This window comes from Ursus maritimus, unplaced genomic scaffold (genome assembly GCF_017311325.1).
Source record: "Ursus maritimus isolate PB19 unplaced genomic scaffold, ASM1731132v1 scaffold_3, whole genome shotgun sequence".
NCBI lineage: Eukaryota > Metazoa > Chordata > Mammalia > Carnivora > Ursidae > Ursus > Ursus maritimus.
In genome coordinates, this window is record NW_024425563.1 from 60,621,128 (window position 1) to 60,765,306 (window position 144,179).

Below are 144,179 nucleotides of genomic sequence, written 5' to 3' on the forward strand. Positions count from 1 at the left end.
TTCTTTTTGAGGCAGAGGAGTTTCCTGAAATGTTGTTGGAATTTAGAATTACTCAAGATGATTATAATTGAATGGCCAGAGGGAAATGCGGCCATTATGTCCTTTAGTACAAAGAAGCAATGACTTCCATAAGGAATACTGAATGTCATATTTGCCATGAAGGCAGCAAAATAAGAAATAAAGAAGCAAAAGAATGTTATCACTGTTTTTAACGCATTTATATGGGCTTCTGTGCTGGCATTTCTAACACCATGAAATCCATTTTGCATCCGATGAGTGTGCTTGTAGAGAGAAATGAATAACATAAAAGTGCACATCACAAATATGGCTAGAGGAAATAGTAATGCCAAGTTGACAAGAAGCACTTCATTAATTTGCCTTATCTTGGCTTCAGTCCTCTTCAGTGTGTCATTCTTGAGACCATCATCACTGTCCGTGTTTTGGGGGTAATCTGCCTCAACACACAGAGCTGCAGTGCTCATGGAGGCCAGAAAGCTTCCCAGAAGCAGCCAAAGCATTAACTTTGAGATCCTGAATTTCAGCCAAAGAAAATAGGACTGAGTGAAGCCTGATATCTTGAGGCAGTAAAATACAGAAAGGCAGGTGGCAAACCACAGACTGAGAGAGCTCAAAAACATCCAAAAGAACAACATTGCTGCACCATAAATTTTTACCCTATAAAAGAGTGGAAAGAACACAGAGAAAAAACCTTGTACCATTAACACCATCAGCAGACCAAATCTCGACATCCCTATACATATGAAAAGGAGTTGCATTGGTGTTAGCTTTCTGCTTTTGATCAATTCTTTACAGTTGATGATGATAAGAAATCCATTTACTGTAATCCCTGTGATAAATTCTGCTGACATAACGATAACATGAGGAATAGCTGACAAAGAGGAGACCATGTTTCCTACCACGAATCCTAGCTTTTTCCTCTGGATGGTGTTAAATACCTCTCCTCAGATGATCTTGCAGATAGGAACATACACGTAGTCCCGAGAAATCTGATCTTCTTCCAACTCCTGGATCATAAGTAGAATCTTGCAGTACACTTTTACCCTAAGGAAGAAAATCAAAGGGACTACTTTTTGAATCTGGTGCTCTTCAAAAGAAACCATGGGGATGCAAATTCAAAGATTTGAATGATGGTGAGGCCTTCCAATTACATCCTAGGGAAAATTGCCATATTGGCATTAATCAGTTCTCATTCTTACTCAACTTTGCCAAAAAATATGATTATAAATACATTTTATTTAGGTTACTCCTATTTCCTTTTTGTCTTTTGTTTTTTCCTGATGACAAATGATATATCCTCAGGATAGACAATTATTTTTTATTATTGCCACAAATATCCAACCTCAGATATGACTCTTTTCTCAGTACAGCTTTTTCCTAATAATAATTCTAAGACATTTCAAGAAATTTCCTCCTCTCCTCTCCCTACTCCTCCCACCCGACAAAGGTAATTTCTTTTCAGGACTTGAAAATCACTTCCTGGGATGAAGAATCCTTCATTCCTCTAAATGATCTCTCATATTTTTAAAGTTTTCTCTGTAGAATTCTGACCTGAGTTTCAGCAAACCACAGTGAGAGAAGTAGTGCTTAACTAGCATAACTAATTCTCATGTTTCCATCATCTAATGCTCAGCTGAAGAGCATCATTTCAAAAGGTTATTGCATTTCTTATTACAAAGACATGTTCACATAACCTTACTGAACTTTAGATACATCATATGTTAAATGTAAATAAAACATTATTACTTCATAAATAAAATATGGTGCTCAAACTGCTTGGCTCAGTGACGAGGTCATACTAAACACTCAACAAATGCTACCTACTATTAATACTATCAAATGTCTGTCTTCATACTGTGTTTACCCCGGCAAGAAAACAATGATTCTATTAAGAAATATTTTCAATAAGACAGTTGAAATAGTTTTAATAAGAAATAAGACTTATCTATATGCTGCCCACAAGAGACATACCTTAGGTGGAAGAACATACACAGACTGAAAGGAAAGGGATAGAAAAAGACATTTCATGCAAATAGAGCCAAAACAAAGCTGGAATGGCTGTACTTATATTAGACAACATAGACTTTAAAACAAAGACTGCAGTACGAGATAAAGAAGGGCTTTATATAATGGTAAAGAGTGAATCCAACAATAAGATATAACATTTGTAAATATTTATGCACCCAGCATAAGGACACTTAATATATAAAGCAAATGCTAGCAAACATAAAGGGAGAAATAGAAACACATTAATAGTACAGGACTTTAATACCCCGTTTACACCAATTGGATAGATCACCCAGACAGAAAATCAATAAGAAAACATTGGCCTTAAATGACATGTTAGGCCAGAGGGACTTAACAGGTATTTACAGAACATTCCATGCAAAAGCAACAGAATATAGATTTTTCTCAGTACACATGAAATATTTTCCAAGATAGATCATATGTTAGGTGACAAAACCTTCTTAATAAATTAAAGAGGATTGAAATCATATCAGCTTTTTTTCCAGCCACATGGTATAAAACTAGAAATTGATTACACGAAGCACATTAAAAAGTTTACAAATATGTGGAGATTAAACAACATGCTATTGAACAAGCACTGGGTAAAAGAAGAAATCAAAAGAGAAATTTAAAAAAGACCTTGAAACAAACAAAAATTTTTGAGATGCAGCAAAAACAGTTCTAAGGGAATTCATGGTGATAAGTGTCTATTTCAAGAAACAAGAAAATTCTCAAATAAACAATCTAACTTTACATCTCAAGAAGCTATAAAAGAATAAATAGAGCCCAAAGCTAGTAAAGGAAGGAAATAAAAAGATTAGAGAAGAAATCAATAAAATAAAGACTAGAAAGACAATAGAAAAGATCAATGTAACTAAGAAATAGTTCTTTGAAAAGATAAACAAAATCAACAAACTTTTAGCCAGACTGACTGAAATAAATAAAATCAGAAGTGAAAGAGGTGTTACATTAATGACAGAAATGCAAAAGATCATAAGAGTCTACTATGAACAATTATATGCCAATAAATTAGACAACCTAGAGGAAATGAATAAATTCCTAAAAACATACAACCTACCAACACTGAATCATGATGAAATAGAAAATTGGAACAGACTGATTACCAACAAGGAAATTGAATAGTAATCAAAAACCTCCTAACAAACAAAAGTCCAGGATGAGATGGCTTCATCAGTGAATTCCACCAGACATTCGAACTATAATTAATACCACTCCTTCTCAAACTGTTTTAAAAAAAATTTCTTTCAAAAAATAAAAGAGAGGGAATTCTTCCAAACTATTTTATGAGTCTAGACTGACACCAAAACCAGACAAAGGCACCATAAGAAAAGAAAATTACAGGCCAATATCTCTGTAAATAATTTGAAATCAGAGTCGGTTAAGTCTCTGACTCTTAGTATCAGCTCGGGTCTTGATCTCAGTTCGAGCCCCAATTTGGGCTTGAGGCATTACACTCCCCGACTTCAAATGATATTGTAAAACTATAGTAATTAAAACAGTACAGTATTGGCCTAAAAACAGACATATAGATCAAAAGAACAGAATAGAGAGCCCAAAATTAAACATATACGGTCAATTAATTTGCAACAAAGGAGTCAAGAATATATAATGTGGAGAGGACAGCCTCTTTAATAAATGGTGTTGGAAAGACTGGACAACCACATGCAGAAGAATAAAAGTGGACCACTTTCTTATGCCATACACAAAAATAAACTCAAAATGAATTAAAGATTTGAATGTAAAACCTGAAGCTGTAAAACTCCTAGAAGAAAACAAGCAGTTAGCTCCTTAACATGAGTCTCGACGATGATTTTTTGAATCTGACACCAAAAGCAAAGGCAACAAAGGCAAAAATAAACAAGTGGAAATACGTTAAACTAAAAAACTTCTGCACAGCAAATAAAACCATCAACAAATTGGAAAGGGAACCTACTGAATGGGAGAAAATAATTGCAAATCATATACCTGATAGGGGGCTTATATCTAAAATATATAAAGAACTCATACAACTCAACAACAAAACAACCACAAAAGTCCCCCCAAAACAAACAAAAAAACAATTTGATTTAAAAATGGGCCCCTGGGTGGTGCAGTCAGTTAAGAATCCTACTCTTGGTTTCAGCTCAGGTCATGATCTCAGGATTGTGAGATCAAGCCCCATGTTAGGCTCCATGCTGTGTATGGAGTCTGCTAAGGTTTCTCTCTCCCTCACCTTCTCCCCCTCCCTACACTCACATGTTCTCTCTCTCACCCTAAAATAAATAAATATTTAAATAAATAAATAAATGGCAGAAGAGGGGTTCCTGGGTGGTTCATTCCATTAAGTGTCTGACTCCTGATATCAGCTCAGGTCTTGATCTCAGTTCAAGCCCCAACTTGGGCTCCACACTGAGTGTGGAGCCTACTTTAAAAAAACAGACAGAAGATCTGAATAGACATTTTTCTAAAGAAAACATATAGATGGGCAACAGGTACATGAAAAGATGTTCAACATCATTAATTATCAGGGAAATGTAAATGAAAGCCACAATGGGATATCGCATGTGTTAGGATGGCTGTTATCTAAATGCCAAAAAATAACAAGTGCTGGCAAAGATGCGAAGCAAAGAGAACCTTTGCGTGCTGCTGGTAGAAATGTAAATTGGTACAACCACTGTGGAAAACAGTATGGCAGTTCCTCAAAAAATTAAAAGTAGAACTACCATATGATCCAGCAATTCCACTTCTGGGTATTTATCTGAAGAAAACAAAAACACTAACTCAAATTCACTGAAGCATTATTTATAAAAACCAAGATATAGAAACAACGTAAATGTCCATCAATGGATGAATGGATAAACAAATTGTGATACACACACACACACACACACACACACACATATACACACACACAGAAGAATATTATTCAGCAATAAAAAAGAATGAAAGAATGAAATCTTGTCATTTGCAAGAACATGAATGGACCTTGAGGGCATTTTGCTAAGTGAAATAAGCCAGACAGAAAAAGACAAATACTGTATGATCTCTTTTATGTGTAGAATCTTAAAAACAAAAAGCAAAAAAGCTAAAACAAAACAAACCAAGCTCATAGATACAGAGAACAGATCTGTGGTTGAAAGAGGCAAGAGGTAGTAAGTGGGAGAAATGCATGAATTATTTTTTTTAGTTTCAATAAGTTGAATAAATTTTTTAAAAGATAGTAAGAGTATTGAAAAGAAAAAAAAAGAAAAAAGCAAAGAACTGGATTTGCCACCTGTTGTCCACACCCTTTGATGTTTTTTAAAGCCTCCCAAAGTCACAGGTACAATGTACATCCACTAGCCCGTGAAGGTAAATGTCAGTGCCACCTCCAGAGCATTCCCCTGAGGGCTTCATCACCTTCTCCACCCATCTTCTACACTTCATAGCTATTCAAAATGAAGCAAGATTTGCCCCATCTCAATCTTTTCTAAAATGCTGGTTTTGTGACCTGTAGATCAATTTTGCCTTTGATTTCTGGACATACCATTGCCCTTGTCTATAAACCTTGATTTTGCCCAGGGAATGATATTTGCCTGCCCCATGGCCTCCAGGAATATATTCCTGATATTGGGTACAGGTGAAGAAGCTTCATCTCATTTCTAAACTGTAGACCAGTGTCATGATTGAGATGAGAGAAAGAAAATGGGATTTATACAGTTTACAGCTTTGTGTCCTAAATTACCTCTCTGAGACTGGATCATATGTATTGAATGATTACATTTAAAAGGATCTGATAACTGAGTTTTCAAATATTGTAGACCTCTACAGAATCTACTTCTTAGTTAAACTAGAAATTAAATCAATTATAGTCTTCCATTTTCCAAGAATTCTGTTTTAATTAATATTTTTTATAATTGTGTTTCACTGAATGAGGTTGTTGAATTAAAGATGCCTGAGAAAATGATGTACAATTTAGCATATACATAACCAGCCAATGGACATTTACATGACAAACTATTAATAGTGTAATGTTAGACTAAAAGTCTTGAAATGTATACTGCCTATTGGGGAAATTTTTTTTATTATGATAAATATTCATTGCTTTTTACCCATACTATTATAAGGCATTATGGAAAAGATATATGCATATACCTGAAACATATCCTATTCTAGTGCAGAAATAGGGAACTTTTTTGTATTTCAAGTATCTTCACCTTGGTAATCAGCATTTGGGGAGATAACAATCACATTATTTTCTTTATTTTCCATTATTTCTTTTCTACGGTCCTTTCAATTTTCTGTGGTAAACTTGAGTAATAAAACATGGAGCAAAATAAGGAAACTCTTGTTAGCCAAAAAAAAAAATTAACAAATTGATTGTAATAAAGATTAATTTCTTGTAATAAAGATTAATTATAATTATAACTATATTTTACAAAAAGTACTTCATTTTAAAAACTGCATATTTATAATAGCAACTTCAGAATGCATAAACGGTATGGATACATAAAATCTTAAGAAAATACAAAATCACACAAAACATTTTATAAAGTTATTTCGAATCTCATTTCTTAGACAAATGCATAATTTATAAGCTGGATTCTACTCCTGCTGAGTGTCCAAGTGCTTTCCCATTTTTTGCTGAGTTCATTTCAAACTATCTTGCATTTGTCACATTCATACAGGTGCAGCTCGTGGCATAGTCTGAGGGTTATATGACTCTGCTATGAGATTTGAATTTACCCAGAGCTTATGCCATTCTGAAATCCTGGAATCCAGCTCTCATTTGCTTCTCTAAATACATCACTAATTGAAGAGAAAGCTTGAATTTTCCAAGAACTATTCTAAAGGCATAATTGACGTTCAGCTACAATTTACCTGGTTAGTATTTGCATTTGTGATTTTCCTGTCATATGTGGACTGTTTTGCATTTGCCCTTATTGAATCCATTTTGGAAGAAAATTTTAGTGAGGAGCTCTTTCTCAGATCTTGGGGAAGTTCATGGTGAGTGAGAGAGTCTTGAAGTTAATAATTCATGGGGTTGTTTAGAGGTCTGGAAAAAGCAGTGGCCAAATGGAGAGAGATGATTTTCTAATTAAATAATCTTTGAAAATTCTACTTAAAAATAAATTTGCTATTACAGAGAAATAACAGTATCTATAATATATTAAATTATATTAGCAATACTTATAATTTATTAAACAAGTTTTAGTTTCCTGATCTCCCAGTCGATACATATTCTAAAGTCTCACATGAACCTTGGGAACTAGTATAGCTCCCATGGAGTTTTTTGTTTGTCTGTTTGTTTGCTTTGCTCTGCTTTGAACAATGTGGTAAGGGCTGCCTGATTCTAAGATGTTCATAAATGGCTTGAAAAATTAGAATGAACTTTAAATATCGACACTATGACCAGTTATTTTTCATGCACAGATATCAGCTAATTTGGTTCTCATTGATTATAACTGTATAAATGTCTGATTTTTTTTTAAACAAGCACATTGAATTACTAGTACTTTCTAGTGCTTAGGGTAGGTGCTTTATAGATCCCTAAGGAGATTGAAATTGTTTTCATTCTTTCAGCTGAAAATATTTTTGTTTACGATTTTTTCATTACCCTTGCTTTGATATTGAAATTATGCAGAGAATCGGCTCTAAAGATTGAATCCTTTATTGGTCCAACTTAATGCATTGAATTGGCTTATTTCTGTAATACAACAACTACAACGACAGCAATACTCAAAATGTTTTTTGGCCTTCTGTAAAGAAATGATGCAAAATTTCATTTATAATCTGTCTTGTCATTACATGGTCATAGGAGGTGAAAGAACTCTTAAGTGTTTAAAACCATGTTTATGCGTGTACCTTGTTCACACACCGGCAACATTTGGGCCACTGTCTCCTTGCCGAGACCAGATTCCAATCACTAGAGAAACAATGTTTTAAAGTTCATGCAATATGTCTTCATGTATGTTCAATGTAGTTTGTTTATTTTTATGTTGTGTTGATTTCAGTATTCTCATAGGTGATATGAACTTTGAGCTTGGAGACAAGTTTTCTTTTTAAAGATTTTGTTTCTTTATTTGACACACAGAGAGAGAGACAGAGAGAGCACAAGCAGGGGGAGCAATAGACAGAGGGAGAGGGAGAAGCAGGCTCTCTGCAGAGTAGGGGGAGCCCAATGTGGGACTCGATTCCAGGACCCCGGGATCGTGACCTGAGCCGAAGGCAGTCGCTTAACCAACTGAGCCACCCAGGTGCCCATGGAGACAAATTTTTAAATATATTCTCTGAGTTCCCTCCACAAGTTTCTAGGACACTAAGTATCAGGCGAGTGAAGGAGAATCGCAATAAGGTGAACTTCAGACTCATGATCCAAGCTGCCAAAGTTATTTCCATATGTGTTATATGGCATTCACGGGCTTATTCTCTGAAAAAAACGTAGACATCAAATTTAAGTAATGGAAATTAAGTAAATTTTCTAATTGTACTCAGAGTTGACAATAAATGTATCAGTTGCTTTGCAATAATATTAGCAAGTATTTATTTTATTCTAGGCATTGTTCTACATATTTACTATTGTTTAATTCTTACTGAAAAACTATGGAATTCCCTCATTTGATGAACACAGTGAAGTTCCAAAACTGAAGCTTCAGAATAGTGTAAATAAGGATTTGAATACAGGTGTTCTCTCTCTGTCTGGAGACCATGTTGCTGAGCAAAGCACTACATATATTCTGATTGGAATAGTGTGTTTCACCAAAATTATTAAAGAATACATGTAAAATCAACTGGAGAATCACAGTTTAATAGCCGCAATTCTTTCAATATATACATTAATGGGAAGATATTGAATATAATCCACTTTTTTAGGAGCACATTCGTGAAGTGATGAAGCTGTGGAGACTGTATTATTAGCATATCTGACTGTGTCTGGATGCCATGGAACTGAGATGGCAAACAGCAAACAGAACCTAATAATAAATATTCAATAAATATTGTTATTGATTTGTGTGTGTGTGGGAGGGGAAGTGAGACACAACTCAGTTCACTGGAAAGCTATAGAACTCCTAGGATTCATAAAAACCTATCACTAGTGGGATGCCTGGGTGGCTCAGTTGGTTAAGCGTCTACCTTCTGCTCAGGTCATGATTCTGAGGTCCTGGGGTCAAGTCCCACCTCTGGCTCCTTGCTCAGTAGGGACCTGCCTCTCCCTCTCCCTGTTGCTCCCCATGCTTGTGCGTGCTCTCTCTCTCTCTCTGACAAATAAATAAATAAAATCCTAAAAAAACCTGAAAAATCTTATTGGTAGAAGAAAGAAATCAGATCCCACCACAACCATGCCCATTTTATAGAGGAAGACATTTTGGAATCCTCTAGATTAGGTGACTTTTTCAGGGTTAAATGACTAAAAAATAAGCAGAATTTATGTAGGTCATTTCAATTTCTGGGCTTACATTTCCTCTTGGGCAAAACAAGTGTATAGAAAAAAAAAAAAGAATGGCTACAATTTTGATTTTGTCAACATTTTCAGACTCATCTTTCTGCCAAAACCTTGAAGCAGTTGAGTTGCCTTTGCCTGAGCTATGGCCCATCTAGGACAGATAAAGAATAGTATTTCATGATCCACTGACTACTCTATTGGGTTAAAGTCCTGCTTGTGAGCCAACTCTTCTCCACTCCCCCCACTCAAGCTGATACTCTAATGCTTATTGTACTTCTGCTTTGAAAGCCTTCCCCTGTGTAAATTATAATTCATGTCTTAGATTATCAGTGGATGAGGAGATAGAGAAGAGTTTAGTTTCTCAAAGAGACCACATAATTAAGGAATTCATTGCCTTCTTACCATATCACTAAAATTTAACTTTTATATTCCATGGGACATTTTAAACAAGCAGGAAATTAAGGATGCAATACTTTTGAAAGTTGCATAAAAATGCAAAATGTAAACTAGTCGTTATGAACTGGCTGGATATGACAAATATGCATCTAAGATAGTAGAACAAAGATAAAGTTGGGGGAGGGACATTTTCATTTTTTTTCATTGCAATTGAGTAAATGTTAAATAACGTAATAGAAGCAGACAGAAGAAGAAAATTTTAGTCCAAGAGTCAGAGACAAGTATTTAGAATGGGTCCCTAATAGAAGTAAAACATGCATTCTATTATTTCTCTGTCCTGAAATGGACTGCAGCCCACTTTTAGATGTCTAACATTCCATAGTAACTTGCACACCAGAAAAGTAGCCAACAGCACAAAATATAGTGATAGCATAAATGTACCCCCCCAAATTGAGACTTTATAAAATAGTTTATGAGAGAAGAGGTAAATGGAGCAAAATTAAGTGGTGCATTTTCTACCCAAATACTGAGTGCTAAAAGTTCACTTAACTTATAAAAATTTTCTGGTATTTGTAGAAGAAAGAATTATCTCTACAGTAGAGATAGGAGGAAACTGTAGTTTTGAGATGTAAGATAATTTACCTAAATTTAACCAGACAATCCATGACAAAAGGAAAAATAAATTTTGATCTCCATATACACAAACAGATATTTTTCAGGTACACTAAGCCACTTTTTCTCCATAGTTGAGCGTTTCATAATTGAACTATAAAAAAGTATACAACTCCAAATCATGGTTTAGAACACATAATAACAACCCCCCAAATCCTGAAGTCTGCTATTTTTTAGTGCATTTTGAAGACCAAATTGTTTCAATAAATTTGAATAAACAGTGTTTAGATATTTTGATATGATCTGTCCCTTCTTCAGCACTCTTATTTTCCACATCCATTCCAAATTCGAAGCGACCGTATTCCAACATAAGACTCTAATGTATCTTTTTATTTCCAGAAGCACTCTGGACTCAAAATGAAAAGAGAGCAATTTGTTGGAGAATGATACATTTGTTACTATTTTCCTGATCTTTTCAAAGATAAATTATTAAAAGGAAAGATTTGTAGCAGCTATAAACCAACCAGCAATAAGTTAAAACTCCAGTGGCACCATTTATCTTCTCTAGCTTTAGTATAATCCTTTGGGCTGTCCACAATACGAGATGGATTTCTGTCCTTTTTTTTCCCCCACGTCCTTTGTTTCTGATAGATTTTAGAAAGTTAATCAAACAAGATTTTTCCTTGTCTGAGATCTAGCTGATGTTACCTTGAGACAACATTTGTAGAAAATAAAAACCTCCATGCCCAATTTTGGTGACATTGACATTTCAGAACTGATGTATTCAAGTAGCGATATATGGACCTTTCAGAAGTTCATAGGAAGCAATTCATCCACAAGTGGAGAAAAAGTAGTACACCCTTCCTTGATTTACATATGATGTGGTCAGGTAGGCCTTCCGTGCTAATTCAGAAGAAGAAAACTAGATTATGTGCACAGCAGTGTGTGCAAATTGAGTTTTTTCTCAAAAGGTATCCACAAAAAAATGTCAACACTTCGAGGAGACACATTTCTTCTGAATCTGAAATACCAAGCTGGTATATTTATGACTGTGACATCTAAAAACTAGTGAAGAAAGGAGAATTTTTTTCTTTTCCAAGATTACATGCAGAGTACATTTTGCGTGTGTGTGCAGCAATATGTGTACTTACTACCGTCCTGCTGGTCCTCCCTCTCAGAAATAGAATATGGATTCTAGGAAATAGGTTAACTCGGGTTGCTTTTAAATTTTGATCACTGGATTTTTGGAATGGAATTTTTTACTTGGTTAGATGTGTGTTGCTTATTTTAAATGTGTGTATTCTAATTCTCTTAACATTTTGCAATCATTCGTAATGAGTAAAAGAAATGTGGAAAATTCTGGAGAGACTATTTTTAATGTGTTTATGCAATTGGAGTTCTGTCTCCAAGAGAAAAAGAGTATATATTCATTGACTGTAAACCTTGAAAATAAACATATCCATGACTATTGTTCAAATCACTCAATAGTTATCAGTGATCAACCAAATAAATATGACTAAAATTATGAAGTAATCCTATTATCTCTAGGAGGTTTAAAAATATATGTTAAAAAGATAACTCAATATAACTATGGATTTTATTACACGGATTCCTCTACAAAAGGGAAAACAAAATCGTTTTTGTTATCATTTTTTATTCATAATGTTATTGGTTATTGGTTTTTAAAATTTCATCCCTGTGGTCACAACATAGCTTTACAAAGGTCTAAATCCAATGATCACATTTTGAATTATGGTTAGCACCACATTAGCTTGGGAAATAAGCATCTAAACCTGGTGATATCCTTTATGCAGGTCAGCGGATGAACCGCTATCAGCTTGTCCGCCGGCCTTCTGGAGTCTCAATCACTTTCTTTCTACTCTGCTCTGTCTCCTGAATGATCACTAGCATTGACAAATCATTTATGAATAAGTCTCCGTATTTTGGCCTTGGTTCAGGGAGCTTTTTTGTTTGTTATTGTTTTTTTTTCTTTTTCTAGCTGATAGTATTCTAAATGAAAACCAAAATTTTCAGTCAAGGCTAGTCATAATTCTAAAAATGTAAGCGCTTTTTTGGTTAAAAAAAATTTTTTTTTCGAATATGGATTAGTGGTTAATCTAGGTCTAGAATCACAACTGCATAAACTTTCAATAATCTTAATCGTTTTTCTTTTGAAAAGAATGGAGTTGCTATAATCATTCTACATACACTTACTGTAAAAGGAATTCCGTGTGGCTGAGAGGTGGGTGGGGGAGGGGTAAAATGGGTGAAAGGGATTAGAAGTACACTCGCGGTGAGGAGCACTGAGAAATGTTTAGAATTGTTGAGTCACTATATTATACGCCCTAAACTAACTCAACACTGTATGCTAATTATACTTAAAAACTAAAAAAATAATAAAAATAACAGAATAAAATAAAAACAAAAATAATTTAAAAGGGGTTCCGGTTGCACGGGTAACACATCAACTAACCACTCATTGATGCAGCAGCTTATTTCTGTTCCCATTATATTGTGGGCACTTTACCTTATTGCAAAATAATTTTCCAAAACATAACCTCTAATAGGTAAATATATTTCAGAATCATAGAGTAATTAATTATTCTTAATTTGTTAGATGTTTATATTTTTCCCAATTTTTGACTAATATTAAATAGAACATCTTTGTATGCAGGTGTTTGATTTTATTTCTGATTATCTACTTAGGTTGGGATAGAGGAGTATATCAAAGTATGTGACAATTTTTAAGTTCATGACCTATATTGACATTGTTTTCAGGAAACTGTAGAAGTTTACATCGCATTAGGAAAATGATTGTTTCTGCTTACTGTACATCTATCAGCATTTTGTGTTTCTTCTAAAGATGTTTTTTAATTTGAGAGTGAAGTGGTTTTTGATTTTTATTTGCATTTTTAGCATAAGTGTGGTTGAGCTTTTTTTGATATATGTATTATCCACCTAAGTTTTCTCTTCTGTAATTCGTCTATTTATATCCATTGCCTGTTGTTGTTACTTTAAGTGACTTCCTTTCATCTGTATGCTTTAAACAGTTCCTTAATTAGAAAGTCAAACTTAGGGGCGCCTGGGTGGCACAGCGGTTAAGCGCCTGCCTTCGGCTCAGGGCGTGATCCCGGCGTTCCGGGATCGAGCCCCACATCAGGCTCCTCCGCTGAGAGCCTGCTTCTTCCTCTCCCACTCCGCCTGCTTGTGTTCCCTCTCTCGCTGGCTGTCTCTATCTCTGTCAAATAAATAAATAAAATCTTTAAAAAAAAAAAAAAAAAAAAAAGAAAGTCAAACTTAATTCTATATTTGTATCTGTAAGTCATTACATACTTATTTGACAGAAGATGAACTTGTTGTACTATTCGTAAAAGCAGTTCTGATAGGAACTCTTTAATTTAGCTATTAAGCTTTGCTTTTTAATCTGTTACCATACCTTTAAATACACCATCACAGATGGAGGTCAGAGTACACTGGAAATCTAGTGACTATGAGAGAAACACTTGAGATTTAAGTTATTTTAAAGCTGTAATTTTTTTTATTTAGAATTAATTCAGAAAATGAGTGACATGAATAAAACCACCTAAGGATACTATTACTAGCACAGAAGAACTTAGTAGACCCAGTGGACTATTCTGTTGTTCATAAGCAAAAGGATTTTGTCTATTTTGTCTCAAATCCTGGCTATTCTAATTTAATTTTTAAAAATGGAGATTTCAATAAAATACATATTTTTACTTTCCTAAGAAAAAGTATATTATATATAAAATTATATACACATATTTATATTCACATAAATATATATTACAAATGTGTAATATATTACATATTTATTACAGCTCTCTCTATACATTGTATATATTACAACCCCTACACCGAACTGATCGGAAGGCAAATATATCCCTAAGGGGGAAAAATGACAAAGGTGTTTTACATATTTAGGAATAGCAAGCAAAGCAAAACATAACGAAATAATATGAATGACAGTTCCCTAATTGAAGACAATAGGGAAATTAAAATGCAACACAGCATTTTTTATTTCTAAAATGAATTTCTAAAGATAATATCTTAAAAGATGAAATCTTGCCTGTATATATTGGTGGTTTCTCAATTGCCCGTATTAACAAGTTAAATATAAATGGACACCAATTAATGTGCTGAAAGGAGGTGAAAAGCAAATTATAATGGTTTTTTAGTAACTGTAACAGACAGAGCGATGGAATGTTAAGTTGCAAGAACAAGGTGGACTATGTACTTATGCAGGCTCTAGCAAATGACACACACACAGCACAGAAAAAGAAGTTTATTTCTTATTCACTTCAGGACTCCTTTTTATTTACTTTGAACAGAAATTACAGTTCTTGTTACACAATTATCTAGAACTGAAAAATAATATATAGTCTTAGATTTTAGTAATTTTCAAAAATACTGAGATAGTGATTCTGTATACTTCATTTAAGTGTTTTCTGGGATACATGACTGGTTTGCTGGGAAAGAAGAGGAGAATCTATCTTGAATGAAATAAACAATGCTATACTCAAAATCAACTTATAAATATGAAAATTCAGCTGGATACAGACACTCAAACACTCCAATGACTTTCTTGATTCTAGTTCTTCACTTTCTACATTCTAGCTGACAATAATGTCAGTTAGGTATTGAGACTTTGCGGGTCACACACTGTTTTAAGAATCTGATGAATACTCTGAACCACCTTCCTTTAAAAATATCACACCCCCCAAAAAATTATGGATATAATTTCAGAGGTTTCAGAGTCTGACTTTGATTGACTAATTACAGCCAGATTAAGATCCTCATCTCGAGAAAAACAAAAGACATATATTAGGAGGTCATAATAGTTAACTTTTAAAATAACTGGGTTTAATATTATGGGCATAGTGATAGAGAAATCTTTGGTCATATATTGTGGGATTTATCTTTATAAAAATTACAACAAATAAAGTTCAATGAAAATTTAAGTCAAAATCAGTAGTAGATCAATCCAAAACTCCTTTGGCCAGAAGCATATTGCTTATTTTCAAGTTTAATTTTAATTTTAAATGAGTTCATAACACTCGTTAATTTAGTGTTAGTTGAATGTCATGTGGTTATAGCATTTTCTGTATTAGAAAAAAAAATTTTTTACTTTAAAAAGGCATCAGCTGTGAATACCAAGACTGGTTTTTATGGAATACTTTTTCAAATCAATTTTTCTGCGTGAAATCATCCAGACACAAGTATGTCCACTATTTGATTATAAAAAACAGCATGTTGGTGTCATATAATGTTGGTTCAGAACATTTATCTTATTCAACAAGCAGTGTGGCGTGGCTGTTTTATTGCTCCCCCAGTTCAAGTGATATTCTGTTTTTTCTAGTTAACTGGCACATTATTGATCTATTGAGATGAATTGTCGCTGAAGCAAAAATCAGAATGCTTATTTTTCATCTTTGCTCATAAGAATTCTCTTTTCAGTTTTCTGGTATGTTTTATTTGCAAAAAGATTCTAATTACAATAACTTCTGGAATACAGACAGAAAGATAAAAATACACATTTTCTTAGCACTTAAAAATCTTTTTTTGGTCATAAGCCATCATCAAAATACAGATATTTTTACAATTAATTATTATATGGTTCTTCTTTCATAACTGAAATATGAATGTCATTTTAAACTTTATCATTAGTAAGTGGGTTATAAGATAACTAAATCTGTGATGTAATAAAAGAGATTGCTACTTTTTAAGTCTCAAAATAATACTTGAAATTGCTAGGGTGCCTGGGTGGTTCAGTTGGTTAAGCATCTACCTTCGGCTCAGGCCATGATCCTGGGGGTCCTGGGCTCCAGCTCTGCTCGGTGGGGAGTCTGCTTCTCCCTCTCCCCCCTGCTCATGCTCTCTCTCTCTCTCTCAAATAAATAAATAAAATATTTTAAAAAAAGAAATTGCCTAAATGACAAATTTTGAACATAAAATCATGTACTATGGTTTTTAATCCCACTTATCTGATCTCCATTTTGTTGTAGAGGTAGTTTGTATATACAGAATGGCACATATTTACATGGAGGGACGGACTGTAGTTCCTGCTGTGTCTGCTTATACATTAAATTATTGTACTGTAGGTAAATGCAGGTTTTGTTCTATGTAAATACATGAGATGACAAATCTTTTTACTAATCCATATTTACATGTATTATCTAGATTTTTACTGGTGACAGTGAATCTAGCTAATAGCCGTAGTCTTTATGGAAATGTATATTAAAAACACCATATAAACATGGGGAAACATTATGTAGGTGAGTTAACTATTTGTTATTACTATTCTTTGCCACCTTAATATAAACATATAATCGTAATTAAATTCATTATTAGACTTACTAGTGCTCTACACCGAAATACTGGAATAGCCTTTGGTATGAAAAGAGATCTACTTAGCTGAGCAAATGTTCATGAAACCATGTGGATGCTTTGTGCCACGCAGCTCTGTCTATGTCTTTGAGGAGTTATCAACTGTGGGTGAGAGAAATTTTAGGAGACTCGCTTTTGGTAAAACAAAGCACAACTCTGCAGTCAGAGTTGGATTTACCAGGAGACCACTGAAGCGGCTGCAAGCTTCAGGGCTTCATGCTATGACTGGCCCTTTACTTCCAGGGCCTCACAAGGGACCTGTAGCAGTGGGAATAAACATATGCTTTTGTAACATTTGCAAAAGTCAAGTATTTTATCTGAAAGCAGTGAAGACTGTTATCTCTTTGTCTTCTTTATATTTTCTTCAGTGTAAATGGGGTTGGGATGATTGAAGAAAGTTTTGAGGGGCGCCTGGGTGGCTCAGTTGGTTAAGCATCTGACTCTTGGTTTCAGCTCAGGTCCTGAGCTGGCTCCCTGCTCAGCGGGGAGTCTGCTCACCCTCTCCCACTGCCCCTCCCCTACACGTGCTCTCCTACTCTCTCTCTCTAAAGTAAAAATGAATAAATCTTTAAAGAAAAAAAAGGAAGAACGTTTTGAGATTAGTCTAAAAGGAAGTTAGTTGGGGATACATTGCAACTGAGTTGAAAAGAGCACATAGTTAATGTGGCTCCCCATCTCTTACACAGATAGTTAACGTCATTTCCTGGTTGTCTCTGGGTGGGAACGGCTTTCTGTCATCCATCATGCCAATTAGGATGGTGTCATGGCGCAAGGATGTTAGCACCTGAGTCAGAGGCATAGTACTCTATAAATATGTCCAACAGCATCTGACACTAGAAGAGAGATGGAGAAAAAAATTGGTCTTGAAATAGACATACTCAAGTGCTTGTCTGTGGAAATGTGTCCAAACTGTACAGTTTATAAATGAAGGAAACAGCTCTTGCAAAACGTTACTCGAAAGCACTAGTGATGAGCTGTGAATCTAAAAGAAATTTTTCTAGGGGCTCTTGGGTGGCTCAGTCAGTCAGTTAAGCATCTACCTTCAGCTCAGGTCATGATCCCAGGGTCCTGGGATGGAGCCCAGCATCCGGCTCCCTGCTCAGTGTGGAGCCTGCTTCTCTTTCTCCCCCCTGCTCGCCCTCTCTCTCACAATCTCTCTCTCTCTCTCCCTTTCTCTCACAAATCTATCAACTACGCTAGAAGATTGGATTATCTTCCCATTCTCCATAGAAAATGTCATAACATTGTTTCATGTGAGGAGGCATTCAAAGAGTGTACAGCTAAAAAATGTAGGAAAAAGTATTGTAGAAGTGTATGAGGCAGTTATTAATAAAAATATGCATTTTATTTGCATTTTGTGATGTTTATGGTATTTTCCAGGTTTATTAAAAAAGATTTTATTTATTTGAGAAAGAGAGAGAGAACAGGGGAAGAGGCAGAGGGAGAGAGAAAGGGAGAAGCAGGCTCTCCACTGAGCAGGGAGCCCCATGCCAGACTTGATCCCAGGACCCTGAGACCATGACCCAAGACGAAGTCAGATGTTTAACCAACTGAGCCACCCAGGCACCTCTGCCCACTTTTAAAAATATGTAATATGTTGTGATTTTTCTCTTTCTAAAAAATATTCATTTTGTATGCATAAATTTGTATTCTTTTTTATAAGGAGGGCCCAGATTATCCAAACTTTAGGCCTCATAAAACCTGGTTCTACCCCTTACATGAGAAAGTCATAAAGAACTCTAGACCGAGAATCTTAGGTAACAAAGAAGCGGTCCAGTGACCTTTTTCTTTTTCTTTCTCGTTTTTTTTTTCAGTGACCTTTTTCTTATGGATTTCTATCTTGATTCCTGATGCTGCCACTACAATTAGACTTCAGGAAAATAGATTTCTTTTTTTGTTTTGAAATTCTGTGCCCTGTCTCCACTCCATCCAAGGAAGAAATTTTGCATCAAAATTGTTACAGTGAGTCACCTTTGTATGGTAAGATTATGCACAGTTTTGAAAATACATATTCTTTTTTTTCCTCTTTTTTGAAGTTTTTTGTTTTAATTCCAGTATAGTTAACACTCAGTATTATATTAGTTGCAGGTGTACAATTTAGTGACTCAACAATTCCATGCATTACTCAGTGCTCGTCATGATACCTGTACTCTCAATACCCTTTACCTGTTTCACCCATCCCCACACCCTCTGCTAACCATCAGTCTGTTCTCTATTGTTGAGTCTGTTTCTTGGTTTCTCTCTCTCTCTCTCTTTTTAAAAATACTATTCTTTTGACCTTGCTTATATTTATTTTCTACATTGTAAATGTGCTCTTATTTTTTAAAATTAAGGTTTTGTTATTTTTTTATACTGGTTCTCTTTTTTTTAAGATTTATTTATTTATTTATTTGAGAGAGAGAGAGAGAGCGAGCACAAGTAGAGGGGAGGGGTAGGGAGAAAGGAAGAAGCAAACTTCCCACTGAGCAGGGGCCTGGGATCAGGACCTGAGCCGAAGGCAGACGCTCAACCGACTAAGCCACCCAGGCACCCCTAAAATTCAGGTTTTATTTTAAAGAACTTAGCTTAAACACAAAGTGAAAATTATTTTGTTCTCGTAAGTTCAGTTTGAATTGATCTTGACTTTACGTTATTGAATATTTATTACATGCCAGGCCATAGAATTATCCAAATAGTTAATTCATTACAATGTTAATTTTAACATGAAAAAAACAAAAAAGCTGAAAAAATTCTACAATGTGTGCTAAATATTCAATGTTACAAAGCTTGGTTTTCTGAAGGAAACACAGTTTATTTCTTGTAAATTATCTTGAGTCTCTCACCCTATCTGAGCAGTCTGTGGAGAAACATGTGACTAACTATAAGAAATCTTTCTCTCCCCACTTCTTTGGTCCTTCCTGGTTCACAGGAACTTTCTGTGGAGGGCAGTGAGGGATGATTGGGGTTAAAGGCTGTTAGGGACTAAAGGTGCTCCCATTTTATGTGCTGAAATCCTAGCTCCCAGTGTGCTGGTTTTCAGAGGTGGGGCCTTCGGAGGTGATTGGATCTCAATGAGGTCATGAAGGCAGAGCCCTTATGATGAGATTAATGCACTTGAAGCAAAACACCAGATGGTTTGCTCTCTGCCACATAAGGATACAGCAAGAAGAAGGCAGCCATCGGCAAACCAGGAAGAGTGCTTTCACCAGACCCAGGATCTGCCAGCTCCTTGATCTTGGACTTCTCAGCTTCCAGAATTGTTAGAAACAAATATTTGTTGTTGAAGCCACCCCACCTGTGGTATTTTGCTCTAACAGCCTGAGCGACTAAGACAAAGGCCTGTCTCTGGGGGTGGGAAAGGGCGCAAGAACTCACATGCCTCCATGTCTCCATAAAAGACAGACTGCCTTCCAGAAACAAAAGAACCATTTCTACGTGTCACTTCTTTCCCTTGTTTTCTCCCTTCATCATGCGTTATGGTTATTTTCTCAGAGGGAGAAAATTCATACTCACATGTAGAGTGAACACTTTGTTCTCTTTAACATTGGGTAGGAAGACTCGTTGAAGGCACAGCTTCTCATTGTTCTTGGTGGAGGAGATGATTTAGTAAGCCTGCTTTAGGGTTCAAATTGGGCCTCCAGAAGCCTGCTTTACCTGGATCTCAAGCATTTAGCAGGAAGGCTTTTATTATAGGTCGAGGAACTTGCTTCCCTAAGGAAAACTCCGGAAGGGGTGCAAGATGGATGGAGAACCCAAAAGGACAAATAAGAAATTCCCAGTTATTTTATTATAAAACGTGCAGTATAGGCCCCTTCTTCTTGCTCCTGTGTGAGATTATTAAGACAAGTCTTTGGCTTGAGGTACAGGCTTGATGCCTCTGCATTCCTCTGGAAGGAAGTTTTGAACAGGAGCTAGGATTTGGGTTCCAGGGAGCGCACAGATGTAGGAGGCAGAGGACAGCAGGAGGTCACGCACAATTAATTCTGGTGAATAAATGAATGATGAAAACTAAGAAATATACAGCATATTTTAGTAACACTTGAAAGGAGTATACAGAGACCTAGGTAGAATGTGAAGATAGAATGTAACATTCATGTGGCACAGACAGTCCTGTCCACACAATGTGTGCTCCATTCCAAATTCAGTCTTGTCCCTCCAGACTGGGAGAAGTCTGGAGGGACTCCAATCTCAAAAAAGTAAAGAATGGCTTTGATATACAATGATTATAATTAGGGTGACTGTATAATTTCTTGCTCAGACCACAGAATTTTTGAGAGCAAAATGGATAGTGCATAATAATTATGCAAAATAAGATGTCACTCTAATCGTAATAACTTTGAGGTTTGACAAGATCAAGGAAAATGTTAATACAAAAATAATAATCAGTCATAAGATACTTGCTTCTCTGGTCCTGCCTCACCATTGGGATGATGACTGAGAACATGACCTGCTCTCTCACCCATCTTCTCTGTGCATGTGCCATTGGCGACCTTTTCCCCCTCTCTGTCCATCTGGAATATTTTTTGCATGGAGTACAGAGGTGCAAGGGCATCATCCTACCCATGAAGTATAGATTTTTCCTTATAAATTGTAATCTACTAAATTCTTCTATGAATTTGTGAAATTAAAGGAAAAGCTGAGATTCTCAGTATATCCTAGCTTTGTGTCTCAAAATTCTCCTTCAAGCAATAAACATAGAGAAGACTATGTACTTAAAATCTAAATAAATAAAAGGCAAAAAAAATTGGAATAAGGAGAAAAAAATTAGCGTAATATTTCAAAACATTATTCTCCCCAAAATGCAAAGCCTTCCCAGCTGGATTCATGCCAGCTTATCCAGTGTCTTTGCTTGCCATTCTCTTGCTCAGCGACATTTTGCTCCTACAAAACTGAACCTGGCCAGCTTTCTTACTCTTCAGGATTTTTTCTCCATGTCTTTGCATGAGTGGTCTCCTTGGCATCTGGGATCCTTCACCTTGTTTTTGTCCAGAACTTCTTCTTAACAGCACAGAGTAGGGATGCCTGAGTGGCTCAGTTGGTTAAGCGTCTGCTTTCAGTTCAGGTCATGATACCAGGGTCCTGCAATCGAGTCCCGCATTCGGTTCTTTGCTCAGTGGGGAGGCTGCTTCTCCCTCTGCCTGCCTCTCCCCCTGCTTGTGCTTGCCTGTTCTCTCTGTCTGACAAATAAATAAATAAAATCTTTAAAAAAAAAAAAAAGGAGCGCAGAGTGACCTTTCCCATCCCCACAAGCAGGATCTAACATTCCTTCCTTCAGGTTCTCACAGCACTTTTTACTCTGGCTTGAAAATCTTGCATTTCCCTGGTTAGACTCCTGACTTCATTTTACATTTCTTACTCTGTTCTCCTTTGTCCCAATTCTTTCCCTAAAAAAGAGATAGAGAGAGACATTAATTTGTTTATTACAGAGTAATATATATGAATTCTAACAATATGATATGACTATTTTGTTAAAAATTAAAGTGCTTTTCTTTACTCCAATCTCAACTCCTTAAGATACCAAGTATGACAATTTGATAAGTATCCTTAGACATTTTTCTATTGTATCTGTTATATATGCATCACGTACGTATATAAGTGTGGAATCTTTTTTTTCACTTGATACAAAATGGACATCTCTATAAATCAACATATCAGATCCAATCCATTCTATTGTAGAATATTCCACAGTATGACTTTCTCTTAATGTTTTCCAATATCTTAGGAAACTTACATGAGACAACACACATAGTTATATTTGCAATCACCCAGCACAAAGTGAGTTCTGTGTAATTTCAGCTGTCACTCCAAACAGTATAAGGAGCAACATTTCAAATCTTTACCCCTCAAGTATCTCTAAACTCTGTTTCTTTTTTAGTATTCCTACCATGACCATCAATTTTTTTTGTGGAAGTTTATAAAAATCCTGACATACTAAATATAAGAAAGAGCTCTTTTTGTGAAAGGAGATGACAAACAGCTTAGGCTTTTCCATTGTAGAAATGTTTATACTTTCTTTCATTAAAATAATGCCAGTTATGATTTTGGTTTATAGTTGTATTTTACTGTATTGTGGTAGTAAACATAAACCAAGATTCTTTGACTCTTCCCATTGATAGGTGAGTGTCTGTGCTTTTCCCTTGAATCTAGTGTGGCTTATGGTGGATTCTACCATTAGCAGTAAAAGTAACTCTATGTGACTTCTGAGTTAGGTCAGAAAAGCCATTCGGTTTTCGCCTGGTTCTCTTGGGATGGATTGCTCTGAGATAAGTCAGCCACCACAGAAGGCTAACTATTCTGACTCTACCATGCTGGAAAAAAAGAACATTACAGAAAGTTATTATATGCTGAGGGACAAAGTATGATGTAAAAAAGGGGATAAGAAAAGGAAGTGAATAAGGACAAAATATGTTAATAGCGGTTGGCTCTGGCTTTGGGGTTATAAATCATATTTTCCAGCCTTTAAGATTATATTGGACTTTTTAAAATATTTATTTAAGAGTGTGTATTTCTATTATTATTAAAACAAAATAAGCCAATAAAGGAAAGGGAAAATAAATTATATTTTTCTATGTACATGTAGACCTTAATATTATGCTGTTATTTAAAAATGCTTCCCTTTGCTTCTCTCATAATATATAGATACTAACTAAAAATAAAGCAACATTTTAAAAAACAGGGATAAGTTAATGAATCACATTTATTATTTCTATCTAAAGAATAGACAGAGGTTAAATTTATTTATTGAAACCACTCTGTGGGACCTATTGACTAAATGAAATATTTCCGAATGAATGAGGGGTTGCTGATCCACATGTAATAGAATAACCAGGTGATTTATAGCATGCCGGATTTAAAGTTATGATCAAATCAGCTACATGGCATAAAATAAATCAGGGTAGGTCATATTAAAATCAGACACCTGGTGTATAAGTTAACATGCTCCATTTTTTAAAGAAGTATTTATAAGAATGAATTGACACCTGCACATACAAATGCACAGAAAGGCACAAAGCTATTTTCTTCTTACTCTGTGCCATCTAATTGAAATGTTCATAGACTTCACTTTATTTTTTTTCAGAAAGAATTCATTTTTATGACTCACACAATCATGTTATTAAATAATAAAATAAAATTATGATGATTCAAATTGTATATGCAAACCGGTGAAAGGTGATACCACGCATTAGGTATTTCTTAGTAAAATGATGGGCAATATTAACTCATAGGTCAGAAGCAAGAGTCTAATGCTGATTTACTCAAAATAATGTTAATACTTTGCTCTTTCAAACAGTGTTAAAAAAGGAAAAAGTCTGGGGCGCCTGGGTAGCGCAGTTGTTAAGCGTCTGCCTTCGGCTCAGGGCGTGATCCCGGCGTTCTGGGATCGAGTCCCACATCGGGCTTCTCTGCTGGGAGCCTGCTTCTTCCTCTCCCACTTCTCTGCTGTGTTCCTTCTCTCACTGGCTGTCTCTCTGTCACATAAATAAATAAAATCTTTAAAAAAAAAAAAAGGAAAAAGTCCTGGGTAAGGAATATTTTGTTGTTATTGCTACAGTGTTGCTGTTGTTGACAATGTTGGTTGGAAGAAATGCAAATTGAAGCAATATCATTATTCACCCATTGGATTGATGAGAGCTAGTAAGAGTTATTCTATCCAGTGCTGTCATTAATGTGAAGAAAGGGAAATGCTCATGTATTATTTTTTTTTTTTACCATTTTTAAGTGTACAACTCGTGACATAAATTACGTTCACAGTGTTGTGCAACCGTCACCACTCTTGATTTCTAAAACTTTTGTCACCCTAAACAGAAACTCTGCAACTGTTTAACAATAACCCCCAGAAGCTCCTCCATCCAGTCCCTGGTAATCTCTAACCTACTCTCTAGGTCTATGAATATGAATATGCCTATATTAGATATTTCATGTAAGTGGAATCACGTAATCATCTTTTTGGGTCTGGCTTATTACACTTAGCATAATGTTGTCAAGGTTCGTTCATGTTATAGCATGGAGCAAGACTTTATTTTTTATAGCCATTGTATGCATATACCACACTCATCTGTCAGTGGGCACTTGGATTGTTTCCACCTTTTGGCTTGCATGAATATGCTGCAATGAACATTGGCATACACGTAGGTGTTGAGTCCCTGTTTTCAATTCTTTGGGGTATATGCCTAGGAAGAGAATTGCTAGATCATGTAGTAATTCTCTGTTTAGCTTTCTGAGGAACCACCAGACTATTTTTCACGGTGGCTACACCGTTTACATTCCCACCAGCAATGCATGAGGATTTCAAATCTCTCCACATTCTCAGCAACAGTTGTTATTTTCTGTTGCTTTTGAGGTTTTTAAAAATGATTACTAAAGGCATCTTAATAGGTCTGAAGTGGTATCTCACTGTGCTTTTGACTTGTGTTTCTCTCACAACTGACATTGTTGAACATCTTTTCAATTATTGGCTTATTGTCCATTTGCATATCTTCTTTGGAGCCATGTTTATTTAAGTTCTTGGTCTTTTAACTGGGACACCTTTTGTTGTTAAGTTGTAAGGGTCATTTTTATAATCTGGGTATTAAACCTTTATCAGATACGTGATATGCAAATGTTTTCTCCCATTTTGTAGGTTGTGTTTTCAGTGTCTAGATAATGTTTTTTGAGGCTTGAAAGTTTTTAATTTTCATGAAGTCTGATTCATCTAATCTTTATTTTTGTTGCTCAGGCTTTCATACCTAAGAACTAATTGCTCACTCCAAGTTCATGAGGATCTACCCCTATGTATTTCTCTAAGAGTTTTATAGTTTCAGCTCTTATATTTAGGTTGTTGATCCATTTTGAATTAATTTTTGTAGATGGTGTGAAGTGGGGGTCCAACTTCTTTCCTTTGCGTGTGAAAATCCAATTATCTCAGTATCGTTGATTGACAAGATTGTTCTTTTCCTATTGAATGAAGTTTGCGCCTTTGTCAAAAATCAATGGAACATAATAAATGTATGGGTTTATTTCTGGACTCTCAATTCAATTCCATTGTTCTTTATGTCTATCCTAATACCACTACATACTGTTTTGGTTATCACAGCTTTGCAGTAAGTTTTGAAATTGATTTGTGAATCCTCCAAGTTTGTTCTTTATTTTCAGATTTTTTTGGCTACTCATATGAAACTGAGAATCGACTTTTCCATTTCTGCAAAAAGTCTGTTGAAATTTTGATGGGGATTGCAATGAATCTGTACATCACTTTAGGTAATATTGATACCTTAATAATATTAAGTATCCCTATTCATGGGATGTATTTCCATTTATTTAGATCCTCTTTAATTTCTTTCAGTGATATTTTGTAGTTTTCAGTGTACAAGTCTCACTCTCCCTTGATAAATTTATTCCTAGTATTTAATTCTTCTAGATGCTACTGTAAATAGAGTTGCTTCATTAGTTTCCTTTTTGGATTGTTCACTGCAGGTATTTAGAAACACAAGTGGGGTTTTTTTGTGTGTTAATCTTGTGCCCTGCAATGTTGCTGAATCCATTTATTAGCTTCAAAGCTTTCTCATGAATTCTTTGGGATTTTCTATATACAGAATCATGTCATCTGCAAATTGAGATGGTTTCTTTTTCCTTTCCAATTTGGATGTCTTTTATTTCCTTTTCTTGTCTAATTGTTCTGGCTAGAGTTACCAATTCATCACAGTGATAAAAGTAGGCATCTTGTCTTGTTCCTGGTCTCAGGGAGAAAGCTTTCAGACTTTCACCATTGAGTATGATGTTAGCTATGGTTTTTTCATAAGTGCCTTTTATAATGTTGGTGGGAATATTAATTATTATTGCTTTTCAGGCATTTTTTTGGTAATAGCAATTAAAATTAAATATAAAAGTAATTTGGAGTTCCTGTTCGTATATGATTTCCACAGAGAAAAAAGGACCATTCCTAATGTTAGACTGTAAAATATCTGTACAGCAATATTTTGAGGGAGGGATTATTAAAAGCTGACATCAACTTAGTTATCCATAAATATGGACTAGATTTTGATATGTATACAGTGTGGAATATTCTGAATTTATTAGAAGTAATTATATATATATATATCTGGAGAAATGTACATGATCTGTTTCCAGGTAGAAAAATATTTTATGTATATTAATATAACATAAGCTAATTTTTATAAAAACAAAGCCAAAACTACCCTAAATATTATGTATGCATGTTTGTGTGTATGTGTTTCTATAAGATAGAAAAACTTTGCTAATTTTTGTTATTAATGTTTAAAGATTATCCTTTATTATGGTATAAATGTTTCAGAAGATGTAACTAATATTTTATTAAGAATTATCTTTTGAGTACTTCAGGAAGACTCATTATGGAATGAGTGACAAATAGAAAAAGAGGTTCTTTTGTCAAGGGAAAAAAATTGTTACAAAAAGAAATTAACCAACTTCACAGTTTGGCTCAATGCCCACCAAACGAAAATGTAGAGGCCAGAATGACAGCCTCTACATAGAAGAAGCTGGAAGGAGTGAGACAGTGAGGTCTAAGTACTCTGGAATTAATAAGTAATTAAGACAGGAAAACACTCACTTCAAGAAGCTTAATAGACTGTGTTCTCTTTTAGTGTGTCTGGAAAATTGAAGGTTACGTAGTTGTTATTCCTGTAAAGGCCCAAATACAAAGCAGAATATGCCATTTTAACTTGTGGTCTACTGAATCTACGCAGACCATTTTCCCCTAATTTTAGGAGCTTGCTGCCACCTATGGATAAGGGTATAGTATGACAGCCTGTATTAATACTTCAATGTCCACCAGTGAGTATTAGATGTAGGCTTGCCTTTCATTCATTTTAGTTCAGTTCAATTCAGTTCACATAATATTTAATATCAATATTAAACACTGAATTAGGCACTGGAAATTCATATATAAATAAGGCTTTGATTTTCAAGGAGCTTATAGTATAGTAGTTGAGATAAACCTAGAAACAGATGAAATTTCATTACCTTGAGATAAAAGAACATGGGTTGTGGGAAAATGGCAGAGTTCAGTCTTGATAATGTATAAGTATGAAGCAGAAAATGTGAGGAGTAGAGGGCAAGAAGTTAGACACAGCCCTGATCATGGAAAATTGTGTTTTAAGGTAGAAAAGTATCTCATGTAAATTAATACAACTTAAGTGTGTGCATGTTGGGGGGGGGTGTTGAGTGATATACAATATACAATAATTACATCCCGGACATGTTGGGTGGACATGTTGATTATATGACTCTGAAGCTCAGACAAAAGTCAGGGGTGGATATTCACATTTATGAGTTGGTGGATGTGAATAATAGGTAAACCATGAGAAACAACGGATCGTGCAATATACCATAAAGACAAAGTGAAAACAACAATGCGCCAAAGAGAGGAGTTAAGAACACATTTATTAAGAGTCAGAAGAGCAAAAGAACCTACCAGGAGATGGTTTATAAGGGTAAAACCAGAAGACTCCTGGGGCACTGAAAAGGAATTTTTCTTTTTCTTTTTTTTTTCCTCTGTCACGGGATTCTTTAAAAATGTTTGATAAAAATATAAGGGGGCTTGTCCAGAAAAACACACAAAAAGACTGCATAAAGACTAAGTAAGGCATTGTGCTTATTTGATTTCTTTTAAAATAAGTTTAAAATATAAAATCAATATGAGGTAAGGCTCAAGTCTGTTTGGATTTTCCTATGAAATTCTGGTATGAGCTTCTTTGATTGAATTTATTATAAAAATCCAACTTACTGGGGCGCCTGGCTTAGTCATGATCACAGGGTCCTGGGATTGAGTCCTGCATCGGGCTCCCTGCTTAGCGAGAAGTCAGCTTCTCCCTCTCCCTCTACTCCTCCCCCCTGCTCATGCCCTCTCTCTTTCTCAAATAAATAAATAAATAAATAAACTATTTTTTTTTAAATTCCAACTTACTTTAAGGAAAAAAAGAGCTAAGCAAAAAATTTTCTGATTGAGTTGAAGAACTTCATGATGTCAGTGAGAAGATTTGACTTAATACAGAGACTGTGATGCTCTCAAGCTCACGTGTGGTGGAGGCCAGTCCTCAGAAGGTACAAACTCTGTGTTTGGCAGCAGTGCTCTGCTGTTTGTAAAGATGCAAACAGGTCTCCCTTTTTTCTGGGGAATAGAGACCCTCACAGAGACTAAAAAAGAGAGTCACCAAAAATTTCATTTAATGGAGTGATGATAGTTTATCTTTAAAGGCAGTCATGATCTCACTCAAAGAGTCACCAAAATCTTGCCAATTCCAAGTGACTGGGGCCAAGGACAACTTAAAGGCATCTCAGAAGCACACAGAACTACGTTACAGTAGAATAACTAATGTTCTCAATGGAAATGCTCAGCTTCAGGAAAGCATAAAACTCTGACAGAGAAGATGCTGAATGGCAAGAAACAATATGGAAGCTAAAGGAACAGAAAAAAAAATACTTAAAAACTTACACAATGGGAACTGGTCGAAAATGATGAATCACTCTCTGATTGAAACTCTCCTGAGGATGATAACTATGCCTGTTTCTCATTAGAGAAGATCACACTGATGGTATCAACTTGGAATTAGAGAAAAAAGAAAAAAGAAATATGAGAATTTAAATATTAAAAAATATTTTAGAAGTACGTGAAGGCAGTCAAACGAATGAAACAAAATTCAAAGTTTCAAACCGAGACAGCATCTTCACAGTGTGAAATGCACATTTTGAAAATGTGATTCAACAGCTCCAACTGAGACCCCAAATACTACTTCAATCACACCATGAATATGTCAGGCAGCATCTCAGTGAATCAATTGACAAGGAAATTCATAGCTTAAGATGGAGCAGAACACACAGAGGAGAAGGCAATGTGAAGATGAAGGCAGAGATAGGAACGATGTGGCCACAAGCCACGAAATGCTGGCAGCCAGCCAGCTGGTGCTGGAGCGGGACGGAGGGAATTCTCCCCTAGAGCCTCCATGGCAAGCAAGCCCCTGCCAACTCCTCCATTTCTACCCAGTGATACTTATTTCTGACTTCTGGCCTCCAGAACTGTGAGAGAATACAATTTCTGTAGGTTAAAAGAAGGCGGGGGAAGGGAGAGAAATGGAGAAGAAACTTCCCAAAGTTTATGAAAACATCAGCCTTACACATTGAAAATTTGGCACCTGCAGTAAAATGGCGAAAGACCTGGTGATAGAATGGGAAATGATCACTTTATTCTATCACAGGTGGATCTTCTCCTAGGACAAAAAGCCTGAAGAACGTTGCTTGACAGTGACAGGTCTGTTCACTGAAAGAAAGTTCCATGAGCTAAGGAAAGACAGTGGTCAAAATGACTCAGAGCTTAGGATCCAGCTTTTGCCAAGTGGCCCTTTTGCACCTGCTGTTCCCCAGGCAGCCCTGGACAGTGACCAGAGAGGATTAGGGCTTTCCTCACCTCCTCAGGTCCCCAAGGGAGAGGGAGGGGGGCATGAGGGCACAGAGATCCAGGGTGATGTACAGGCTTGAGTCAGGTTTACAGCAGGTGAGTCTGAACATCCACATGCATGGCGGGACAGCTCATGGGTTTTTCTCTCTTTAAAGCTATTTTGAGTATAACTGTTGCCCTATAGCTGATGATGCATGTTCTCCTTCAAAACTTTATATATTATAACTCCTAAGAGAGTGACTCCCAAATACAGATGGTTGAAGTATAATTCCTATTAATATATTATTTCCATTAAATTGGACCCTCTAGAATTAGATTATATAAGTATTGTATTTTTAAGGGAATACATTGGTTCACAATTACTTTAGCCATATTTGAAGTTTGACATGAACAGCTGCAAGTGTTTGAAACATTGAAGTCTATTTCTACATACTATCAAGTATACTAAAAAATCTGTAAAAGTAACTTAATATTTACTTTAATAATTGATAATGGTTTAAAAGTAACAGAACCCCCTCCCCCAAAAAACACAAAACAACAAAATCCCCCACGAAACTTATTAATGTTTTGTTTCTTCATTCTCTTTAAGAATTTTCCTCATTTTTGGGGTGCCTGGGTGGCTTAGATGGTTAAGCGTCTGCCATCGGCTCAGGACATGATTCCAGGGTCCTGAGATCAAGCCCCAAGTCAGGCTCCCTGCTCAGCATGAAGTCTGCTTCTCTCTCTCCCTCTGCCCTCCCCACCCCACCCACATGCTCATGGATGCTCTCTCTGTCTCTGTCTCTGTCTCAAAAATAAATAAAAGGATTTTCCTCATTTTTAAGATAAGCTTATCTTTTGCAATGCATCCATTGTCATTTGTTTGAGTTTTGCCCCCCAAACCCCAGCAAAATATATTAAGTTGTTTATTGGTTTAGTAATAGTTTTATAGACCAATTTAGGGGAATTGAGTCATATCCACAGGAGAGCATACATATATATTTAATTAAGACTTCTTTTATATATTCTCTAGCATTTTTTTCATCCATGTGCTGCACTTTTACTTTTAGACTTGCTTTTAGATATTTTAACTTGTCAATAATTATGAAAACATAATATTTTAAGATGTTAATCTTTGCTTCCTTCATTTGGGGGACATTATTTTTCCTTGACTTAGACTCTTTGTATAATTTGGGATGTATTTTTTTCATAGGTTGATATTTAAGAATGAAATTATTTGTGGCTTAGATTTTTACAATTTTATGAAATTTATAAGGTCACATATGGCACACACACCTAAGTGTCAGTAAATCAGAAGTACACAGTGACTATGTGAGTGCAAAGTCCTTTCCCTGTTATAGCACCTTAACCAAGAGAAAGGTAATTGGGATCAAGTCCTCCTTAACCCTCTCACCCCTTGCACTGCTGGGAAGCTGAACCACAAGTAAGATTTTGGTTTCTGAGTGTGAATCACCAATGTGGCTGCTGCCCAAAACTTTTGTATTTTTCCCAAATAACAATTTCTGTCCATTAAATGTACCCTTTTTGTGTAGAGCTCTGAGAGTTTTCATGACATGATCTGTGTGTACCTACCTCCCTAAGCAAGATACAAAGCAGGTATCTCACCCCAAAATGTACCTCTTGTTAATTTCAATTCAACAGATCTCCTATCTCCAGCCCCTGGCACCTGCTAATCTGTTCTTTGACCAGATAGCATTGCCATTGCAGTAATGACATGTAAATGAAATCGAACAGTGTGTAGCCATTTGAATCTGTCTACTTTCACACAGCATAGTGGAACGGAGATTAATCCTTATAAAAATGCCATATTTGCTTTACAGCTCTAGAGCTACCTGTTTGGCAACAATTCTTTCCAAAGACAGCCTGCCAGTGTCGCTTATTTGCAAGAAATAAATCATTTTTAATGTTGGGGAGAGACATATAAAGTTTATTAAAATACAGCTTGACAATTACTATGCAAGTATGGATGAAGATTAATGGGTGCAACAATGAAGGGGCAGAGAGAGCGGTGAATGTGACACTCTCTGGAGATGACTTACTTTTCTTGGCATGGAATTTATAACTCCTTTATCACTGGATTTATTTCAGCTGAATCATGAAGAGGATCTTGTCAGTAAGAAATAGTGGGAAAGGCAGTTTAGGCAGAGAAAACATTGTGAACAAGGGTATGGCAACGTGAGAACACATAGCACATTTTGATGTCACAATGCGATACAGTGTACTTACAGAAAATGGTGTGCATCAATCTCAATTTCCGAAACCAAATACAAGACCCCTTTACCATCGGAAAGTCTGTAGTCTGGATATAATATCACTGAGTTATATCATGCGAAACAAGTATATAACTGGGATTCTACTGTGACTTGAAAAACAATGGTAGTTATTTTTATAATATGATTAATTACTGAGCATTTTGTTGACCTGTGTTGGTTCATAAATTGGCCTCCATGCAAAGAGGGAAAGGACAGAGTGAAGAAAGAGACAGACTCCTCCAGACTGGCAGGCTTAATAAGAAAGAGAACAAGGTTTGTCTTGGGTGTACCCGCTAGAATCTTAAAAGTTGATAGAGAGGCCTTAACTGGGTACAGTTACATACAACATCCTGATGGTCTCCACAACACATTACTCTCTCAAGGCTGCATTCTTGCAACAGTCCCAGCTATGGGAACAGTGGGTAGATCATACATGCCAAGGGCAGAGGAAGACGTCTAATGTCAACCAGTGGTCTCATGTCAGCTCTCATGTCAACCAGTGGTCTGTCCTCTTGATGACCCTCTCCAACAACATCGTAGGCCAGTAGAGCCAATGGGTAGTGATTACATATCAAATTGGGGTTTTTTTTGTTTGTTTTTTTTTTTTTTTTAAATATTTGAGGGTGAAAAAAATTAGAGGATAAAGCAGCTGAGTTTTTAAGCTGGTGATCTGGCACCTTCACATATCAAAGCCGAGTCTCTCGGCTGGGGTTGCAGAAGCAACTCTGTCTTCTGAGACGAATAATGGGCCTTATTCCAACTCTCATGAACCTACCGAATAAGTGTCCCCTCAGACCCTTGACCTACCTTTCCTCACCAGCACAATTCACACTATTACCAGGCTCTAGTTTATTTTATTTAAGTGAAGCAATCATTCCTAAGATAGGAAAGCATGGAAAAGAGAAGATTTTGTTTTTTTTTTTTTAAAGATTTTATTTATTTGACACACAGAGAGAGAGAGCCAGCGAGAGAGGGAACACAAGCAGGGCGAGTGGGAGAGGAAGAAGCAGGCTCCCAGCAGAGGAGCCTGATGTGGGGCTGGATCCCAGAACGCTGGGATCACACCCTGAGCTGAAGGCAGATGGTTAACGACTGAGCCACCCAGGCGCCCCTGGAAAAGAGAAGTTTTGAAACAGGTATGTGAATGGGAGGGTTGGGTGAACTGAATCTGGAGACCATGGGGAAGCTGTTCAATAGGCATTTGGTTTTACTGGCATAGAGCCAGCAGGGAGGTTGGTCTGAAGGAACTCTGGACACACCCTCATACAGTGCTTACTGGTGCCACAGGTCTGAAGTGTGTCTTAGGTTGTTCCTTTCATTTCTTAAATCCTGTGAAAGCTGCAGGGAAAGAGGGATTGCTGCTGTTGCAACATTAGCCTCTGCTTCTGTCCTGAGAAGGAAGGCGGCAGGGGCATCCTCTGAGAAGCATGGTTTGCATGAGCAATCCAGCACAAAGGATTGGAGGGTTAAAAATCTGTCTGCTGCTTGGGGTGCCTGGGTGACTCAGTCCTTTGGCATCTGACTCTTGGTTTCTGCTCAAGTCATAATCTCAGGGTCATGATCTCAGGGTCCTGAGATGGAGCCCCAGTGGGTTCCATGGTCAGGGAGAGTCTGCTTGGGATTCTTTCTCCCACTCATACCCTTCCCTCCGCTTCTACCCCCTCCCCACTCTCCTCACTCAGGTGCTGGCGCGCTCTCTCTCCTCTCTCTCAAATAAATAAATAAAATCTAAAAAAGAATCTGCTGGGATAGTCAGGGGCACTACCCCTTCCAACTGAACCACACCTGCTTCATATTTCAAGTTCCTCTCTGCAGTTTCTAGAGCTACTAAGCCTTCCCCAAACAATTACACTTTAGCGAGATGCTCCGTGCCCAGCCCCACCCGGTGAGCCCTCCTGGGGTAGAGCGCGGGCAGTGGGGTGCTAGAGCGAGAAACAAACAGCGGGAGGGCCTGCGGGCGGGGTCGCGGGCAGGGGTCACACCGGAGCCCCGCGCAGCCTCACTTCGCTGCCCCGGCCACGGGCCGGCAGAACCGCGAGCCAGGACCCCTGGCCAACCCGAAATGTAGCCGGAACAGCGAGGGAAGCTCCACCCTCCCGGTCCCCGCAGCCCGGGCTCTGGGACAGCTTTGACTGCCGCCCCCGCTGCAGCGGCGACTGGCGAAGCCTGACCCTTGTCACGAGCCAGGTCGGAGAGGTAGGAGCCCGAGCGGGGCGCAGGGCGCCGGCTGGCGCGGAGATGGGGGCCTTACTGTCAGGCGACAGGAGGAGTGTCACGAGGCATCTTTACGTACCGCTGGGTGTTGTGATTGGTCCCGACCCCGGCGTCGCCTCTTTGCCCCTGGTGGTTTTAGTTTTCCCGAGCGTCCTTGGCGGTGGTTGTTTCCTCCTCGGGGTCCTGTTGTTTTTCCAGTGATATCCTACTCCTTAAAATCTCTCTAATAATCTGTGAGAAACTTCTACTAGATCCTGAAGGCATCCTAGTGGCAAGGAAATTCTGCTTAGCAAAAAGATAATCAGACCCCGATTCTGTCACAATCCCCCCTAAATTAGATCTCTGTTGAGGGAAGACTTTCCCGTGCCCAACTCCTTTAATCTGGCCAAAGAAAACCTAGCTTAATACACAGTGCTCAAAACAGCAACGGCTTTCCTTAGTCATTCCTACTTATTGTTCGGTAGATATACAGACAGGAATATTAAAGGAAAGGTACTTTGTTCTTATTTTCCAAATACTCTTATGTTTCACAAAAACAAAATCTGTCATGTATGGGAAGTACAATCATCTACAGCTTTAAAAAGGTTAAGTGCAAGGCTTAACTGTTTAGGATATGATTTTGTTTTTTTATTAGTTTATTGACTTTAGTCTATTTTATTAAGGTTAGTTTGATTTGTAAAAGTAGGGTGCTATCCTCTCACCCACCACACAATTTAAAAATGATTTTTAAACCCAATTTATTAGATCATATCCTGAAAAACACACCTGAGTGCTTTCCATTTTTCTCCAATAGCAATACCATGTCTTCATAAAAAATGTTTAAAAGTGGATTTATGTAATATAAAAGATGCATTTATTTTAAATAGACAAAATATTTTGCAAGAAAATATTTGGCCAAAGTTTATTATATTTTTACTGTAGAGCACGTATCTCCCTTTCAGACATCACATAAATAGTAATGGCAACTCTCTAAGACAAATATTATCACTTACCAGGTTCTAAGCTCCTATGAAAGGAAAGTGGTTATTATCCTTTGTTTAATTGAGTAGAGATACAAGGGGGAAGTGAGAGGAAATGAATGTTTATTCAGTATCGTTTATATTTAGCAAGCATCATAAGGGCATTAAAATATTCAATTAAGTAATCCTTATTAAACTGGAAGATAATTTCGGTTAGAGTCATTTATAAGTCACTAGCACCAGAAATATAGAAGATTTATCTTTGAGATGTGCTATTAGAGAACACCTTAGTTTCATAGTATATGCAAGCAATAATGGAGTCAATGACTTTTTATATTGTGATAGTCGCGTTACCAGAATATTATCATAGAATTATAACTGATACTTCATTTCAGTATCAAAATAAAATAATAAAGATAATAGAGTCAATTTTCATTGAAATCTCAACTCAGACCATTATGGAAACATTTATATGGGGAATAAGCTATTTTACATCTGTTTTCCTGCAGGAGAAGCTGTATAGAGGAATTAACTATAAGTCAAAAGAAGAGTTAGTTAAAATAGTTGACATATTTCTAATTATACGACATATTCTGAAGACATACAGCAGGCACTGAGGAAAATTCTCTTACATATTTTCATTTAAGATTTTGTTTGTTTTTGTTTGTTCACATGTCAGGGGGTAATAGTGTCCTTCCTTTATTGTATATTTCTTATGGTTTTTTGAACAGCTAGCCCAACAATAATATATGACATTATCAAGTATTTGCAATCATCACAATCTCTTAGTTTATACACCAATACTATCTTAGAGTTTATTCAAACGTGGACAGAACTAATATAGACTTGAAAGTAATCTTCATCTGTTTTTCTCCATTCTCGTATATACCTACCACAATGAGGATGCAGTTAAAATATCCCAGATCTGATGCTTTACATTGGAAAGTGAGTGGAATTAGCACAAAGATATTTAGTGGCAAACTAGTGATTTTGCTCGTCTTTAAAATATATATATTCTAGGTTATTTTGTACTATGAACAACAAAAACATTTTCCTTCTTGTCTAATCTCTCATGTTTACACTTGGATGCCATTTGTAATACAATAGATATTTAAGGAGCTATTTTTGTCGTATTCCATATTGGGATTTTTTGGGTAAGTTTCTCCTTGTCAGAGGGCACAGATGGATCCTTTCTAGATATGTCGTAACAGTGTAACTATCCACGTGAAAATGTGGCTTCCAAAAATGTAGATATTTTTGATAACTAGAGTTGTACTGTATTATATGATGAAAAGTGGAGTGTATGTAATGCTGCAAAGGAAGTTTACTTTTGGCATTCATTTATGTGTATCATTTTACACAGTGTTAGAGTTTCCAAAAACTTGGCCATTAAAGCAGACTTTTGAACCTTTTATATTATATTTCACAAAGCTTTTGATTCTCAAACTTATCTGAAGAATCCTGACTGGTCTTATCAGAACAAAGTGGCAGTGGTTTTGGTTTTGAACTTACCAGTTCTTGTAAGTAACAGTATGTTTGATACACTATTTCTTCTTTATGGTTCTTCATGGTATTCTGTGTCCTGAGCATTTAGAGTTTGTATTTATGTCTTCTGCCATCTCAGTGAACTGAATCAACAGAATGCATTTATTAATTCAACTTGTATATTGAGCACCTGTTGTTAGTTCCAGAGGAAAATATATATGAATTGGGAAAAAGAAAAGCAGTGCAAATTCTCCAAGTGCTCTGCTTTCAGGAAAATGCATATCTAAATGAGGAAAGTAAAATGATACATGTGACTATTGAAAAATTTGATATTGATAGTTTAGGGGTTTTAATTTGTGCTCCTCTTGTTGCTGCTGTTTTAATGTTAGCATTATTCATGACAGAGCCTACCAAAGATTTAAATGGAAAAGGAGCTGGGAAGAACTTGTGACAATTTTAAAGGTAAGAAAACATCTCAAATTCACATAGTGTCTTGATGTTAGAGAAGGGTTAGAATCATATGAACCCAGTAGTCTCAGTAAATGGTTGTTGACTTTAATTTGTGACCCCTGGCTGGCTCGGTCGGTTAAGTGTCTGCCTTTGGCTCAGGTCATTATCCCGGTTACCTGGGAGGCTGCATAGGGCTCCTTGCTCAGTGGGGAGCCTGCTTCTCCCTCTCCCTGCTGCTCCCCCAGCTTGTGTTCTCTCTCTCTCTCTTTGACAAATAAATAAATAAAATCTTATTTAAAAATGAATGCAATTGTTAATTTGTCAAATCTACTAAGTATCCAATCCAATTTGAGTGAAACAGATGACTGCATGGATTCTTTGCAGTCTAGTTTAGCCAGTCTACCTTTAGATAAAAAAAATGCTTATCACCATCTTAATATTGTTATTCAAAAACTCCATTATCCTTGATCTTCACTTTTAGTAAACTGTGTTTCTACTTAGCTGCCTTACTCTACAGGTTGTGTGGATTTGTTAAAATTGGAGTTTCCTTAAATCTTGTTGGTTTGTGGGCTTCGCAAAAAGGCTAAGCATCACGTTTCTTTATGTTATGTACTTTACGGACTACAATTGTAATGAAAATAAATCCTAAAAGAAAGAATATGGTTGTGACTTGGTTAATACAAGAATCTACTTCCTAATATTACTATGAATATAAAGTAGATTTACCAATTACAATTAGGCTCATACTACATATAACTGAAGTGTTACAAATCAATGAGAAGTGGGACTTTACTTTAGTATAACAACTCGGGCTGATGCCTTGGTAGGAATAGCTTCCTGGTTCTGATAGCAGAAATATACGTTGGTGTTAAAAGGTGAAAGAGGGACACTAAAGTATCCTCCAAACTGTGAAGGCACTTTGAGGCTGAAAAATGAAGGAAACCAGTGCATACCATTTACACGGAGTTTTATTCAGGGTAACTTACTGACAGCAGCGTGGAGACAACAGTCCAGGTGCTACGCAGCTATTCTCGGCCCCTGGACACCTTAATCCACAGGTTTTACAGAGCTAGGGTGCTGCAGTGAAGTCTAAGGGCAGTTATCTAACATGGAGCCTTCTGTGCACCAGTCGTCTCTATTAGTTATCTAAAATGGAGCCTCCGTGTTCCACTTTAGGGAAGGTCAGAACAAGCCTGGGGCGCCTGGGTGGCTCAGTCGTTAAGCGTCTGCCTTTGGCTCAGGGCGTGATCCCAGGGTCCTGGCATCGAGCCCCTCATCAGGCTCCTCTGCTGGGAGCCTGCTCCTTCCTCTCCCACTCCCCCTGCTTGTGTTCCCTCTCTCGCTGGCTGTCTCTCTCTGTGTCAAATAAATAAGTAAAATCTTAAAAAAAAAAAAAAAAAAAAAAAAAAAAAAAAAAAAAAAAAAAAGAACAAGCCTCCCCGAATTCTGGTCAGGGCATAGGTTAACTTCCAGCATCCTGGAAAACATAGTCCTGAGGGAGGCCATCCTGTGGGCATGAACAAGATGGAAGGCCAAAGATGGAGTCAGTGTTGTCAGCACTCCCACAGCTTGTGCCTTGTGAGAAGGTTGATCCTCAAGAAGTAAGTAGGGATGATGGTAACGAATATCACATTTATTTGGATTCTGAATACAGATCCAGCACAAAACACTAGATTTCCCTTTGAATTAATAACTTAAGAGGCATGCCTTAGAATAATCAAGACATGGTCTAGAAGGGACTGATTATGCTGTGTCTGCAAAAAAATCAAGTTGAGAAGAGTCTGCCCCACAAGAATGTTCTGCCTTCAATGAAAAGGGGAGGAGTTGCTACCACAAGCTACTTCTTTCCTCATAGTACCCAAAATATGTGTGTAGATATGTATGTATATATATATATATATATATATATATATATATATATATATATATATATATATCTGCTTTGTTTCCTTCTTTGGAGCTTGGTGTTATGACTGCTCTTGACATGTTTTTTTCTGTATAGAGTAGCTTATATCAAATAATAAAATTAGCTGCTTGAAGGCATCAGAGTATATACTAAAGCAGCTAGGACACAAGGGACTAAGATCCCAAAGAGAAGAAAGTGTATGAAAGGAGCTCTATGGGGTGCCCAGGGGACTCAGTTGGTTGAGTGTCTGACTCTTGATCTCAGCTCAGGTCTTAATCCCAGGGTTGTGAGTTAAAGCCCTGCATTATGCTTCATGCTGGGTGTGGAGCCTACTTTTTTTTTTTAATAATAATTTTTTATTATATTATGTTAGTCACCATACAGTACATCCTTACTTAAAAAAAAAGTATGCTATCTGATGCTGCCATGAATATGAAGAAGGGCAACTTTCATGCATTGCTGGTTGAAATGCAAATTATTATTGCTTTCTGAGGAATTCATTGACAAAATTAGACAAATTTAAAACTATACCCTTGAGTAAGCATTCTCTCATCTAAATATAAATTCCACAGATATAAAAAGTCCATATTAAGGGTATTTGGAAGAGATCTTTATGACAGATGTAGGTTTGAAATAGATTAATTTTAGTTGGTCCAATTCAGTTCAACAATGTTTTTGTTATCAGTTTTAAGCACTAAGTTAGGCATTGGGTTCTCAAAGATGTGTAATAAGCACGGTTCTGCTCCTCATGGAGCTTAGAGCTTAGTGGGTAAGATAAAACTTGAAACAGATAAAATGTCAATACGAGTAGATAAAAGCAAGTGTATTGGAGATGAGAACAGAGTTCATTTTCATGGTGTCTAAGTGTGAAGCAAGAAGTCTGAGGAGCTGAGGCTGAGGAATTACACACAGCCAAGTTCACAGACAAATGTATACATTATAAATAAGCTAAGTCTTGGTCATGTTGGGGCTGATTCTGATTATATGAAACTGAAGCCCAGGCAAAAGGCCAGAACTAGAGAAACACATTTGTAATTCAGCGGGCAAGAAAAATAGATAAAGCATCAGAGTTGATGGATAATACAAAAATATTACAAACATGGACAAAGTAAGAAGAATAGGCCAAGGAAAGACGTTAACAACATCATTGAATAAGAATTAGCATAGCAAGAAACCTTTCAGAAAATAGAGAAAAGAACAGGAGATGCCAGGGGCACTTTCAGACTTTCTTGCTGTGTTCTGTCTCATAGAATCTAGTAAAAAGTTTTGATGTAAACATAAGGTTCCTGGGGCACCTGCCTGGCTCAGTCAGTAGAGCATGCAACTCTTGATCTCATGGTCATGAGTTCAAGCCCCACGTTGGGTGTAGAGATTACTTAAAAATAAAATCCTAACACAAAACGTAAAGTTCCTTCCCGGAAAGTCTTCATGTAAATTCCAGCATACAGAATAAATCATACATTGTATTTTTTATTTATTTGATAATTCCCAAAGATTAATATAAAATAATGTACTGTAATGGGACATTCAATTATTATTAACTAATAGTATTTAATATAACAATATAATAAATATAAACTAATAGTCAATAATATAAGACATGTAATCAGCATATGTATAAGTGCCTTTAAGCAGGGCTGGGAATTTTCTTTGGTAGTTAAAAGGGAAGAAAGAGGTCTATTCAAAGGCTTCATTTTATTGAAAGTCTGTCATTAAAGCCCTGTTCAACATGACATTATTCGTAATAAGTACCATGTTTCCCCAACATTTTTTTTATATTCTTGTAGAGTATTATATTAATTTGCTTGCACATTTTGAGCTGTACTTTCTTCTTGTTCTACATTAAGCAAGTGTCAAATAGTGGGTGTCGCTGAGCTATTCGGTGTGTCACTTGTTACCTGCTAGACAGGTTCTCCCATATGACTTTGGTGGACTTGCATGGTCAGTGTTACCTATGTGATGAACTACAGTCTCATCCCCTCCCTGAAAAGGAGTCTTTCTAAAAGGAAAGATCCACATAAACCTATGGTGGGTGTTTGTTTTATTGCAAAAGAATACAGGAGCGTGTATGTCTGATCTATGTGATAAACTTGAGAGAAATTTATTCTTTAGACCCAAAGGAAAAAGCATATATATTTATAATCATGGTTACCCAATAAACTGATAAGGCCTATACTTTCTCTTTTCTCACTAACTCACACTCAATTTTTTACCTCTATCTAAAATTTAGTAATAGCTCAGTTTATCAAGTGATTATTGTATGCAAGGGTGAGGATAATGTTTTCCATTTGCTATCCCATTTCATCCTCACCACAGCCCTGTGTGGTAGGCATTTATAACTATTATGTTAGAAACAGGCAAACTGAGATACAATAGGACCCAGAGCTGGAATTCTGGAAAGTTCTGTCCAGCTACAAAGTCCAGGCGCTTAACTGCTGCAGGATTAGCTCACTCCTCTTCTCAAATCAAAGATAACGTGTTATCAAACTAGCATTTGGTTACTGAGGTCATAGAACCATATGCCAGACTTACTGAAGTCATGAAGATTTCTGATTCTCCATTCCCTCATCTATACCCTCTTGAGTCTAGATTGCTAATTGGCAGTTGCCTCTACCAGTTCTTTCTTTGGCCAGAACAGGGTTGTTGTGTCAAATTTTTAAAATTAATTACAGCTTAAAAATTAAAATATAGTATAAAAAAAGAAAAAAGTAAAAAAAAAATTTTAAGTTTTTCTTGAAAAAACAAACAATCTGGCAAAATAGGACTATATTCCCTCAGTGCAACAGTCAGCTGGGATGGACTGCTCCCTTTAAATTGTCAATGCACTTTTGACTTCCTAAGTCCTACCACTTTCAGTTGCCTTACCCTGAACAGAAGTCATCCATTTACATCTTGGGCACTGCCTGTGTGGACATCTGAGGATTCATTCTGGCCTCATGTCATGTTTTCCAAACTGCTCTCTGCATAGATGGTGGGTAGGACTCCAGAATTCCCACACCATCTTCAAACAAAGCCATTGTCACATGCAATTAACTTTTAATAAATCACTCTTCACCTTAAATAAGCTTAAACACTCTTTCCCCAAATATTTAAAATGTCCTATTTCTTCTCAAATTCTCCTATATATTTAAGGTTATTTCTACTTTGTTTTTAAAAATTATTATTACTTCATAATACATTTATAAGTATAGTCATTCTCCATTGTTTTGAAGAATTTCCCTTATGATTTTGGTGTATTTAACCATCCAACACACTTTTTTAGGTTATTTACAGGACTTTTTTTTTTTTTTTTTTAAATAATTACGCTTCATGCTCAGTGTGGAGCCCAACACAGGGCTTGAGCTCATGGCCCTGAGATCAAGACTTGAGCTGGGATCAAAAGTTGGGCTCTTAACCAACTGAGGCACCCACATGCCCCTAGAGGACTGACTTTTTAAATGTTGCTTTGTATCCATAAAAAAGGGCACACTTTTACATTTACTGAAATCATTCTTCATATATTCATGTGCACTCTGACTCTAATTAAACTCTCTAGAATTAGATCATCCAAGTATTATATTCTAATTTAATTTATTGGTCCACCACTTACTTAAACCATAACTAAATTTTACATGACCAGGTAGTCTGTTAAAAAAAGAAATCTGTATTCTGAGGTGGTGTCATGCTCAGAAAGTATGGTCTGGAAGCGACCATGCTGTGACTTAGAAAAAATAACAGATTCTTGAAAATATATTCCACTATTGAATATTTTCGAGGCCTAATAGGGCCTAGAAACAATTAACGCCAGTTTGCAAAGATCACATAGATAAATTTCAATTTTCTCTTTAAGTATTTGAAGGGGACAATTTAACTGAGAAGACAAAGCAGTCTTTGTAAGTAGTTGCATATCTGAGGCCAGACCTCTCAACAGGTATCAGACAGGATGCTCTGAGATCTGGAGACCTCTGGAGATCTGGGCTTTATTCTGAATTTTCCTCATGAACTTGCTGTATAATTTTGTCCACTGAGGATCTTGACCTTCCATTCCATAATGGAATGGAAAATTCATAATTTTGCTAGAACCAATTTAATTAGGCATGTTTGAGCTGTGTCTACGATGCCTCAGGCACTGAGTCAACCCTGGGGAAAACATCATGTCTCAGAAGCAGTTTCACCTTCCAGGATCTCTCCATGTGGTGGGTTAGACAGTCCAGGAGACAGGATTTTTAATGCCATGGGTGAAGATAAGAGCTGTGAGAATGTTGAGGATGAGTGCCATGGGAACAATTGTTGGTGAGTCAAGAAAACGCTGAAGAAAAAGATATCTCAGCTGCAACTTAAACTCGGGGAGTGGAAAGCCAGGTAGAAGGTGAGGAACGGAAAGACTGCAGGCCAGGAGTCCAGTGCTGCAAGGAAGTATTTGCTCAGTCCGGGTAATTCCAAGGTGCTTATTATGTCTGGAGAGCTATATTGTGGTAGGAGACTCCAGAGAAACAGGCTGGAGAGCAGCCCCCCTCCCCACTGAAGAACCCTGCAGGCAATCTTATGGACAGAGACAAAGGGGAGCCATGGCAGGAGTGTTAGGAGGCCTGGGGGCACAAATGAACACCCACAGAATGAAGACCAACAGATGGGTTCACATACTCATCAACCCGAGGAGAGGTGGTGGTGAGCTATGCTAGTGTATTGTCAGTAGGAAGGTGAGAAATCAATGGAATTGAATATTATTAAAGGAAAAGATGAGTTTTTAAATGGAATGGCCACAAGGGTGAAAGAGGCAAAGATGTCTTTTCTTTAGGCAGAAAAGAATGTGAAGAAACAGCTTTAATGTGGCAGTGCTTACTTCCGGTGCCCTGGCTTCAGTGTCCTGAGTGTCTAGGGGCATGAGAGTGAGCCTGGCGGCCAGACCCTTCTTCCGTTTTCCATGTATCAGCATTTTGGCTCTCTGGAGCAGTGCTGGTGGCTGCAGAGGCAGAGACATTGCTGGCTTCCTCGTCTCCACCTACTGAACACTGCTTTATGGAGAAGGCGATGGGTCCTTCGAGTCCGTATATCCCAGGCAGCCTCTTGATTACTCACATTTCTGACAATGGCAGTGATAGAAGCCCCCTCATCAGGGCAGATCTTCGTGCTGTGAGATTCCTGGGACCCAGACTGGAGTCTTTTCTTCAGCCCTTATAGTGATTGCGGGAGCATCTGATTTCTGCATCAAATCCCTTCTACTTACAACATTACAGTGTCATTTGTTTTCAGTACGGCAACTTGACTGACACAACTTTATCACTATTTCTAAGTGGCCCATGTATTATTTATATGTTTTCCCTACAATACCCAACAAATTTTGGCCTACGTAAGAATTTATTTAAGTGAAAAATATAATAAATATTACTCTTTTGATTTCTTAGGAATTTTTCCTACAACGGGGAGATTACGAAACACAACTGTGCTGCCAGTTTGATACTTACTCTATTGTGTTTTCTGTGATTATCATTATGAATAGGTCATGATGATCTATTAAAGCAAGCTGTTCACTGGTTAAATAGTCAGGTTTAAAGAGGACCATAGAAAGAGGATTTTTTGCCAAGGACTCCTGGGAATCTTCTTGTTTTATATCCTGTTTCTAATGGGGAGCTATACATTTGATTTTAAGAAATGAAACATGAACATAGTGATTTGTTTTTTGAAACCTTTATTTAATTCAGATAATGTCCTGTATCATCTACAAAATCCTTTTATTACAGGGCTTTGGTGGCATGCCTTTTTTCATTACTGCCTGAAGTTGAAATTGACACTCAATAAAAACAACTTGTAGCTCTAAGAAGTAACAAACAGGAAATTCAGTTCCCTGAAGCAAGACTGGGGATTTTCTTTGATAGTTAAAGGGGAAGAACGGTCTTTTCAAAGGCATTATTTTATCGGAAGTCTCTCATTAAAACCATTGTTCAACATGACATAATTTACAAGAAGCTTTATGTTTCCTCAACATGACAATTTCTTCAGTCTCCTTTTGTAGTGAATTATATTCCTGTGTTTGCTTATTTTGAGGTGTATTTCCTTTCTCATCTAGGTTAAGTGTTACAACATTAAATAGGAACCTGAGATACATGTTTCACTGACACTTGAAAGATAGGCTCCCCTATGTGACTTTGGTTGTACATGAATTGTCAGTGTTACCTGTGTGGAGGGCTATAGTCTCATTCCATCCCCCTTTGGAAACTTCCAAAACCACTCACATTGTTCTTGTTGTTTTCTTGATTGAAAGCTAATATAACTAAACAATTTTTATTTCTGTAATAATTTTTGGAGACTTTTGTTCATTCTGTAGACCCAGAAAGACAGAAATGTACATATGGGCATAATCACACTTAACCAATGAATTAGATCTGTATTTTCACACTAATTTCTTATCAAAAATTTCATTATTTTGTAAAATTTAATAATAGCCCCATTAATCAAGTGATTACTGTATGTCAGGAATGGGACTAAGTGCTTGCTATTCACTATCCCATTTACCTATCACTACAACCTTGGGAAAGATGCAATTACCCATTTATGTTACAAATGAAGAAGCGCAAATATAATAGGATCCAGAGCTGGGGTTTCTAGAACAGGTCTGCCCAATCACGGTCTGCTTCCCTAACTACTGCATGATCAGCCCAGGTCTCTTCCCAAGTCTAAGACAATGTGTTAGTGAAAAGTGCATTTGGACACTGAAGTCAAAGAACATATGCCAGCCTTACCAAAGTCATGATTTCTGATCTTCCATTCTCTTACCCATAAAATGAGAACCTTGATCCTGAACAGAAGTTGGTGATTGGCAGAATTGTTTCTTTGGTCGGACAAGCAATGTTTTCTTTTCTGCTTGTTTTAAACTAGTTTCTGACTTTTAGAATTATAGTGTTTAATAAATATAAAGAAATAAAAATGGGAGCACCTGGGTGGCTCAGTGGCTTAAACATCTGCCTTCTGCTCAGGTCACGATCCCAAGGTCCTGGATGGAGCCCCCTGTTGGGCTCTCTGCACAGCAGGGAGCCTGCTTCTTCCTCTCCCTCTGCTGCTCCCCCTGCTTGTGCTTCTCTCTCTCTCTAATAAATAAATAAAATCTTTAAAAAATTAAAATAAAAATAAAAGAATGGAAGAAGAAAAAAATCTTTGCTTTTTAGGAAAAAAGAGATGACCCAGAAAAATAGGCCCAAATTCTGTTAGTGTAACAATCAGCTGGTGGTGGCAGCTACTTCTATATAATCAATGCATACTTCATGCCCTAGTCCCTACCTCTCCCACTTGTCTTGCATGGAACCATTGTCACATCTTTACCTCTCATGCTCTGCCTCTGTGGAATTCTGAGTATGTACCCTGACCTCAAGCCATGTTTCCCAAACTGTCCTCTGCAGAGCTGGTAGGTAGGGCTTCAGGACTTCTACTTCATCTTCAATCTGAGCCTTTGATACATACTTTTCTTTTTGGACAAATTGTCTTAAAATAAGCTTAAAAACCATTGACCTTGGTGACTTCTCCAGCTCTAAAATAGGTAAATTCTATTCAAATATAACTAGAATATCTTTTTTTTTTACTGTTTTTATTAGTATACAGGTAAGAAAATACAGAAATTCTAAGATAGGCTTAAAATATTCCAACAAAAAGTAAGATCATATATTTTAGAAATTAAGAAAGAAAGAAATTCACTATGCACAAGGCATGTAGATAATGATACAAATAATCTCTTAACTATCTGTGAAAGATCTGCAAACTATGGCCCACAAGTCAAATCTGATTGCGGTCTGTTTTGGGGGATAAAGTTTTATTGTAACACAGCCATACCCAACAATTTACATATTATCTATGACTGTTTTCACTCAACCACTATGACTGTTTTCACTCGACCGTGATGACAGGAAAGTAGTGTCAACAGACACCTTATTGTCTGAAAATGTTTATATCTGTCCCTTTACAGAAAGATTTTGCCAAACTTAGAGGAAAAGCTGGGGAGCATCCATAGAGCAGAATGGTTCTAGCTCAGTTGGGACTAAGTCATTATATATAGTTGCTAGCAGTAAGTGATGACTAAGACAATGTCCCTCTCCACTTAGATTGCATATTCTGATTGGTACATTTACTCCACCACAAAATACTGAATAGAATATTTCAATAAACAGTGCTTATAAATAATATAGATATATACAGAAAGTAGCTCTGTCAATTATTTAGTATTAGACATGCATTATGCTACATATTATATATAGATAAATATATATGTATATATATTTGTAATTTTATTTGATATTTATGCCATCAAAATGATAAGCACTATTATATTATTTCCATTTTCTGGATAGTTTAAGTAGCAGGCTTAATGTCACATTTAAACCCAGGGATCAATGCAACAGGGTAGTCACAGGAGCATATTGTAGGGAGGCGGGACTGTTAACTTGCCTTCAAGCTCAGAGAAATTTGCTAGAGGTGTTGTATTAGCTAAATTACAAAACTTTAGCATAGGAGGGGTGCCTGGGTGGCCCAGTCAGTTAAATGTGTAACTCTTGATTTTGGCTCAGGTCATGATCCCAGGGTTGTGAGATCTAGCCCCATGTGGGGCTCTGTGCTGAGCATGGATTCTGCTTGAGATTCTGTCTCTCTCCCTCTCCCTCTGTCTCTCCTCCTTTTCCTGCACACTCTTTCTCTCTCTAAACAACCCCCAAAAAGACCCCCAAATTTTTTTTAAAAAAATTTAGCATAGGAGGGTCTCCTGGGTAGCTCAGGCAGTTAAGCATCTGCCTTCAGCTCAGGTCATGATCCCAGAGTCCCACGATGGAGCCCGGCAACACTTTCCCTGTTCAGCAGGAAGTCTGCTTTTCCTTCTCCCTCTGCCCATCCCCCCTACTCATGCGTGCACTCTCTCTCTCTCACAAATAAATAAGTAAAATAAAAATCTTTGAAAAAATAAAAATAAAGTGAAGCGTAGATGTATCACGTGACCAGCAACTCCATTCCTAGATCTCTACCTAAAATAATGAACATACATGTACACACACAGACTTAACACTCAGATGTTCATGGCAGCATTATTTACAATGACCCAAAAGTGGAAACAACCCCACTGTCAACTGATGGCTAAACAAAATGCACCATATCCAGACAATGGAATATTATTTGCCAATAAAAAGTAATAAAGTACTGATAAAGCTACAACATGGATAATCTCAAAAAGTGGAAGAAGTCAGTTATAAAAGAACAACATATATTCCATTTTTTATAGAATGTCCAGAAAGGCAAATACATGGAAACAGAAAGAAATTAGTTGTTGCTTAAATCTTCAGGTTGGGATGGAGTGCAACTATACGTTGGCATGAGGCTTATCTTTAGAGTGATGGAAATGTTCTAAAATCGGACTATGGTGATGTTGCACAGTTCTGTAGATATGCTTACATTCATTGAATTATACACTAAAAGCAGGTGAATTTTATATTTATGTTTACAATAAAGCTATTGTAAAAAATCGCTTTTCATCTTATAAAATTCTGGCTTATTTCAAATTGGATTAGGGTGAGTAGGAGAATTGGACAAAAACTAAATTTACTGACATTTATTGGATTTTTTTCATAAATCTAACTATCCATTTCCTAAATAATGGAATTTCTGCTCCAATATTATCAAACATTCTTTCTATAGTTGCAGAATTTAATTATATATTACAAGTTATAATTATGAGGCTCAAAATGCTTCATGATTTAGAAAGGGATGATAACATAAATCATATAAACAAAAATAGAAATGCTACATAGTTTTCCCACCTGCTACAACGTTTTATTTAAGTCTTCTAGAAGAATCTAAATAACATTCAAATATAATCATGATACTTACTAGCCAGACATTTCAGTTATAAAGGCATTTTATAATATATACTTCGGATGCAAACAGTATTACTTATGTATATAGATGGCTGTTCAAAGGGATAATATACACCTTTTCCAACTGCATTCAAAGGAACGTTAGTATTCCAATCTCATTTTTAAATCACACTGTGGAAAATATTAAGTTGAAACAAGTTAATTTCTTTATTAAAATAACCATTCATAAAAGTTGCTTTTATTGTATAAAAATGACAGAAACAAATCTCTGAAAAGTAATTTCTCAGTATTATGTAAAGTATTGTGACCAACAAGATAGGAAAACTGCTTAGCTGGTAAATCTTATGTTCTATGTTGCAATTTATGGGGTTTTGCATGGCTGGTTGAGGTGTAAGCAATTTGTCAACCTCTGTGAGTATGTATGAGTTTATGTCCCAAAGTAAACTCAATTAGACGTTAAGCTATTTTTACTCTACTGAACATTTCAAAAAATCTCCTTCAAGCCAATGTTCAAATCTGTTTAAATAAAGGGTTTGCTTTCTGGATGATGGGTGGAAGATTCACTCATTTAATTTACTTTTCCCTATTGTGGCAAAATATATGTAACGGAAAGTTATCATCTGAACCATTTTAAGTGTGCAGTTCAGGAGCAGTAAGTACATTCACAATGTTGTGCCATTCCACCATTCATCTCCAGAAGTTTTTTATCTTTCCAAACTGAAACTCTGTAATTATTAAATAATAATTCCCCATTGCTCCCATCCCCAGTCCTCAGGAACCACCATTCTACCTTCTGTCTCTATGGACTTCCCTATTGTAAGTACTTCGCCTACTGGAATCATACATTATTTGTCCTTTGAACTGGCTTATTTCACTTAGCATAATGTCTTCAGGGTTCATCTATGTTTGTATTGTATCAGAATTTCTTTCCTTTTTTAAAACAGTAATATTCCATTCTATGCATATACCGCATTTTGCTTACCATTCATCCATCAACGGACACTTGATTTTCATCCATGCTTTAGCTATTGTGAGTAACGCTGCTTCAAACATGGGTATGGAAAGATTCATTCTTCTAACCAGCATTCATGCCAAGGCACACAGCTCCTCTCTCCCATTTTTCCACATTATTTCCTAGAGGCATGCCCACAATAAACATTATAAAATTCACAGTTAATGGATGTTCTTAATAGATTTTCTTTAATGTATCAAATCTCTAGTTCACTCCTCATTAAGAAAAAGCAACTTGCTATTCTTGGGACCAAGATATCTATTCCATTTAGTTTCTCTATCTGGGAGCAATAGCCTCCTGAGTATAAACTTGGAACCAGAGCCAAGACATTAATTTCTGAAGCTTAAGTATTGACTTGGTAATGCCATTAACTCCCCCTGATGCTATTTCCTATTAACTCCCCCCACTGCCAAAAAAAGTAGATGTATCTGGGAGACAGCCAGACTCTCTCATTTAGTAAAACACGCACTGGCCAAGGAATTAACATGTTATATAAACGTGTGTTTTCAATAAATTTACTCCAAATTATACTGTACGCTGTTACAGGGTAACACTGAGAAACTATGCACCTTTATATAATAACAAGACATAGGAAAAAGAATCATTATGTGGTATTGCACCTTTATTAACAATAAACTATTACATGCATTCACTTCAGTTACCCTGCACCAGATGCTAAGTGCTCTCTCTTCAGACTCCTTCTCAGTATCCGCCCCCACACATATATACACTTTTGTTACTTAAACTCTGTGGAGTAGGTATTTTTGTCATTATTCCCATTGTGCAGAAAAATGAGGTTAAGAGAGGTTAAGTGCACTGTTCAAGATTACACAGCCAGTAAATAGGTAGTAGATCGAGGATTAGAGCCCGGGTGTCCTGACTCCAAGGTTTGTGCACTTCATTTGCTGTCTTTCTGCCCTCTGAATTTGGGAGGGTTTTACCCAGACAAGTTCATCATCATTTTGCAAATGAACCTGACAAGTACTGAGTTATTTTCTTTTTGGAAAAGAACAAAGACAAATATATATATATATATATATATATGATCATTTGAAAGTTTCTGTTGATGGGCTTTTCTCTTTATTCAAGTTATATTGTACTTATTAAAAACTTATTAACTCTTGGCTTCATTTTGTCTTCCCTCAGACATTCTATACTATTTCTCTTTCAGTGATATCTACTGCATTTTCCCAGTGCCATCTATATTTACTCTAAGGGTACCATGCATCCACTGTTTTTTTCTCCTTTTCAAAAATAAGGGGAAAGTGAAAATTGTTTGAATCTTATACCAATTTTTGATGAACTTCAATAGATATATGTTAAAACATCTTTTTTATTACTTTGTTTTTTCCCCACAATCCTGTAACTAATTTTTATTTGGTGTATTCTTGCAGACCCACACCAATTTAAATAAATTTTTCATTGAGATTTGGAAAACAATTTAGGGTTTTTTTTTTTCCATCTTAACTCACTATATCAAGGAAAATTGGTTGTTACAAGTCTACTGTAAACTTATAAAAGGGTATTCATCAGTCAAAAACTGAAGGGAAAAATGGGACCCACTGTATTTTAAATTGTATAATCAGGGTTTGTTGAAAATTAGGTAAGTAATGTTGTCCTCCAAGAAAGTATAAAAGTTGATTGCATTTCTACAGATATTGTTGGACAAAAAAAATTTACAAGAAGACTGTTACAACTTAATCTTTTTTATAACTATTACTTTATTCCTTGTGATTTCACAAATAGACTGAGACAATTGATAGTTATTTTTCTGCCCCAGTTTTTTGTTAAAAATTTATTTATTTATTTATTTATTTATTTATTTATTTATTTGAGAGAGAGAGCTAGCAGGGGGAGGGGAGCGGAGAGGGGCAGAGGAAGAGGGAAAGGGAGAGAGAGAATCTCAAGCAGACTCCCCACTGAGTGTGGAGCCCCACAAAGGGCTGGATCCCAGAACCCTGAGATGCTGACCTGAGCCAAAATCAAGAGTCAGCCCCTTAACCAACTGAGCCGCCCAGGTGCCCCTCTGTCCCAGTTCTATTAGGACTTTATAAGCTGAAACAAAAGATGTACACTAAAAACTATCTGGGTTTTCATCCTGCTCACCTTAAAGTGTTCTTCCATAATTAGGCCTGAAGATGAAAATCATCTGCCCAACCCCACCAAAAAGTTATATTTCACTTTTGTTCTGTATATATAATTGGGTGCCTTCTTTGCATGTAAAAGGGGGTTACACATAAGTTTCGTGTACTGCAAAGATTTTTTTTCCCAAAATGGGTTAATACTTAACACTTTTGGAAACAGGTTTAAAAATTTTTAATTGCACTTTCTCTTTCAAATAAAAAAATTATAATCTGTTTTAAAGATTTTGTTTATTTATTTGAGAGAGAGTGAGTGAGCGAGAGAGAGCACGCGTGGGTGGGAAGGGCAGAGGGGAAGGAAGAAACAAACTCCCCACTGAGCAGGGAGCCTGATGCAGGACTTGATCCCAGGTCCCCTGTGTTCATGACCTGAGCTGAAGGCAGACCCTTAACCAACTGAGCCACCCAGGCACCCAATTACAAACCATTTTTAGAAGAACTTCTTTATGCATTTGGGCATCTCCTGTGTTTATCACCATGCCTCATCCAAGCCTCAGTCCTCCAAATCTATAGGCGGCACTGCAGCCTGACTCCTAGAACCCACCAGGACCTTGGGACTACCTTTTGGAGGTACCGGCTCTGAGGGCGAAGTTCCAGGTGATGGATAAGGGGATTTAAGAACTGAGACTGCCAAAGAAAAACTAGGAAAGTGAGGTTTCATTTAATGACTAAAATGATGCAAAACAGTTGTGGGTTTTATTTGTTTTGTTTTTTTCAGGTGGGCACCTTCTTCTTCTGCAGAGGGAACCACACATAGGAAGATAACTTCAGACTGAAGACCATCCCTGGGGCAACTTTAGGAGTCATTTGACCATGTGCTGAAGGATCCTGAGTTACTGGGTCACCACTGGACAACTGAAGGAACACGGATCACCAGCAAATACAAGATGGCTAACCCCACATGTTTGGAAGTCTCTTCCACTTCTCAAAACTGTCAGAGGCAGAGGAAGAGAGCTATCAGTGTTGCAGCATTAATCTCCACTCCCTCCTCCCATCCTTCATCACCGAGGCCTGAGGGTACAGGGGCAACTTCTGAGAAGCATGTGTGCCTTTGGAGGCAAATCAGCATCCCCAATTATCAGGTTAAGAATGAATCCGTCTACAGGTGTTATCAAGGGCACTGCCTCTTCCAACAGAACCTCGCAAGCCTGCTTTTACTGGAGGTCCATCTGAAAAATTTCTAGGATTATCAAGTTTTCTTAAAGCATTTGTTAAAACTGTGAGACGCGAGGTGCCATGCTATACTCCGTGAGCTTGTCCCGTGGACGTGTGACTGCTATTGAGATCAGAGGTAGTGGAGCCACAGCCAGGAAGCGCAGAACGTGGTCTTCAGGGAGGGAAAGTGGGCGTGGCTTTCCATCGGGTGGGTGGGGCTTCGGAGGGAGGCGTCGCCGCACGCTTGGCGGCGCGGAAGAACAGCGCAGCTATTCCTGAAAGGACCACAGCGTCCCAGAGCGAGGACACGCAGCGACCCTGAAGACTGTGCAGAAACGGACTGAAAAAGTCCTGTGATAGGCGGGCCGAGGTGTCCCCATCCTGCCTGCACCCACAGCCCAGGCTCTGCGACACCTTGGACCTCACGCGCTGCAGCAGCGATGCTCGGCCGTGTCTGGGCGCTGGCGCTGCTGCTCCTGGCCCCGGGGCAAGGTCGGCAAGGTAGGGCACAGGCGGCAGGGAGTGCTGGGACGACACTCCGGCCTTTGGGAGAAGGGGGCTGACTTCCTGTATAACGGAACGTCCTTGAGCATTTTTATGGCCGAATCTGATATTTGTGTCTCACCGCCCTCCCTTACCACAGTCTTTGGTCAGCTTGCAGCCTTTCAGCTCTCCATTTTTTTTTCTTTGCGCTCAGGAGGTTGTTGCCTCCTCTTCTCCCGCTCTAAGACCCTCAGTTCTGTTACTGTTCCTCTGATTGTTTCCTCCTGATATCCCGGTCTTTAAGGTCCCTTTAATTTACTGTAGGAAACTTTTACTGGATATGTCAGGCATCCTAGCGGCAAGTGAATCCGAATTATCCGAAAAGAGTTCAGTTCTAAACTGCGCGATTTCTACCCCACTCCCACCCCACCGCTGGAAATAAGTAACGGATGAGCACTTTATCCCTAAAATAAAAAAATAAGTTAAGTTTTGTGTGTGATTTTTTTAGTATATCTATTAGAACCCCTCTTGCTGCTGTAAGAGAACTGCACGGAAAAAATAGCGCCACTCCAGCCTCTTTAATCCATGACAACGAAAACAGTTTAGAATTCAGTGAAGTTAAAACAAAACATTAATTAGCTCTTTTTGGTTGTTTTTTGTGTATATATAGATAGGAATATTAAGTGAAAGGTAACTTATTCTTATAAATTTCCTTATATTTTTCAGAAATCCGATCTGTGTACAACTTCGAAAAAAGAATTATGTGCAACATTTATAATTGTTTAGGGTATAGTTTTGTTTTCATGTTAATCTCAGTCTATTTTACTAAGGTAAATTTGCTCTGTAAAAAAGGGAGGGAGAGGAGCAAGCACTATCTCATGTAAGACTTTTAAAATAATATTAAAACCCAATTTAGGGGCACCTGGGTGGCACAGTGGTTAAGCGTCTGCCTTCGGCTCAGGGCGTGATCGCGGCATTCTGGGATCGAGCCCCACATCAGGCTCCTCCGCTATAAGCCTGCTTCTTCCTCTCCCACTCCCCCTGCTTGTTTCCCTCTCTCGCTGGCTGTCTCTATCTCTGTCGAATAAATAAAATCAAATCTCTAAAAAAAAAAAAAACCCAATTTATTATTTTCTGAAATACCTTTTTTTTTTTTTTTGAAGATATTATTTGTCAGAGAGAGCATAAGCAGGTGGAGCTGAAGGCAGAGGGAGAAGCAGGCTCCCTGTTGAGCAAAGAGCCCAAAGCAGAACTCTCTCCCAGGACCCTGGGATCATGACCTGAGCCAAAGGCAGACACTTAACCAACTGAGCCACCCAGGCGTCCCTCCTGAAATGATGCCTTAACAAGGTATCATTAGTCTATATCTTCTTTGGTTTGCTTACAGATTTACTAGGTCTTCCTGAAGAACTGTTAAACATACATGTAATAACATTAAATATGCATGTGTTACAGTTAGATAAAATATTTCCAGAAAAATGACCAGTATTTATAAAGAGAATCTGCTTCAGTATTGACTATAGATCACAGAACCCCTTCTTGCCTCTATATAATAGCTTTATAATCTCTCTACTGAAGGCAAATATTAGCCCTTACCAGGTTCTAAGCTCATATCATGGTAAAGTTGGTAACTTTTTAAATCTTTAATAGAGATAGGAGAGAGGAAGAAAATGATTTTTTTTTTCAAACAGCCGCAAGTCACTCATTTACAGTGTCCAGTAGTTATTGCAGTGTCCAGTGGTCTGGTTTTTAACATATTCACAGATAGGTGCGGCCACTACCGTCAGTCTTAGAACATCTTTATCACCTTGAAAAGAAATTCAGTACTCTGGCTTTCGATCCCCTATTGCCTCCAATACCTTCTCATCTTTCCAACTGTAAGCCATCCATCTCTGACCTACTTTCTGTTCTATAGACTTGCCTATTCTGTATATTTTATATAAATGGAATCATATAACAGGTTGTCTTTTGTGACTGACTTCTTTTACCTAGCGTCATGTTTTCAAGGTTCATTCATATTGTACCATACTTAGTCCTTCATCTCTTTTTATGGTGGAATAGTTTTCCATTCTAAGTATTTACCACATTTTGTATGTATACTCATCAGTTGATGAACATTTGGGGTTTTTCCACCTTTGGGCCATTATAAATAACACTACTTTGAACATCGTGGTACAAGTTTTTGTGTGGACACATGATTTCATTTCTCTTAGGCATATATATAACTAGAAGCAGAATTACTGAATCATGGAATTATTCTGTTTAACCTTTTGAGGAACAGCCAGATTGTTTTCCATAGTGGTTGTGCTGTTCTGTAGTCCCATAGAAGTGTGTGAAGGTTCTAATTCATCCACATTCTTGTCAACATTGAGATTTTTATTTTAGCCATGCTATTATGAATGAAGTGACATTGCTTTGTGGTTTGATTTGCACTTTCCTGGTGGCTGATGATGGCAAGCTTTTTTCATGTATTTATTGGATATTAGTATATCTTCTTTGAAGAAATATTACTCAGATACTTTAACAGTTTTTTAAAATTGGGGTGAGTTATATGAGTTATTTTTTTTTTTAAAGATTTTATTTATTTATTTGACAGAGATAGAGACAGCCAGCGAGAGAGGGAACACAAGCAGGGGGAGTGGGAGAGGAAGAAGCAGGCTCATAGCGAAGGAGCCTGATGTGGGGCTCGATCCCACAACGCCGGGATCACGCCCTGAGCCGAAGGCAGACGCTTAACCGCTGTGCCACCCAGGCGCCCCTATATGAGTTATTTTTGTTGTCGAGTTGTATGAGTTATGTGTGTATTATAGATACAATTCTCTTACCAGATATGTGATTTGCAGTTTTTTCCCCATTCTGTGAGTTGTCTTTTCACTTTCTTGATAATGTCTTTTGAAGCAAAGAAGTTTTAATTTTAATGAAATCCAATTTTTCTGTCTTTTCTTTCATTGCTTGTACTTTGTTGTCATATCTTGGAATTTGTTGCCAAATCTAAAGTCATGAAGATTGACCCCAATTTTTTTAAGGGCTTTATAGTTTTTGCTCTTGTATTTTGGTCTTTGGTACATTTTGAGTTAATTTTTATATATGGTACAGCATAAGGGTCCAGGTTTATTCTTTTGCATGTGAATATCCAATTTTCCCAGCACCATCTGTTGAAAAGATTGTCCTTTCCCCATTAAATGACCTTGGCACCCATATGCCAAAATTCAGTTGAAAACCATAGATAGAAATGTGGGTTTATTTCTGGACTCTCAATTTTATTCATTGGTCTATGTTTATCCTTATATCAGCACTATGCTGTTTTGATTGCTGGTGCTTTGTAGTGAATTATGAAATGGGAAAATATGATTCCTCCTATTTAGTTTTTCTTTTTCAAGATTGGTTTAGCTCTTCTGTGTCCCTTGAAATTCCATATGAATTATGAATTAGTTTGCCTATTTCTACAAAGGAGTTACTTGGTATTCTGATAGGGATTTGATGAATCTTTGTGTTAATTTGGAGAGAATTGCAATCTGAACAACATTAAATCTTCTGATCCATGAACATGAACATGGATGTATTTCCATTTACATAGATCTCCAGTTTCTTTCAACAGTATTGTGCAATGTTTAGAGTGTAAGTTTGGGCTTCTTTTGTTAAATTTATCCCTAAGTATTTTGTTCTTTTGAAGCTATATAAGTGGAATCGATTTTTTAAATTTCATTTTCTATCATTGCACATGTATAAGAGTATAATTAAATTTTGTATCTTGATTTTGTATCCTGAAACCTTGTTAAACTTGTTCATTGTAGCTTTTGTGTGTTTGGATTTCTTAGGAATTTTTACATAAAAGATCATGTCCTCTGTGACTAGAGATAGTTTTACTTCTTCTTTTCCAACCTGGATACCTTTTATTTGTTTATCTTGCCTAGTTGTTCTACTTAGACCCTGAAGTACCATGTTGAATGGAAGCAGGGAGAGTGGGCATTCCTAATCTTATGAGAAAGCACCCAGTCTTTTTTCATCAAGTATGATGAAAACTGGAGGGTTTTTGAGTTTTGGTTTTTGTTTTTTTGGGGGGGTTTTTTGGGGTTGTTTGTTTTGTAGATTCTCTTTATCAGGTTGAGTTAGTTCCATTCTATTCCTAGTTTTTTCGGTATATATATCAAAAAAGCGTGTTAGATTTTTTTCAAATGATTTTTCTGGGTCTGCTGAAAAGCACTTGTGAGTTTTTATTTTTTTATTTTATCAATAAGGTATATTACGTCGATTCAGTTTTGGAAGTTAAATCAACCTTACAATTGGTTTAAATTCCACTTGATCATGGTTTATAATTCTTTGTCTAATTTCTGGATTCACATCGCTAATATTTTGCTGAGGATGTTTGCATCCATATTCAAAAGATTTATTGGCCTGCAGTCTTCTTTTCTTGTGGTGTCTTTTTTCTGGTTTTGATATCAGAGTAATACTGGGTTCATAGAAGTCTGGAAGTATTCTGTCCTTTTATATTATTTATGTTTGTGAAGAATTGGTATTATTCTTTAAGCGTTTGGTAAAATGGAGCATTGATGCCATCTGAATCTGGCCTTTTCTTTATGGGTGTGTTATGGGTTTTTTTTTTTTTAGCTCAATATTTTTACATGATATAAACCTATTTGGATTGCTTATTTCTACTTGAGTCAGTTTTGTCGTTTGTGTCTTTTTAGAATTTGTCAGTCTCATCTAACTTATCTAATTTATTGTAATAATATTCCTATTTATTTTTTACTTATTTATTTTTTAAGATTTTATTTATTCGTTTGACAGAGAGAGAACACAGCAAGGGGAGCTGCAGGCAGATTGAGATGGAGAAGCAGACTCCCCACTGAGCAGGGAGCCCAAGCTGGGCTTGATCCCAGGACCCTGAGACCTGAGCTGAAGGCAGATGCTTAACCGACTGAACCACGCAGGCACCCAATAATATTCCTTTTTTAAAAAAATATTTATTTATTTATTTATTTATTTATTTATTTATTTATTTATTTATCTTAGAGAGAGATAGAGAGAGTTCACAGGATGGAGGGCAAGGGAGAGAGAGAGTCTTAAGAAGATTCCATGCTGAGCATGAATCCCCATGCAGGGCTCAAACTCACAACCCTGAGATCACGATCTGAGCCGAAACCGAGAATCCAACATTTAATCTACTGTGCCACCCAGGCACCCCTGTAATAATATTCCTTAATAAAATCTGTAGTGGTGTCTCCTATTTCATTTCGAATTCTGGCAATTGAGTCTTCTCTCTTTTTTTCCCCTCAGTCTCGTTAGAGATAATGCCAATTCCGTTGATTTTTTTTTTTTTCAGAGAACCAGCTTTTGGTTTCATTGATTTTCTCCATTGTTTTTCTATTCTCAATTTTACTAATTTACTCTCTAATCTTTAAATTTTTTTTCCTTCTGCTTCCTTAAGATGTGGTATGCTCTTCTTTTTCCAGTGTTAAGGAGCAAGGTTAGCTTATTACATTGAGCTCTTACTCTTGTCTAATGTAGGCATATATATCTATAAATTTCCATCTAAGTACTAATTTGGCAGCATCTCATTAATTTTGTTTTGTTGTATCTTTGTTTTAATCTTTTCAGTGTATTTTCTCATTTCCCTCCTAATTTCTTTTTTGATCCATCAATTATCTAGGTTGTTTAATTTCCACATATTTGTAAGCTCTTTAAATTTATTTCTGTTGATTTATAATTTCATTCCATCATGGTAAAAGATCACGTTTTGCATGATGTCTGTCTTCTTTAAATTTATTGAGGTTTATTGTGTGGTCTAGTGTATTGTCTATCTTGAAGAATGTTCCATGTGTACTTGAGAAGAACTTCTGCTTGCTGTTGTTGGGAGGAGTGTTCTATAGATGTCTGTTAGGCTTTATAGTATTGTTCTAGTTCTATTTCTTTGTTGACCTTCTGCCCATTTTTCTATTCATATTGAAAGTGGAGTATTGTGGGGTGCCTGGGTGGCTTAGTAGGCTAAGCATCCAACTCTTGATTTCTGCTCAGGTCATGATCTCAAGGTTGTGAGGTCAAGCTCTGTGTCAGGCTCCATGCGTAGTGTGGAGTCTGCTTGTCCCTCTCCCCCTGCTCTTCCCCCCTACCCGAACCCCGCTCACTCTCTTTCAAATAAATAAATAAAATCTTTTTTTAAAAATGCAGTATTGAAGTCCTCAACTATTACCATTGAAGTAGGTATTTTTTTCCTTCTCTCTGTGTGTGTGTATGTGTGTATTCATCACTGGGTATCTCCTCATGGACTGAACCTATCCTCATTGCAAAATGCCCCTCCTTATCTCTACTAACATTTTTAAAGATTTTTTTGTCTGATATTAACATTAGCCAATCCTGTTTTTTTGTGGTTGTTGTTTGTATGATATTTTCCATACTTTTACTTTCAATCTATTTGTATTCTTTACAAGAGGCATTCAGTTTTTGCCTTATATATGGAGGGCAAAGTAAAGAGATTTAGCAAACTAGTCACTCTCTATCTGACCTTGCTTTTTTAGCCTTTTGTGTTGTTGCAGAACTCATGGTCTTTTTTGAATATCAGAAGCTTTAGGGAAGCTATACAAATTTTAAAAATTGACAAATATTTGAAATTCCCATAGGACAATATAAAGTTTATAATGATAAACTCAGATATTATGAAGTACCTGTCTTCAGGCATTAAGCATATTCATCTCTTAAAAGTACAGTGATTTATCTACTTTCCTAACATATTTGTTTGTCCACCAGTTATAAATCTTAAAGAATCTTGGCCATTGTGTTAAACTAGAAAACAATCTAGTACAGATTATTTTATATCTACAAACAAAACTAGAAAACCGTTTCATATTGTATCATTATGTATCTATTATTTATAACTTGGCACATTCTCCCAAAGTATTTCAAATTGAGGTATTACAGATTCTATTATATACTGTCTCACTTATTTGAATCCTATGGGGATAGACAGAATAAATAGAAATGTCAATTTTAATGTATATTTTATATGTACTTTTGTCGTGAGGGAAAAGTTATATTGGTAGTTTTCTAGAAAGTTTAGCACATCATTCATGTCATAAAATTGACTAGTGAGCAAGCTCTAATTGTAGAGCTCTTCTTTTAGTATTTGAGGAGCTAAGTCCCCAGATTTCCAAATGGGAACCCAAACTATCCTTATAATTTTCACTTACCTAGCTGTATGTTGCATTCTCGAGTTAAGGTTGTAATGAGGTTTTTGAGTGTAGCTTGTTCATTGCTAATAAGATTTTAAAATTTTCTACAGAGACCTTTAACATTTTTAAAAAGACAAGTCAATTTTTTGGGAAAAAAATGAACAATACAAAATATGGGTTATTATTTAATCATATGAATTAAGAATTTTCCTCTAAAATAAATACTAAATAAAAATAAATAAATTTTTAAATTTTTCTGTGTAAATATTATGTAGTTCTTTAGTATTGTTTGATGTAAGGAACAAAGGCAAAAGAAAAAATTAAATTTCCTTACAACTTTTAATCCATTGACAAGTCCTTGAGACAGGCAGAGTGACTTCCTCTAGGAACTCAGCTGCCTCGATGTTAATACTTTGCTGAGGGCAAAAGGCAACTTTACATTAATGTTAACCCAACCTCCAGGATCGTTTACATTTCCTTTGAAAATTTCTTTGAAAAATTCCTTTGAAAATTTCCTTTGAAATTTTCCTTTGTTTCTACCCTCCAAGATACATGTTGGCAATCATCCCCCAAGCATATGGCCCACTGATATACATCTAAAGGGTCTCATGACTAAGGTTTTACTAGATAGTAATAAATGACCTTTTCCTAACAATAGCTACCCCCCTCAAGGTCCTAAAAACCTTGCTTCCATAAATCCTTAGAGACTTTCACTATCCCTAACCCCCTCCCAACTTAAAAGTATATAACTGGTCACCCAGCACAACCTCAGTGTATCTCTTTCTGTCCACAAGTTCTGTCACCATGCTTTAATAAAACTACTTTTGTCCACCGAAGACGTCACAAGAATTCTTTTTTTGACCGTTTGCTCTAAACCCCAACATTTGCACATCACTGTTGCTGTTACGCTGTGATTGCCACTACATTTATTACATCTTTAGCTTTGGATTAGTAAACAGTTATTCAAAGTGCAAAGTCAGAGGAAATGTGAGCGCTACAGAAGCATTAAGAAAGAGAAATGCTCTACAGAATAAAGATGGAGTTAGTTACTTTTTTCCCAAGACAAAATTCTATTGCAGGAAAGAGATCAGCGAAAACATTTCAATAATTCATGCAAACCTCACTAGGAATCTCTTTTTAAATATTTTCCTTAGTTTCTAACCAGGTACAATGTCGCGGTGTGGATAGGATCTTAGAGTTATTTTAAAATTAAATGAAATGATGGCATATCCCCAGAGTTCTATCCATATACATTTTATGAAATATTTATTGAGGGTTTACAGTTTGAGATAATCAAAGTCAATAGTGCTTTTTGGATTATATTTTTCTAGGGAAGTTGAAAACTGGTGGAGCAAGAGATAAGAGAAGAAACCTTTTGTGCTCATTCCTAAATTTTTTTACTATACAAAATTCTTTAGGGGAGACCTTTTGTCTTGAAGAACAATACATTCTACACAGTTTAATTGCTATCTCTACAAACAACAAAAAGCAAAAAAATTATAACTTCATAAGCTACACTTATGAGATTGACTTACAAATTAATATCTTTAGTTTATTGTGCTCTTATTAACTTAAGCTCAGAAATTGATTTTGATTTAAAAACACTTCTGTGGGGCGCCTAGATGGCTCAGTTGTTAAGCGTCTGCCTTTGTCTCAGGGCGTGATCCCAGGGTCCTGGGATCAAACCCTGCATCGCGCTCTCTGCTCTGCTGGGAGCCTGCTTCTTCCTCTCCGACTACCCCTGCTTGTGTTCGCTCTCTCTGGCTGTCTCTCTCTCTGTCAAATAAATAAATAAAATCTTTAAAAAATTAAAATGAAAAATAAAAACACTTCTGTAACTTAAAATTATGTAATAAATGTTTGAGAGTTTTTGTTCAGTTAGATAAATTTTTCCCACAGTGAAGTACTTTAGTAATGATTGAATTTTTCTTTCATATTTCTATTTCATAGATATTATATATATTGTAGTAGTTTCCTTCAATATACATAATAGCTAATATTTGGAGATTTTCTACCTACTCTGTCAACAAGAAACTCTGGTATCCAGATAATGACAGGTCTTTGTGCTTCCTATCATTTGAGAGTACAGGAACTTCAAACAAGAGTTATAATTCTAGTTATATTTCTAGGGTATATTTCTAGGATTACTACCTCTGTTTCTTTCTTCTTCTTTCTGGGAGAGGAACTTTATGTTCTGCCTCTGTGGGTATGACAGAAAAAGTATCTTCCAGGCCAAGTGCTGGTCAGAAATGGCTTTCCATACTACAGCATCTCTCTTTCCCCAGGGTGTTTTCTTGTTTCTCCTTCAAAACTGTGCCCCTGTACCCCATTCCTTTTCCTATGCTTGTTAATAAAAAGGGATTTCAATACTTTATCTTAAAAAAAGAAGAAGAAAAAAACTTTGAAAACTTTATATTCTTTCCTGTACTCAAGAATGCAGGAAACTTCAATAGGAGGGCATTTTGCAAAAATTAGATTGGCATTAAAAGCTTAATTTACTTTGTTGCCTTCCAGGACTTGGCAGAGTTGGAACTTGGGGGGCATGTGGCTACTGGGGAAGAAAGTGGGTCATGGAGGGTCAATAATGGCATTCAGATCTGGAGGGCCACTCTCAAGAAGAGTCTTTGCAGGGTCTGTGACTTCAGATGGTAAGAGTAAACAGATCCTAACTCAACAGTGAGCAGCAGTATTGCTTGTCCAAATTAAATGAAAATAAAGTTCTTGAAACTTAAGTACCTCAAAAATATATTCTACAGTTTGTTGATTGGTTTATTGCATTTATGGAAAATTCAAGTCCTCTTTGACTTACTAAGAGACCCTGACATTTTAGATGGTCATTATGTGCAGTTGTAGGTTATTTGCTTAATTTGGGGGAGAGAATCAATTTTAACTGAGGACTAAGCTATGTTAATGAAGAAAACACATACATAAGACACTGTCTTTCCTTCGTAGCTCAGGAGTGCTCTCCTGGGGGACACCAGTTTCTTCGGAGCCCTTACAGAAGTGTGCATTTTGACTCAATGCACCTCCAGCATTCTCCCTTTCAAGACCTCATATGTGACCATTCCCTCTCTCCCGGATGGTATCGGTTTCTCATCTTTGACAGACCTGCTGAGATGCCAACCAAGTGTGTTGAGGTATTTCAACTCACTAAGCGTACACTACATGTGTATTTTCTTATGTATTTTTTCATATGAGGATTGAATATTGTTACAACCAATTTATTTCTCACTCTGAAATATAATTTTACTCTTGTGTCAGGATTGAGTTAATCCAAAGGAGTGTTGCCATGTTCCCTGTTATAATAATAATAGTAATAGTTAATGTTATGCTCATGCAGTCCATCAAGGGTTTTTTACCTACAGTATCTTACATAGTTTTTACAACTCTAGAATATAATCTATCATCATTTCCATCATAGAGCACAGGAAACACAGACTTTTAAGCGAAAACACCCCTATTAGAGTTACCCAGCTAGCCAAACAGCCAAGTTTTGATCACAGGCCACCAATCTTCAGGGCTCCTGTACTTAACCACAAGTAACTTGTAAACAGTAAGATACTGTGTTTTCTAAGTGCTTCAAGTTCTTGTCAGTCTTAAATAGAAGGCCCCTTCTCTGTGAAGGCTCTTCATTCTCCTTATTGTTACCCATATTTCGTGAATTATGCAGAAGCAGGAATTATTTTCCCTTTTAAATGTAATGTAGAAAAAAAAACTCAGGAAAGATACCCAAATTTTAACAGTATTTAAGTAGTGACATTGTGGCTGTCTTATTTTTCCCTTTTTGTTTATTTGCTTGTCACTTCTGTGGCATTTTGTTTGCAATAAACTAAAAAAATCAGAATTTAAAAGGAAAATTTAAGGAAATTACAGGAAATTCACTACATCCTTAAATATTTGTGCTCTTTTTCTCTGCCTGAACATATTATAATTGAATCTAGACCCTCACACAAATGTAAAGGTGAACTGATTTCGCTGGGTCTGTGCCCCAGGGAGAAGTGTTCCCTGCCTCCACTCTCTCATTCCCTATTGAGCCGAGGCTTTAGAGGATCCACTTGGTGAATCGGTAGATTTTTTTTTTTTAATTATTATTATTTTTTACTCTACAGGATAATACAAGTCTGTGTAAATAAATGTCTATGATGTTTAAAATAATTCATGTGCATTATAGAAAACTGTTAATAGAATAACATTCATTCATCATCGACCCACACAGTCACACCACCATGAACATTTCGCTGTTGTTCCCTCTTTTTGTATTGATTGCTCTGTAAGGTTCATGCTACACATCCAATTACAAAACATGCTTTTCTCAGGTAGTTACAGCATTAGCATTTTCCTATGTTGTTGAAAATTCTTTAATATTAATTTTGAAAATAATTTTCTGTCATATGTATATAGTGTATTTATATAAACCATTGCCGTGTGTGCACCTTTGGGCTTTTGCTATAATAAGTAATTCTGCAATTAGCAAACATGCATATAAATCACTGTTCTATTTAGTGTATTTAGTAAGATTATTTTATAAGTAAAATTAGTGAAGCTTAATGTCTTTTTGAAGTTTTGATACGTATAATTGTTTTTTAAAAATATAATGCTAATTTCTCATTTCAGGAGCAGTAGATAAAAATAACTTTTCTAATACTGAATACTCTCATGTATTCATTAGGCATCTGTATTTCATCTGTGAATTATGTGTTTGTGTATTTTACCACTCTATGATCTTACAGTTTTTAAGTGGATAACATTATATCATTAAAATAAAATAGGAAATATAATAGTGTGACAATAAATAATATACTAAATATAATGCTATTAACAAATACTTTTCTTCTTATTTGATTCTTATTAACTCTTCTTTGTCTTATATTTTTAAAATTATTATTTAAACATAACTATCCATCTTTTCTTTTATGATTTCCATTGCTTTTAAGCCTGGAAATAATCATAATATTGAGCATTATAATCTGGCTAACAAGCTGGATCATAGCTATGTAGAAACTATGTTGTGTACATAATTATGTTTATACCTCAGCACAGCACAGTGAGGTGGGTACTACAATCCATCTAGAACAAAAGGGAAGGGTGTTGAGTGTCTTAACTGAGGTCATGCATTTAGAAGGTGCCTGAGTCCTTCCTAAATCATATGTAGTTTCTTCTTATTTTTCCTGGGTTAGTTTTCTATTTAATTCCATTTTCCATCTGGAAATGATTTTGATAATTGGCTTTAAGTGAGGCTTTTCTTTTCCAAATTGCCAACCCATTGTTTCATCACCAGATTTTGAATAATCCTTTCCTTCTCCCCTGATTTTTGATGCCTCCTGAACTATACATTAACTTCTTTTTAAAAAATTCTTTATTTAAATTCAATTTTGTTAACATATAGTGTATTATTAGTTTCAGGGGTAGAATTTAGTGATTCATCAGTTGCATATAACACTTAGTGCTCATTACATCAAGTGCCCTCCTTAATGCCCATTACTCAGTTATCCCATCCCCCCATCGCCTCCCCTCCAGTAATCTTGCATATACTATACCCAGTAATTTTAGAAAAAATCTCCAAGGTGAGTTTATCTTTTTGCTCTGTATTAAGATGACTTCAGATTCACTTATCTTATCTTAGAATGTATCACTATGGTGGTAAGTTATCTGATACTGAATTTCTCTTATTCACGTCACAAAGGTAACATAGAATAAATTTAAATGGAGTAAGATTATATTAATTATGAGCAATCAACCTTAAATTTAGTATTGTTTAAATTCAGTAACTATGTAAAGTTCCTTTTTAGCACAGGTACAAGTTATTAGAGTTTTTAAATGATAGTTTATTATTTTAAAGGTTGTTTAGAAGAAAATGCAAAGGTGACTTATTTATCATGTGTGAAAATAAATTGGATTTTCAACTTTCCTTTTTTCTGTTGCTAAAGGTGAATCACTGTGGAACACAGGCCCCCATCTGGCTGTCTCTGAGAGATTCAGAGACACTGCCTTCACCTGGAGAGATCAAGCAACTGACAGCTTGTGCCACATGGAAGTTTTTGTTTAGTGCTGCAAAAGACTGCTGCCTTTTTCAAATCCCAGTGTCTGTAAGAAACTGTGGAAATTTTTTTGTGTACTTACTACAGCCCACTCAGGGATGTATGGGGTATTGTGCACAAGGTAAGAAAACATGAGTAATATACATGAACTGTTAATCACAGAACTCTGTGTATGTTGGTGTTTTGGGGCCATTCTCTGGATAGGTTATGTTGAGATAATACAGATCTCAGGAAGAGTCTTGGTCTGCCACTGTTGCTAGAGTGAAGCTAAATTTCTGGTTTAAATTAGCCAAATCTGTTTAGGATTCTTTCCTCCCATTGAACATGATGATTGAGTGTGTTAAAAATTCATTGGTTTCCTCATGCCCCTTCACTCTTCAATAAGGGATGAAAGATGGTGAGTAAAAGATATCATGAAAATGTGTTTGATCATTTCATCTTTCATTCATTCGTATGAATTGAATATTTATCCTTTGCCAGGAATTATTTTAGGCCCTAGGGTTGTCTTGTTCATTAACAAGACAAATGGGGTATCTTCCCTGGTGGAACTCACATTCTAGTGGAGTGCCTCAGACAACATATAAAAATAAACTGGATTTGACCCAAAGAATAAAATAAATATGCAAGAGTCCCTACTATGTCAAGACACGATAGAGAAATAAATTGGTTGAAGAAAGGAGACAAACCTTCCTTAAAGACAAATGCAGAGAAATAAATTGGTGGAAGAAAGGAGACAAACTTTCTTAAAGATGAATGCAAATATTTGTAGCAACTATTCCATCTACAAGGTGGAGTCTAATTCCTTCATTTTGGTTGTGGGCTGTACTTAGTGACTTGCTTCCAAATAATATATACTATATATAGAAAGAAAAACATAATGATTTCATATGGAGAACCTAGTAGACACTATATTATTAATCAAGTGACCAAGGTTAATATCACCAGTGATAATGTATGTTGGTCTCGGCTACCTACTGATAATGTGCAAATAAGATGCACTTCTCCTTTGTGGTATTCTTCCCTAAAAGCCATAACCCCAGTGTAATCATGAGGAAATTCATGCAAATCCAAATTGAGAAGCACCCTACAATACTGAACAATACTCTTCAAAAGTGTCAAAATCATGAAAAGCCATGAAAGAGTGCAAAAACCGTCACAGATTGGAAGGGACTAAGGAAACATGATGAATAATGCAATATGATGATATCCTGGCTTGACTACTGGAACAGAAAAGAATGCTAATGGAAAACTGGTAAAATCCAAATAGAATTTTCAGTTTATTTAAGAATTGAGTCGTAAGGTTAGTTCCTGAGTTTTAACAAATGTATCATGGTTTTGTAATATGCAAATTATTAGTGGAAGGGGTATTATTACAGGTAAATCTTCGTTTATTTTCATAATTTTTATGTGAGTCTTAAAATTAATTTTAAATAAAATGTTTTATCACAAACCAAAAATAAAACAAAAATAAAATTATTTTTGAAAGCAGTATGTTTTATAAATTAGAAAAACTGGTCAATGCAATAGGGATTAACTGGCACAGGGATGCTATCTTACAGAGAATACCTGAAGAAGGTTTCTTTTAATAGGTGATGAACTTGAGCTCAGCTCCAAATGAGAAGAATAAGCCAGCTCTGAAAACATGTGGGGAAAGAGCATTCCAGGTAGAAAGAACAAGATATGTCAGTGTCCTTAGATAGGCATGAAGATGGCCGTTCAAGGAACTGAAGGAGGAACGACATGGCAGGAAGACTGAATGGATGAGACTTTAGAGATGAAGTCAGAAAAGTAGGAAGATGACAGAATCTGTAGGGTCTGTAGATCATGGTAAGAACTTAGATTTAGTCATAACTGCAGTATAAAACCTTATGGGATTTAAAGTAGGTGAATATGACCTAAGGATTGTATTTAAAGGGCAATTGTTCCTGCAGTAAGACTCCATCTAGGAGGCTATGGAAAGACTGTGGTGGCTCAAAGGTTGGGGGAGGAGGAAATGGTTTAGACTAGTGGCAAAGGAAAGAGATTATTGATTTGAGATGTCTTTTGGAAGCAGAGCTCATGAATTGGATATAGGAGAAGATGGAAAGTAAGGAACCAAGGACAAGGCCTAGGTTATTGCTTGAGCAATTGAGACGGGAAAGTAACACATCAGTGGGGGAGAGAGAGAAATGAAGAGTTGTACTTTGGCCTGTTCCGTAAGAGGGGATATGAGATATACAGACATAAAATGCACACCAGATTCATGAGCCTGCCACTGTATGGTCTTGACTAAGGAGGCTGGGTAATGGGAATGCTTGTGGGTAGCTCCCATAATACACCATCATGGAGCTCACAATAGATAATTGAACTTAATAAGTTATTGTTTGTTTCATTTTCTCTGTACTCAATTATGACTAAACTCTTTGAAGACCATGTACCTGAGATTCTTAGACTCTCTAGATTAAAACGAACCCAAATAACAGATACGGCAAAACAATGGCAAAGAGTATAAGTGGAATCACAAATTGCAATGAATGGTGTGAATGAGAAGATTAAAAGTTGCTGTAGCTGAGGGAGGGAAGGTGAAATTTATAATGAGATGCTCTGAGAAAGCCTCTTCTGAGAGCGGGGCATTGACATTGAGAGTTGGGGGGTAAACAGTCCTGGGTCAGATAAAGAGAGTGGGGAAGAACCTCCCTGACAGCGACAACAGCACGTGAAAGGCCTTAAAGTAGTGAGTGTGGTGTTGCTCCCAGAAGTGAAGCAGCACAGAGACACATACTGGATTGCAAAGAGTGAGGGAGAGCCTAACAAGACACAGATTTGGAAAGGCAGCAGGGCCTGATATTTAGGGAGCTCTTCATTTTATTCTCTGTGCTTCAAGAAGTCTTAGGAGAATTATCCTGAGAGCCTGAGCCAGTAAATCGTCACGTCTTACCCAGCTGCTGGCCAGCTAAACCTGGCTGAAGGCATTACGTTCAATAAGGAAGGACAGCATCTGCTCAGCTAATAGAGCTAGTGTTATTCATTGGGAAGGAGAAAATCCAGAGAGATGCATCAGTTTCATTGAGAGGCCAAGATAAGCGATTTTAAAAAATGTCTTTTAAGTATTTTTCAATATCCTTGTCATTAAAAATAGTTAATTTTTATAAAATTTCAAATAATACTGCCAAGTATTTGTGGAAAATTGTATAGGTGTTTCGATGAAAAAAACCCCTACAATATGCCTACATTATTTTAAGAAATATTGATTACTGTTAAAAATAAAAATGAAACTTTTATACCATAAAATAAGAAAAATCACTTCATCAGAAATATTATTGTTTACATTGAATTTTAAAAGTCACTACATAAAATTTGCATTTTTATGACATGCCCTTAAAACTTAAAAAAAATTTCCTGTTGATGCCATTTCCACCCATTCAGCTTCTCAAGCTTGAATATTCAAAATTATTTCTCTTATTCTCCATATTCAAGTCCTCCTTCTGGATTTATTTATTTATTTATTTTATTATTTATTTTAAATTTTTTATTATGTTATGTTAGTCACCATACAGTACATCCTTAGTTTTTGATGTAGTGTTCCATGATTCATTGTTTGCGTATAACATCCAGTGCTCCATGCAATATGTGCCCTCTTTAATACCCATCACCGGCCTATCTCAATCGCCTACCCCTCTCCCCACTGAAGCCCTCAGTTTGTTTCCCAAAGTCCATAGTCTCTCGTGATTCATTCCCCCTTCTGTTTACCCCCCTTCATTCTTCCCTTCCTTCTCCTACAGATCTCCCTGCTATTTCTTATGTTCCATAAGTGAGTGAAACCATATGATAATTGTCTTTCTCTGCTTGACTTATTTCACTTAGCATAATCTCCTCCAGTCCCATCCAAATTGCTGCAAATGTTGGGTAATCATTCTTTCTGATGGCTGAGTAATATTCCATTGTATATATGGACCATATCTTCCTTATCCATTTGTCTGTTGAAGGGCATCTCGGCTCCTTCCATGATTTAGCTATTGTGGACAATACTGCAGTGAACATTGGGGTGCATATGGCCCTTCTCTTCATTACGTCTGTATCTTTGGGGTAAATACCCAGTAGTGCAATTGCTGGGTCACAGGGTAGCTCTATTTTTAACTTTTTGTGGGACCTCCACACTGTTTTCCAAAGTGGCTGTACCAACTTTCATTCCCACCAACAGTGTAAGAGGGTTCCCCTTTCTCCACATCCTCTCCAACACTTGTTGTTTCTTGCTTTGTCAATTTTTGCCATTCTAACTGGTGTAAGGAGGTATCTCAATGTGGTTTTGATTTGAATTTCCCTGATGGTTAATGATGTTGAACGTTTTTTCATGTGTCTGTTAGCCATTTGTATGTCTTCATTGGAAAAGTGTCTGTTCATATCTTCTGCCCATTTTTTGATTTGATTATTTGTTCTCGTGTATTGAGTTTGAGAAGTTCTTTTTAGATCTTGGATACCAGTCTTTTATCTGTAGTGTCATTTGCAAATATATTCTCCCATTCCGTGGGCTGCCTCTTAGTTTTTTTGACTGTTTCCTTGGCTGTGCAGAAGCTTTTTATCTTGATGAAGTCCCACAAGTTCATCTCCTTCTGGTTTTAAATAAAGAGAATTTTTGGGAGAAGATTGTTATTTTTTACTATTTGCATATAAGTTATTAATCAGATAAACACATGAATTATCTTCTCTGATGTGCCAATAAAAGCTTACCTTGAAATACTATTTAGACTTGAATTAGACTTCATGAATAGCAAACAAAAATGAGTCACTTAATCCACATAAGTGTCTCTTTTTCTTGCTTACCAAGAATCTGAAGCAGATGTTCCCTGATGATAGTGATTTGGCCACTTTACAATGACAGACTGAGGTCTCTGTGAGTCTCTGGGCTTTTGCTTTTCCTTCATGGTGATGAAATGAAGGTCCAGTTTTAGCCCTTTGTGTGCATTTTAGACAGGATAAAAAAGGAAGCCCTAAGGGTGAAAAGAGGGCCTGTGCTAACTGAAACTTTCCGCCTTTAAGGAGCTTACTTGGAAGAAGTCTTATCACAGCTACTTCAGAAGAATTCTTTGGCTTATCTCTGCCTTTAGAGGCAGTCTGTGAAATGTACTTTTTTACTTGAACATACTTCTGCTCCCAACTAATGGGCTATTGGATAGGCAACAAACAGTCAGTCATATTTAGCTTAAAAATCATCAAAACAGCAAAAATTAAAAATGTTTCCACTTTAGTAATATATTATCATGACTATTTTTGTTTTTTAGAATCTATATATAATTTTCACACAATTTATATGCACTTTCTAGAAACCAAATAAGAAATGTTAGTTCAAGATTATACTTAGAATCATTGCCATTCAAACAAAAGGATTTATATATGTTATTTATTAAGAAGAATTCATTGGGGGACACCTGGGTGGTTCAGTCAGTTAAACATCTTCTTTGGGCTCAGGTCATGATCCCAGGGTCCTGGGATCAGACCTACATTGGGCTTCCTGCTCAGCCGGGAGCCTGCTTCCCCTCTGCCTGCCATTCCCCCTGCTTGTGCTCTCTCTCTCTCTGACAAATAAATAAATAAAATTTAAAAATATATATACATGGGGTCTAAACACACCAATTAAAAGTCAGAAATTTTCAGATTGGATAATAAAAGCAACACCCAACTACAGGTTTCTCAGAAAAGCCCATTTTATTTATTTTTTAAAAGATTTTATTTATTTATTTGACAGAGAGAGAGACAGCCAGTGAGATGGAACACAAGCAGGGGGAGTGGGAGAGGAAGAAGCAGGCTCCCAGCAGAACAGGGAGCCTGATGTGGGGCTCAATCCCAGGACCCTGGGATCACGCCCTGAGCCAAAGGCAGACGCTTAATGACTGAGCCACCCAGGCGCCCCAGAAAAGCCCATTTTAAATATAAAGAAAAATGAGGTCGAAAATATAAGGCTAGAAAAATATATACTTAGGTACCACAAATCACAAGAAATCTAGAGTGGTAATATTAATAGTAGACAAAGTAAATTATTGAGCAAAGAATATTACCTAGAAAAAAAGGGTCATTTCCTAAAGATAGAAGGGTCAATTGTACAACAGGACAAAACAGTTCTAAAGACTTGTGTATTTATGCTCAATTGAATAAGTATACAAACCTTAACCTTTTGCAGCTATTTCTGATGCAAAATTACACCCATGTCACCCTGATGAAGTTGAAATTGGAGGTCACTGTGTTCGTAAGTACCACATTTTATTTTTTAGTAATGTATTTATAAACTAACAATTTCAGTGGGTTTTTATGTTCTGTAACCTATTTTAGATGTTAACTATACTGTTTGAGAGAGAGAGTGAGTGAGTGAGAGAGTGAGTGAGAGAGCACACACAAGAGCAGGGGCCTAGGGGTAGAGGGAGACAGAGAAGCAGATTCCCTGCTAAGCAGGGAGCCCAATGTGGGGCTTGATCCCAGGACCCTGGGATCATGACCTGAGCCAAAAGCAGACACTTAACTGACTGAGCCACCCAGGTGCCCCAGATCAAAACATTTTAGATCTCTAAATTTAATCTTGCAAGTGACCAGAGATAAAAATTACAAAATCTTCCCAAATTTCTAGAGAAAACTTCATACATTTTTAACATCAGAAAAATGAAAAGACTAAGACTGTTTTTTAACACTTGATGTATTTCACTGAACAGTATAATCACTCCCGTGATGAGCAGCTCTTTCAATCCAGAGTAATGATGGGTTGAGTTATAAGAGTAAATGATAAGAGTAAAATAGTAAGTCATTTGAATTTACATTATAATGACTGTTTTTTAAGCAAGAAATTAAAATGTGAAAAACCTTAATTTTATTTGTTTGTTCCATCTTAGAAAAGGAAATCTTTCAGAAATTGCTTAAAAGGAGGTAAATTACTTTTATGTTCAAGAGCTAGACTCTTGAAGGGTAGACACATCCAACATGCATTAATATAAACTTGATGAGCTGATACTTTTCTCTGCTATCAGTATTTCTGTGATTATGGGTCAAAATAAGAACGTGCTACTTTCCCGATTGCTAGAAAATAATTATTTCTCTAAATGCTATCTTCCTTTTCTTAATATAAATCCCTGAGTTACAGTCTCCACGAGCTTTCCCAATCAGCCAGTCTCCATTCTTTAAGATGCCCAACTACAGATGATGCATTTTCTCCCATCAGGTCAGCTGTCTGCCTCATTGCCACCACCACCCCCAGGAAGGCCAGAAGTTGTGGTGGAGCTGATGGGATCCAGGCTTTTCTGTAGGTGTGCTTTTGAGGCTTCCCCTACAAACACCTCAGTGGGATTTCTCATAACTTGGTCTAGGCTTTCTTCTCAAGAAATCAAAGAGGAGCTGAAGCAAGAGACCACAGTTCAGGAATCCTCTCTTTTAGAACTGGATGGCATAAATCTCAGACTCGGAGATAGGGTATGTTCACAAACAATTGGGTTTTCTTTGCTTTTCATGACTGAATTAATTTTCCAAATGGATTTTTTTAATGTAACATATCCTAAAAATACTTTTGTCCCCAGAATATAAAGCACTATTGTTTTTCTTTTTATTTTTTCCTTTGACATTGTGCCAACTCCAGTGATAATTGAATGAGTCAGTAATCTTAGTGACGACATACGAATATCCATTGTTACAATTTGCTGAATTATCAATGAACCCTTATAACTTGATGCCTCTTTCTGGTTTTAAAATGATACGTTTTTATTCTAGAAAGATTTTTTCATTTTTTTAATGATGATATCACTTATTATCTACTTTTAAATATATCTTAAACACAAAGTCTACAACACTTTAATTTATGTTGAGGTTTTGAATAGCTAATATTTTTAAATGGTGGAATTTTTCTCAGTTTTCAAGCAAGTTTTAAAATTATTTAGTTTCTTATTATCTTTTTTGCACTACCAAAAGTTAAGTACTTAATTATAATAGTTTACACATATTTTCTCCAATATTTTATTGCTAAATGATTATTTGTTATTGTATTCATAGATATTCTGTAGTGCTTCCGTCTTTTTATTGGAGAAACCACATGTACAAAGTTTAGCCATCGAAAGCCAAGAATTTTTTGCAGGCATTAAGGTATGTCACCATGGGGGTGGATCAGAAAGATTATTTCTCTGTCACTGTGTTTTCCATACTGTGATCTGTGGATGCTGGTTCCAGGACCTCATTACAGAGTAAATATTGAGATCCAAGAGTCGGTATTTTTGAAAAGTAACCCAAATAATTCTAATGCACAATGAAGTTTGAGGGCCCCTGTTAATGAATAAAAATTGGAATATATTTGCATATTTTTTCAGAAGTAGCTTTAATTAGAATAAAGTTAAAGTTTTATTCCTACAATTTATTCCACCATGTAACTAAAAGTTAGAATCTTGATATTTAGTTACCATGCATTTTTGAAGACAGGTCTAGGTCAGGGACTGAAGCCTCTGGCTAGAGTGGAATTGACCCAGAAATCTGGGCTTTATGAACTGTGAAGAGGGAGCTAATTAAACAAGGCGATATCTGTGGTCATTGCTGGTAGCATAGGGGGTCCAAGAACAGATGAGCTATTGCAGCAGATGAGCAGGCATGACAGGGAACCCAGAAGTGGCGGAAGGAATGGGGCAGTGTCGTGAGGCCTAGGCAGCAAGTGCTGTGTACCCTCTGCGGTCTCAGCCACCGCACTGGAGTCAGACCTGCACTCATCTCTAGTTCAGGGACAAGATGGGATAATCTATAGATTGTGAGAATAGAAATCAGAACCAGGAAAAAACCTGTTCCTGGAGAACGTCCATTTATACACAATAGGGACCAGAAAAAGAGTGAGAAGAGTAACCATGTTGTCAGAACAGCATAACCACAGTGGGGGGAGAGCAGAGCTCAGACCTCGGAGCACAGAATCTTTGGATCTCCATTGGTAAACACTCAGCAGACAACATCTGGGTCAGTGGTTGGCCCCAGAAAATGTTTCTGATTAGGCTAACAGGGAGAAAATGTGGTGCTAAAAAGCATCTGTTTTGAGAGCTAGCCAAGAGTTGAGACAAAGTAAAAACTTCCTGCCTCACGATAGGATTGGCCTATGAACTGGGATAGGCCCAGTCCTAGGTTTTCGGTACTCAGTAATCCAACTGAGGAAAACAGAGGCTGTGAGATAAGCTGAAGGTTGAGATAGTTGATGTGACAATAGTATTTTGATTTATATATTTAAAAATACTTAGATTTCTATTTGCAACAACGTGGATGGAGCTAGAGTATATTATGCTAAGCGAAATAAGTCAGAGAAAGACAAATACCATATGATTTCATTCATATGTGGAATTTAAGAAACAAAACAGATGAACATATGGGGGGGGGAAGGGGAGAGAACCAGAAGAGACTCTTCTTTTTTTTTTTTAAGATTTTATTTATTTATTTGAGAGAGAGAGAAAGAGAGCGTGAGCACAAGCAGGGGGAGGGACAGAGGGAGAGGGAGAAGCAGACTCCCTGATGAGCAGGGAACCCTATGCGGGGCTCGATGGGGGGGACTTGATCCCAGAACCCTGGGATCATGACCTGAGCCGAAGGTAGATGCTTAACTTACTGAGTCACCCAGGTGTCCCATAAGAGACTCTTAATGATGGAGAACAAACTGAGGGTTGATAGAGGGAGGTGGGCAGGGATGGGCTGGATGGAATTCCAGGAAAAGCATATATAGAAGGCCTCTAAGATTTTGCTGTCCTTTAAAATACAAGTCAAGGATCAATTATCAAAACAAACTCATCCCATTAATCAGTTTACAAAGGTGCAAATTATTTGTTCAGAATACAATGCCAGGGAAGCTGCTTTGTTTAATGACAATCCTAACGGCAAGAATCTCTGGGGAAGGTGAGAAAAATGCTCTTGCAGAATTTTATCTTAGGAATAAATTCTGTTTTGACATGACTGCTCTGCATACTTTCTTCGGCCAGTTACACCCTGAGTTAAGCACGATAGCAGAAGATGGGAAAGAATATCAATTGAAGATAGAGAGCACAGTTCCTGTCATTTGTTCTGCATCCAGTGAGCTTGGCCAAGAGTGCAAAATCTCACTAAAACTGAAAACTGTTGATCAAGGTAATATACTAGATTCACTTAATTTTATTATGATATTTCAGATAATAATTAATGCTTTTTTTCTTCTAGAAAAAGTCACTGGAGTGTATACATGTAATTAATTATGTTGTGTATTTACATGAAGTTATGGCTTAGTCACATTAATACTACTGGGCCATATTTATGACAGAACAGCCTGTGTTGTGTTCATATTTATCCCTCCTGGGCTCGAAGCATTCATTAAAACCAACAAACCAACCAACCCAGTAATGAGCAGCTCCTCCTCCTCATCGTTCTCTTCCTCCTCCTCATTCTCCTCCTCCCACTTATTTTTTTTTTCTTTGCTTTATTTTCGGAGATGGAGGGACAAACTGCTCTTGAGGATTTTCCAAATATCCCAAACTAGGGAGGTGTGATATGTTATGCTGACGTAGGTTCAAACTTAGGCAACATGGATCTCTTAATGCATTCTTTACACTTGTCTCCCTAATGTAAGCTTGTGTTTGAGATCTTTTGTTTTAAAATTCTATTGAAATTACTATTTATATAGATTGCAGGATGCATGGCTGCATATATGTCACTGTCACAGCCTATAGAGAGAGATGAAATTCTCCCATAGAACACGATAATGTACGAGAGGACAAACCATGTTGATTGAGTTCTATTTCTTCCCCTAAGACTCTAATGTAGAGACCAAAGCACGTAAGAGATACATAAATTAGAATATAGCTTTTAAGAGAGATTCTTCGTACACACCTTTTCACCATAGGATATAAAATGTATGTAGTAAATACACCAAATACAATATATCTAGGTTTTCATGTCTTTATCACACCAAATTATACCAGAGAAACAAAAGGACAGGAATGTTAGGAGAGTCCACTGGGAATGAATGCTACACCCAGAAGAGAGATGGATATGGAAATAGAATGAGGCATCGGGAGAGGTTGTCCCCAGACAGCGGACAGTAAGCAGGCTGAGGTAATACCCTGCTACCTATTTAGATTTCGGGAGCACCACGAACAGCACTGTTTTTTTGAAATTCAGCACAGAAATATGCAATTAAACTCTCTCTTAAACTGTTTGACCTAATTCTACTTCGAACTACCTGCAAAAAGCATATTTTTGTAAATTTTGCAACCGTTTATGAGCGCAAATAAGAAGAGGATGATGTTATTGATATTTTCCAAATGTGTTAGGCAAAGATTTTCTCCAGTTGCAAGTATACTTTAAACTGTATTTGTGTGCTTTCAATTCTTTCAACAAGACAAGCATTATTATAATAATCAAAAAGCAATATATTTCTACATTTTAGAAATTTGCATGTTCCTATTATTTGTCAATTCCTTTTTTTCTGGAGAAGGATTTATGGATTTCATTCTGGATATGCCTCATCTTTTTAAAAAGTGTTTCTACTTCCATAGAGAACAAGTTGTTGTCTCCTACTGTGTTTCTACAATGACTGTGCAGCTTTTTTACAGGCTTACGGAGAACAATACTTGGCCCTCTCACCATAGACCAGGGGAAATGATGTCAGGGGCTCTATCCAAGCCAGATATATTCCATGATCACCTTAGGGAGCTGGCTAAGAGTTTAGATGTTTTTGTTATTTTTTATGTGCATAGGAACAGTATGTATTTCTAGGGAGGAAAATGCATGAAGAGGAACTTTCTTTTTTTCAGGAATTTGGAGTCTAGTGCAGTGTTCTATGTCAGACCAATATAATTTTATACCTGAAAATTATGTGTGGAAGAAAAGAAGATAGAAGGTTTTAATAGCTGCTGCTTTTTTCTGGACCTCAAAAGGATTTTGTAATCATTGATTGGATATGAGAGCAAACTTCCCTGGTTGCCGGTTTTTGGAACAATCTATCTGTTTTGTTTAGTTACACATTCCCAAAGTTCCTTTTATTCTCTTCTGTTACCATTTTCTTTCTAAATTATTATTTTTTTTCTTTATTCCATAGGAAAGGGAGCATCTCAAGGTTCTGAATATATTGGACATTTGGAAAACAAAAAGCTATAGAGAGTTTATTACTGGTGTGGAATTACTTAATTTATTTTAACTTTTCTATTTTTAAGATGATCCAATAATCATCTATACCAATAATTGTTGCTATCGTTCAACAATGGATAGAACATGAGTACAAACCCTGTGAAATATTACAGACATATCTGGACCCAAGTCACGATTCTTAGGCAGAAAGAACGTCAAATTATGTTTCTTGGTGGAATCATGATTTTCTTACAGAAACACGATAAATTTTCTATATTGCTTTTGAATTTTATGCAGGTACACATGGATTTATAACTTTATTGAAAATAGTACTGTGTATGTACATACATATGTATATATTGAAGTTGATTCATTATTTGTAAAGATTAGGTAGGGTTCAGTAGCCTTGTTTTTATTTGACAAAATTACATCCATATTTTTTAAATGAGAGAAAAGAAGAATCATCTCTCAATTCAGTGTTCCATGTTAATCAAGTTATTACATGCTTTGGTTGGTATAATTCCTTTAAAAAATTCTCAGTGTATTTTTTCACGAAATAGGTAAAGAACAGCGAGGCTTAAATTTGGCACTGTCTTCCTGTCACGTGGCCCTTCAAAGGACATCATCCTGTGCTAATGGATCGTGTAGCCATGCTTTTGTGTACTACACTGCTGTGACGGATTTTTCTCGAGATGGAGACAGAGTTACAAACATTGTAGTGGAACCTATAGTTCATGAGGATTTCCTGTGGAACACCTACATTCCAGACAGCATCCAGGTTGACAAATTACAAAAAATGCCTCTACAATTAGAGCTTTAAAAAAGATATATTTATTTAATCAATACATCTTATACACTTTTCATTTCAAAATTGTTTAATACATTTTTTTCCATTTTTAAATGAGTCAATTTCAATAACTGGTAAAAACAGTAATTAATGGAAAAGTCTTTGAGATTGCTAAGCAATTTATTGTGTATCACTAAGTACAATTAATGATAATATTTACCGAAAATATCTTTGCTTTTAAGATCAAAGTAAAGGATGTCCCAACTGCTTACTGCTATTCATTTACTGACCCACATATAATTACATTTGATGGCAGGTAATTTCCTGAAAGTTTTTTTCTTTTAGTAGTTTTGGTTTCTTCTGGATTTTGCTGTTGTTTTGTTTTAAACATCTTACTATTTTATTATTTCTTCATCCTATTCATGGAAAGATTAGAAAGGAAGACATGTATGAGTATTACTGACTTGTTTCAAAATACTAATTTATTTGTGTGGAGTGTTTTTGCCTTAAAATTTGGCAGATTACACAGATTAGTTGTGAGGCTGAATTTGTAGAAATGAAGATTCTTACAAATATGAACAGTCATTTTAACTTGATCATTTAGTTATTTTTAACAATGGTTAAGTTCTTTGCTCTAGAGATATTTACTATATTGCATTTCCACTTGATACTGAAATAATCTTGAAGGTTTAGGCAAGATTATTAGACTAACACATTATAATTATTTTAAAAAGTAAGCATTTCTATTTCGTGACAAGGATACTCAGGGGAAAACTATTGTAGCCATCATGAATACCGGCATATCTGCCCTTGGAATGCAAGTAAAATGGGCAAAATGATCAAAAAGTAATCTAAGCTATCTTGCTATTAATACCAGCATACGAGGCTTTAAACTCAGTAATACTGTTCTGGGGAATATATGATTTTAAGATGTCCCTAAAGAAAATTATAAGAATACCCTTTGTTGAGTCAAAATTGTCTTCATGATGTAAGGTAAGGTAACTTATTCTTTTTAAAAAAATTTTAATGTGATCGTTGTCAGTAAAATTATTCAATATGAGCAAATAGATAAGCACTCCATAACAGATGATATTCCAAAAGTTTGAGCAAGTATTGAAAAGTTGTAGAAATTGATCCCACATGCAAGAATCCTTTATGGTTATAATGAAAAGCTTAGAAGTTTTAGTGGAAAAACCTCCAGAAAGCTTAATGGTGATTAATTTAATTGGTTATAATTCAACAAGATTAATTGTGCAACAAGTGACCAACCCTGTTCTCAATGCTGAGGGTATGGCAGTTCATAAAACAAACATCCCCTGCTCTCGTGCAGCTTACTTCTGTATAGGTAAAGAGATTTATGCACAATTAATAAATAAAATGTGTAGTGTATCTGAGGAACATAGGTGCTATGAAGAAAACTACAGCAGGGGTGGGAGGAAAAGGCTCTAGCAGGGGTTGACCAAAGCGGTGAAAGGAAGAAACAAGTTGTGAGATAAGGTGTTTGTCACTACTTTTTTTCCTTCTGTGCTTTAAACTAATATGAAGCACCTGGGTGGCTCAGTTGGTCAAGCATCAGACTCTTGATTTGGGCTTAGGTCTTGATCTCAGGGTGGTGGGATCAACTCACATGGGACTCCGCACTCAGCGGGGATTCTACTTGAGACTCTCTCCCTTTCCCTCTGCCCCTACCCCCCTTGCATGCATGTGCTCTCTCTCTCTCTCAAATAAATAAATAAATCTTAAAAAAAAAACTAATCTGTAAGCTATTAGAAATATGGATTTTTCATTCTTGCATCAAAATATATTGAATGTGTATAAATAAATGTAACACCCATTTTTTGCTTATAACATGTTATTGTGGTATTTTGTACCAATTCTTAATGCAGTTGATTTTTGTTAATGATAGGGTATATGATAATTTCAAGACCGGAACATTTGTGCTTTATAAGAGTATGTCACGAGATTTTGAAGTCCATGTACGCCAGTGGGACTGTGGAAGCCTTCACTATCCTGTGTCATGTAACTGCGGGTTTGTTGCCAAAGAAGAAGGTGATGTAGTTACTTTTGATATGTGCAGTGGTCAGCTACATGAATCACGGCCATATTTATCTGTGAAGAGCCAAGATGTAACCAGCAATATCAAGATAAGTGAATCCTACTTAGGAAGAAAAGTCACAGTATGTATGATTATTTACATTTAAAAGTAATTTTCCTCTTTTTCCTACAGATTTTGAATTAAAGTCTGAACTTTTTTCCATCTCTATTAAATTAGAAACTATCATTTTTTTAATATTAGTTTTTTCCCCCCAAAATAGCTTTTTGATTAACACTGATCTTAGAAGGAACAACTTTTTTTTTCTTTCTTTCTTTCTTTTTTTTTTTTTACTTAGCACACACAAATAGACACAACATAGTTAAGACTTTGTCAAATCTAAGCATCCTTATTTTAAGATTTCAGTATGGTAACTGGGTGGGTTATTCCTACAAATTATTTTTGATGGTACCTAATAAATGGTGTATTACACAGAGATTATATAATTAAGGATAAATATTCAGGAGTAGTTAGCCAATTTTTGAAATGAGTACAGGTGGTTCTGCCTCAGGAATAGGCTGGTAGGCACATGGAGAAGATTAGAGATCATTAATATTTTAAAGTAATAGTCCGTGTGTGTAAGCTAACGATCTATATTATAATGTCATCTCCCTTTCATCTTCCAAAAAAATAAATTCTAGGTGTGTAAGATTCAAATTTAAATGAAAGTAGTAGAAAATATAGGTGAATGTTTTTATAACATTGAGGTAAACAAGAATTTTTAAACATAATGTTATGTATTTGAATTCCATCCTCACAAACCAAAATGCAAATGAAAATTGGGAAAATATTTGCTACATATAAAACATACAGTTAATATAGAAGATACTCCTTTTTAAAAATATTTTTCAATCTTCCCATTTTTTTTTCTTTTTAAGAAACTCTATACCCAACGTGGGGCTTGAACTCATAACCCCAAGATCGAGAGCTCCATGACGCTAGTGATTGAGCCAGCCAGGTGACCCTAAAAAACACTCTTATACATCACTAATAATCAGCACTCCAATTAAAATGAGCAAATAATATACACAGGCAATTTACAAAAGAAAACTGATAAATATATCTAAAAGTATAAATAACCAACAAAAACATGAAAACCACAACTTCATTAGTAATCAAAGAAATGCAGATTAAACATTTCATACAATATTGGCAAGAGTAGAAATTGTAGCTACAGTTTTTCCAAAGGATATATATATAATGCATGCACACAACCTACGCATGTCATTTTTCAAGAAATCTTACTTCTCAAAGTTTACCATAATAAGTAAGTATATGCAGAGTCCCAGTGGTGTTCATTGCATCTCTCCTTCTAAGATGGAAAAGTTACAGTTAATCAATGATGAATTTTTTAGTTTAACTAAAACCCTAAGTTGAGTGATGTCACATAATAGAACACTGTCTAGTCACAAAAATTTTGGAGTTGATCGTATTTATTGACAGGCAAAGATATTAATGATGTAGAGGAACAGTTTTAGAAGAATCTGCACCAAAATCTTAACATTAACTAGCCCAGACTGAATAGTAATGTAAGGTTTGTTTGCTTTTAAAATAGTTTTTGGGAATGAGCACTTAACCGTTTTTATAAAGAGAAAAAGTGCCGTTTTTAAATTTAAGAAAATTAAAGGGTAAGGAGTCAGAGGAACAAACATACATGGTGTATCTTCAGCGATTTTTAGAATAGAGAGTTTCTTGACATTCAAGTCCCTGATCTGGGAGCATTAATAAGTCTGTGAGGAGGATCACAGATGATACAGGCTGTTAAGAGAATTCAACAAACCCTTGCTCTCATTCCGACTCCCCGACCAGGTATGCCCTGGTTATAATTTGCCTTCTGACTCTGTTTGCCTGCTGTGAAGATGAGAATGTTGATTAGCCACAGGAATATGTATTCCTCTGGAATTATATTTATCTGCATAAATTAATTACTTGGCAGTCTAGTTCCATATTTAATTATTGTCATAGACATTACTCGGTATATATTATCCTAAACATTTATAGCTGTTTCGATTGTATAAAATACCTCACCTTAGTTTAAAAAGAAAGGAGCTTGAACAATATTTTGCAATAAAAAATCCATATGGAGATCAAATTTCAAGTCAGCAAAGTGCAAAAGCCATTGGTTTGACACATAGCATTAAAAGGAAAATTGTAGTCTGAAGAAAATCGGTATTCTCTCTTTATATTGAAAGAATAAAGGAATTTGTTTCTTCTCAAATAATAGGTTTTTTTCTTAATCCATATTGAATATTGTTTAAGCATCTTTTATTTCTGTATTTCTGTATTTCAGATCAGGTTTTCTTCTGGAGCATTTATCCGTGCTGATCTTAGTGAATGGGGCATGAGTTTAACAATCAGAGCCCCTAGCCTAGACTACAGAAACACTTTGGGACTTTGTGGCACCTTTGATGAAAACCCAGAAAATGATTTCCATAATAAAAATGGGATAAAAATTGATCTAACTTTTGATAATTGTGTTGCTTTTATTAATGAATGGAGGTAAGAAAGTAAGTGATTTTCATGTGTTACTGTACTGAGTGGTGACACAATACTCTGTGTTTTTTGCAACACGTTACTGAGAAACAATGTTCTTGTGCAATTTACTTTTCTTTTCTGTTTTTCACCTGGAAGGATTTTGCCAGGGAAAAGCATGTTTGACACAACACCAGTTTCTCTGCCGTCACCTGGAAAGCTATCCTATTGTAGCTGCTCATTGGACACTAATTCATTATATCCTTCTGATCATTTGGGCAGTGCTTCTCAACAAGAGATTGTTTCAGGTTGCAAAGATGTCAAACATGTCAAATTCTCTTTCTTGATACCAGAACTAGATGTCACCTCTGAGTATATTAATTCAGAAGCTCTTATCAGAGGGATAAATGAGTATACATCTGGAGAAGAGAATAATTTGAACTTCCTTCCTCAAGAAAAAAAGCATGTGAACCTAACAAAACTGGAGTTACATTTACAAAAACATCATGGAAATGAAAAACAAGAGGCACCAAAAACTTTGAACAATGGGAAACATACACAGGACCAGGGTAGCCACAGCCAGGAAATGAGGCGGGATCCACAAAACAGATGGAAACGGCAAAACGTTTATGAGTTTCTGCCTGTACTTGCTTCCCAAAGTCTCAGCCAAAGTGACCTAGAAGAATTTACTTATTTCTTCCCTGAGGACCATACTGAGGATGTCCACCAGGAGTTTGTCCCTACATGGCCCACACCCTCTGGTCTCACCGAATTCGGCACTTTGACGCTGTGCCAGCAGACTCTTGCCAACTCTAGTATAGGAAGATACTGTCTTGCCTTTCTGGGCAAGAGCCTAGACAGTGCTGTAGATATGTGTGTTAAAGATGTTCTCCTAAAAGATGATCTTAGCTGGGCAGAAGCAGGTGTGGCTCTGTTAGAAAATGAATGTGAAAAGAGAATTTTGGAAGAGGGGAAATATAACACAGAAGGATACAGCAAGTCAATTGAAGACATTCTCTCCGTACTCAAATGCCCCAGTTTATGCAGCGGCAATGGGCAGTGTATGGCATGGGGGTGCGCATGTTCCCCAGGCTTTAGTTCCTACGACTGCAGTGATTCACATGGTGAGTGGGTACTCTCTAACTCTGATATTGCGTATGTTATTTGATTATGGAAATTCTTTGTTCTTTTTTACCTTCAGTATCTTAACAGGGTTTATTCAGATTATATAAGGAAAAGAACCCAAATTAATTAATCGATACAGTAATAATTCTTCCAGAGCATCTCATCTTACTCAGAGTAAAAGCTCCGGTACTTGTAATAGCCTATAAGGCACAACATAAGCCTATAAGGCATGCAGTATCTCTTCAAACTCATCCCCTACAACCAAAACCCTCACTCATTTCACTCTACCCACTTTGGTTTCTGTAATGCCGAGTTCTGTTGACCTCAGGGTCTTTGCACGCAGCTCGTCCCTCTGGTTGTAGAGAATAATTGTTTTTTCTAGAACTCAAATTTAGTGTTTTTTGAGTAATGTGTTTCTAATATTCTGCTAATTTACCAGTTTGCTTTATTTTTTCTCTAGTCCACCTAGATAGGGCAAACTATTGTATCTCAATATAAGAAATAACAATTTTTTTAGATTTATTTATTTATTTATTTTTGCGAGATAGAGGAGGGGGAGAGAGAGAGAGAGAGAGAGAGAGAAAGAAAGAAAGGATGAGCAGAGGGTGAAGCAGACTCCCTACCAACCAGGGAACCGGATGTGGGACTTGATCCCAGGACCCTGGGATCATGATCTGAGCTGAAGGCTTAACCGACTGAGCCACCCAGGTGCCCCATAAGAGAAAGAAATGTTTAAAAATCAATTTGAGGGGCACGTGGGCAGCTCATTTGGTTAAGCATCTGCCTTCAGCTCAGGTCATGATCTCAGGGTCCTGGGATCAAACCTGTATCAGGCTCCCTGCTCAGCTTCTCCCTTTCCCACTGCCCATCCCCCTGCTCTTGTTTTCTCTCTCAAATAAATAAACATTAAACTAGTAACTAGTAACTAGTAACTCCTGACCTTCCTTCTGCCCCCACCATCCCGCCCTTTTCCATCTGCAGACTTTGCCATCTCAGTAAATGCAAACTTCACTCCACTGACTGTTCATGTTAAAAACTTGTAGACATTCTGACTTTTCCTCTTTTTTTCATGCCTCATGCTTAATCCATTAGTAGCAAATCCAGCTCTAGCTTCAATGACTTTCATCTCTTTCCCTGCTACAACTTAGTCTGAGCCACTGTTATCTCTCACCTGGATTATTATAGATTCTCTCAAAGTTTATTCTCCATGCTGCAGCTAAAGTGACCCCTTTGAAATGATAACGAGATCATAGTACTCCTGCTTGAATCCCTCTAGTGGCTCCCCCTCTCCTTCCAAGTAAAATCTATATTCCCTACCATGGCCTGGAAGACCCTATGCAATTGGAGCCTTCTCTCTCACTGAATTTCATCTATCATTCTCTCCACAGCTCACTGCTCCCCCCCCCCACCACCCAGTGTTCTTAAGTGGTTGCTTTGCTGTTTCTCAAAGAGGCCAAACCTGCTCCTACCTCAGAGCCTTTGCATTTACTTTCCCTCCCACTGGAGCATTCTTCCAACACATATCTTCATGATGGACTTCCTTCTCTTCTCTCTTCAAATGTCATATTGTATGAGACGTCTTCCATGGTCATTCAAAATAAAGTAGTTTTCTTCACACAACCCCATAGTCTTTATGTCCCTTCATAGAGTTAATATATAGTTTTCTCCATAGTCTTGAAAACATTTATACAATACACTTTATATTTATTTTTCACTTGTTTATTTTTCGTCCTCCTATATTAGAATGTAAGTTTTATGAAGGCAGGGACTTTTTTCTGTTCATATATCCCCAGTACCTAGAATAACACCAGAAAAATAGAAATTGCTCAGTTAACATTTGTTGAATATGAAAGAATAAACTAACAAGTACATATTTTTAATTTTCATAAACATTTTTAGGGTTCTGAGTACAGAATTTATGATTTTATATTTCACTGCTAGTAAAGTTATATTCAGTTAGATTTTTGCCAATACTTAGAGGACTCAGTTACTTTTATATACTGCATTTATCTATTTGACAACCAGATCTTGCGGAGACAGATAATGTGTTATCTTACCAAAACGAGAAGCAGAGATATAACTATATGAAGATAAGTTAACTCTGACGCTAGGAGGATTTTTTTCTCCTGTGATTGAAAGTACATCTAAGATTTTGGTGGCATGTAGGATAGCAATAATACATAAAAACATTAATAACAGTTTCATGAAATTTTATAACTGTTTTACTGTTTAAGAATTTTAAAAAATTTTAATACATCACATTGCTAATTACACTACTTTATTACAAAGTGTTTTTTCTATAACCCATCTCTATGGCACAAACCAAAATGGCAAGAATAAAACACAGGTCATTGTAGTAGTAATTTTTTAATACTTGTAAATAATTGGTATTAAACATTATTAAAACATTAATTAAAACATTAATTAATTGTAAAAATTATTGAAACAAAAATTAAGTAATTTTTAATACTTGTAAATAATTGGTATTAAACATTATTAAAACATTAATTAAACCTGTATATTTGAGCACTGGTAGTATCTTTAATGGTATTTTTATTGGCTTGATGGTGGGTCACACTTCTTTTAACACAAGACTACCCTTATTATTTAATAGTTTAATTAATGTACTAATATTTGGAGTAGACTTCAAAATATTGTTTTCCATATGCTTTTAATTTGGACCTTGAAAATAATTAGTTTATTTTTCTGGAATTAAAGAAAATTTGTCCGCTTTGTTTTGTCATTCTTTCCAAAGACAAGGCTCCTGAAATCATAGAACTTGAGAATGCTGGATTCTGTAATATTCGAGAATATAATTGTATGACAGTGAGAGTATTTGGTCAAGGCTTCAAAGAATCACCTTCAATTAAATGTGAAGTTACTAAACTGCAGGTATGTTAATTTTAGTGTTGAAAAACAATTAAGTTTATGAGTTATTCAGATTAATTTTATCTTGGATTAATTTGGACTGTCAGTTAGTAACATAGTCCCAAAGGATGTCCTATCCACAGAGAGCCCAATAGGAAAATGGTTAAGTTGCTTGACCTTAAAGCTTCTTCCTTATTTGTTAACTCTATTAAACTATTTTATATAATTTTTATTGCTGTATTGGTTCAGTATTCCAGTCATAATAAGAAATTAAAATAATATTAAGCTTGATATGCAAGCCTCTGTATTTATTGAAATGTAAAACCACAAAGAATGGAGATCATTTTTATCCAACACAGTCTGTACGACTTCTGGAGCATAGGGATATGAACAGTTCCCTTTACAAAGTAAAAAGTTGAAGATTAATTGTACTTATCCTTTATATTTCCCTTAGTATGGATTTCAAAAAGAAAATAATGTTTTTCTTTCTTTGGACCACAAACAACAGACATGATCACTCACTTTAAACACTGGTATATCAAATTATACCTTATTTTGATGGTTATTTATATGGGCTTCCTTTTCTTTATTCAAGTGGATTTTTATTTTAAGGAAAATTCTTTGAAAGTACCTACTTGGATAAGCTGAAAACTTAAAACAGCAAATGACATTTTAGCATTCTGTTTACTTTTTCTCTAAATTGCTAAAGCCAAATGTGATCCTGAGATTGAGAACTTAAGAAGGAAATAACTTTTGTATCTGTCTTTATCAAATCATTATACAAGAAAAGTATGCTTATTTCCAGATTTTTTGAGTAGAGCTTTTCTAAATAACCATGAAATATTTTAATCCCAATGAAATAATAAGACACCCAGTAGAAAGTGGAATATATGTATAATTTTATTCACTTAGTATTACTCAGGAGAGTAGACATTATATTGTTCATGGCAGAATAAATTGTATGACCTCACACTACCATTAAGTGATTTGCCAAGAAAGAAAAAGTACACTTTGTATTTACTTTCAGATATATTATTTGCTGTGATATTTATTCTCATACTACTTCCTTTTTCTAAACATCTGATAAAAAGCACACTATGAAATTCTCTAACACACTATACGGAACCACAGAAAGAAATATCAATGTTCACTAGCCCAAACCAAACTTACTTAGATTAGCAATTTTCTTTAGCACCCTGTTCAGGATATTTATGCATTTCATTTGTAATGCAATTTGGTTTATTTTGAAATATTTGTATTCCACTTTGAATTTCCTCCATACTGTGGTTGATTTTAGCTATTTACTTATTTGGAAAGTATACGAAGTATTATCATGGTTTTGAGGGTTTGCACCATACGAAAGATACACACAGAGAAATGTCACTCTCTTATCATCTGTACCTCTGTCCATTACCCTTTCTTTCCATCCCATTTCCATCTATCCCCTGAAGGTATCCACTCACATTATTTTCTGGTTTATCTTTACTGCATTTCTTTTGTACAAAGGAACAGAGAAATCCCTTCTTTTTGCATGAAAGGTAGCATATTATAGATGTTCTTTTCTACTTTTGCAGCAGTGATTTTAAACAAGTTTTTATCTAGAGATGCAAGCACCCAATCCTTTCTTTCACTCCCTCCCCACTAGAAAAGCAGCCAGGACTTTACAGAATCCAATTTTTAAATACTCACAGGATTAAATCCAAGTAGCTGTCCTAGAAATGAATGGCCCTTTGTGATCTAGCTCTTGTCTATTTTTGCAAACCTGAACCTCCTGCATATGCTCTACTAAAATCTCATGCTGTCTCAGGCATCCCTGCCTTTCACTTGCTATTCCCTCCAGCCAGTGCTGAGTAGCACTCTCCATTTCTGCTCCCAGAATCCAAATAGCAGTCTCCTCTTCTACTTTCAGGAAGAGAAGCTTCCCTTGACTGTGTTAGAGTCAGTGGCTTCTTTCTCATTAAGCTTTATTTGAATCTTGGTTACAGTGATATTAAAGTTATCTTATTTGTCTGTCTTTTCTTCTGGATCTTTTTTCATCAGAAAGCCCTCAGCACATACAGATACAAAATACTGATGAATGGAAAATAAATAGAACTCTGTTTATTCCTTGTTTGGGGTAGGCTTGTCTAAACATGGGTGGAAATGATTTCTGTACTTCCAGTCATTGGCTGAAGTCTCATTTCAATACACAAAGCCCTGTATCCATCTAAGTGTCCATATCATGACTACCCCAAGACATTCTTGTCAGTCCCACTCCACTAGAGGGGGACCACTGAACTGACCTATCTGTTGGGCCAGACTGTACATACCCCCTTAAACATGGAGATTTCTACTGTGGCCTAATCTTTCAGTTATCAAATCTTAACAAGATCGTTTCTGCTGGCCACAGATAAGCATGTTCTTGCCTTCTTTTCGATCTCCTGCTGACCCTCAGTACAGAAGCATCAGGATGTTCCTGGATCATTTCGGAGCAATTGAAAGCATTCCACAGTCATAAATTTTTTAAAAATTGTAAATCAAAATATTGTTAATAAAATATGCCCTTTTAGTTTTCTATGTAGTTACCAGTACCCAGAAAATTATTCTGGCTTTTCCTCTTTAGACACCAATGCATTTTTATACTGAAAAATAATCCTTTAAGTGTAGGTTAAGTATGATATGCCACTGAGTTATTTAACAGGGTGAACTGGTTAGAATTAAATATTAAGTTACATAAATTCATTTGAACTACCTTGAGCAAAAATGGTATTTATTTATGAAAACAGTACGTTTTTCACAGAATCAGGATTAGAATGTCATTGCTGAATTCTCAGGAGTAACTTGAACTTGGGACTTGAACACATGAAAACTCAGTATGTCTGCATTTGTATGTGTGTGTGTTTATCTGTCTCAGTTCTTTTTTTTCTCTATAGGCTTCATTTTCCCCTTTTACTAGATACTAGCTTTCACCACATTGTGAAAAACACAGCCACCTACAGCTCCATAACTTTGAGTCTTGCACCTCAAGCCATCAGAAGCAGACTGGCCCAACTTGCCCTCTGGTACAAAGTTAAAATAGCCCAAGTAATCAAAGCATTGGCTCAGCTTAGATCCACCCCAGAGCAGTTGCGTGTAGTCAGGAAGATGGGTCATATAAGAACATGAGAGGGTTCTGGGAACCAGATAGAAAGAGCAATTTCAAGTTGAAGTAGAAGTAGAAGGTTAGGAGCTTTTGCAGGAGAAATGAGTTTCTGGGCAGCAAATCAATCCATTGTGTTTCAACTACATAGTCAAATGTGTTTCCTCTTGCTGTAAAACTTATTATATGGTGATTCATTATATATGACCAATATTGGTAACTTCATTGATTTGAACCCACAGGAAATGCGTGAGGCATTAGAAGCAGTTTACATCAAATTTAAGCATATATGGTTTTCATTGTTCTATATCAAATTCAATGTTGATGTCACTTTTATTACTTTAGTATATATTCCATTATACCAGGCATACATTTAAAATTTATATTTTGATTACGAGTAATTCACTAGCAAGGAATTTCCTTAATTAAACAGAGGTTAATTGCCTTCTCATTATGCCTTTAGTATAATAACAGTAAATGGGTCCTTGGAAAAGCTGTCTACACGCATACTGTTTTTCAAAATAGCAGAACTATCGATTGTCAGCTGCCCCCTGATGATCAACAGTCTGATAACATGAATCTGATGGGTGAGAAACCAATTGCAAAGTGGCAATTAAAGGTAAAAAAGAAAAGATATTCTCATATTTATAAACAAAGTAAATATATATTAACATTTCATAATGAATTTATGAAGCTACATTTAGAATATATTATCTTATTATAAAACTACATCTTACAGGTATCTAATGATGGTTATAGGTTCAGTAATCCCAGAATAATGATCATATATGATGGGGCTTGTCAAGTTTGTGGTCTCTATGGTAAGGACTCGTGTACTATAAAGGTATGCAATTTTTTCACTTATTTTCACATTTATATGATAGGTATTTTCATTTACCTTAATGACATATTAGTTTTTTCACCTTCATATCAGAAATACTAATAGAGAAAAGACTTTCTCAAGTTTATATGTGGTTAACTAAAATTGTTACTCTGCCCATAACTGTTGTTGAAATGGCAAAGAGAAGGTTTCTACCTTTTATGTTTTGAAGTGGCAGGTTGTTTATTCCTTAAAAATAATTCAAAAGAGAAGATTCAGATTGAATTTTAACTCCTACATATATTCCTTTTTAAATAGTAATAATTTTCTGGTACAATGTCTCTCGACAGTTAACTAATCTTTGTAACTAAGGGTGTGCATTTGGATGGAGCTTGTAAAATGTATAAAGCTGGCACTTCTACAGGGAGGGGCTTTTTTTGTGGCAACTAAGTTCATTGAACCTTGCAAATCTCCCCCGCTGAACGGATGACAGAAGAGCCCAGCCAGAGCTGAATCCTCACAGCCACACCCTATTCATCCAGCTCCGGTCTGTTGGGTTTATCAACAGAGCTCTCTCACATGCCAGCTGCTGATGTAATAGATACCATGGATCTAATATTACTTGGCTCTTTAAAACTGAGAAGCATATCAAATAATATTTATGTAGATAAATTTTAAAGTATTATTTTACATTTTAAATCTTTCTTCCTTTGAGATTAGCAATTAGATCACATCAATAAGAAGTTTCTGTTTCTGAAAAGTTGTTTGATTTTTACTTTCCCCAAAATATTCCATTTCCACATGTTTTATGATAGGTACTTTTAAAATGTTATAATTCACAATTGTTTTATATTGTTGGAGCTATTCTGTTCTTATTTTTGTGTCGTGTTCTAAGTGACATCAGAGGAGATTTTGTCAAATGGGCAAAGTTTATATATGCTGAACAAAATTTGGTGTTCCCGGGTTGAAAATGATTGCTACGTTTAACATTATTTCTTTGTAGATAAGCCTCTCTTTCTACAATTTGTATAAGGATATCCATTGTCAAGTGTGGATAATTATATCATGGTTCTGGTTCAGTTCCACCACGTTCAGAGGACATAGTGGGTTCCTAGACCAAGGGAAAATAGCTATAAACTGATGTGTTTCTATAAGCTGAGCAGGGGAAAAATTGTTTCATTGCTTTATTAATAGAGCATTTCCAGACTGAGTTAGTAGTAAAACAAAACAAAACAAACAAGCAAACAAACAAACAAAAAACAAGAAGAAAAGACAAGTTTTCTTCCGTGTTATTTATAAGCTATAATGCTACACAGAGATAAAGCTATATATGTATTTTCTTATTCCCTCCATATTGATCAGTTCCAAAGGCATTTACACAAAAAGGGAATGATTTGTTTTCTAACATACATTTATGATTAGGACATATGAAAAAATGTTTCCTAACCAAAACAGACTTATAATATGCTTTCACTGGAATCACCAACATAGATGGTGCTAGTTTCTATGTACATTTTTTTCCTAAACACTAACTATAACATCTTAATTGTTTTTCTCTTTTTAAAATTTCCATTAGGAAAATGTTTGCATTATTGATGGGCTCTGCTACATTGAAGGAGATAAAAATCCTATCAGCCCTTGTTTGATTTGTAGACCAAAAATTTCAAAATTTACTTGGTCATTTTTAGAAAGTAAGTTAATCTTTATTAATCCAAATATTTCCTTGACAAGATATTTTTAAGTGATTTTAAACCATGAGTTACATAAATGTATTATAAGATGAACACTGTGTTTAGTTTAGGATCTTTTTCTAACTGCATGATTTACTTTTCTTGAACGTAATATAAGATTTTCGAAATGTTATGTTATGTAATTTCTATGATTATACTACAATAGGGTAGGGATTTTATTTTAATATTTGATACTGAAAGCAAATGTGAATTATTAATGGAAGAAATTGGAATGGTTAATTCAGTTACACACAGTTTGTACAAGTCAAATAGCTACTAACAAAATAGGCTTTCAAGTACTATGTAAGTACATAAACATCCATCAGTAAACATTGGTGGGTTTAGTGGAAAGAGAACATTACTTTGGTACCAAAGCTCTATATCCTATTCTTAGCCTCACTTCTTTTTAGTTTTGTGACAAGACATTTAGCTATTTAAATTCTAGAGGCCATGCATTCATCACCTGTTGAATAAGATCACCTGGACTCAGTAATCTATTGAGTGCCTTCAGCCCTACCATTCTTTGACTCCATGAGTATAATAGTGGGTCCAGATAATGTCTGGATATTAGTCCTACCCGGAAAAAACACCCCACATCATAGCCATGTACCATATAATTTCTTCACTTCCTTAAATACAGCTATATGTAATTCCACATAGATGTTTCTTCATTCTCTTTCCTCAGTCAAAAGACCAGGCATCATAAAATACGACAAAATATAATTACTCCCTGTTGCCGTCCCCATGTAATTTTATCTGAGTCATAAAGCCTTATATTTATACTGAGCTTTGTAGCATCACTATATATATATATTACTGTATATACAAATTTCATGACTGTGTGAGAGTATTTGTCAGATGATTCATTGCTCAGGTGCAAGACTCACGGGCTGTTATGGGAAGACAATGAAAATTTGGAGAAGAATTTAGTGCAAGACACAAAGGAAACACACTATAATTTCTGAATTGGTGTCTATGTTGTTAATGGCTTTGGTATGACTGACTCATCATAGATTTACAATGTTCAGGGATACAAGGGGTTGGAAATATCATCTGTCCCAACTTTCCCATATTGAGGGGTAAGGAAATTGAAATCAGTAAATTGTGTAAAGATACATGAGGGCAGAATGGGAGCCCGAACTACATTCTCTTGGCATTAGTGCTTTGTTGATGCAAGTGGAGTGTGTTTGTGCCCAGCGCAATGAAAAAGGCTGTTCTTTCTCTCTGTTAAACCAGTTGGCAAGGAAGGGGGACATTTTTTAAAGTGACAATATAAAAAGATGTTTTAAAACATTACTTGAGCACAAAGGGAGCCCTCTCTGTCCTCTGAAATAACCAGCATTCCAGCAAGTGAGCTTGGCAGCTAGAAAGACCTCTGAGGAGCAGAGGGTTGCTATGACTCTATGACCTCCAGTAACTGGGGAGACAGGTACAGTGAGGAAGTCAGGGGAGTCAAATGAACAACCCGTCGTGGAGAGTAAAGGAGAAATAAAGAAAAAAGGTGTCGAGGAGTAAAGTAAAGCTGAAAAGGGTAAAGGACGAAGAAGAGAGAGTGAAAGAGCAAGCAGTTGAGTTGGTGGACATTGAGAAGTAATTTCAGGCGGGAAAGGCAAGGCATCCGGTCTGGGGAATGCAAATGTGTTTATGTATTTTATGCTCTGTTCAAAGTGCTTTTACACTCTCGTAGCAAAGTTTGAAGTCTTAAACCTGTCAGTTACTTTTACATTTTCTAAGAATGCAATTGAATTTATTCCAAATGTAAAAAAAAGAGCCAAGGTAGGTAATGGAAGTTTTAGCAGAGGTCGAACTTCATCAGAATGTTCCAGTGGGAGCTCTTTGAATTGTACTTTCCTTTTTTTTTTTCTACACGAGTACAAAGTAAATGTTTTCTCTGTGACAGACAACCAACCCCCGGTGATTCAAGTACCACAAAACAAATTACAGACATTTTTGGGGGAGAACTTTGTGTACCAGTTCACGGCCTTGGATCCCGAAGGTTCTGACATCCATTTTACCCTGGACTCAGGTCCTGAGGGAGCAAATGTTTCCTCTACAGGACTTCTCACGTGGAAAACAGAGTCCCAAACTCCACAGCAATTCACTTTACGTTTTAACGATGACTGCAATGCTGAAACAAGAGTCACGATTATGGTAATATTTATCATTACATAAATGCCACTGAATTAATTAGCAATATTGCTATCTATTTTAAATTTAAAATATAATTCTTAATTTGTGCAGAGGAACTAAATTATTCAACATTTTATGGAAAATTAAACTGCCAAAGTGCTGTTTTTGTCAGAATTTAAAATCTTAGGGACAGTCTCAAGTCTAGAGCACAGAGCTAAATGACTAATTCCTAGATCATTTTCGCCTGTACTTAACTATAATAAGGATAAAGAATGTATTCATGTCTACCTCTCTGAAAGATCTATCTTCAGATTGATAATTAAACCCTTTTTCTTCAAGTAAAGTCATTTTTTATTGACCATTCTTTTGATATTATCAGTCATGAGCTATTAATACTGTTTTTTATGCACTGCATTCACTCAAAATTTGGGACACACTCATACAAAAGTAATGGTATGAAGCGCAGTAGTGTACTATGTCATGTTAACCAGATAATTCAAGTGACTGTTTACTCTCTGTATTTTAAGAGAACTCAGGTGACCATCTAAATGCTTTACACCCTATGGGAGTGTTTTTGTGCTGCTTGCATTATAGAAATTCATTGATCATCTTGTAACATTTTTAAAAATTATCCCCAGCATTTATATTTTGGCTATGCTCTTGAAAGTTGGCAAAATTACTTCATTAAACTATCTTTTAAAATACTCTTTTACATTAAATATATATGTTTTTTGTTTGTTTTGCAAAACTCATGGGCTGGTCTTAGTTGCACATAAACATACACGCCTATCACAATTTCTGGGGCATACACTGAAGTTAATTTTATTGAAAAGTAAGGCATTTGTTTTTTGTTTCTTTTGGAGGTGACTGTGAAGTCTTGTGATTGCCTGAATGGTGGATCATGTGTGTCAGATAGTAAATTTCCTCCAGGCAGTGGAAGGTACCTATGTGTCTGCTTGCCCAGCTTTCAGGGCAGTCTCTGTGAAGTGAATGTCACTGAGTGCCATGCGAACCCCTGTGGCCTGGGCAGATGTATTAGTGGATTTCCTGATTATTCTTGTGTATGTCCGCCTGAATTCAAGGGTAAGTTTTGGTTCTTCATGAATGAAATTAGTATGGGAACAAATTAGAAAGGAAAGTTCCTTAGCTTTCCAAATAATCCACAGATTACTCAAGCAAGTGTATGGTCCTAAAGATTTTAATATACATTTAAAAAGTCTAGTAAAAGTCATCACAAAGTCATTTACTACCCGTGTCATTTTGTTATTGTACATAGCTTACATATACTCATTATTCTGCCCATTTTTATAATTTTAATGGCAATATTCTGTGTCTGTGTTGTATTTTGCAGGTTTCTAAACATTTCTGTCTAAATTTGGTAGAAATATATTTAAATGTATTACTATCAAAATATAATATAGAATAATAAAGAAATTTGCCATGGGAAATGTAAAAATTATCCTTTAAGAAAGGTTGATAATTCATTAACTTAAAAAGATCATGATATAAAGTTAGAGTTGAAATCAAACAAAATTTGCTAACTCATTAATTATCCTAAAATGTCTGATTCTAGAAACCGCAACTAAGTATGTGAATGATTACTTTTAATTTCCCAGGGCTTTTTATAAGTCATACCAGTATTTCCTCTAATTTAAATATATACAAATGTTAAATAAGTAAATATGCAATTATTGAGCTGATATTTTTTCCTTGAAGGCAGATCTATTTTAACATTATAATGGAACTAAGCGGGATATTTAGGTGTCTTCTAATTTTCTCAGCATTTTAAAATAAAAATTTTAGGGGGCGCCTGGGTGGTGCAGTCATTAAGCGTCTGCCTTAGGCTCAGGGCGTGATCCTGGCGTTATGGGATCGAGCCCCATATCAGGCTCCTCACTGGGAGCCTGCTTCTTCCTCTCCCACTCCTCCTGCCTGTGTAATAAAATAAAATAAAATAAAATAAAAATTTTAGGGGCACCTGGGTGGCTCGGTCAGTTAAGTGTGCAACTCTTGATTTCAGCTTAGGTCATGATCTCAGGGTCTTGAGATAGAGCCCCACATAGGCTCTGGGCTCCAAGAGGAGTAGGCTTGTCCCTCTCCCTCCCTTTCTGCCCCTCCTCCTGCTCAATCTCTCAAATAAATAAATAAAATCTCTCTCTCTATCTCTCTGAAATAAATAAAATCTTAAGATAAAATAAAATAAAAATTTTATCATTTGGGACTATTTGCTACAGATTACATTTTAAAGAATTCAAATATTGATTGTTTCATGGATTTTACTCTAGTGAGTAAATGACTGAATATATTCATTCAAATAAGTTTTTAAACATTTAAAAGAGCAACAGGATCTCAAATAATTTTACTGAGTAAAGACTAACTTTTCCTACCACGCTGTAAAGTTTTCATGGATTTTCACAGCTAATGCAATAACTGCACTGAATAAGTTGTCCTTAAGCTAAGCAGGCAACCATTCTAAAAACTTTTTAAAAATTTTCCCTGAGTTTTTTTAACAAAGTAAAAATGGGTGCTATAATAAGGTAATTTTTTGCCTTAAAATTTTAATGGCCTTGTCTTCTTTGTTATAGGGAAAATCTTATGTACTTGAAGGGTCTTGTTTAATGTAAAATAGAATCTGATTAATGACTATGCTTAACTCTGTTGTAAATCCTAAAATTAGTACATCCCTGTTATTACAGGACAGCTTTTCTGAGTTTGTAGGACATACCTTAATATAAAAGAAGTAAAGATATCTTTAGGAGAGTAAAAGTAAAATATCTTTAAGTAAAAGAAATCAAATAATGAGCACTTAAGGGACATATAATGTTTATCAAAGTAAATATTTTAAACTCTCAATCTGTATTTTGTTTAGGCAAAAATTGCCAGGAAGATGTTGATGAGTGTGAATCCAGGCCTTGCTTTCCAGGAGCAGATTGTCTCAATACCTTTGGCTCCTATCATTGTGGTTCATGTCCAAAAGGATTTTATGGTGATGGGAAAATGTGTCATGGTAAAAGTCCTTATTTTCTGCCATGAAATGTTTTTTGCTCCATTTAATTAATCCAAATCTCTCAGTTCTATTATCTCTTCTACTCATGTATTAAGTGTCGTGCACTAAGCTGGATGTGGAGGATGCAAAAAATAGATAAGACATGCCTTCTGACCTAACAGGTTTGAGTATACTACCAGGGAGTCTGACATGTAATCACCATAGTTCAGTATGGTGTTCTGTGTCTTTTGATAGAAGTGCCTGGAGAGAATAGTAGGAATACTACACAGGAAATCACGTCTACCTAGAGGGATAATGAAAAGTTTTAAAAATGAAGTGTCATTATAGCTAACTCTGATGTGTCCAGTCAAGAGAGAGAAAGCTTTCTAGGCTGAAGAAACATCATGCACAAAGGTGGAGAGGCATGTAACATCACAGCATACCTTGGGCACTGTGAATAACTCAGTGTGCTTAAAATATAGAGGGTAAGAGGGACTGCTACAAGAGTTGAAGCTAGAGACCTAGCCAGTGGGCAGATCACTGACAAACCATGAGAAACATGATATGATTTACATCTGAGAAGTCTACTCAAGAACAGTATGGAGGATGGACCTCTTATGGATAAGGAACTGTGCAAGTCTGAAGGGGCAAAGAAAAGCTAAGACAATAATACAAATAAATAGGAAAGAGATGAAGATATTCTGACCTTAGATGAGGAGGTAATGGTTGAAACACTAAAGAAGCAAGTTGATGGTCTGTGGTCAGTGATTGGGATTAGCATGGAGAGGGAAAGAGAATTACTAAGTTCCAAGTGTTCAGTTTAGGTGAATGGGTGTGTAGGATTGGCATTCACATTGCTATACACTAAATCATGTCACCCCAAAATTGATATGTTGTGTCCCAAACCCCCAGTGTGGCTGTATTTAGAGTAAGGAATTAATTGAGGTTAAATGAGGTCATGAGGGAGGATTAGGATCCAATAGGATCAGTACCCTTTTAAGAGGACACACCAGAGATCTTACTCTGTCTCTCCCGGCCATGTGAGGACACAGGGAGAAGGTGGCTGTCTGGGAGCCAGGAAGAGACTCTCACCAGGCACCAAATGGGCCTGCACCTTGATCTTGGACTTGTTACCCTCCAGAATGGTAAGAAAATAAATTCCTATTGTTTAGGACACTCAGTCTGTGGTATTTTATTATAGCAGCCTGAGCTGACTAAGACACAGGACACCCATGAAATCTAAGGAAGAAAGAGTGGTTTGGGAAGGGAAAGAAAGAATGCAGTATGGATACATAGAAACAGGTGACTCCAGGTGGAGCTCAGGGAGGGAAGATTAAGTTAAAGATACAATTCTTAGGGTCATCAGTCATGGATGAAATTGCCCACAGAGAACACTAAGAGAAAGGAAGACAAAAATCAGTGGATATCAACCTTTTAAAAGCTTAAAAGAGAAAAGTTAATTATAGAAGGCAGTGTCAACCATAATTTGGTATCATTCAGTGAATAAGATCCCATTTTGATGAAAACTATGTCACTTTGTGCTTCAGATTGGAGTGGGCCAATCTAGGACTAGAGGTCACAGATTTGAGCAGCACAGTGCAGGTTGGTAAGGGGAATTCCCTACTATCTCAGCCACTCACATTTCCCCCCTCAATACCCAGGCCGAAATACTCAACAGTATCAGATCCTTCACTCCGTGCGCTAAAGTGATCTAAGATCAGCCTTTTGTAAACAGAAGCTCATTCCCTGAATAAAACCTATATCAAGTGGAACTTAAGAGTAAAGCAAGTTGAACCCAGTCCCATTACACATGAGTGATTAATAAGTTTCTTAACTCTGTCAGAGGCATTTGTGTATTTAGGAAGATGCTTGTTAATACAAAATAATTTTTTCCTCATTGGTATTGTTTACTTAGTTTTTATGGCAGGCACTAGAGTCACTGACTATAAAAGCCACTACAGCACAGTTCTTATTCTTGAGGTTGCTAACTAGAAGAGGAGACGCATGAGTCAATATCAAGGACAAAGCTCTGTGGGAGAACACAGATGGATGAAATTGGTTGGGTGAGTGTGAGACTATAGGAACATCTGTTAGTCACATTGGGTTGCCATAACAGAATAACACAGATAGGGTGACTTAAACAACAGAAATTTGTTTCCTCAGAGTTCTGGAGGCTGGAAGTTCAAGATCAAGGTGCCAGTAGGGTTGGTTTCTGGCTTTTCTCCATGGCTGACAGATGGCCCCCTTCTTACTCTGTCCTCACATATGCATCCTGCTTGTGGCTCCTCCTCTTCTTAAAAGGACACCAGTCCTATTGGACAAGAGCCCCACTCATGACTTCATTTAACCTTAATTTTCTCCTTAAAGGTAATACAGTCACATTTAGAGTTAGGGCTTTAACATAAATAGATTTGAGGGGACACAAGTCAGTCCATAACACAAGGATTTGCTGAAGAGGCGACATGTAAGCTAGCTCTGTAATCTAATTTGTGAAGAGTTCAATGCAAGTGACATTTGTATTGTATGTTCTTTTTCACAGTATTTTGGTTTTTTAATAGTGTAATCTGTTTTTTGTGCATTCATCTACAGTTGAAGCACAGTTTTTACATGAATCTACTACACATACTGTGGTTCTTACAAGTTCTAACGAAAGTGAAACCAAGGAAGAGAATGGTAAAAATGCCGTACAGAGAGAAAGGCGTGTTAAGTCAACAAATGGAAATGCCTCCAGTAAGTAGTTGTCTTGCTAAACAAAATCTAATGATGAGTAATATCTCCCATTTATGTTTTCAGCAGACCAACATATTGATTCCTTAGGAATTTTTCTTTTTAGAAAGATCACCTAAGATTATACAATGCAGTTTACAAATTGTTCTTTTTCTTGTATTCTAGAAAAAATGATGCATGTTGTATAATGAACAAATGATATTTAAGGTGATTTCAGAGAAGCTTATGATTGGAAGTGACCATTTCAAAGTTACATTTTGTAACTCCCTGGTCATTCAGCATTGACACCCTAAACCATTATTTCATAAGGCCTTTTCTTTTCCACAGGGCTGTCTTTATAACTCTTGATTAATTCAATTAATATTCTGATTGTCTTCACAAGGACCGTACACATTTTACATTAGCTTTCTTTATGCTTTTGCATTTTGTAATATTAGCTATTCATCTTGCAAGATTATCACTGCACTTATTTATTTTGCAAGGTGTCTTTTGTCAATTACTGCAATACAAGAAAGCTATCTTGATTTTGATTTATTCATGCATCCAATTGCCTTATTAAACTCTCTTATTTATACTATTTTTATAGTTGATTCTCTTTCTTGGTTTTGTAAATAGACAATAAGTCTTGCCAATAGTGAGTTTGTCTCTTACTCTTAGTTACCTTCTCATTGTAATAATAATTATGATTTACTCTGTATTTATGAGACACCAGCACTAGACAAATATTATCTATATACTATCTCATTCAATCCTCTCAATAGCTATAGACAGTAACTGTTATTATTTACACTTTATAGATGTTACTCATCTGTACAGAGGCATAGATAGGTTAAGTATTCTGTTCAGATTTATAGAGTTTGTAAAGGAAGGGAGATTTGAACCTGAGCAGTTGGACTGCAGTTCCAGCTCTCAAATTTGGGCCCTCATTTTAATGGCTGGGACCTCCAGTGCAAAGTGTGTAGGCAGGGAATTTTTTCTTAATGGTTTTAATGGAAATTCTTCTCATGTTTCACCATTAAGTATGATATCAGGGTAGGTTTCTGCTAGAAACCCTTCATCCAGTTAAGAGATTTTCCTTTTATTTGTTGCTTTCTCAGAATTCTCTTTAGTTTAAATTAGAAGTGGTTTTTAAATTTTATCAAATGGTTTTTCAGCATCACTTATTACTTGCTATAATTTCTGTTAATGTTTCGTTAGGCTAACTTTTTCAGAATGTTTTCAACAGAAAATTGTATCAAATTACTTTTTAACATTATTTTATATTGCTATCTTTATTAATATCATAACAAAATTATGTAATGTAATTCGGTTAATAGAGATTCAATTCTGTTTCATCCTGATGTAGTAGTCTGCAACTACGCTGCTGCATTTGATTTGCTAGTATTTCATTTAAAATGCTTATGTATTTTCATAAATGATGTTGACTATAGGGTTATGCCACTTGATCAAATGTTTATAAAAATTTCATCTCTTTCTGTGCATTGCAAGAGTTTTATGAAATATTCTTTCCTTGATAATTTGGTAATTTTTTCCCATTAGATCATCTGTCTTGGCATCATATTTGGGGGTGACTTTAGATTATATTTGTTTTGTCCATTGTAATTGTTCTATCAACTCCTCTCCTTTTCAATCTAAATCATTTATATTTTGCAAAAAAAAAAGTGTTTATCGCATTGAGATTTGAAATTCTTAGTTTAAAATTATACATAGTATGTTTGTATAATATAAAACTTGCTTCAGATTATTATTATGAATTGCTTACATGTTAAGAATACAAACATGTAAGCAATTTCCTTTGCTTTGAGCCTCAGTGTATGAAGTGGTCAATACAAGTTTGTTGGCTATTTCTAACTCTTAATAAAATTTTTGGTTATTGTTCTTTAACTTTTACAATGTTTAACATTCTGTACACCTGACATATCCAAATAGATTATAAATTCCTTGAAGGCAGGAACTGTATGATGACTTCTTGCTACTGCACGGCTCCTAGTATAATGGTATACATGTGATAGACATTAAATGAAGGAATGAATTACTTAATGTTAAATACTGGGGAAAGAGCAGAATATTAATAAATGTTATTGACTGACATTTCTTTTTCTTTTTTGGTTCTTTAGATATAAAATTTCAGCCACCATCAACAGACCATTCACCATCCAGTGCAAGTTTTACCCACAGTCCTGCCACTATCAAAAAGTTCTTGGACACAACCAGCGACATCTCGCACTTCTCATTAAAATCAGTTACAACTCAAATGAATAATTCAAAGAATATTATTTCCCAACAGATATCAGGTTTTGAACAGGTGGATCATACTATCAGTACAAATCTCAGTCTGGAGGAATTGGGAGTGTCCATGAACAACCATAGTTCTTTAAGCATTAACCCAAACAGTTCCCATGGTGAAGTAAGGGATATTACACAGAGCACCATCCAAACAGAGGCAGGAGGGCATAATTCTCAAATTAACAGGTCTGCGCAAGGTTTCACGCAATATAAGGATGCGTTTGCCTCAGTAGTTACTAGAGCCATCACCATTTTGCCAGAAAAGCCTGGATGGACCAAAATATCAACTTGTGCTGAATCACCTTGTTTTCTTGGTGTTTCTTGTGTGCCAACCACAGATGGTCACTTCAGATGTGGACGCTGCCCCTTTGGATATTATGGAGATGGTATCAAGTGCAGAGGTAGTATGAAAATTCTTCGGAAGATGCAAAGAAAACTATTTAGTCCACATTTAAGTAATTAAAAAGAGACACTTTTCTATTTAATAATTTCTATTTACTCCATTTAGTTCACCAATTTCTGTTCATTGCATTTATTTATTATTTGTGTATATCCTCTTCATATTTCAAAAAAAATTAAGGGTGTTTCTGAGTTATTTTTAAAAATAATGTCAGATAGTACTATAACTATATAATGTAAATATGTTTTTGAGTACCTACTATGTTCCAACATCTATAGAAGCATTCTTCATCAATTATGTCATATGATCCATAAAGACTCCACATATTGAGTGTTATTTTTCCCATTATGCAGATAGGAAAGCAGAGGCTTAGAGGGCTAACTGACTTGCCTAGCATTCAGCAACTAAGGGATAAAATAAGGAAGTGATCTGTGGTCTGGGTTCTTTCCCGCTCACAGTGGGCATTTAGCACTTTAAATTACTAATTCTGGCGTATTCGCTTATTTGCATAAACTAGGCTTCTCTGTAAGTACTCCAGCTCTTGAGAGTAAAACAAGTTGGACATCACTTTAATTTTTAAAGGAGCATTTACTTCTTTTCACAATTACCAGTATTGTTTGCTTTGATGCAAATCAAATTTTTGGCTTTGATACTGGAGAAGCTATTTTGTGTTGTTGTTGGTATTTTGTTAATTTTTTTTCGTGTTATTTGTGTTTTGATTTATTTGAGACCAACTTAAGCAATAGAGCTATTGGGGTATTTCTTTGTTCTCAGTATTACTGAGAGATACTTCTTTGTTTTTGCTTTTTGTAGGAATAATGATAATAATAACAACTTTCAGTACTTACATGTTTATAATATAAAACTCCATATTATAAATAAACAAAACAAAACAATCACATACATTTCGGTTACCTCAGAAAAATGTTAAATGCCTAATAGAAAATAGCAGGTAGTTAATGAAGGTTAAGGAATACGAACCTGTGAGCTTATGATGTGTTCCTAGCATCTTGCTCTTTGAAATTCTGATTATTCCTGCCATTTACCACCATTTACCTGATTAGTATCTGCAGCTTTATTGACCTCTGAAAAAAGACTGTAACCCCATTTATGGCTAGCAGCTTCAACATCAGGGAGTAATTACAACATACGGTACTTCTTTCTGACAGTGTTAGTCATGTTTCTCAGTCATTCTCGTAGTAAAATAAATACAAGGGGAAAAAATAATTTTATGGATAAATGCAGTGGTTATTGCTCAATAAGCAGCCTCAAAATTTTCAAATTTCAGAGAATTTGACTTTTCTTATAAGTCGGTCTATGGGCAACATGTATGTATTGTATCAACCAGTCAGCCTTTTTTTCCCTTGATTTTTGCAGCCATTTGTAGACACCCATGTGGAAAAAGCAGGGAGTGTGTTGCCCCAAACATATGCAAATGTAAACCTGGCTACACTGGTTCTAACTGCCAAACTGGTAGGTATAGCCCTCATAGTTTGCATGATGAATTTAACTGATAATTGACATTTCTAAAACATGAGCTTTATTTTATACAGCTGTATGTCATCCTGATTGCAAAAACCGTGGAAAATGTATTAAGCCTAACGTTTGTGAATGTCCCCCAGGGCATGGTGGAGCAACCTGTGATGAAGGTGATACTTCAGATTAAAAATCAAATAATAGAACCAAAATAAAAGTATTTTCTTTAAAAAGGCTTTTTTTAAAAGATAATTCAGTTTTACTGTGTCTGTACTGATACATACTCATTAATGCTGGTGGGGAAGTCTAAGCTTTTTAATGTTTATTAAAAATAATTTATTTGAAACTTCTAAAAACTTAAATTTCTAAAATTAGACATCCAAAGAGCAAAATAGCTTATTTGTCCTTGGTAAAATTGTCTTCGGAAGTAATATTTTTGAGATTTTCGTTATAAGATGCCATATCCCTACATATATTTTAGCTTCGAACAAAGGACACCTGATTATTGAATGACTTGTCAAACAACTCCAAGAAAGTGCTAAATACCACATAATTAGAAGATACAAGGTAGTAAAAAGAATCCTAAAATGTGATTTTTAAGAACATGTCTATAGCCATATAATTTTATTATTTTGGTTGAAATCTTAAGAGGAGAGTTTATGAAATGGCATTTTAAAAATGGATAGTATTTTAAAAGCACACATTTGTTATTTTCAATATTTTTAAAGAATATACTTTGATAGATGGTACAAATAATTATTAATAAACTATGAGCCACACTAAATACTTTCGTGACAAGGCAAGTTACAAATTAACAAATTAAAGTAAATCCAGAGTGAACTAATAGAAACACTCAATATCAATAGCATATGAAAATAAATGTGGAAATATAGGAGAACTCCGTTTTTAGGGCAGGAATGTGTAAGTCCAAGTCTCGCTTTTCAGAAGAAACCTAAGAGGCTATATTTCCATCCAGCTAACCAAAAGTTTTATAAACCAAAACATGCTGATGATTTGTTGGTGTTTTTTAGAGCATAAACTTGTATAGTCAGTCCCACAGAACTAAATTTCATAGTAAAAGAGAACTGAATTTATTATAAATTGCTCTTACAAGAAAGTTTATTGTGGCTGTGATTCATAAACATAAACTGACCTTTTCCTAATTCGGAGCTGACTTAATAACATAATCTGTGTCTGCAGAACACTGTAGTCCACCTTGTCAACATGGTGGCACCTGCTTGGCTGGAAATCTCTGCACTTGTCCTTATGGCTTTATAGGACCAAGGTGTGAAACAAGTAAGCAAAACTCTCTTGCAGCCTAATGTAAGGAAACTGCTCCTTTGAATAGCTGATGGCTTTAATACTAACGAAGAGAAACCCAGAGCCTAGTTAAAGGGCATACATTCATGATTTATTCTGACAGTTCTCATTCTGCATACCACCGGGAGCCCTGGGTGCCAGTACTAAGATAAAGAAGTTTGTTCTTAGAAGCAACTCTCTTCTTGACCCTATCCATGACCATTTCTTTGAGATAATAAGAAGAATTCCAATTTGTTGATTTGCATATAAACTTGTTTAATTTATATCTATGATTATTTTCATTAGTAACTAATGATTTTCTCAAATAACCAACTCTTGTTTACTGTTCAGCTCAATGATTTTCTTCTTTCCCCAACTCTATTAGCAAAAAAATAGCTGAATGTGAGAATCAGAGACCATTTAAAGCCAAAGAATAAGTTTTTATTTTTCTCTCTGATTTTATTCATTAGAGGATGTGATTAGCAGTAATGAGCTAGCTAGGTAATAGCTAATGATGTGGCCAGTGCCAAGCCTAATCTACCTTACTTTTATTTTTATTCTGTGACCTTAGTGGTTTGTAACAGGCACTGTGAAAATGGAGGTGAATGTCTTACACCAGATACTTGCCAGTGCAAGCCTGGCTGGTATGGACCTACTTGTGGTACAGGTAAAATCAGAAATATGTTCAATGAATAAATCAGTTAAAACAAATTTAAAGTGCACCAGTATCCTGAAGACCAGCGCCCCAAAGCATAAAGCTAATCTGACAAGATTGGTATGAAGTTTTATTAAAACCCCATCTTTTGATTCTTTTTCTTCTTGTATCAGACCATAGAGTGTATTTCAGCTTTATTGTTATCCAGGCCCAATCAATCCTTTTTTTTTTTTTGGCCTTTATATTTCCATCATCCACTGCCTTATAGTGGAGAGAAACAAATCTGTGTTACATCTCCTCGATCTCTTTCAAATTTTTTTATCACAACACAGACATTCTGTTTCATGACACACTCAAGCAATTAAGGGACACCATTATGTTACTCCGTTTCTTTATCACAATATCAAGCTTACTTCTTTGCCAGCATGTTTGCAGTTATCTGCATATAATCTAATCCACTGTGATCTAATGACTTTTCTCAACATAAATTTAACTTAATACTTACAGCTTGCCAACTATGTATGAAGCATAATGCAAGGGGAAACAAAGATCAATTTGATTTTTGCCCTGACTTCAAGGAGCATATCATTAGTGAAGGAGACACAGGATATAATTATTCAAAAAGACTATGATACAATTTGGATTATAATAAGTAATGTAATTAACACACAGTTCCTTGGAAGCAGAGAAGACAGAAATTTATTCTGGCAAGTACATTTTGGAAGAAAATAGTATTGAGGTAGGCTTTGGAGGATGGGTAAAGTCTGGGTTGAAAATGGAATTGGGGGTGCCTCTCAAAGTGGAACAAAGGTAAAGAAGTGAAAACAGAGAATGCTTTTGACCATGCTAGGACTTGAGCGCAGTGTTCCTATTGAATTAGGAAGGAGACTGTAAGAGGTACACATGTGGCCCCATGTATTTGAGCAGATTACAGACCCTCCAGTTAGTGCTGTTGAAATGTCTTCTACTTTCCCATCATTTGTTCAGCTTACAGATGGCATTCTGAATTCTAATCATAACCTCCATATTCTTAGCTTGGTATTACTTGTAAACTTAATGAACAGACTTTCAAAGCTATTATCCAGTTATTTCATTCCTCTTATGTTTGGCAAAGTCAAATTAATTATAGGTTATGGGTTTTACTTGCAGTAAAAATAAAATATTTCATTATGCACCATTTTGTACTTGAGTGCAGCTTTCATTTTTTAAATAATAAAACTTTTATGGTCTCTCTTCCCCTGCTATTCCTTAGCTTTGTGTGACCCCGTTTGCCTCAATGGTGGTTCCTGTAATAAGCCAAACACTTGCCTCTGTCCAAATGGATTCTTTGGTGCACAGTGTCAGAATGGTAATTATTCTTTCTTTCTTTCTAAATATAAAGGGAAAGGCATAAACAGAACTCATTGTAAACATAAGACAAGTCTCAAAGGGGAAGATGATATTTTTTTCTCTATTTCTTGTGATGTTGCCATTGTGGTCACCAAATGACCAGATCATGGAAATGTATGAGTTATTATGTAAAATATTTGTATTTATTCAACATGTTAGGCTCCTGATCTTGGCACTTGCCTGTGCCGTTTTGTAGGATCAAGGTGTGAACCAAATAAGCAAAGTTCTCTTGCAGTCTGTTGTGTGCAGTGGTGTCATTTTTATTGCCCTTACCGCAAAAATGTTTGATTTATGGTCAGTCTAATGTCCACTATTATCTTGTGATCTCTCAACTTTAGTTTTATTAAACATTTACGAAAAGCTAGCTATGCACAGCACTCTGCAAGGTGATATAGGGTCATAAAGACACAGCATTTCCCTCCTTCATGGCCTGCTATTTTAACACTTTCCCTGGTATAGTAATGCTACAGATTTTTTTCAGAATAATAAGCATGTCCTGAGGCTGACACTGTAGGCATGAATTAATGTCAATAAATGAAATTTAAAATGTATTTTCTAAATCTTTATATCTTTGAGTTTATGCAAAATGCAGAGTAGATTTTTAGTAGAAACATGTCAGAACCTGTCATAATTTAATTCCTAAAACCTATACTTTTCTTGCCATGTTATACTTTAATGTGATTTCATTTCTTTCATTTGGAGGTTGGCTAGGATGCTTAGGTTGCATTTGAGGTAGAGAAGAAACCATCGCTGAAGTACTAGCCACACAGATATAGCAAATGAGTTCTTCTAATTAAGATTTCCTTTAGGGAACCAGTTTGTGAAATGGAAAGAAGTAAAGACTAAGTTAAGGCAAACCTTGAAAACCAACGACTATGTCTAAACCCGTGTTTATGAGCTGTAGGTGTAGTTTTGACTGAAAATGTAAGAGGGAAATAAAAAGCTGATATCTCTCATGCTCCTTGCAGTAGATTAAGATACAGTGAGAAAACTTCTCCAAAATTTATACACCAACCGTATAACCGGGAAAAGAGGAAATCTCTAAATTATTAAGTATTGAACTAAAATGTATCTATTGAACATATGTCATGTTAGCAGGTTTTGGAATTAGGTAGCCTTTAAAAGTTCTAGCTGGCATGGATTTTGGAATTTACTTAAAAGTCTCCAGGATCAGACTTCCCGACGTTCAGGTTTGAACTAGACAGTTGACATAAAGAGCAAGTGAGACATACATACTGTAAGCGCATGGCTAGCTACCATAAATAATAGTACAATTGTTTCTTTAGGGTTTTTTTTAGGGGGGTGGGGAAGGGCAGAATTAGAGGGAAATAGAGAATCTTAAGCAGGCTCCATGCCCAGTGCAGAGCCCAATGCGGGGCTCCTTCTCACGACCCTGAAATTATGACCAGAGCCGATACAGTGGTCTTTAACACATGCTGCAGAAGGTGCAGAAGAAATAAAAACATGATCTTTATTATTATTTAGGGAAAAAATATATTTTTAAATTTCCAGGCAGGTTTGCTTATCATTTTTTTAAAAAAATAAAGGCATTTAGGGGTGCCTGGGTGGCTCAGTCACTTAAGTGTCTGCCTTTGGCTCAGGTCATGATCCCAGGGTCCCGGGATCCAGCTCAGCGTCAGGCTCCCTGCTCAGCGGGAAGACTGCTTCTCCTTCTCCCTCTGCTCCTCCTCCCTGCTCATGCACTCTATGTGTCTTAAATAAATAAATAAAATCTTTAAAAATATATATAAAGGCATTTAATCATCATATCTGGGAGAAACATGAAGCAATAAAAATCCTTTCATAAAAGATGATAAATATTAACTTCTGAATTCTGTGGAGCAGAATCACATACACAGAATATAATAGTACAGCACAGTCAAGGTTATCTAATAGTCCTAACAAAGCCAAGGAATTACTGTTAAAAGGATTTTTCACTAAGCATTCACAGGAATAAGTCACATATAAAGCTCTGCTTTTATGACCTCAGTAGGTATTCAAAAGTCAACTTAAAATTATTTTCTAAAAATCATGTGACAGATTGTTGAGATTTTTCTTAATTTCCACAGGAATAGATACATTTCTTATTTTGAGCCAGGTTTTGACTTATTTTCTTGGTTCTGCCCCAATCACTTCACTCTTTACTTCCAAGAATGTGAAATATAAGATCAGGTTCATAATTTAAGCACTATAATACCAAAGATGCCATTTATTATGAACACTTCATCGATACATTTCAAATTGTGCTAATCCACTGGCTGCTTAGAGCTATGAACATTGGATTTTATGATTTAGAAAGGATGGTTTTAATGACTTGCAGTTGTGATCTTTTATTTTAATAGCACATTTCTATGCCTTATGGCCCTATAGATAACAAGCACATGAGGCAATATGTAATATATAATCATCGGAGATGTAATATTCACAGATTACTGCCATGTGTTCTTTTAGCTATCTGTCGCCCTCCCTGTAAGAATGGTGGCCGCTGCATGAGAAATAATGTGTGTGCCTGTCGCGAAGGATACACCGGTAGGAGATGCCAAAAAAGTAAGACGCCACTGAATGTATTTGCCAAGCACAGGTAAAGCAAACACAGGAAATAGCAAAGGTATTGCTACTTGAGGGCTGTTTCATCCTTTTTCCTGAAGGTATCTGTGATCCCATGTGCATGAATGGAGGAAAATGCATGCTACCAAACATTTGCTCTTGCCCTTCTGGTTGGAGCGGGAAACAGTGCAACACAGGTAAGAGCAACACTCTTAAATGTTAAAGCCTCATGAGAACATAAAGTAGAATTTACTACAAAGAGCCTTTTCCTTGTTGTTTGGTGTGTGTGTGTGTGTGTGTGTTGTTTTTGGTTTTGCTTCTTTGTTCCTACGTTAGGGGATCCATTTTTGAAATAAAGTGCCAAGGGCTCTGAATTCATTCTTTTAGGTTAGAAGGGAGACAGGATGTTCTGTATTTCCAGTCTGTCCACTATAATTGCCAGGATAAATGACAAGTCTTTAAGTCCTGTCTCCTTGTCTTAAGTAGAAGGCAGGAGAAGGTGTAAAAAATCACTGATTCCTTGACCCCATCTCAACCAATTCAGTGGGGCGTCACTGCTTTCAAGTCTGGCTAGGTTTTGAGGTGATAGCAGCTCTCCTCATTCAAATGTTTAATTTTTTCCCCGTTTTGTAAGTTACTATTTAAAATTACCAGCTATTGGGGCGCCTGGGTGGCACAGCGGTTAAGCGTCTGCCTTCGGCTCAGGGCGTGATCCCAGCGTTATGGGATCGAGCCCCACATCAGGCTCCTCCGCTATGAGCCTGCTTCTTCCTCTCCCACTCCCCCTGCTTGTGTTCCCTCTCTCGCTGGCTGTCACTATCTCTGTCAAATAAGTAAATAAAATCTTTAAAAAAATAAAAAATAAAAAAAAAAATAAAATTACCAGCTATTATAATGTATTGGTCAAAGTGAAAAAATAAGCAACATAAATGTCCAACAATTGAGGGAAAGTTAAATCACAATACATTTGATCAGTGGAACGTTATATAACCATTAAAATCACCTTATTCAAGAACCAGTAGTGACATTGAAAAATGTTCTTGATAAAATGTTAAGGGAAAATCTCCTTTAAATCATTAACTTTTAACTGGTTCTCTTTTTTTTCTTTAGTGAATTTTTTTGAGGTTTATGTGCGTATTTGACTAGCAAATTAAATTTTTAACTTGTTCATATTTCTATTTGCAGCTATCTGCTTTCAGAAATGTAAAAATGGTGGTGAATGTATTGCTCCCAGTATATGCCATTGTCCTACCACATGGGAAGGAATGCAGTGTCAAATACGTAAGCCTACAGAATTTGTTACTGTATGTTCTGAACCTGAATCTGTTATAATTTCGAACAAAGTGTAGTGTGAGGAGAAATCATAGAAAAAAACAAAAACAAATCCCAGCATGCTGATCCATTCAGAAAATGGTTTTAGAGATAAAGGAAATCTTATTCGTTGTTATACCCATCTAAAAGAAGAAAATATGGTAAAATATATTAAAATTTTGTGTGACACAGTTAACTCCAAATTATGGTTTGTGCATTGCCTTTGAAGTTCTTTCAGGTGTGCTAAAGAAGGTTTTTAATATACACTTTAAATATTTTTTTCATATTATGAGAAAAACACATGCCAATCATGAAAATCATAAAATATATTAGAAAGTTTTAAAAACTAAATTGTCCCAGATTCCACCACCCAGAACTGATTCCTATTATGGCATTTCCCTTTAGTTTTAGTCATACATATTACATAGATGAGGTCTCAAGGTATTGAGGAAAATGAGATTTTTTGTAATTTTGAAATATATGAAAACTTGAAATAACATGTTAAAATATTAACAAAGATTAACTCAATGGGAAAAACTGGAAATCCCCCCCAAAAAATATTTTGAAATGATCAATAATTACATCATTTCAAAACTGGTGATCCAAGTGCATTATAAACTGAAAACATACAGTTGCAAAATGACCATGTGTTTTTACTAGAAATCCCTGCCCTGTTTTTTGATGTTTTAGGAACCATACTTGTTTCCATGTATTAGAGATTCTGCATAAAATTCCCATGACTCTTTGGCTTTATTTTATTAGTTACTGCTATTACAATTTATACATTTTTCATTTTAAGAAAATATTATCAAAGAATTAACTGAGTGCTAGTACCTGCTTAAGAAATATCCGCTCAAAAATCAATAATTCTCTTTGGAACTTAGATGTGATAAACTGCTAGAAAAAAGAGCTGTCACCCTCAGTTTGGGCTGCTTATTCTGGAGAGAGGTCTGTGTGGACCACGAGGGAGAATGATGAGATATTAAAAGCTCATTAGTGTGGGAAGGTGCCCCAGTGAGTGTGGGCTGAGGTACTCTGCAGCCTCACGGTGTGCACTCTAATTTTGCACTTTACAGCATGTGAATTTTTCAAAGTCCCCTTCCTCAAAATGCTTTATTTCTAACTGTCCAGATATTCTAAATATTGACGTTATTTAAACAAGATGTCTTATTGCCATCTGCTGGAAAGTTATTGGAACAAATATTCAAATCTATGTTGTTTGTGATATGAAAAGTTCTTCCTTAGCTGTGGAGCTTTGTGCATTACACAACCTGCCCAACCATACCCAACAGCCCTGATAAAAACATAACCTTTTAATGTCGTACTTATACCAAAGCGAATATTATTCTTGAGTTACACAGTTTTCCTTATGAGCTATGGAAGCAGATACCTTTCCCATGAAAAATAACTGTATTGTATATAATATATTATGCTTATTTTCACTCAGTATTACTTAAAAGCATTTTCCGTCTTTCAAAACATAATTTTGAATGAAATATTAAGTACCATAATACATAATTTTAAATATAACATAATTTATATATATATTTATATATATATATAAATATATATATATAAATATATATATATATATATATAATTCACTTGACTTTTGCCCTTATGTTGGACATTGTAGTCATTTATGTTATTACTCTAACAAGCATTTTCTCTCTATAAGTGGCTAGGTGGATAGATGATAATATAGGTGGATAGATTAGATAGATAGGTGATAGATATATAGATCGATATTGAGGTATATTAAGATAGATATAGATATTTTTAAGTTTCCTGAGAAGAGATTTTTAAGGAAGAAATTGCTAGTGTAAAAATTTTTAGGAAGTTTCTAATACAGTTGTTTCACATTAAACTTCCAATGATAGTATATTTAATTGTTAATTTTTCCATACACTAGTTAGTACTGAATTGTTTCTTTTAAATGTTTGCTAAATTATCCAAAAGCAAATTATGAATGCTATTTTATGTTACTAATTTGAATCTCCTCTCTAAAGAAAACAAAAACATATATCCCGTGTTTAAAATGTAGCCAATGAAAATTCTGTTTGCTTTAATAATATCTTTAAAGAGTTGTGAAACTGCTGTGTTGAGTTCTGGGTGTTTTGTTATTTATGTGTATGAGTATGTGTGTGTGTGCTCTGGCCGCACAAGGAGGGAGTGTAGTTGGTCATTCATAAAATCTTATGACTATTTTGTAGTCCAGTTGCTGAATGGCTTCAGACCACCAGAATAGAATATGTTACAACCATTTGGGTCAAAGGATGGTAATGGTTAAAATTTGTGTATTGCAGCAATTTGCAAACAGAAGTGTCTTAATGGAGGCAGATGTGTATTTCCCAATGTGTGCTCTTGTCGCGATGGATATTCTGGAGTCAAATGTGAAAAGAAAGTACAGGTATATTGAATTTTAAACAGAAAATAAATATTAGACATTGACATCTACTGTCTACTCAGATATTCTGCTTAGCAATTGATACCTATCTGTTAATGTTTATTTTATTTCCAGGTTAAAAAACATGCAAGGATTTACTGTTGGCCTCTGAAACTAAAAATAATATCATTTTTGTGTCATGATAGAGTTATTCAAAATTTTGATGTGCACTTAAGGAATTTTAATGTATGGCTATGACTGTCAAAGTGTAATATTCTATTTCATGGCACTGGAGCTGAAAAACAAATATTCCCCAATATGGACTTAAGACACCACTAATTTATATTTTGATCAAATACTAGATAAAAAGACTAACTTCACCCCTCCTCCTATTTTTTTTTTTTTTAATCCACCACTTTTAAATCCACTGCTTCATTGATTTGAGGATGGGTTGTGTGCCACTAAAGCCTTGTCTATCCTCATTCTTTTCCCAGACAGTATTTCTTCTCTTTATTTGCTCTCCATTGCAGTCCATTTCAAGGACGCCTGGGGTGCTCAGTCAGTTAAGCGTCTGCCTTGATCCAGGGGCCTGGGATCGAGTCCCACATAGGGCTCCTTGCTCAGTGAGGAGGCTGCTTCTCCCTCTGCCTGCTGCTCTCCCTGCTTGTGTTCTCTCTGTCTCTCTGACAAATAAAATCTTTAAAAAATAAAATCTATTTCAGGGAAAGCAAATTAAAAAACTCTTCATATCATTAGAATTATGATTTATTTTTATTTTAAAAAGTCAACAAAACAAAGGAAAAATAGTTGCTTTCTTAGAGTTTCTGATATTGCCCCACACTTACTTAGAAAGCTATAGAAACATCTGTTTTAAAAGTTTCTATGATCAAATATGTGCTTATAAGATTAAACTGAATTTTATTTTGTCTCCAATCTTATATTTCTAAATATCTACAGCTATGGAATTTTTTTAGTCCTAATTCCTACATGTACAAGGATGGTGCTANGGGGGGAAGCAGAGCTCTCAAAAATTTCTTAAAGTTAATCTGTATTAGTTTTAATTTAAAAAGCAATTATATGCTGTTTAGCACTTCAGAAAGCCCAAGGTTGTGAATATCAAAGTAAGCTGGAGTGCTGTAATTTGAAAAATGATAAGGCATTTTCTTTTTGATATGCGATCCTGGATCAATCTGGCTCAGAGGCAAAGCGCATGTGCACATGTGTTTCTCCTTGCGCTGGAGACCTGGAGCCTGGAGACCTACAGCCTCCATTTTGAAAGCAGGAAAAAAAAAAACAAGCTCGTAACAGTACTGTGGTTTGAAAACCAGAAAACAAATGTTATGGAGTACCTGTTGGATCAACTGTCATTGAGAACAGTAAATGTAAAAACGTGAATTCCCAGGTTCAAAGGCAGCGTACACGTGTCTTATTTTATTTGGAGATTTTTATGGCACAGAAAACTCTATGACCTCAAAAGCTTTCAACTTCATTCTGACATACTGAACTAGGTGACTTCTCTATAACCTATTTCTATCTATTTCTTTACTCCCTGAATCCTTCGTCAGATCTGATCCCCACTAATGGTGCTTCTGAGACTGCGTCTGGAGCCATATTAAGGAAGGAAAGAACAGCGGGTCATGGGGAAGGAAAAGGGAAGAGATTGGCTCAAGGACTCCATGTCCTGCTTTTCTATAACCTGTTCTAACAAATTCTTGACTTTAATTCTCACTTGAGCTTTACTCTGGTGCTCATTGGTATCATCACTTCATTTGTTTTTTTTATTTTTTTGGCTCCAAAGCAGAGCGTAAAAATAAATTTCTTTTTAACAAGAAACATCAAACAACTACCATTTATGAGCATTCGCAGAACCCTCCCTGACGCTTCCCCGCTCCCTCCCTGCCGATCTCCTGGCCCTTCTTCCAGCATCCTGGGGGGGGGTGGTGGTGGAAGATAGTGATTGAGTTGCCAGAATTTCAGTGAAAACAACAACAGAAGGAGAACTACTAGCTAGAAACAAAGGACACAAAAAAAGGGGAAATTGGGCAAAGGCGATGCTAAAGAGGGGTGGGTTTATGAAAGGCTTCGAGGCTTCCGAACTTGCTGCTCAGCTGCTATAGGTACATTTAACATTGGCCCTGCCACTTGTTCACTCTACGGCCTTCAGCAAGGTATTGAATCCCTCTAAGCCGCAGTTTCTTCAACTGTACTATGGTGCTGATAACACCTAACCACAAGGTTGTTAGAGAACTAAATATGTTACCACATGTGGCTGCTATGTGGAAAACACTTTATTACATTGAAGAGAGGACTAGAGAGACATGGAGAAGGCAAAGGATGAGGAAAGAGACTGCAGAGAACGTGGCCATCCACTGAAAATCTTTTCCTGAAAAGTATCAGGAACAAAATGTACTCAGTTTTGTTGAGCATGGCTGTGTCTTGAATGTAACCTTCGGTCAAGATGGAGTCATGTCGTCTCCAAGTTCCACTTAGTCATTACTGTTTTGGTATTTAAATATGATCTGGATTAGATCTCAGTTTTATGAAAGCAGTACTTAGTCTCTGTATCACATCAGAGAGAAGGAGGTGGCAAATAACGAGCAAGAGTTAAACGGTTTTCTAATATTCATTGAAACTTTCCTTCTTCCTACTACAGACAAAACGCCATTAATATCAAGTATGTGAATCACAAGCCTGTCATAAGAATGAAATTTTTATTCAGAAAAAGTTGAAGATAACTACTTGAAGTTTATTTGAACATAATTTTAAAAATTATTTTAAAGATTGAAGAAACTAATAACATATAGAATGGTCTTACCTGTCATTGTTAGAGAAAAGCAAAGAAGAAATCCAGGTAATCTGAATTGACTTTGAAGTGTGATTTGATATTTACATATTGAGATGATGTATCCAATATTCGAGACAGTCACATTATGTAATAAACTGAGTATTTCCCAGTTCTTACTGTGATGGTGTCTTTATCATCAGGGATCAGTCAGCATAACAGAAACCATTTGATGTATCCAGATATAAAGTGTTTAATGCAGAATTAGGAACTCTCAGGACTCTTGGAAGAGCTGGGGGTGAGGGTGAGAGTGAGGAGAAGGGTAGGTAGAGGTCAGGAAAGAAAAGCAGATCATTATAAAAAAAATTGTTGGAAAGCTACTGTGAATCTTTTATCTACCCAAATATCTAGCTGCAAACACCTTTGAAAAAATAATGACTTCCCATTTCCATCTTCTGTCTCTCTGGAAAGCTTTCTTATCAGCAAACTCTAACCCAGAACCACACAGAAAAGGGGGTTCTAGAAAATGTAGCTCTAGCCTTAGAAGGAGGTAACAGTGGTACCAAGGAGATAATAGTCAGCTAACAGAAGACATGCCGTGCATCTTACTGCTTTGGACTATAGTCCAGAGACTAAAGCCATCATTTTGCCATGATAAAAACACCATATTTAGTTTTGCCTGTTTTTCCCCTCCAGTCTCTCAATTGCTCTGACATATACATTTCTTGACAAGGTGGAAGAAATAATGAAATTTTGGTCTTAGAAGACTTACTTGGTCACTGTGCTGATACGTAAAAGGAGCATAAAGATAACTGTTTCATTTTTCCATTCTTTTGGTACCTTGATCTATTTTGGTATAGAAGCAAGAGAGAAACTATCACAGAATCAAATCCTTCTACAAATACCAAAAGAGAAGTGAAAGCTAAATAAAAGCAAAATTTAATGGCATTAATTGTTGGGGAAATGGGTAGTGTCAATATATGTATGTATATGTATGTATACATATACATACATATACATATATACATAATGTCAATATATATTATATATAATGTCCATATGTAATATATATATATTTGAAAGATTTGTCTCAGAGATATAAATAATTATAGGTTACCTATAGTTATAAATCTTTCCTATCTCATTTTTGACCTCAAACTGTCTTTTTCAGAAAATATTTTAATTTTTTAAAAGATTTTTATTTTTTATTTATTTATGAGAGAGAGAGAGAGAGAGAAGACTCCCTGCTGAGCAGAGAGCCAGACACGGGGCTCAATCCCAGGACCCGGAGATCATGACCTGAGCCAAGGCAGATGCTTAGCCTACTGAGCCACCCAGGTGCCCCCAGAAAATATTTTAATTTGAACTTACCTATTTTAAATCATACAAATTCACAAAATTCATTTTGTTCTTTAAGTGAAAATACTGAACATTCCTAAGCGATGTTTAAAGTACCAGATAAAGTAAGACATTATTATAATAAAATTATGCTAACTTTGATAAGAATCTTGTAAATAATAGCATTCATTGTCAGAATTAAAGAGATTTTAATTTATTTCATATTTATTGAAAGGTAGATTTGAAGAATTATTTAAGAAAACACAATGTTTCACTATGTTTTATTTTGTTACCAAAAGCACAGATACATAAATGCAAAATAAACCTTTGACAATTAGTGTGTGCTTCAATTTTTACACTTATAAAAATAGAAGTCCTAGAAAAAAAAAACACTCTAGATAAAAATGAATACTTTTTAAAAGTTAATAATTGGAATTAAAATTCCTACAAAAAAAGATGTAATAAAAATAGATATAACTTTACTATTTGCCTCTTTGCCACCTTTGCTTAGAATACAACATAGCAACCGATAGCCTTATTAAATTAATTTTCAATGTATATTTTTTATGGTTAGAAAGTTATAATTGCTCAAGGATTTACTCTGAAATGTCTAAACCGACACTTTTAAATCTTTCATAAATATTTTCTAGATCCACACCAAGAACCCCAAGCTACAATTAAAATATCAATCAGTAGACTATCCATTTATAATAGATTTAATGGGCCTGTACATGCTAATAATGAAGAAATGCTATGGTTTACAGATTTTATATAAAAGCACGCCTTATGAAAGCTAATGACTCATGCAAATGAAAGTAATGTTTTAGAAATATAATGTGAGTTTAGAAAAGCAAGTGATTTGATAAATTTGTACAGAAGAAATTTAATTTTTTCTTACTTCTTGTTGATATTTTCACATTTATTAACTTTAAAATGCTTTACCCAGAATCCATTTGGATAATAGTTTGAAGATAATGAGCATTTGAGAACTTAAGCAAAAGTACTTTAAAATGTGTACCTTTCAATGTTTGCCTTATAAATCATTTTCCAAAAAGAATTCAGATCATACACCTTGTTTAATATGCTTGGCTATTTTATGTCTATTCATGTTAACATTTAAATGAAATGTTTGCATTGTCCAATATTCTGATCCTTTCTTTGGCCCTCTATTTAAAATACAAACTTCTCTAAACTTTAAAATATCCCTACTAGCCCTACATACTAAAATATTAAAGTATCATAACCTTTTTAATAGAATTAGAAATGTATCTTATTTTTCATATTCATTCAGAAATTATAAAACTTATCCAAATTGCAACATATGTAATAAAATTTTAAATTTCAGGTTAGAACTATTTGGAAATATTTGGAGCCTATAATGGAACATATATATATTATTACATTATATAAGTGCATTATGTATTATATATTTATACATAAGAACATTATATATTATTACATTTTATAAGTATCATTATAACTATGTAATTGTTTTTAAAGTATTTATGTGCTAGAGTTTAAACCAGTTGTATTTATATTAGTTAAATGAATATAATATTTTGCTTTCCTTTATGACACTTAATAATTCATTCTTTATGATATGCATGCCACTTATTTCTAAAATGAGATGGAGTGACCTAAATATTAAACATGTTAAATGGGGAAAAAACAATAAACACAGAAAATCTGAAAAAAGAAACACTGTATTATATCTACAATGTTGTAAGTTATAAATAAGTAAAGGCAGTTATAAGATAGTATTTTTTAAAAAAGAGGAATAGCCATGTGTTCATATAAAGCTTAGTAGATGATCTAAGTGGGATGTATTAATTACTTGTTATATAAGAGACTTGGAATAGCCCTGAAGCTGATATTTTTTTCAGTCACTGTTTGCAAATGGTTCTGAAAACATTAACTCAATTCTTATTTATAGAAAAAGAAAAGCCTGATAGTCTTAAGATTGCATAAGTCAACACATTTTCCTCATCTGATGAAGTGGATGAAATGGTGTATTTGTAAACAGCAGTAAATACAGTTGTGCTGAAATTACTAATATTTAACATTGAATAAGAAACATCTTACAAAGCCTTTTCCTAAATACCTTCCATTTTTCATAGAACTCAGCACCTGAAAATGGACTGCAAAAACTGAGCCTGTTGATGATAACTGATACAGTTTTTCCCCCCAGTTTTCAATTTTCCTCTCAAGGACCTCCTCATACAACTCATCATTGATGTTGAGAACGACGGACAGCATCGTTGCCACTGCATCCTCTAATTATCTGTTCACAATGGCCTGGATTGCTCCGGAGTTTGCTGTGGACAAGTATGTTGGACAGCTACCTATCCCTGGTGTTGAAGAGTGGGTAACTGCCCTCAGTTGACTTCATTTTCTATCTCGTCTCACTTTGGTGAAAACTGCCTCCCTTCTCCAAGGTACGAACCATCAAGTTGAAGTTTTAGATTTGATTGAATTCACTGAAGATGTTGACTATGTAAAAAAGGATATAGAGAAATCTCACAGAGCTCAAAGGCAAGATGCGAAGTTGGGCTTAATGAGAACCGAAAGCAATCAAGAAAACAGAGCCACTCTTTTCTCTTACTGGAGCTGCATAGATCATCTCCTCTTGGTTTTTCTATAAATCTCTAGCTCTCTCTGCTCTACTATTGCTGTGCTTTATAGATCCACCTCAGGACCCAACAAGGCCACCAAATCTACATGGCAATCTTTCAGTTCCCATAGAAGCCACCCATTGGCTAGAAAACATGTCATTTAGTTCAAAAGTCTAGAGAGAGAAAAACCTCAGAAGGTAAGGAGGAGTCAGAGGATTGGGAGGCTTGTCCATCCCTGGGCAATCAGCCGTGATCACAGTCAGAAGAGTCATATGGGTGGAGCTGCCTGTGTCGAGGCTATGAGGAAGTTCACGTTCTGAGGTGGGCATATGACACTTCTGAATACAGGAAGATCCCAGGATGCTGTCGTTTCCAGAGTTTGACTTTTGTGACACTGAACTTAGTTGAGGTAAATAATTAGGCCAGAATAGGCCCCTGTTCTTGAGAAATTGCAGAAAATTGTTGTTAAGGGAGGTTTTTTGTATTTGGGTTATTTTATTTATTTATTTAATTTATTTAAAGATTTACTTATTTATTTTAGAGAGAGAGAGGGAGGGTGCACTCATCTGCTGACAAGTAGGGGGAGGGTCATGAAGGCAAGAGTCTCCAGCAACTCCCCTGAGGAGGGATTCCCTAAACAAGACTCATGACCCTGAGATCATGATCTGGGCCAAAACCAAGAGCTGGATGCTTAAGTGACTGAGCCACCCAGGCACCCCTGGGTTTTTTTTTTTAATTTATGTATTTGAGGCAGGTAAACCAAAGCCCGTGAGAATAAATGTCTGTTAAAGGACAGTGCTACATATGATGCTATCTCCAGTCAACAACTACTTTATTTTCACAAACTATTCAGTAGTGTACTATGAGAATCAGAAGTGTTTTCTTGATTTGAAGTAGATCAATTATGTGATTATCAAACTGTCAGGCTACATCGAGAGAGAGGAAAAAAAATACAGTGTATTGAACACGACACTAGGGATTTTAACTAATATTAATTATTTAGACCTCATAAGATTATTGAGCTAAGAAGATTCATTCCCGTTTTACAGATGAAGATCCTAAAGGCCGGAAAAGTCCAGTTGCTTAATATCCTGCTGCTTATGTATTGCAATGATTGCTTTTGAATCCATATCTATTTGAAACTGAAGTCTATTATTTAACTGCACTGTATCACCTATTAAAAAAAAAAAAAGCCAGGAATTTTCGATGGCTTTTAATGGCTCAAGAACACTTGATAATTTCAGTAAAGAATTCCTTTTGGATATCTCTTCCCCCATATCTTTTTGATCCACAGTACACACTGATAAAGAAAACTATGCATGTTAAAATAAGAGGTTTTAATTTATTCGTTTATCCAGCAAAAATGTTTTTGAAAGGAACACATTTCAAGAATACTTTCTGAATTAGTAGCCTGTTTTATTTTAGCTGTGGAGTATGCATCCGTATCTAGAAAGGTGTCTGATAAGAAAGAGCTCCCTGCAGAAATAGGACCAAAGACAGGAGAGCAGCAGGACACTGGGCTGAGACTTTAGAGTTGGGGGAGCCTGAGTTTAATTCACCCCCAAATCCTTGTTCTACCTCTTCCCAGTGATGTGGACTTGCACAGAGAACTTCAGCTCCTTCTATGTTTAATTCCTTCCTTTGTAAGATAGGGGTAAATAATATTTATTTCATAGGATTCCTGAGTAATTTTAAATCAAAAATGAGATTTTTAGAAATGATTTTTCATAGTGACTGCCATCTAATAAATGTCAAATATATGGGTTTTATTATGAATATTTATGATATTACTGACAATATTAATATTTGTTACTAATATTTATTATTTATAATTTATTGTTTCTGTTGATGAAAATAAATCCGTGGAGCCAGCTGAAGAAAGGATGACAGGTAGACTCCCCTACTTGGGTTTTAGGTTTTCCAATGATTACTGTATATGGATGTTTCTTGTTCCCTGATTAAAGAATTTACTTTTTAAAAAGCATTGATTAAACAGTATGTGAGTCGAAAACAAGATAAAATAAGTGAATGTAAATTTTAAATCAAGTCTGGGTACAATTAGTAAGAACGAGACTAAAAAGGCAGCCGGCACAGAATGACTACAGTCCGTGAGCTGCGTGCGTGCCAGGCTGGGTTGTGAGAGCTCTACACGGGTTCGGTTGATTGCGCCTCCTCACTCATCTGTGAGGAGGTGCTCGTCGCAGGTCAGCATCGAGCCAGCTGTGGGCCCTCAGCCCTTTTGTCTTCCCGGCCCCTTTCCCCACCTAAAAATATTTAAAATGATATTCTACAGGTAGGTTGGTAAAAAGGCCAATATATTAATATTTTAAAACATTTTCTTTGAGCTAAAGGTTTTTTTTTCCCTGATTTTAAAAGAAATTAAAACATTTTCTTGAGCCCTTAAAAGTACTGTGGACCCTAGTCCCTGTGCCTCTTGTGCCTGACCGGGAATGTGGCCGTGCCGGCCGGCGTGGCCACGTGTGGCCCATGGTAGACCACGGCACTTGTTAAGGAGCCACTGTGCAGGCTCTGAGAGAAGAAAAGAAAGGGAAGACGAACTAGATGGCATTTCGCTTTGCATTTGTATTGTAAGGACCGCCTTCTTCATCGGAGAAACAATTTTACCGTCAGTTGGAAAGCTTTTGTGAAACGTCCTACTGCCAGATGAAATGAGCCGATTTTTGCCTGCAGGTGGTGCTAGATCCTCAGTTCCCAGGTACCACGCCAGAAATGCGAAAGGACGACTTCATAAGAGAGCATAGTAAATATTTAATGCAAACAGGACATTCTTCAAAATTAAAATTCTTCATTAATACCGTATCCGTCTTTCCTGCGAGCCTAGATGTCTTCATCTCACCTGGTAAGTAGTCAATAACAACAGCCACTTGCCTGAGCGGCGTGAACAATTCATTCAAAGATGTGGTGATTTACCCAATCTATACTAGATTGAAATTGTTGTAAGAGTAGCATTAGTGTCAGCAGAACACCTTTTGATTTTTCATATATACACTGAACTTGGAAAATTCTAGCAATTAAAATAGCCAGTAGGTTCAAGTATTTTAAAATTAAACCTTTTTAACCCTGTTGTTAACAAATAATCCTAAATCAATATGTAGCACACCCTTGTGAGAGAGAGAAAAAAATCTTTGTAAAGGATGCTTTCCTGAATGTGCTTCTTCTTGGTACCATTGTTCTGTCTGCAGGAGGTAGGGTCCCCCCAGCTGCATGTCTTGTACATGACAATACTTGAAGGATCTTTGACTCAAGACACTAAGAACTTGAGAAAAGTAGTAAAGCTTACTGGATACAAATATTATAGTGAAAATAATCCCAATTTATTTTATTTTTCAATTCCCTCAGATAGACATGTCAGACAGACAGATACAAAGACAGATCAAAATATATAGAATGGCTTCTGATATTGGACTTCAGTCTTCCTCACCATGGAATTGGTGGTAATCCTTGTTAATGTGGCCAAGAAATATTGTTAATTGTCTAATTTAGATTCTCATTCTAGGATCTAGGGATCTTCGTCTGCATTTCCTTGACTGCTTTGGCTCAGTGCTGTCTAAGTTGAGATGTTCCTTTCTTGGTTAATGGCTCTGATTACAAATCAAAGGAAATTCGTAGGGTTTGCTTATTCCATGGCCCCAAGTGGTGTTTTTATTATTTTTATTTGTTTGTTTTTATTTCTTTTTTAAAAGATTTATTTATTTTAGAGAGAGAAAGTGCCCAGGAGCATGTGCAAGTGGGGGGGGGGGACAGGAGGGGAAGATGGAGAGAGAGAATCTCAGGCATACTCCCTGCTGAGTGTAGAGCCTGATGGAGGGCTTGATCCCACGACCCTGAGATTATGACCTGAACCAAAATCAAAAGTGGGACACTTAACCAACTGAGCCACCCAGGTACCCTATCAAGTTGTGTTTTTAGCTATTAAGACCTGACACTCATTTCTAGGGAAGATCTTGATGCTGCCTTGATGTTGGTTAATACAGATGGCAGTCGAAGGATTCCTCATTCCCCTACTCTGACTGCTTTTTGCACCTCAGCATTCTCTGCTGATGCATTCTCGCTGATGACTGACAATTTCAGAGGACTGTAAAAGTGGACAGGATTTTTTTTTTTTTTAATTATTTCAAATCCTTTCTGGTGGTAATTGTCAATTTTTTCTTTGGAGTTGACCTGAATCCTGTCTCTCCATGTCAAAGAGTCAAGCCATATCCAGTGTAATGTCATAAGCATAGCCTGCTGCAGCATTACAAGTGAAATGATAAAGTATTAGTGATGATATGCATAGTCTGACCTCTTCATTGCCTACACAGTGGACGACATAGAAGAGCAGAATGGTTCAATCCAGGAAAGAAAAAAATCACAAGGCACCAACAGAGCTTGGTGAAAAATGTGGATACCTTTACAGAGAAAATGCATCATGTCTCACGTGAGTCACAGACAAATACTTTGAAAAAAATATTTTAGTTTTATTTGTCTCCCCATAAAAGAAATAGCTGTAGGAAATGGAAATTTGCATTACCAGAACATAAAGCCTGAATTGCTCATTTTGAGGGTTTGGCATATGGCTGTGTGCCTGGCTTTGCAGAGCAAGAGTGGGATTTTTCTAGAGCCATATGGTTGAATCAAGAAGGGCAACGGGCTAGAGCGGACAGAAGGCAGTTTACAGTTAATGATAAAGTCCTGATGCATAATATATTCTGAAAAGCTTCCAACATTAGATTCACATTAAAAAGGAGGAGGTTGCCAAGGAATGCATTGTTTTTTTTCACCTGAAATGAGAGAACAAAGATCCCAAACAGAACACTACCTGTGAGCTCTGTTTAGAAGACCTAACCTTCCTATCACTGTTAAGCCAGGCAATTAAGAGAAAATTCCTATTTGTAATTGTTTTGAACACCATAACAGTCTTCCAAGTGAGTAAATATTGAGTTTCCACTAAAACAAAAAACTCCTTTACCAAACCAGGCAGGCAGGCTGATTATAAGCTCTGCCAGTCCCTATTACTAAGCACCAGTGAGAAAACTTGCTAGAAAGAGGGGATTGGTAGGCTCCCCACCCTTAGGGAATACTAAAAAGACAAGCATGGATGAAACCAAAATGAATAATGTTCATAACTTCTGATAGAATACTCATGCGGAAAATATACATGTGAGATTTTAACTAATGAGGCTCCAAGCTCTTTGTAAAAGCCACATTGCAATTAATTAAGATGATTGCTACTCATTATTTTTTAAAAAGCAAAGTGAGTTCCTTATTATAGGCATAAAACTGTCAGAAGAGAGCAAATACTCTTATACTACCATATGATAGTTTTTACGCTAAACTAGATAAAATATTTAAGACTAGCTTTATTATTTTTAAGCTGTTCATTTGAGTTGGAATTGACATATGATTATGAATACTTTAGCTAATATATAATAATAATTGAATGAACAAATAAAAATTAAAATCAAAATCTGTAACCTTTCATTGAGGCCCAAATTTAAATTATCACATCTACTATTAAGAGTAGTGCTATGAACTGGGAACTGTCCGTGAAAATTTTGAGAGATGCGGACATTAAAGTGAACACATGGAGATTTAAAATAATAACCTCTGATATGTTACTCTTCTGATAATTTAGTAATTAGGGCAATAATTCCACTGCCAAAAATATTTATTGTGGCACAGTTTCCAATATGAAAAAATAAAAATTAATAAGGAATATCTTAAGTGACTCAATAGTAAAATAGTTAAATTACTATATACTCATCTATAGAATTTCTGTACACCCAATGAAATAAGGATTCATGCAGAACTATATATCTTGTAAAGATGGCTATGTTTTAGCAAATGAAAAAGGTGAGGAGGCAAATTTCCAGACAATAATTACAGTATACTTTCATTTTAAAATGTATATGTTTGCACATGTGTAAAAACATGTGTATTTTTAATAGCACAGAAAATTTCTAAAAAGGCAAATATCAAATGTTTTAAATTGGATATGTCAGGAAAGTGGGACTAGGAGCTGAAGGGTGATGTAGGTAGATTTTAATTATTATTTCATATATCTTTGTACGGCTTAAAATTTTTATAGTGATCTTATTTTTGCAATTTATATTTTTGCAGAATTTCCAATTAGCCCCAAACAATGCAGCTTTCTTGAAATGCCAATTAAGAGATATTCAGAATAATAAGAATTGAAAATCAAAGAACCAATGCGTAGTTTTCTTTAACTGAAAAGGGTAAATAAAAATTAATTAAATTTAAAATTTATTATGTTCTTTGTATAAAATTTTAGCCATGGTACTTACCTCTTTTCAGAGAAAAGATTTTGCTAATTCATTATTACATATGTATTGAACTTGGAAACCATTGTATTTAAATTAGGGAGAATGGTTTACTGTCCCATGAGTATTATCATAAGATTAAAATTAATTGCTCAGAATTTTCATATGAGGCCAAACTGGACAGGTAATCAGTCACAGGCTAATGTTATTAGCTTGATTCATGTTATCAAACTGTATTTCTAATACCATCAGGCAAGGGGGTGGGCAGGAGAGAAATATGCTACATATGAAAATGATGAAACCAAGTTCTTTTGATTGCATTGGTTCTACTATTTAGAGGTCACATTTACAGCTAAGAGTTGAGTTTATTACCTGAATAATTCAAGCAAAGAGTTCACATTTGCCTAAATTTATGGGAGAAAATACACCACAAAATAATGTTTTATACTTACAAGTTGTAGAGTGCCTATTTGTAAAATTTTGGAACATTTAAAGGAATTACTTAATGATACTTAATATGAATTAATGAACATTTTACTTTACAGATAGAATTAAAATGCTCTATTCATGGGGCGCCTGGGTGGCACAGCGGTTAAGCGTCTGCCTTTGGCTCAGGGCGTGATCCCGGCGTTCTGGGATCGAGCGCCACATCAGGCTCCTCTGCTATGAGTCTGCTTCTTCCTCTCCCACTCCCCCTGCTTGTGTTCCCTCTCTCGCTGGCTGTCTCTCTGTCTGTCAAATAAATAAATAAAATCTTAAAAAAAAAATGCTCTATTCATTATACGTGTGTGTGTGTGTGTGTGTGTGTATAGTATGGGGTAGCTAGAGATGAAGCAACCGTCCCAAAGACTCATGAATCAAATGAAATGCAATGGCTAATTTTCAGTAGAAACTAAAGAGGTCAGTTTTGAATAGGTAGAGATTTGTTTCAGAAGAGGACCAGTACCTCTCTTTTTGAAAAAATATGTGGTATTTTATGCATGCAAAAGAAAATAGTACTGTATCTCTAAAGTTATAAAGCATACCAAAATGGACACCCACAATTCAATCATCCAATCCAGAAATATGCAATATCAATATGATTGCACCTACTTCTATGCTCCTCTTGTGACTCTGCTTCTTCCCACCCCAAACTGCTACCCTGTATTTTGTTTATTACCTGTGCCAGACAACCTCTAAGATGGCCACCAATGACTACCACTTTCTCATAGTCATACATACCCTCATGTAATCCCCTTCCTTTGGGAGTGGGCTGCATTTAATCGTTCACTTCTAACAAATAGAATATGAGAGAAGCAATCGCTGTCAATTCTTAGGTTATAGAATAACTATAGCTTCTCTCTCTCTCTCTCTTTCTCCCCCTCCTCTCTCTCTCTTCTCACTTCCCCTCTTTTGCTCTCTGGCTTGCTCTGAGGAAAGCCAATTGTCTTGCAGTCAGTTTACCTATGAAAGGGTAGCAAAGAATGAGGAGGGCCTCCAGCCAACAGCCAGGAAGAACCGAGGCCTTTAGTCCAACAACCCAGGAGGAATTGAATCTTGACAACCACTCTGAGTGATTTTGAAGTGGATCATCCCCAAGTCACGCCTTGAGATGAGACTGTAGCCCCAGGCATCACCCTAATTGAAACCTCAAAGAGGCCCTGAGCCCAAAGCACTCTGTTAAAACAAACCTGAATTCCTGACCCACAGGAAATGAAATATAAACGTGTGTTATTTTGAGACACTATGTTTTGGAGTGATTGTTAGTCAGCAGTAGACAATTAGTATTGTCCGTGCCTTGTATAAAGTTTTGATGAAGAGAACAGAGTATATTAGTTTCTGCTAAATCAAACTCTTAAATTATGTTGTTCAACTTTTCACCTTGCAAATTTTTTAGCTGCTTAATCTAATAATTTAGAAAGGCATTGAAATCTATTATCATTTTTGTATTTGTCTCTTTCTCCCTGTAGCTTTATCAAATTTTACTTTATATCTTTGAGGCCATTAAATTAGATGCCTCCAAGTTTCTAGTATAGTGAGCCTTTGACCAGGCAGCATATCATGGTAGTTAAGTGCATGGACTCTAGGGACATATTGCCCTCTGGATTTGAATCCTAACCTTATTCCTTATTAGCTGGGTGACTTTGAGCAAATTACTTAACCTTTATCCCTTCATTTACTCGCCTAAAAATGGAGATAGAAATAATACTTACCTTAGGGGCACCTGGGTGGCACAGCAGTTAAGCGTCTGCCTTTGGCTCAGGGCGTGATCCTGGCGTTATGGGATCGAGTCCCACATCAGGCTCTTCCACTAGGAGCCTGCTTCTTCCTCTCCCACTCCCCCTGCTAGTGTTCCCTCTCTCGCTGGCTGTCTCTATCTCTGTCAAATAAATAAATAAATAAATAAATAAATAAATAAATAAATAAAAATACCTACCTGAGGACTGATGTGAGGTTTAAATAAGTTAATACTTACAAGCCCACAATAGTAGTTGACATATAGCTATTAATAAATCAATGAGTGTTCTGACTTATTTATTCCTAATAATGCTTTTTGCTTAATAGTTATTAAAGTTTACTTACAGGTTATTGATAGCTACTCCATCTTTTTTTTTTTTTTTTTAAGAATTTTCCCAGAAAAAAAAAATCCTCCCGATTAATCTTTTTCTCCTGTATTTTCAACCTTTCTTTCTCCTTAGGTTTTATGCGTACCTCTTGAATTCAATGTATAGCTGGATTTCTTTTTAAAAAGTACAATTACTCATTCTGTCTTTTAACTGGAAAGACTTGAATATTGTGATTATAAACACTTTGACCTTTCTATCATTTTGTTTTTGCTAGTTGTCCCATTTTTACTATTCCCCCCCCCTTTCTTGCTTTATTTTGGATTGACTGAGATATTATTATTTTTTTAAAGATTTTATTAATTTATTTGTCAGAGAAAGAGATAGCACAAGCAGGGGGAGCTGCCGGCAGAGGGAGAAGCAGGCTCTTCACTGAGCAAGGAGCCCAATGAGGGAATCCATCCCAGGATCCTGGGATCATGACCTGAGCCGAAGTCAGACGCTTAACCGACTGAGCCATCAGGTGTCCCTTGACTGAGATAATATATTTATTTGATTCTTAGTTCATCTTTTCCCTTTAACTGTCTTGGGAGTAATATATATTATATTTTGACCTTTTAATAATTGCCTTTGAAATTCTCAATTGATGAACAAAATATAAATTGCTCTCCACTCTCATTTCAAAAAAAATGAGCTGTTTTCATCCTCCTTCCAACTTACATGTTATTGTTGTATTTTAATTTTATCCCCTTTTATATCCTAAATTAGAAATCATTACTGTTACTTTATAAAGACAATTATTTGCTCAAATTTAGTTAAATGTTTATCAATTTGCTCTCCATTCTGCCTTGCCTCTTGACCTTGTTTTTGCAATTAATTTTCTTCCCCTGAAATACATTCATTTTGAAGCTCTTTTAGTGAAAGTCTTGAATGTAAACCTTGTTTTTACCTTAGAGTATTGCTGTGATTCCCTCATATCGAAAATAGTTTTGTTGGACACCTAATTCTACATTCATAGCTATTTTTCTTTCTATACATTGAACTCATTCCAGTGCTCTTAAAATTTCTGTTATCAATCTAATTGTTGATACTCTCTTTTATTGTGGCTCTTTTCTCTTTCTTTTTATTGGTATTCTGTAGTTTGACTACAAGGTGAATGTGAGTTTATTTTTTGTTTATACTGCTCACTAATTATTGTGTTTCTTTTATCTATGGATTCATGCTATACCTATTCCTAAGAGTGTTACAATGATTAAATTAGTGGATGTCAAATACCCAGCACGTAGAAAATGCTGTATGTTTTCTATTATTATTTTTTAAAGATTTATTTATTTTTTTGAGGGAGAGGGAGAGGGAGAACGAGTGTGCATGCAGGGAGAAGAGCAGAGGGAGAGGGAGAAGCAGACTCCCCCCGCCCCCGAGCAGGGAGCCCAATGCGGGGCTTAATCCCAGGACCCTGAGATCATGACCTGAGCTGAAACCAAGGGTTGGACACTTAACCGACTGAGCCACCCAGGCACCCCTGTGTTTTCCATTATTATTAGAAAATTACTACTTTTTTTTAATGATTTTTTATTATATTATGTTAGTCACCATACAGTACATCCCCGGTTTCCAATGTAAAGTTTGATGATTCATTAGTTGCGTATAACACCCATGCAATACGTGCCCTCCTTACTACCCATCACCGGTCTATCCCATTCCCCCACCCCCCACCCCTCTGAGGCCCTCAGTTTGTTTCTCATAGTCCATAGTCTCTCATGTTTCATTCCCCCTCTGATTACCCCCCTTTCTTTATCCCTTTCTTCCCCTACCGATCATCCTAGTTCTTATGTTTCATAGATGACAGAAATCATATGATAATTGTCTTTCTCTGCTTGACTTATTTCACTTAGCCTAATCTCCTCCAGTCCCGTCCATGTTGCAGCAAATGTTGAGAATTCGTTCTTTCTGATAGCTGAGTAATATTCCATTGTATATATGGACCACAACTTCTTAATCCAGTCATCTGTTGAAGGGCATCTCGGCTCCTTCCACGATTTAGCTATTGTGGACAATGCTGCTATGAACATTGGGGTGCATATGGCCCTTCTCTTCGCTACGTCTGTATCTTTGGGGTAAACACCCAGTAGTGCAATGACTGGATCATAGGGTAGCTCAATTTTTAACTTTTTAAGGGACCTCCACACTGTTTTCCAGAGTGGCTGTACCAACTTGCATTCCCACCAGAGTGGCTGTACCAACTTGCATTCCCACCAACAATGTAGGAGGGATCCCCTTTCTCCACATCCTCTCCAACAGTTGTTGTTTCTTGCCTTGTCAATTTTTGCCATTCTAACTGGCATAAGGTGGTATCTCATTGTGGTTTTGATTTGAATTTCCCTGATGGCTAATGATTTTGAACATTTTTTCATGTGTCTGTTAGCCATTTGTATGTCTTCATTGGAAAAGTGTCTGTTCATATCTTCTGCCCATTTTTTGATTTGTTAATTTGTTTCTCGTGTATTGAGTTTGAGAAGTTCTTTATAGATCTTGGATACCAGTCTTTTATCTGTAGTGTCATTTGCAAATATCTTCTCCCATTCCGTGGGCTGCCTCCATCAAAATTCTAGAGGAGAACATAGGCGGCAACCTCTACGACATCGGCCAAAGCAACCTTTTTCATGACACATCTCCAAAGGCAAGAGAAACAAAAGATAAAATGAACTTATGGGACTTCATCAAGATAAAAAGCTTCTGCACAGCCAAGGAAACAGTCAAGAAAATTACTACTTTTATCATCATCTCCTTTAATAGTGCCTCCCTCCATCATTTGTGTTTTTTCCTCTAGAACACCCATTAGAAAGATAAAACACTTGTCTCTTCCATTCTGCATGTGAATTAATTCATATTCCTTATTTTCTAAATCCTGTCTCTTGTGCTGCTGGATAATTTCTTTACACTTGTCTCTAAATCACTCATTATCTTTTAAATTTTGTCTAATCTCTTGTTTAACACATCTGTGCTGATGGTCAGTCATTCTCTGCCTCTGTGCTCTGCTATTGATCTTTACCGAGTGCCTTACCTTGGCTCCCGGCACTGCAGCTTCTGATGGGGCCAAGACAATGGGAGTCAGCAGCCCGAGATCTAAGATTAGGAGGAAGGAGATGTCTGGGTATTCAGTCCCTTCTCTCTTCCTGGGTATCATCGCACTTGCATTTTAATGGAGTTAATATTTTACTTCTTTCAGAAGCTTGGTTTTACTCTTCCATATGTGAAAGACACAAAAACACAAAGGGTGTTTTTCCTCAGACAAGAGTGAGTTGAATTTTTCAGAATCATGACCAATTCCCAAATAAACCAGGAAAAACAAAACATTTTTGCTTCACCTGAATACTGCCATGCCCATCATCACTGGGTGTTTTATGTGAGATTGCTTCAACAATGTTAAAGATAAATAAGCAAATCTTTTTCCCCTCTAAATAAGAGAGGCAGAGCAATTATCTTTAGATGTAGCACATCTGGTAACAGAATGGACATTGTTGAATGAAGATGGGGCATCTGATTACAAGACAAATTTTTTTAAATGTTAGAGATTTGGCATAATGGATCCAAAGTGTTTAGAAAAGGAAAAAAATAAAGACTGCTGAAAAGTAAATTTATAAGCTAAAATGTTTTTTTCCTTGGTGACATAAAAGACAGATGCTAATCATAAAAATGCCTTGCTACTTTTCTATATAGTTTTATTACTTATTTATAGACAATTACTGCAATATTAATGACACATGAAAGGTAGAAAGATTGCAACTTAACTTCTAGATTTAAGAGGGAAGAACAGAATTTAAAATGACATACTGCAAAGGAAACTGCTGCTTTAGCACAAAACTTCTTCACCCCGTCTATATTTTACAAACTTTCCCTCACCATCTGAATGTAGTAAGTGTGAGAATGGGCACTGTCATCGTCCAGGCTCATATTAGGTTCCCTAGGAAGCTCCGTGGAACTGAAGCATGTGCACATCATTTCCAGAGTTGCTTTTCTCTCTCAATACTGGTCCTTGGAGTTAGTAGCTAGAAAGCTTAACCAACTCCCCCATCCTGCCCAAAGATCATCTCACAAATCCTAACCTGTAATAGTGTCACCAAAGTCCTTGAGACCAGAAATAACGAAGTCAACTTGCCCAAGGCACCTCTGACCAGCCTCCCATTCTTCAACTTTCCTTTTGACCTAACTGTGCTTTTAACCATCCTACAGTGACAGAAGTAAAATAGTAATGACATCTAGTATGACAAATGTTGACCTTAATATGCATGCTTTCAGTTGTCAGGTCAAAGATGTTTTACTACATAAAGAAAATTATCTACAACACTTCAGTGCATATAAAACAGTTCAACTATTAAATTATAAAACATTGAAATCAAGAAAGACAAAAAAAATCTAGTGAGATCTGCTCTACAACAAAGAAGCTAAAAACTACTAGTATTCGTGTATTAGAGTTGGCAAATTAAGTTTATTTCAGAAGTGCTAGATTTATCTAAAGAGAAACCTTAAATTCAGAGTATTATTGACTAATACAATAGTGTGCTACTTTTGATAAGATGGCATTTAAATGGAGGTTTGCTTCAAACCAAAGAAGGCATACATTGTGTGTTTCGAAGTGTTAAGGATGGGGCCAGTAGGAATATTTCTAAAACCAAACCCAAATTATTCTCATTTTAAATACATTGACTAGAGTATAACATCAAGGGAGAAATGTGAAACAGTACTCAATGTTGCTTTAAGTTAGACAGGGAAACCATGAACAGATACATCTGTCTTGAAAAATATATAACTGAACTCAGCAAACTCAATACTTTTTATCAGTTATTAAGGATACATATAAAGGGAATTTCTCTCCATACTTTCTTTCTCCTCTCTGCCATATAGCTTTAAAGGTTCTTTGTTCCTTCTGATTTATTGTCCTGTTTGTGCATTCTAGCCCCAGAGTCATAGTTAAGGGGACAGCTAAAATTAAGGGACTAAGGAATAGTCTGTCAATCTTTGCCCTTTGGGTAGAAGGCTGCTATAAAGCAAATGAAAAATAAAGCATCATTAAGAATAAATTGTAGGTTTTGAGTATGCTCCTTTATTCTCAAAATGGTTTTTCTTTTTTGAGAATCATCTCTTTCCATTTGAATTGGCTTGTATTATAAGCTGATTGTGGCATTCTGTTTTCATCTGAGTCTGCCCAGATGTTCCTTCCATTTAAAGGAAAAATTTCTACTTCACATACAAAATTCTGTATTTTTAAGCCCTATCTGATGAGTTAGGTTTCAAAGTCCTAGTAAAGTTTTCAGAAACTTTTTTTTCCTTGACTCTACATTTTATTTTCTAATTTGAAGAGACTTTTGTGGATTTTTTGTTTGTTTGTTTTATTGAGCTGTGAAAATTATATTGCATTTTACCAGTCAGTTTAGTTTTACATTTCAAAGCAGGATCTTCATGTTAAAAACTGTAACCTGAATATTCAGCTTTAAAATGTGTTAATAGCTTTATTTTTACTCTTTGTTTCCATTGATTTATATTATTGATGGAAGTTTTAATAGTTTCTTTCCAATTATATTCAATTGATAAATGCAGAAAACCATATATAAATATGAATTAAATATCACAGTGAGCTGAGTAAACGATGAAAACACATTTATAATCATGCACAAAAAAACAGGAGAAAAGAAATAAAACCTAATCTTTCAACATCATTATTAAAAGCAATTTTAACCAAAATTTCATTAAATAATATTTCTAAGTTAAATCAAAATCAATGTAGTTAATGTATATATTTAATAAGGACCTCAAAAGAGAATAAAACTGAAAGGAACATTTTGTCTAACACACATAACATATTTTCGACGTATTTTTATGTTGGTCATAAGAATAAAGCAATTTTGTCAATATCATTTCGTCCCCTAGTTTCTGAATGTTCCTTGAAATATATAAGGAATTCTCAAACAGGCAAAGCAATTCATCAGAAAATACTTTCAGGTTTATACCAAAGATGTCAAAAACCTTGGGTATAAAGCTGAATTCTCAGAACAAGAAATATTAATGAACGACATTTAGAAAGAATATTTCAAAGACCCTTTTATGTTATTTCAAAATGGGCCTTTAAAATTGAAATAAACGCAAGTCTTAAATTGATGTATCAATAAACTGCTTTATTGTGGTGATCATTGTGCAATATATACAAATATGGAATCATTATGTTGTACATCAGAAACTAATATAATATGCCAATTATATCTTAATAAAAATATTAAATAAAATAAAGAAATAGACTGCTTTGATAATTGGAATCACAGTTATATTGAGGAACATATATAAGAGGAATTTTTTTTTTAAAGATTTTATTTATTTATTTCACAGAGAGAGAGACAGCCAGCGAGAGAGGGAATACAAGCAGGGGGAGTGGGAGAGGAAGAAGCAGGCTCCCAGCGGAGGAGCCTGATGCGGGGCTTGATCCCAGAACACCAGGATCACGCCCTGAGCTGAAGACAGACGCTTAACGACTGAGCCACCCAGGCACCCCAATAAGAGGAATTTCTTAATTGAACTGAACACAGATTAATAAAGGTAAATATAATCAATATTATATGTACTTTATAATGCAGTGCTTAGTGAATGTAATGTTATCATATATATACTATATATGTAATAAATGTAAAGTAATAAATAGGAGAAAGGGGAGTGAAGATAATAAATTCAGAATAATGTATTTTACATATGCTAGATATCTAAATGACAAGACCTCACTTTCTATGAATGTACCCAGATTCAAAATTTTTTAAAAATTGCCTTGATTTAAGTATTTAATAGTAGGACTCAGGAGCATTTCTAGTCAAAGATAAAGAATGGGGTACTTTACATATCAAATTTATGGGGTGAAATAAATACCACCACATCAATGATAATGAAATATTTACTACTCTCTTACTATAATATTATTTTTATTACAATACGGTTTTTCTCTATAAACAACAGAAAGATCTTCAGAGTTACATGAAATTATGTAAGAAAAAAAGTTCATTAGTGTCTGAAGGTACATAACAAATGTTATATCTAACACTAGAACTAACCAATGTTCAAATACCGAAATATGCTCTAAATTGTGGTCACAACGAAAATTCAAATTAACAACAACCTAAGGGACACGATACAAAATTAACATTTATTTTTAAAAACCCAAGTGAACTTAACCCATTACATTAAAGAAGATATTAAATGTTAGTATTCTATGAGAATTAGCATGAAATATTCTTTGACTTGGGAATCAAGATAATTCAGTTTCCAAGTAAATCTCATTATATAATCTGTATAAGCTTTATGTCAGTCAGTGGCTCTCATTTCTTTGAGATATACATATCAATTCAAACCAATGTCATATAACCTGGGCAAAATCCTGGGTGAAGAACGAAATTGCCTGTTTCTCTCATCTTGTTTTGTGATCATTCCTTCATGTACTCATGGCATCAAACCAATAATGCAAGATTTGCAAGGAGCAGAAATTTTGTTCAACAATTACACTGTACTCAGTAAATAAACTTTAATTATACATGCTTGTTCTTGAATCATCCATACCACTAAGGGTTTCTTATTCATCATTTTACTCCACATAGAATTCAGCCTTCAGTCTAACACTCTCTCATTGCCACTTTGTTCCATTGTCTGGCCTTTCTTTCCTTTTTTGTGTTTGTTTTTGATTTGCATACAAGAGCAGGAAAAATGAAAGTCCTCTCTTTCTCTTCGGTGGAGTAGTAGAGCCTTCTCTTTGATTGCCTTGGCCCCTGCCAAACATTACTTTCCACCCTATGTATCTCAACAAGGTCTTTTCCTTGATAGTGGCAGTTCCTTCCTAGTAAGGATTTGATTGGTAACTGCTGGGATTAAATGTTCTCCCTACTGTGCATATATTTGTAATTATATGACCTAGAGTTACTCATACATCCATTGTTTCAATTGAGGGAAAAAAAATATTGGCAAACCATGGTAGAACAGAAGCCAGGTCTTGTCCACAAGGAGCCTTCCCTACAAAATAGAATGGTAGAAAGGAATTTGTCAGATGAGTTATTACAGGAATATCATTGGGATCAAAGTCAGAAATTGACAGAAGCTGTTCCACCCATATTTCAATATCCAAATAAAAGGGAAAGGAAACCTCTTCAAGTGATCCCTAGAAGCTGATGGAAGGGAAGACCCCTGTGGTGGCAGGAAGGACTGGCCAAGGTACCTCAGCAAGAACAAGAGAATAATGAAGACTCTACCATAGCCCAGCCCCCTGCCACAGTAGGCCATCTTCCAGGATCTTGTCCTAGTATTCAGTGTCCTCTTTCCCCCCAGGCTTTTTTCTCTGTCCCCCATGCCACCAGGCTGAACTACTTTGCAGTGAACTTCTGAAAAACCACAGACTAATTTTTGTTAACCCTTGTAGTTCTGGCTTGTTTTATTTCCTTAACAGTTATTTCCTGACTCCTCTAGGCAGTTTGAGTATCTCCATTCCTAGAGCCTTGAGTATATATTAGCTGTCTCTGTTTTTATGCTCCATTATAAGCTCCTAGCACCAATCATCATTCCTTGTCTATAGGAGGTGATCAGAAACGCCTGGTAGATTCATGAGGGAATCAACAGAGCATTATCGTTCTATTTAAACCATAGATTGACACAAGATTTTAAAAGTTAAAAGAACATGGTTAAGAAACACTTGGTCACTATGATAAATTGTGCTATCTTAAGGAGACACGTTCTTTTTTAGAACACATGTTAAAACTTATAAAAACTAGCTGTGACTTTTACGAGTATAGTGATTCCAGCATTAACTTTTACTGATTCAAATGCTGTTACAAAATTTAAAAACAGGCCTAATCCTCAGTTACCCGGTGCAAATTGTCAGGCCATCAGTTTTCACCATACTGCAATTTAAGAGTGTAGTTTTGTTGTGAAGAGGCTCTGAGGTCAAATTATAAGTCACTTTACAAGAATTATATTCTCACTGTGACTGGAAATATTTCTTAGGGGGAACATAGTTTAAACTCAAACAATTTTTAGCTACAAAGTGTTATCTATCAATCAAAGGAAACTGAGCATTGTTTTTAGGCTCTGAATGACCCAGAGGAGGACAAGTGCAAAGGGGAGCTACAAAGATTCTCGTATGTGCAAATTTGAGTTTCTATTTGAAGAGAAACTGATTAATTTATATTTTCATAATAAAGGATAAAGAATTAAGAGTGTTATCCCAGCCATATTTATTGACACATGACCTTTTCTTTCAAATTACTCTGGCTCATGCATATTATCACCATAACTTTTATGTTTTAGTGTGATTATCCACTGGCAGTTTTTAAAGCTTTTCCAGTGCCAAGATGGAAAGAGACAGCACACAGGGAATTTACAGGAGGTAAAGGTCTCTTTAAATACTTTTAGGCTTCTTCAATATGCACCGATTTAAGAATTGGATGACATAAGGCCATTATTTTCTTCTTTCCATACCTTAATGGCAATTATCACCAACCAACCAAACCCCACAACCCGTATATCATATCCCATTTCTCTCATGTGCTAGTGATATTACGTAAGTCTGTGCATCACTTTCCACCTGTATGTCACCCCGGTTCACCACAGGTGAAGGTCTTACTGATGCTACAGTATCCCAGGGACAGTCACATCCTATTTGCCACCAGCAATGGGACCCTGTTGGCATTTACCTGGTGTGTGATTTAATTCCATTATTGTGTCCCAAGGTGTTACTTTCGGTACTGTCTTAATTGTGCTTCTCCTCACCCCAAGTCGACCCTAAAACAAAGATTTGAGTTCAAGTAGTTTATTGGAAGGTGAGTCTACATACCATTTGTAGGGTAGTGGGAAAATGAGGCAAAGAAGAAAAGAAAGTCGATTAAGATATTTTTTATTGTGGTCAGCTGAAGCCTGGTCTCATACACAGTGATGGCCTCATATCTCAAACTCATTCACTGAGGCAGCAGTATTTATCTACCAACTCCCACTAGTCCTTGTTTGAAGGTTGTTATGGGAGACCAGAAGGCAGGCATTAATTATGTGCCATTCCAGTTGGCATGGCCAAGTAGAGCAGCTAGAAAAATTTCTCTGGCAAAGAAATAACACATGTTAACAATTAGAAGTAAGGTTTATGTATCATGCTTGTTCTAGAAGCAAGATTGAGGAGAAATCACTTCTCATTTTATGTAACTCAAAAATATCAAGAGCAGATGAGTAGAAGACTGCTACAATGGAAAGATCATTAATCCGCTACCCAGTTTCTAGACCTAAGCCATTTCCCATTCCCAGGTGAAAGGGATGTTGAGTGCTGTTAAGGAAAGACCCTATAACACGATGGCGGGTGTAGTAGGTATTCTTACTATTCCTAGTATTCCTAGTCTGTCCCCAGAGGGATCCATGACATATATCCATGTAACTCTACGTGCAAGGAAGGAGAATACTGAGATTCCTCAAGACTGTTGGACAAAGAGTTGAGTTGTGGCTGATACTGATGACCATTTTATGGTGTAGGAGGTACAACAGACAGCATATCACCACGGACCCCACTGGTTTTACTAAACTTATCACCCAAAAGCTGCCAGGCTGGTAAAATTTTGAAATGGCCTCTTAAATGCCCAGCTGAGGCTTCAGCCTGAGGATGCTGCCCTGAGTGGTTGGGGGTTGGGATATTATTCTTTAAGATGTAGTATATATGTTAAACCAAAAGCCATTATATGGTGATATTTTCTCAAAAACTGGAAATGCATGAGGCTGAGTCCCAGGCAAGGGAGTACAGGTGGACTCTCATATCATCACTCCTACTGACCCACTTGAGGAATGTGTGCTTAACTCTGCCACAACTTTAGGCTTTGTAGGATTAGAGATACTGGTCTAGGGAGGGGTGGGGGATGGAATGCTTCTATCAGGAGACACAGCAAAGTTTTGTTATTAAACCTATAGCTGTAGTTGCCACCTGGATATTTTGGATTCCTAATACCAAAAGACAAGCAGGCAAAGAGTTACTACAGTGGTGGTGGGGGGGGGGCGGTAATGGGACCTGATTATCATGAAGAGGTAAAGCTGCCACTAGTAATAGAGGCAGGAAAAAGTAAGTTTGAAATTTAGATGGTTCTGTTATATATCTCTTGCTGTTTTGTCATCCCCAGTGACAACCATGAGTGGAAAACAAACCATACACAGTTATCACATTGGTGAGGAAAGAACAGCATTGTGATGCTAGATTGATATAAAGAATGTTAAGAGACTGAGAAAAAAAAGTTTCCAAACTCACTTGAAATGTAAAAAACCTTAATTGTTATCCTTATTATATTCAGTATCCATTATCATTGTCGAATATGATTTTTTAAATTAGAAAATGGGTTATGGATAATGTACAGTTAAAAAAGAGATGAAGTTGTATATATAAAATCTACTTTTCTTTAATACCAGAGCATGTTTGAAAAGCTACAGTGTAATAAGACTTCAGCTGAAAATTGAGACAGTTAAGCTATTTGTCAGAGAACATCTATTTCTAATTTCAAAGATTATCAAAATCAATTGAGAAACTCGGTTTTTCCTCAGCCTCTCATTCCACTTCAGAGCACTCATATTGAAGCCCACAGGGGTTGGACAATCATGGCAAGCCAGCTCTCATGCAGCATCATTTTAAAGCCTGTTGGCTTATTATGTAGTCATTAAGAAGATTGATTTTTTTTCTAAAGTAATTTTCAAATTTCCGATTAAACCTGTCCATGGATTTATTTAAAAAGTTGTGGGACATATCAGTGATGTAGGATAGAGTAAATTGAGCCCAAGCTGAAACCTCACTGAAACCACTATTTGATATTTTAAAACACTTGATTTAATTTGCTCCTCTGAGGGAGTAATTTTTTTGAGATATTCATTTTTGTTTTGCTTCCATGGCTATGCTGACACCTGCCAGTGTCCCTGCTGATGTCTTCTCCATCTTTTCCCATCCTGTTTTGGGCCTCAGGATACTGAGCCCAGGAGGAGGGATCAGTGATTCCCTTGCTCACAGCCTTTGGCTTCAGCCAATGGGACAACACCAGGAGATTGGAAAGAGTGGGGAGAATAATGTCAAGATATGCATTCTTCCATATTCAGCACCTGGCTGTCTGTGGTCTGCTGAGAGGCCACCTTCTCTATACAGCTTTTTTCTCTGGGATCCGATCACTGCTACCTCCCCTGGCCTCTGTCAAGCTTGGGCTGGCAAAGGCCCTCTGTGGTTAGTTGCACAGGCATGGTGCTTCACTCCATGATGCTTTCTCTAAACCATGCTCTCACCATGGTAAAGTCCTTTGACTAAAAACTCTCCTTCATGACCAAACTTGAGTGTACATGTGTTTCTTACCAGGACCCTGACTGATATAATTACTCTAAGTATATTTCTCTTCCCTACAACAAAAAGCTAGAAAAGTTATAAAAGGCAGTAATTACTTTAGAATTCATGACTTATAATTGCTACACTTAATTTCCTTAGACACACACTGCTGTGCTTGTGAATCCAAGATGGATGACTGAAGTTCTCCCTTTACAGACAGAACACCTTTCTTCCTAGTTTCTCAAATCAGTTTTATGATCAGTTTACCTTGAGCTCC

The 144,179-nt window shown here is 36.0% G+C and overlaps 2 protein-coding genes and 1 long non-coding RNA gene across 3 annotated transcripts in view; 2 read left to right on the forward strand and 1 right to left on the reverse strand.

Annotated features, from left to right (window-relative positions):
- Positions 1-908, reverse strand: part of LOC103658824 (taste receptor type 2 member 9-like) — a 915-nt gene extending 7 nt beyond the window's left edge. The window contains exon 1 of the mRNA XM_008686340.1: positions 1-908. This exon is cut by the window's left edge and continues 7 nt beyond it. Coding sequence (XP_008684562.1) covers positions 1-908 — 908 coding nt within the window.
- A 33,289-nt stretch (positions 909-34,197) lies between these two features.
- Positions 34,198-118,960, forward strand: VWDE (von Willebrand factor D and EGF domains). Its single transcript, XM_008686528.2, has 33 exons — positions 34,198-34,699; positions 37,566-37,623; positions 53,213-54,150; positions 64,251-64,435; positions 67,226-67,457; positions 73,491-73,556; positions 74,517-74,764; positions 75,338-75,427; positions 77,281-77,425; positions 79,960-80,177; positions 80,429-80,502; positions 82,093-82,363; positions 84,569-84,777; positions 84,910-85,874; positions 88,631-88,767; positions 92,325-92,480; positions 92,601-92,705; positions 94,258-94,372; positions 96,312-96,562; positions 97,405-97,624; positions 99,411-99,548; positions 102,117-102,257; positions 104,372-104,941; positions 106,318-106,413; positions 106,494-106,589; positions 107,617-107,712; positions 108,287-108,382; positions 109,623-109,718; positions 112,211-112,306; positions 112,408-112,503; positions 113,492-113,587; positions 115,924-116,027; positions 118,657-118,960. Exons 3-33 carry the CDS (start codon positions 54,090-54,092, stop codon positions 118,669-118,671), a joined length of 5,484 nt encoding a protein of 1,827 aa, XP_008684750.2. The 5' UTR covers positions 34,198-34,699; positions 37,566-37,623; positions 53,213-54,089; the 3' UTR covers positions 118,672-118,960.
- A 2,941-nt stretch (positions 118,961-121,901) lies between these two features.
- LOC121105838 lies at positions 121,902-129,645 on the forward strand. Its single transcript, XR_005838584.1, has 4 exons — positions 121,902-122,558; positions 125,427-125,595; positions 127,058-127,173; positions 129,562-129,645. It is a non-coding gene; the product is annotated as an uncharacterized LOC121105838 (long non-coding RNA).
- Positions 129,646-144,179: the final 14,534 nt, after the last annotated feature.

What these genes read in the sequence shown, in the direction of transcription:
- VWDE (XM_008686528.2), top strand. Translation starts at nt 54,090, where the DNA reads ATGCTCGGCCGTGTCTGGGCGCTGGCGCTGCTGCTCCTGGCCCCGGGG. An exon ending in ATAATTACATTTGATGGCAG is followed by an intron (nt 80,503 to 82,092) that starts GTAATTTCCTGA and finishes TGTTAATGATAG; the next exon opens with GGTATATGATAATTTCAAGA. An exon ending in GCTTTTATTAATGAATGGAG is followed by an intron (nt 84,778 to 84,909) that starts GTAAGAAAGTAA and finishes TTCACCTGGAAG; the next exon opens with GATTTTGCCAGGGAAAAGCA.